Consider the following 102,334-nt stretch of genomic DNA (forward strand, 5'->3'; position numbering starts at 1 on the left):
AGCCCCCAAATATGCTTTTCCCCTGCCTGAGGGTCCCTGCTTGTACATCCTTTGAATCACTGAAGAGGGGCCCATAGGTTGGACCCCTGAAACCCACCTGGTCACGTCTTCAGGTTCTCGCCCAAGGCAGCGCCCTCCCCTCCTCCCCCAAGCGGCACGTGAGCCCTGTTCAGAGACAGCAGAGCCACCAGCCCAGGAGCAGACCTGCTGCCTCTGCAGACGTCGGCAGCCCTGGTCACCTCCCGGCTCCGGCAGGACAGGTGCAAACTCAGTGGTAAAGGTCCGTCCTGATTAATGAGACAAACCCACACCCGTTCTCCTCCTGATTACCTTCAATGGTCAATTTTATTACAAAGAACTGTATCAAAATATACAACTCTGTTTAAGAACAACCAAGAAATGCAGCTGTTTAAGGGACAAATGAGAATCAACCGTTAGAGAGCAGGCGGCTTCTCCCCGCCCCCCCCGGCTGTCCGCTGCAGGGGGCGGCATCCTCGGGGCCACTTTTTCCACAGGACGTCCTTCTGAATAATTTAAAGGGCAAGTCTGGCACATTACAGGTCTTCGCGGGAGGGCAGCTGTGTCGGGCTTTCTCCTTCTATGACTTCTGTCAGAAAACAAGCATAGGTCGTCAAAGCTGGGCACAAAGGGCCCTGGGGACAAGGCCTTTCCTGGGACAGCAGCGGCATGTGCAGGGCCTGCCCGTCCAGTCCTGGCTCAAGGCCCCGGACGCAGCCATCCAAGGGCAGCTCGGAGACCCCCGTTTCCACCAAAGCAGATGAGAGATGAGGCAGACGGCATTTCAGAGCCGCCACACTGCTGCGGGTGTGGAGGATGTGGAGTTGGGAGCGGCAAGGGGTTCCTTGCAGCCTGGCAGAATGGGAGCCTGAGCGATGGTGGTGGGGGGAGGAGAAAGAGGGGACCGAGGGTGGTGCGAGAAGGGAGGGACAAGAGGGGACTGAGGGTGGGGGGAAGGAGGGACAAGAGGGGACTGAGGGTGGGGGGAGGGAGGGACAAGAGGGGACTGAGGGTGGGGGGAGGGAGGGACAAGAGGGGACTGAGGGTGGGGGGGAGGGAGGGACAAGAGGGGACCGAGGGTCAGGGGACCGAGGGTGGGGGGGAGGGAGGGGCAAGAGGGAGGGGCAAGAAGCAGGACCGGCCTAGGGCAGAGGGGACCGAGGGGGTAGCAGGCAGCCTTGTCTTCTGGCCTGTCCGTCTCTGCTGACCCCTCAGTTCTGTCTTGCTGTTGCTGTTTACTACGATGCTTCTAGATGTGGAATTGCTTTTATCTGTCCTGCTCAGGAAACAGCTTCTGGAATCTGAATCGTGCCTTGTTCATTCTTAAAAACCCTTAGCCAGTATCTCCTTGAACACTGCTTCTCTCCCACTCTCTATATTCTAGACTTCTGTGAGGACTGTCATGGGCAGATCTATGTCCCCCAAAACACGCTGAAGTCTTTACTCCCAGTACTTGTGATTGTGACCTTGTTTGGAAATAGGGTCTTTACCAATGGCCAAGTTAACACAAGCGCATGAGTGACTGGTGTCCTTACAAAGAGGGGAGGTTTGGACAGAGACAGACAACCGCATGGAGACCACGTGAAGACACGGGGAGCAGGCAGCGTCCCCAGGCGAGGACAGAGGCCCGGAACAGACGCCCCCCCAGCTTCCTAAGGAAGCAGCCTGCTTGCATCTAGGCCTCTGACTTCTGGCTCCTGTGAGAGGCACATTTCTGTTGCTGGAGCCCCAAGTTCCCGGTTCTTTTTTTTTTTTTTTTTTTTTTTTTTTTTTTTTGAGACGGAGTCTCACTCTGTCACCCAGGCTGGAGTGCAGTGGCGCAATCTCGGCTCACTGCAAGCTCCACCTCCCGGGTTCATGCCATTCTCCTGCCTCAGCCTCTCCGAGTAGCTGGGACTACAGGCGCCCACCACCACGCCCGGCTAATTTTTTGTATTTTTAGTAGAGACGGGGTTTCACCGTGGTCTCAATCTCCTGACCTCGTGATCTGCCCGCCTCGGCCTCCCAAAGTGCTGGGATTACAAGCGTGAGCCACCGCGCCCGGCCTCAAGTTCCCGGTTCTTGGTAAGGCAGCCCCAGGAAACAGGTATGGGGGACCTGCTTGCCCTCCACCACTTCCTGCCTGTCCCTGTCTCTGTGGCACCCTGGGCAGCTTCCCCAGAAGACTTTTCCAGCTCTTTAGCTGCCTCTTCTCCTGCGTCTGCTCCTCTGCTCATCGCCCGCTGAGGTCTGAGCTTCAGAGACTTCCTCTTTCATCGCCTTAAGTTCTGTTTGAGCTGTGAACCTGGGGCTTCGTCCTCAGGAAGCCGGTACCTCTCTGCGCAAGTGTGCCCACACAGAGGTGTAATGCACCTGTCTTCCGGGAATCCCCCTCGCCATCCCAAGGCCACTGTCTGTGTGGATTTCAGACCAAGCAGCCAGTCTACGTGCAAGCCCCGCCGTGCAGGGGAGGGCAGCCTGTGTGGAGGGAGCCATGCCACTCACCAGCCTCTGCCGGCGGCACACAGGCATCTTCCGTTTCTTCGAAGCCGTCAGGACACACGCAGACGTAGCTCCCTGGAGTATTGTAGCAGTTTTCGTTTTTCCTCACACAGGCTTTTTCTGCTAGTGAGCACTCATCAACATCTAAAATTAAAAGACTCCGTTTTAATAATTACTTCGCTTAGCAGATGCGCAGATTATGACATTCATTCATTCAGATTCATTCACATAAAGAAAGCACAACGATGACAAACGTCACGTTACAGAAAGGAGCAAAGGTCAGGAAAGACTTCAAGAGGGCAGAATTTCACGTCTCAAAGTTGGGCCCTCAACTGGTAGAAAATGCAGAGAAGAGACCTCCAGGTGAGGCCGGAAGGCCGGCACGCGCCCAGGAAGCCCACTTTCTTTTCCTTTTTTTTTTTTTGAGACGGAGTCTCGCTCTGTTGCCCAGACTGGAGTGCAGTGGCGTGATCTCGGCTCACTGCAAGCTCCGCCTCCCAGGTTCACGCCATCCTCCTGCCTCAGCCTCCCGAGTAGCTGGGACTACAGGTGCCCGCCACCACGCCCGGCTAATTTTTTGTATTTTTAGTAGAGATGGGGTTTCACCGTGTTAGCCAGGATGGTCTCGATCTCCTGACCTCGTGATCCACCCGCCTCAGCCTCCCAGAGTGCTGGATAACAGGCGTGAGCCACCGCGCCTGCCCAGGAAACCCACTTTCTCCACCGGGTTCCAGCCACGCCCAGGCTCACCCAGGCAGCCCACAACCATGGCAGGCCTGGCCTTGAGCCTCGGGGCAGGTGCCACCCAGGAGCTGGAGGGAGAGTGGAGGCGGTGGACCTGGGGAACGAGGCCACCGGCGAGAGGCTGGTGCAGCAGCGCCATCCACACCGGGGTCGGCCATGCAGAGCCCGTCCCCAACCCCCACTGCTTCTGCGTCTCATGTGGACCTCAGGGCGAGTGCGCAGTGACCCTAGGGGAGCCACGTCTGCAGGACGGGTCTCAGCTGCTTCCCATCCCTGGCAGTACCTGCTGGGGCCATTCACATCATGGTCCCTTGGGAAGGGTCCACCTGCATCCAGCACAGACCCCGTCACTGACCTGCACACTGTCCGTGCTCCCTCGCGTAGCCAGGGATACACTCCTTACAGTTTCCTGGGCCTTCCCCTGTGCAGCCCACACAGCTGGAGTCACACTCTGCAACAGGGAGCCAGCGTCAGACCCCGACACGCACAAGGCACCAGTGCCAGCGGGATTTGGGTTTTCTCCTCATTCATCACTAAGCGGCTTCATAACGATCTGTCTCTGTCTCCTGGCAAAAGCACACACTTGCGTCCTGCTGTGCGGCAGGTGCTCCCAGAGAGCCATGGTGCAGACCCCCTGGCTTGGAACTCTTTGGGGGAAACTGGGTGCTACAAAGATTCTAGAAACAAACCCACCTCCAGCTCGGTGACCACTGGTTTGCCAGCCTGCCAGGAGCTTCCTAAGAATAACTAGAGCCTCTCGCACAGCTTCCAGTATAGTGACTCACTGAGGGACCCACTGTCTGCACTCCCAACAGTGAAAACTGCCTGGGGCTGTCACAGACACAGGGCAGAGTCGGCCTCCTCCCTGCTGCTGGGACTGGGGATCAGCACAACTTTTCTGGGGCACTATGGCCCTAAAAGACACATTCCCTTGACTGAGCAATTTGGAAATTAATCCAAAGAAAATCATAAGGAATGTGAAAAGTTTTACCTTCAAGTGTTCACAGTTTATAACAGTTGAAAAATTGTTATGACGTAAATGTCCAGCAATAGACATTGTTGTAAAAGTATGAAATAACGGCATGCTCCAAAATCATCAGCGTGACAGAGAAGCCACAAGACACAGAGACGTTCACAAAAAGCTGCTGGGTGGAAAACACCCGACAGGCGCTGTGGGAAATCACGCAGGGCACGCTGTGGGGTGCTGGGGGGGCACGAGCAGTGGAGGGAGGCACGAGCAGTGGAGGGAGGCACAAGCAGTGGGGGCGCGGGCAGTGGGGGCACGAGCAGTGGGGGCACGAGCAGTGGAGGGAGGCACAAGCAGTGGAGGCACGAGCAGTGGGGGCACGGGCAGTGGAGGCACAAGCAGTGGGGGCACGGGCAGTGGAGGGAGGCACAAGCAGTGGGGGCGCGGGCAGTGGAGGGAGGCACAAGCAGTGGGGGCGCGGGCAGTGGGGGCGCGGGCAGTGGAGGCACGAGCAGTGGGGGCACGAGCAGTGGGGGCACGGGCAGTGGGGGCACGGGCAGTGGAGGCACGAGCAGTGGGGGCACGGGCAGTGGGGGCACGGGCAGTGGGGGCACGGGCAGTGGGGGCACGGGCAGTGGGGGCACGAGCAGTGGGGGCACGGGCAGTGGGGGCACGGGCAGTGGAGGGAGGCACGAGCAGTGGGGGCACGGGCAGTGGGGGCACGAGCAGTGGGGGCACGAGCAGTGGGGGCACGAGCAGTGGGGGCACGAGCAGTGGGGGAACGAGCAGTGGAGGCACGAGCAGGGTGCGCTCTCCAGGGAATTCGTGGGTTTTTAATTGTTTTCATCTTACTTGAATTTTCTAATTTTCCTGCAGCAAATACCTATGACTTATTTTGCCACACTAAGTGTTCTCAGAGCAGGCAGGATGTATAGAAGTGATGCTAAGAAGTCATAAATGAATGTTTACAAAGGCAGCAATGAAACTCAGCAGAGCCCCCAGACCCGCCCGCCTGGCCCACCTTCGCACGTGTAGGAGCCGTTGGCGTTCTTACAGAACTGCGCGGCGCTGCAGGGAGGCGTCTCGGCTGCACACTCGTCCACATCTGGAACACAGCAGCACAGCTGTGAGCGGCCCAGGACAGCCTGGCCAGGGAGCGGGGAGGACCGATCACGGCCTGACACAGCCCATGGCCAGGGCCAGCTGGGGAAGGGCAGGGAGGAGGGCAGCCCCTGAGGGGGAATCATCTCAAATGCCATCCTCGGAGGCCCCATGCGGCAGGGGAGGGGATGAGGTGATGGCCAGGCCCTGTCCTTAAGACACTCAGTGTCAACCGGGGCAGGGGCCCTGTGAGGATGGCGACACATTGTGTGAGGGGGAGACAGTGAGCGCCCCCGCACCTCACGCCCCCCCCGGCACCTCACGCCACCCCCCAACTCACGCCCCTCCCACCTCAAGCCCCCACCTCACGCCCCCTTGCACCTCACGCCCCCCGCACCTCACGCCCCCCACACCTCCATGTCCCTCCCCCTTTCCCCCCAGAGCTGTGGAACCTGCCAGGGGCTAAGCCCCAAATTTGCCTGAGGCCAAGAAGCTGCTGAAGGGTGAACCCAAAAGCCAGGCCCACAGAGGGAGGGGGCAGCGCAGCCTCTGTCTGCCCACTTGGCACCTGGACTGCGGGAAAGCCATAGCTAGTCCCAGACCCTCCCCGTGGAGTCAGAGCCTTCGGCTTTTCCAGAGCTCAGAGGCGCTGCAGGGCTGGCTTTGTAAATGCTGTGCCCACAGCCAGGCTGGCGGGAAGAGATGCAGCAGAAGCAGGTGGTGCCCACCATGCGGGGGACAGGGTGGGGCAAGCACAGCACAAGGCTGGGGATGTCCAGCCTTGGCACCGCCCAGAACCTGGAGGCCTGTGTTGGGAGGTGACGTCCCCCTCCCAGCTGAGCACTGCCAGGCACGGAGCTGGCTTGCCACACTGGTGTGAGCGGGGGGCTGCACTCCTTGGACAGCAGGAGCTCGTGGGCAGCCCCCTACCACCCTGAGCTTGCCATCTGAGGGGAGAAGGCAGTTTCCGTCACACATGCCAGCAGCACGGCCCTGCCCACCTGCTCCGGGAACTGGCTGTGCCGCTGTGCCCTGCCCCTGCCCACATCCCCCGGGACCCACCAGCCTCTGCCACCATGTGTGCAGCCAGGATCACCCTGATACTCCCCATCCGTGTGTCTTCTGAAACCCGCACAGGATGTGTGCAGCCAGGACCACCCTGATACTCCCCATCTGTGTGTCTTCTGAAACCCGCACAGGGGGATACAGCTGGCCCCCTGCCGGCGGCCTCCCTCCCAGGAACACACTCGGGTGAGTTCTCAGGCACCGTCAGCCGACTCGGGGCAGCTGGCACCACAGACCCACAGCCCCAGGTCCATCCGACAGCAAGGACACTGTGGCCCCGATGCCTGCCCAGTCCAGAAGGTACGAAGAAAGCCCCAGGGTCCTTCCTGACCCGTGCATGGTGGGATCACAGGTGTGGGAGCCTAGGGATCCACTCAATGGTCCCCTTCCCATGACCCAGAATCAGCAGAGATGGGGAGGGCCGTGAACCAGGAGCAGCTGGTGGGACGGGGACGCATAGGCTGGGCAGAAGTGGACCTTGGGGAGCCCCCACCCCCGTACCCCTCCTCACCCACCCAGGCATCCTCCTCACCCCCGGACCCCTCCTCACCCAGGCAGGCATCCTCCTCCACCCCAGGCCGCTCCTCACCCACCCAGGCGCCCTCCTCCACCCCCGGACCCCTCCTCACCCAGGCAGGCACCCTCCTCACCCCCGGACCCCTCCTCACCCACCCAGGCGCCCTCCTCCACCCCCAGACCCCTCCTCCACCCCTGTACCCCTCCTCACCCACCCAGGCGCCCTCCTCCACCCCCGGGCCGCTCCTCACCCACACAGGCGCCCTCGTCCAGCACCCAGCCCACTTCGCACTCGCCACAGTCTCTGTTGGTCAGGCCCGAGCATGTCTTGCAGGACTCGTCACAGGCTGGAAGGCAAAGGCGGGCCTGGGTACGAACCCCACTCTCAGGTACCAGCTTGGGGACAAGGCTCATTTAAAAGTGAGGAATTTAAGAGGGAAAAGCAACACGGGGTTTTCAGTGCCCATGAATATTCTCAGCAAACCAGGACTCCAAGGAATTTTTAATAACCTGGAGAGAAGGCAGCTATCCGTAATCTGGAGCTGTAGCCTGGCTGGGTGTGCGTGTTCCGGCCACGGATCCACGCGTGGCCCATGCCACGCCAACATCCAAAAGACAGACAGCAAGGGGGGTAAGAATCGGAGAAGCCAGTCCTGACTGGCGAGGGGTGTAAGAATCGGAGAGGCCGGTCCTGACTAGCGATCCACAGGTCCGTCTGCCCAGAATAGCCTAGGGGCTGCCATCCAACCACACACTCACGTCCGAGACACCCAGAGTTTTCCTATATATCAGTGACAACCAGGGAGAAAACGTCCTTTGGAAAGATGCCACTCATAACGGCCTGCAGGGATTTGACAGATGCGGCTCTCTGGGCTGGTGGGTGGCCCACACGGCACCACCAGGACCTGTGCACTGCGTGGCCCATCACAACGCAAGGTTGGGGCGGACTTTGGACTAGAGAGAAAGGTGAGTAGCTTCTCCCTTCTGAGGGTTGTTACGGGACAGGAAGTGCCCCTAACAACCTCTGCCTCTATCCTCTGACGTTTTCATTCATCCTTCTGGGCCCCCGAAGCTTCCCTGGACATCTGGGGTTAAAGGGTCAACAGGCCCCTCTTCCCATCTAGGCAGGCAGCTCCAGCAAGGGGCTCTTGTCATCCCACCTCAACCCCGGGGCCAGCCCAGGCGTAGCAGGTACCTGTGCAGATGCTGTGGGTCTCGTTCCGGAGCGAGCTGAAGTAGCCGTCCATGCAGTCAGTGCACAGCGGGCCCTGGTACCCCACGTGGCACCGGCAGGACCCATCGCCCTGTCTGCTCCCATCTCCGCTGCAGTGGCCATTCCCGCTGCAGGGCCTCTGGGATCCGCCCTGGCATGCTTTGGGGGACACAAAACCATGCTCAGAGCACACCTGGTGGTGACCAGTGGGGTGTTCTTACACAGAGAGAACGTACGGCACCCAAACCCTGTACGATTCTGAGGACGTACATGAGCCTGCAGGCTTGGAGTGGGTGTTTGGGGAAACTGATTTCCTGGGGTCTGCAGGGCTGGCGGTGGATCGCCTGAGTGGAGCAAGCCACAGGCTCCTGGACTTCACTACGGCCAAGTGCTGCATGATGACGTTTAGGTCAACAAGGGACCCTGCGTAGCACAGCTGTCCCCTAAGATGATAATAAAGCTGAGCGGCTCTTATTGCCTAGTGACACCACAATACGCCTCATTACCTGTTCTATGTTTAGATGTGTTCAGGTGACACATTCTTACCACGTGCCAAATGGCCCATAGTACTCAGGACCCTCACGAGCCGTGCAGGTGTGCGGCCTGGGAGCAGCAGGCCCTGCCAGGCAGCCTAGGTGCAGAACGGCTGCACCATCTAGGCGTGTGGAGTGCGCTCTGTGATGTTTGCACCGTGACAAAGTTGCCTAATGACGCATTTCTCAGAACACGCCTGGTCGTTACACATGACTGCACTTTGTGTGGCTTTGGGCAGCCTCAGCTGAAACATGGTGACAGGGACACTGACGCCTCAGGCGCGGGGACTGCAGGGAGAGTGGGAACATCAGCTGCGGCCTCCAGTGCATGCCAGGGACAGCAGCAGGGGCTGGCAGAAGGCTGATGGTGGGTGGGTGGGGGGTCTGAACCTGAAACTTCTGCTACCTGATCCTGCTTGACCACGCGATTGGCTTTTATAAACAGTAAACCGTGACTTCAGTTTCAATGCACACTTCTTCACAGAAGAGCCCTGTCCCGCGGCACCCACTGGGGATCAAGGCCATGCGCCCAGCCTGATAAGACACCCAGTGCCCTGGGCTCTCTGCAATGGCAGCCACAGAAGCCGTGGTGTGGTCACCTCTGTGCACACAGGGAGAAGCACCTGGACAGGTCCAGTCAGAACAGACTCTCAGGTGAGTGGACTCAGCTGTGAACAACCTGAGTCTGTGAACCCGAATTAACAGCACAGCTGGGATGACATACTCAGAGTTTTACGCTAAAGCGTGAGATTAGTGGTGAGGCTGCAGCTGGAGGGTGCGAAGTGCTCCAAGCTGTGCTGGGGATGGGGGAGGCAGCCATCCGGCAGGGTCCCAGACCCTACAGAAAGCTGATGCACTCCAGGTCCCCTCTGTGCTTTTACCTCCCAAGAATCATGGGAAGAAGAGGGGAAGTGACGTAGGACATGGGATTTCCCTAAGAAGAAACGCACCGAGACAGTCGGGACCGTAGGTTCCTGGAGAGCAGCACACTTTCAGTGTCTTCACACAAAACCACTCGAATAAGTCAGGATATTCGCTCTTCCTGAGGATGGAGGAAAACATTCACTGAATCCCACCAGACACGGTTCTTTAAAACAAACATGCAGCTGAATGTAACATATGCTCTAGAGTATCGTAAGATCCAGGAAACAAGAGTCTAGGTGTGGACAGAATCTTCTCGTTAATTTCCTGGTTTTGATGGCTGACGCTGGTGATAAAAAACGGTAATGCAGGGGTAAGGTGGGTGTGAGGCAGGTGGGAGCTCCGTACTGTTCCTGTACCTTTCCAAGTCTGAGGTTATTTCAAATTCTAAGTTGGAAAATAGAAAGTATCTTCTAAGAGGTTTTAAGGCACTCACAGCTGCAGCCACCAGGCCTCCAGGTGCTCCTCCTGCGCCTCTAGCATCTGGTTGCATTCGAAGTCGCTGCTGTCACACAGCCCTTCCAGGATCTCCAGCAGGCGAATCTCGCTGAAACACAGGCCCCCACGGGCCCACCGTCAGCGCCTCCAAGGCAGTGAAGAAAAATCTGAACCAATGCCGCCAACCTGGGTGCAGGGGCTGGAGGACCAGGACTCCAGGCACAGAGAGTAAGGGGACCCCACTGTCAGGGGAAGCCAGGAGCGGTTCGCACAAGTGGGGCTGGTGTTTCAGTTTACATTTTGAAAAGCCACTGTCTGTTGAGGGGATAGGGACCAGAGCAGAAGCTGGAAGGCCAGAGAGGAGCCAGCCATTAGTCCTCAGGCAGAAGCCGAGGCGACTCAGACGGGTGACAGGTGCCTCGGGGGCTGTTCTGTCTCCCTGTCATTAACACAGGCACCAAAGGCAAGACACGGCCAGGCCAAGACCCACAGGGGTGCTCCAGAACACCCACCTGGACTCGTACTTGGACAGCGTCTTTTCCTCCCAAGCCGTGTTCCCGCCGCCAAAGTTCTTCTTTGCGGTGTCCACCATCCCCTGCGAGGAGACAGTGCCCACAGTGCTTGGTACCACCTGACCCCGGGCCCAGGGTGGGGGCGATCCCAGGTCGAGGGTGAGGGGACTCCAGGCCCACGGTGGGGTCGACCCTGGTTCCACGGTGGGGGTGGATCCGGGTCAAGGGTGAGAGGGACTCCAGGACCACGGTGGAGCGACTCTGGATCGACGGTGAGGGGGACCCTGGGCCCACGGTGGGGGCGACCCCGGATCCAGGGTGAGGGGGGACCCCGGATCCAGGGTGAGGGGGACCCCAGGCCCACGGTGGACTACCCCGCCCGGCCCCGTCCCACCTGGTTAAACTTGTCCACCAGCCCCCGGCACCGGTGGCAGGGCGTCGGCTTCTTGGCGGCCTCCGGCGCGGGCGGCAGCAGCAGCAGAAGCGGCAGGAGCCCCAGCGCGGCCCGGCGCGGCAGGCGCATGGCGGGTAGCGCTGCGTGAACACGCAGCCGGAGCTCCAAGTCCTGCGGCCGCGCTGCTCCGGCCTCCGGGCCGCCCACCCGCTCCGAGCCGCGCCGGCCGGTCCCCCAGGCTACTTGACGGCGCCGGCGAGGCCCCGCCCCACCCGCCAGCCCCGCGCCGCTATTGGTCGATGGGACCCGCCCCGGCCTGATGTGGCCCAATCCGAGCTCGCCACGAGAGGCGACCAATGGGAAGGCCCCGGATCAGCGTCCGCCCGGAGGCAAGGGGCGGGGCGTGCAGGTCCGACCCCGCCTCCCGCGCCCCGCCCCTCGCGCGCAGCCCGCGGCGGCCATCTTTACTCAGGGCACAGAGGGTCTCTGCGGCCCCAGCGGCCGGGGCTGCGGTAGCCACTTTAGATTCGGGCAAGGACTTCGCTCTGTTCTGTTTCCGCCGTCCCGCTTCCTGGCGAGGCCGGCCCAGGCAGCCGCGCCCCGAAGGACGCCGCCGGGAGCTGCGGAGGTCAGTGCGCGCTGCCGCGACCGGGGCTTTCAGGCGGGCGCGCGGCGAGACCAGGGAGGAGGCGGGCGAGGGCGCGACCCGAGCTGGCGCTGGCGCCGGATTCCTGAGGCGTCACCGCGCATGTCCACGCGTCACAGCCCCGTGCTCCTTACCTGGGGCTGCACCCCTCACTTGGGGCCGGGCTTCTCAACTGGGGTGGACCTGTCACCTGGGGGCCGGACCTCTCACCCGGGGCTGGACCTCTCACCCGGGGGCTGGACCTCTCGCTTGGATCCGGGCTCCTCACCTGGGGCTGGACCTCTCACCCGGGGCTGGACCTCTCTCCCGGGGGCTGGACCTCTCTCCCGGGGCTGGACCTCTCACCCGGGGGCTGGACCTGTCTCCCGGGGGCTGGACCTGTCTCCCGGGGGCTGGACCTCTCTCCCGGGGCTGGACCTCTCACCCGGGGCTGGACCTCTCACTTGGGGCCGGGCTCCTCACCTGGGGCTGGACCTCCCACCTGGGGGATGGGTTTTTCACCTGGGGGCTGGACTTTCCAGCTGGGACTGGGGTCCACTCAGGGTCTCTGGGGGCTGGAGATCTGCATTTCTACAGGCGCTTGAGGTGATGAACACTCGCTCATGTTCAGGAACCCCGGGTTTAAATTAAGGGAAATAAAACGTGCAGCGTCTGGATTTCAGAGAACTCCTGCCTGTGGAAGGAAGGAGTGCAGATAACACGGCTTTTTCTGGTCTTTGGTGGGCAGCAGGTGTGATTTGCATCGGATCATTTGTGTTTCCTGCTGACAGGCTAATGATTATTAGTAATAGTAACATCTGGGCCGGGCGCGGTGGCTCATGCCTGTAATCACAGCAATTTGGGAGGCTTAGGCGGCCGGATCATCTGAGGTTAGGAGTTCGAGACCAGCCTGGCCAACGTGGTGAAACCCCGTCTCTACTAAAAAAATACAAAAATTAGCCGGGCGTGGTGGCACATGCCTGTAATCCCAGCTACTCGGGAGAATCGCTTGAAGCCGGGAGTGGACTTTGCAGTGAGCTGAGATCATGACACTGCACTCCAGCCTTGGCGACAAGAGTGAAACTCCGTCTCAATTTAAAAAATAAAAAATTAGTAACATCTGATTTGACCAGTTTCTCTTTACTTTTTTTTTTTTTTTTTTTTTTTTGAGACGGAGTCTCACTCTGTCTCCCAGGCTGGAGTGCAGTGGCATGATCTCAGCTCACTGCAACCTCCACCTCCCAGGTTCCAGTGATTCTCCTGCCTCAGTCTCCTAAGTTGGGATTACAGGCACCCACCACCAGGCCCGGCTAATTTTTGTATTTTTAGTAGAGACGGGATTTCACCATGTTGGCCAGGCTCGTCTCGAACTCCTGACCTCAAGCGATCTGCCTGCCTCAGCCTCCCAAAGTGCTAGGGTTACAGGTGTGAGCCACCATGCCTAGCCTGATTTGATCAATTTCGGTAGAGGCCTTAAAATCTGAATTGATGGGGACAAGAGGGCCTTTGCAGGTCATTCCCTAATCTGAGATGCCATTGTTCTGTAAACCACCGTTTTAAAGTGTCATGGCCTGGGCCCGTTTTAACCTATGAGTGCTCCCGAGGCACGAGTCACTTAGATTAGCCACAACTGCTGCCCAGCAGAGTGGGCTACTGCAGGACAGCGTCCATTCACCCTCGCCCGGTTGGGGGTTCGTCGTGGTTTTCGTGCTTGCTGGTGTCGACTTGGTCTTCCTGTGCTCCTGGCAGAGAATCCAGACTCACCCTTGGTCTTCTTATGCCTTCAGAAGTGAGCTGTGCTGGTCATCAGCAGAAGGCATACCTTGTTGGGTCCGAGGAGGTGCTAGGGGCCTGCCAGGAGTGTCAGAGTCAGCACATAATGTTTTCACCCCACAGCTGAGCTCTTCCTTGCTGGGGAAATCCCCTGGGTGGAGAGGTGTGGAGTGGGGTTAGGGGGGACTGCCCGTGTCAGGGGTTCCTGCCAAGCAGCACTTGCTGTGTGCACCTCCCACATCTTGGCAGGTAGATGCTCCCCATTCCATTTTATTTTTTTATTTTTGTAGAAATGGGGTCTCATGATGTAGCCCAAGTTGGTCTTGAACTCCGGGCCTCAAGCAATCCCCCCTATGTCAGCTTCCTCAGTAGCTGGGATTATTTTTGTGGAGATGGGGTCTGGCTCTGTAGCCCAGGTTGGTCTTGAACTCCTGGCCTCTGCTTCCTGAGTAGCTGGAATTACAGGCGTGAGCCAACACATCTGGCTTGCTTCCTATTTCTTTTTGTTTTTTTTGAGGTGGAGTCTGGCTCTGTTGTCCAGGCTGGAGTACAGTGGTACGATCTTGGCTTGCTGCAACCTCTGCCTCCCGAGTTCAAGCAATTCTCCTGCCTCAGTCTTCCAAGTAGCTGGGATTATAGGCGCACACCACCATGCCCAGCTAATTTTTGTATTTTTAGTAGAGATGGGGTTTCACCATGCTGGCTAGGCTGGTCTTGAACTCCTGACCTTGTGATCCACCCACCTCAGCCTCCCAAAGTGCTGGGATTACAGGTGTGAGCCACCGCGCCTGGCCCGTTCTTTGAACTTATTTTTTCCTCTCATGATAGTGAGAGGAGCAGGAAGTCATGTGTGAGTGTTCTGTCATCCCCTCTAGAAATCAAAGCACGAACATATCTTTTGTTTGAGATGGAGTCTCACTCGATCGCCAGGCTGGAGTGCAGTGGCGCAATTTTTGTATTTTTCGTAGAGATGGGGTTTTACCATGCTGGCCAAGCTGGTCTCGATCTCTTGACCTCGTGATCCACCTGCCTTAGCCTCCCAAAGTGTTGGGATTACAGGCGTGAGCCACCATGCCTGGCCGTTGGAACATATTTTTATTTTATTTTATTTCTTTATTGTTGAGATGGAGTCTTGCTCTGTCGCCCAGGCAGGAGTGCAGTGGCGCGATCTCAGCTCACTGCAAGCTCCACCTCCTGGGTTCACGCCATTCTCCTGCCTCAGCCTCCCGAGTAGGTGGGACTACAGGCACACGCCACCAAGCCCGGCTAATTTTTTTGTATTTTTAGTAGAGATGGGGTTTTACCATGTTGGCCAAGCTGGTCTTGATCTCTTGACCTCGTGATCCACCCGCCTCAGCCTCCCAGAGTGCTGGGATTACAGGAATGAGCCACCACTCCCGGCCGCTGGAACATGTTTTTAATAAGCATGTGAGCTGGTGTGATGGGATCCCCGTGTAGGAGTTTTTACCGACTTCTTCTTCAGCAGCCTTGTCGAGTGCCTACTGTGCAGCAGGCTTTACTGATTCAGCAGTGAGTCCACCAAGCAAGCCCTGCCAGCAGGATGAGTCCAGCAGGGGAGGTGGCAGAGAGGCAGCCTTCAGGCCACAGCGGCTGGCTTCTGTCCTTGGTGCTGAGGCTGCACTGGTGGGAAAAATCATCCAGCATCAAAAACCCCCCACCGTCAAAAAGCTTGTGTCTTAGCAAGTGGGAGACAGCTGAGTGGGCCCTCCCTCAGTTAGTGATTCCTAACCTAGTCCTTCGACCTTTCTCTTTGTTTGATACCAAGTTTATTTTTTAAAATTTTTTATTATTTATTTATTTATTTCTGAGACGGAGTCACGCTCTATGGCCCAGACTGGATTTCAGTGGTGTGATCTCGGCTCACTTCGGCCTCTGCCTCCCAGGCTCAAGCGATTCTCCTGCCTCAACCTCCCGAGTAGCTGGGATTATAGGCGTGCACTACCACGCCCAGCTAATTTTTGTATTTTTAGTAGAGACAGGGTTTCACCATGTTGGCCAGGATGGTCTTGTGATCCACCCACCTCAGCCTCCCAAAGAGCTGGGATTACAGGAATGAGCCACCGCACCTGGCCCCAGGTTTTTATATTTGGCAAAGGAAAGAGCTGCATACCATTTTAGTTCCGTAAAAATATTAAAGCTTTCTTTTTTCCTTCTCTCCACCCCCTGCCCACCATATCAAATAGGGTTCCTCTTCCTTCTAATCTACAGATTTTCCTTTGGTTGCCATCTTTGTAGACTTCTTAACTTTCCGTTTGATCAAAAGATAGTTTTGGCTGGGCATGGTGGCCCACGCCTGTAATCCCAATACTTCAGGAGGCCAAGGTAGGAAGATAGCTTGAAGCCAGGAATTCCATACCAGCCTGGGCTACAAAGCAAGACCCTGTCTTTACAAAAAATAAGAAAACTTAGCTGAGTGTGGTGACCCACACCTGTAGCTGCGGCTACTCAGGAGGCCCGGGCAAAAGGATCCCAGGAGTTTGAGGCTGCAGTGAGCCATGATTGCGCCACTGCACTCCAGCTTGGGTGACAGAGTAAGACGCTGTCTCTTAAAAAAAATTTTTTTTAAGTAGTTTTAATAAATGGTAAGCCGTGGGGTTCTCTCTCCCTTTGCTTCTTGCCCTTCTGGTTTGGATTGAATAAAATCAAACCTGTTTTAAAAGAATCCAGAAACGTGAAGAATTTGCCCCCTCCCCTCCCTCAGTCTCTCACGTGTAGCAGCTGGACATGTTGCTGGCCTCACAGGAAGCTCCGTGCCACAGGCCCCTGAGGTTGTCCTGTTAGTGTTTGGGGGACCCATTGCCAGTCTCCCCAGGCTCACATGCAGGCTCATGGCCAGTGTGGTGCCACCTTTGGGAAAGCCGGCCATGGCTTCGCCCAGCCCCCAGGGTGGGGTTCAGCGCAGGCGTCCACAGCCCCATCCCACCATTCCTGGGAGCGGGGGCTTTGCTGGCCACTCGAGCCCTATGTCCTGGCAGCTGTACTACATTCAGCTTCTTGCCCTCCTGGGGCCCCTGTCTGCCACTCTCCAGCTTGGTGCCTCCCACCCAGCTAACCAGCACCCCTCAGCCTCCCATTCCGTCTTCTTCAGCTGGTTCCCTCGGGGCCGAGCCTTGGTTTTGCTGACTCTCCTGCCAGATTTAGACTGGGGGGCAGGGGCCATTTACCACCCTCCATCGCCCTCGTGGCCCAGGCCTGGTCAGACTCAGGGTTCTGCGACTGAGGTCCTTCTCCCCAGAAAAACATTCACGGAGCTGGAAGTGTCAGATCACTGGTTACAGTATGAAAGCTTCTCAAGTGTGATTTTTTCTCTGAACTTTCCATCTTGATGCGTTTTCAGATTTGTAGTAGTGCGACTAAGACAGTAGTTCAGAGAGTTCCTGCTAACCCTTTCCCCAGATCTCCCAAACATGAGCGCAAGCATGACTTTCGAACCTCAGGAATCTGTTTCCACTTTTCCAGCATGCGTGGAGTGGCAGTGCTAACGGCTGGTGTCTCACACCGTTGGCCTGTGAAGGTACGTGAAGCTGAAAGACTGGAATGGCTGGAAAGGGGTCATCAGGCAGGCGGCACCTGCTGCTGGGGCTGCTGGTGGCCGTAGCCACTGTCCACCTGGTCACCTGTCCCTACACCAAAGTGGAGGAGAGCTTCAACCTGCAGGCCACACATGACCTGCTCTACCACTGGCAAGACCTGGAGCAGGTGAGGGGCCCCTGCTGTCTTCGGGGAAAACCTCCTGTTACCAGCTGGCAGGGCCCCAGTGCACTGACCTGCCCTTCTCCTCGCAGTACGACCACCTCGAGTTCCCCGGAGTCGTCCCCAGGACGTTCCTCGGGCCAGTGGTGATCGCGGTGTTCTCCAGCCCCGCGGTTTACGTGCTTTCGCTGTTAGAAATGTCCAAGTTTTACTCTCAGCTAACAGGTAAGGGGGTCTTCAACAAAGGAGGAGGGAGTGAGGGACTGGGGTGTCATCGGTGACCTCAGCGAGGCTGCGGTCCCTCCTGCCCAGGAACGCTGTCTGTTAGTCTTGCCTGCCCTCGATCACTGTGGCATGGCGGCTCAGAGGAGGCGCTCAGGTCAGGCCTGGGACATCTGAGCCAGCCCTTCTGTGCCTCCACACTCTTGACTGTGAAATTAGGGGTGACGGCAGGTACAAGAGAAATGCCGCCTGCCTGTGAGGCAGCTCTCGCCACCTGAGCCTGCTGCCCCTGTCTCACCTGGCAAGCCCCCATGGGGTCAACAGCCTTTATTCCTGCAGAAGCAGCACCATTTGCCTCGGGGAACGTTACAAACAGAAACCTCACATTCCCAGAGGCTGCCACTGCAGGCCCTGTGTGCAAATCCTGGGTCTTTCTCTGTGCCCACGTGAGGACTTTAAAAAAAAAAAAAATTAGAACGTTTTGTACATATTGTTCTGAAAACCGATTTTTTTTTTTTTTTTTTTTTTTTTTTTTTTTTTTTTTGCGACAGGGCCTTGCTGTGTCACCTAGGCTGGCGTGCAGTGGTGCAATCATAGCTCACTACAGCTTTGAACTCCTGGGCTCAAGTGATTGTCCCACCTCAGCCTCCCACGGTGCTGGGATTATAGGCATGAGCCACCACGCCCAGTCACACAAGCTGAGTTTTTAAAGTCAGCAATCACCACTTTTTCATTTCAGTACACTTTTATTGCTTTTAATACCCAGACATGCTTCCAGCAAGTCAGTCCAGCTTGCGTGGAGAGCTTCAAGAAGCAGCATGTTCCTGGGGAAGGACCAGTTCTGCTTCTTGAAGGGGCAGATTGGGAACGGAAACCCACCATGGCACGGGGACAGCTGGACAAGCCGTGCATGTCCTGTGGAGGTGTCAGGGAGCCCCAGATGGGGAGGAGTTGGGGGGCCACGAGCCAGGGAAAGGAAGTCCACAGGCAGTTCTGGGGCTGAGTCCACACTCCCCTGGAAGCTTCTGCTTATTCCAGGGGTGGCAGCGAGAGGTTGGGAGGTTGTGCAGAGCTGGTCGGACTCCAGCTGGACAGAACCTTGGAGGGCTGCAGCTTCAGCCGGTGAACGGGAGCCCACCCTGTGTCCTTCCTGATCCCACTAAAGTGACCTGGAATTGCTAGTGCCCCCCCAGCCTCTGCCACAGGCCGAAATCCTTCCTCTCTGGATGAAGACCACGTTATCCTGTGGCCGAGGGTGATCCCGGGGCCAAGGGTGATCCCGCGGCCGAGGCTTATCCTGGGGCCGAGGCTACCCTTGTTGGGCATGGGGTTGAGATTGTTGGGCATTTGGGAAGATGGAAAACCAAGAACAGAGATGCAGGGGATGGACCTGATGAGAAAAAGGGGAAGCGGGGCTTTGCCAGGGTCTGTGAATTGTTTAAAAGCCCAGGGGAAATTCCAGCACCAAAAATACAACAGCTGGAGCCAGACCCACTCATGAGTATCAGTGAAAAATGTCCTATTAAGACATTCAGGCTGGGCGCGGTGGCTCACGCCTGTAATCCCAGCACTTTGGGAGGCCGAGGTGGGGAGATCACCTGAGGTCAGGAGTTTGAGACCATCGTGGCCAACATGGGAAACCTTGTCTCTACTAAAAATACAAAAATTAGCCGGGCGTGTTGGCATGCGCCTATAATCCCAGCTACTCTGGAGGCTGAGGTAGGAGAATTGCTTGAACCCGGGAGGTGGAGGTTGCAGTGAGCTGAGATTATGCCACTGCACTCCAGCCTGAGCAACAGATGGAAACTCTGTCCTTAAAAAGGAAAAAAAAAGACATTTGCAGTCCGAATCCAGCAATCAGTGAAAAGAAAATGCCTGGTATGCACACGGGGTGTTCTGGGAACAGCAGGTCCAGCATTCAGACATCTGTGGCCCCCTTGGCAGTGCCTGGGTATCTCTGCCCGTTGGCCCCCACAGCTGCCTGGACCCAGTTGCTTCTCACATGGGGGCTTCGAAGTCCCTCTGGCCTTCTGGAAAGGTGGCAAGAGCCACCCAGAAGTTCATTTTTCTTCCTGTTTTCAGCCTCTCTTGCCAGCGGCTGACAGGCCGGTCCACGGTGAGGATGTGTGGTCGGCTGGGTACTGTCCTGGGCACACCTGCCCCCTCACCGCCTCCTCATCAGACCACCAGCCCAGAGGTGGCTCCTGCTGTCAAATGGGGAGAGGGGTCCTGACCCCCTTCCTGCCTGGGAGCCTGTGTTCCTGCCACGTCCCACCTCCTCATGGCTGCTGGTTAGAGCAAGGTCTGAGCTGGCCCTTGCAAACATTGCCCCTGGAGATGCCACAGCCCGGTGGGGTCTCTGGTTTAGTGTAGGGCTCAGCTCATGGCATCTCCAAGTTGTGTGTCCTCCCTCATGCTTCAGAGAGCAGCCCCCGCAAGGGTCCTCAGTTCCCGACAGGAGCACAGGGGACCTGGGGCCAGATGTCTATTTTCCACATGGAGACGATGCCCTCAAGGCTGCTTTGCGTGACGTAGCCATCAGCTGGCGTTGCAGCAGCATAGAAAAATCCATATAGAAAGATCTGTGTAGAAAGATCCACATAGAAAGATCTACGTAGGAGGACCCACGTAGGAGGACCCACTGGATTCTCCTCCACTGCAGACTCATGTGCTGTCACTGTCTTTGTTTAGTTAGAGGAGTGCTTGGACTCGGCGTGATTTTTGGACTCTGGACGTTACAAAAGGAAGTGAGACGGCAGTTTGGGGCCATGGTGGCCACCATGTTCTGCTGGGTGACGGCCGTGCAGTTCCACCTGATGTTCTACTGCACGCGGACACTGCCCAATGTGCTGGCCCTGCCCGTAGGTACGTAGCGGCCGGCCGGGCCTGCACACCCGCCTTGCCGGGCAGGGGCTCCCCTGAGTCCGGGGCTATGCAGCTGATGGCAGTGCCTGCCCCGTAATGGCCACTGCCCGCTGGGTTCCTCAGGATTGTCTGTGACCTGAAACCGGGCTCTTTGTTTTCCATGCTGGGTTGGGACACACTTCCTGGCCAACAGCATGGGTGCGGGGGGCGGCTCTGAGCAGTTTGTTTTCTGGGATATTCGTGTGGCTTTTATAATAGGAAAAGGAATCACCCTTCACTTCCCCGGGTGTTTTCTGGGCCGGGTGGGCCCTGTGTCTTGACGAGCACCCTCCCACGCTGTCTTGCAGTCCTGCTGGCCCTCGCGGCCTGGCTGCGGCACGAGTGGGCCCGCTTCATCTGGCTGTCAGCCTTCGCCATCATCGTGTTCAGGGCGGAGCTGTGCCTGTTCCTGGGCCTCCTGCTGCTGCTGGCCTTGGGCAACCGAAAGGTTTCTGTGGTCAGAGCCCTTCGCCACGCCATCCCAGCAGGGATCCTCTGTTTAGGTAAGTCAGTCGCTGTGGGATGCTTCTAACTGGATTTTGTTTTGCCTTGTTTTACAAAGGTCAAGAGAAATTTGGGAGGTTTTCATCCCCATGAAATAAAATGACCCTAACTTTAGCAGTGTTAAAACATTTCGATCCTAAGCCCCCTGCCTGGGGGTCTCCAGGGGGCCCCACCCTGTACCTTAGGGGCCCCTGTTCACTGGTCTGTCCCTTGTCCTTGGGCTGGGGGAGGCCACAAGAGCGGAGGGCGGCTTGACCCTGCGCCAGGCGGTGGTTCTGGGCAGTGGTGTCCTCAACATAGTTAGTGTCTTTTTTCTTTCTTCGTTTTAGAGATAGTCTTGCTCTGTCCCAGGATGGAGCGCAGCGGCATGATCGTGGCCCACTGCAGCCTTGAACTCCTAGGCTCCAGCCATCTTCCCACCCAGCCCAACCTCTTTTATATGAAAACAGCTTGTAGTTTCTGTAGTGATGGCGGCTGCATTGTAGCGGGATGTTTACTGATGGCTGTGTTTGTGACTGAGAAATTCTATTTTATTTTATCAGGACTGACGGTTGCTGTGGACTCTTATTTTTGGCAGCAGCTCACATGGCCGGAAGGAAAGGTGCTTTGGTACAATACTGTCCTGAACAAAAGCTCCAACTGGGGGGTATCCTTTAGTGTCCGTGCAGGAGGGCGATGGGTGGGACCTCCAGCCACACCTCCTGGGCCTCCTTGGGCGGTGGAAGCAGCTGCTTCTCCCTTCTGTGCAGCGTGGCTGCAGGGTCAGGACGGAGCCCCTCCCTCCCACTTGCTCCTGGGAAATGCTGGCCATGGGAGGTGAGGTCCTGGCTGCCCTCTCTCAGTCCTGTGGAAACAGCCCTGCCCCAGATTACCCCAGCCCCTCTCCTCTGCTCCTCGGACAATCTGCTTTTTTTTTTTGAGACCGAGTCTCGCTCTGTCACCCAGGCTGGAGTACAGTGGTGTGATCTCAGCTCACTGCAACCTCCACCTCCCTGGTTCAAGCAATTCTCCTGCCTCAGCCTCAGGAGTAGCTGGGACTATAGGCGCACGCCACCACACCTGGCTAATTTTTGTATTTTTAGTAGAGATGGGGTTTTACCATGTTGGTCAGGCTGATCTTGAACTCTTGAACTCAGGTGATCCACCTGCCTCGGCCTTCCAAAGTGCTGGGATTACAGGTGTGAGCCACCACGCCCGGCCCGGACAATCTGCATTTAAAAAGCACTTTCTTAGGAATTATGTCAAACATACACACATAGATGGAATAGCATAACGAATCCCCAACCTGTATGTCACCCGTGACCGTCTGTTTTTTGTTTTTTGTTTTTTTGAGACAGAGTCTCACTCTGTCGCCAGGTTGGAGTACAGTGGCATGATCTCGGCTCACTGCAACCTCCAACTCCCTGGTTCAAGTGATTCTCTTGCCTCAGCCTCCCGAGTAGCTGGGATTACAGGCACATGCCACCACGCCCAGCTAATTTTTGTATTTGTAGTAGAGACAAGGTTTCACCATGTTAGCCAGGATGGTCTTGATCTCTTCACCTCGTGATCCACCCACCTTGGCCTCCCAAAGTGCTGGGATTACAGACATGAGCCATTGCGCCCAGCCGACCCTCTGTTTTTAACAGTGAAGAAAAGGGTACAGAGAGCGAACGTTCCGTGGCCCTTGCTGCCTTGGTCCTGCCTGGAGGGGGCCCGACGCCCAAGTGGTATGTACGCAGCCGAGCTGTGGCTTGGGCTCTGTCTTTTAGGAGGGGGCCTGAGGCCTGAGTGGTGTCTGTGCACGCGAGCCATGGCCCAGGCTGCATCTCTCACCACAACTGTCTTCAGGCGTCTTCTCCGCCTTGACCCTGCCACCCAGCCCACGGGCTCATGCGTGGACAGGTGCTTGGCCTCCTTAACCCAGCCCGCAGACCTCCCCGCTGCTGTGGTACTTCTACTCAGCCCTGCCCCGCGGCCTGGGCTGCAGCCTGCTCTTCGTCCCCCTGGGCTTGGTAGACAGAAGGATGCACGCGCTGACGGTGCTGGCGCTGGGCTTCGTGGCACTCTACTCCCTCCTGCCACACAAGGAGCTACGTTTCATCATCTATGCCTTCCCCATGCTCAACATCACGGCTGCCAGAGGCTGCTCCTACCTGTGAGTGCTCTTTTTGTGACATGCATTTTTATAGTTTCATTGGAAACAGGTTCACTGATTTACTGTTGGGGGGATGTATGTGTGTGTTTAATTTTTGAAACAGGGTCTTGCTCTGTCGCCCAGGCTGGAGTGCGGCAGTGCGATCATGGCTTACTGCACCCCTCAACTCCTAGAGGGTTAAGCCATCCTCCTGCCTCCTCCTTTCAAAGTGCTGGGATTACAGGTGTAAGCCACTGGGGCTATTTTTTAAGATAAACACAGGGCGTGTTGAACTAGGCGCTTATGTCAAAAGAGGGTGACCCCAGTCCTCTCACCTCCCTGAGGGCTGCATGGGATGGGACCGGCCTGGCGACGTGCTGACAGAGGGCGTGCTCAGGTGGTCTCTGTCTTGGGTTAATTTGGTGACTGGTCCACATGTAGTGATGCACCAGCGGTCCCAGTCTCTGTCATGGGAGAGGGACACTCACACAGGTAGCAGCGGCAGAGGGCAGGGGCAGCCAGGCCTGGGAGGCTCTGAGGGCGACAGGTCAGATAGAGGAAGGACGTTCATGGCCATCCTGACAGGGCCTTGGGGTTGAGGGTGTTTGTCAAGGCAGGTCATCTGGCTGGAAGAGGGGGATGGTGAGGGAGGTGCCTATGGCTGGGTGCAGAGGGCCCAGCGTGGCCCAGGCTCAGGGTCCTGTGGAAGGCAGGGGGCTTCCTGGGTGGAGGGACTGCAGGCAGCAGGTGATGGAGGTGGAGCTGGGGGCCTGGCAGGGCCTGGGGAGGGCACTGCCTGGGCTGAGGGTGGGGTGGTCTGAGCACGGCTGCCACTCAGTGTCGCAAGCCTCAGGGAGCCAGGAGAGTCCATCACTGCCAGGCCCTGTGGGCGCTGGGGAAGGACCCGGGGCTTAGGCCTAGGAGAGTCCATCATTGCTGGCCCTGTGGGTGCTGGAGAAGGACCCGGGGCTGAGGCTGGCCAGCTCTGTGCCCGTTCAGAGCTTGCTGCCTTGATGGGAACAGGAGGCCAACTCAGGCCACACTGGGCATTGAGGGGCGGCAGGGCTACAGGCCAGGAGGGCTGGGGCCTGAGGCGTTGAGAGGTGCCCACTGTGGCTGGGGAGGAAGCCCCACAATGCGGTCCCTGATCTCAGGCAGCGGTCAGGTGCTTTCCGGTGACACTTGTTACAGGGGAGGGGATGGTGCCCCCCAGCTCCGACTGCCCCGCACTGCCCTCGGGCCTGGGAGCTCCTCCGGCTGCCATGACTGTTCCTTGGTGGGGCCTCCTCCAGCTGCCATGGCCGTGCCTGGGTTGGGGGCTCCTCCAGCTGCTGTAGCCGTGCCTCAGTGGGGGCTCCTGGGAGCTCTGCCTCTGCTTTTCTGTGCCTTTGGCTCCCTCTCGTCTCAGGGGTTGGCTCAGGGCTGGAGGAGGAGCAGACCCCAGCCCGAGTCATGGAAAAGAGGGTGGGAAAGACGGGGAGAGCGGCGCGGATGGATTGTATTCCGTGACAGGCTTTTCCAGCAGGGAAGAATATCCAGTGTGAACTGGGGCTCTGCTGAAACCAAAGGCAGGAGTGTCTTTGAGGCCTGGTGTGCTGGGCGTGAGGGGCTGCTCCATGCAAGGGCCCCTGCTGTGCCAGTCGGCCTTATCCGGAGGAGGACAAACTTGGGGCGTCCAAATGAGGGGGTGCAGGGTAGAGCAAGGCCCCCTCCGAAGTCAGGTCCTCAGCCTGGCCACCCTGGGAGCAAGAGCAGGCCGTCTCCCCCGGCATCAGGGCCCAGGGCCTTGAGACAGTCCTGGGGGTGGAAGGTTTCTGATTGCGAGCTTTCCGCAGTGACTGCCCACTCCAGGTTTGGGCGGGAACGAAGGGCGAACGCCCTGGCAATGCTGAGCTCTTTGGGGCAGGCACTTAGGAGGCTGCAGTCATCCTAGGTGGGGCCTCAAGCTCAGAAACCACACCAGAGATTGTTCAAGGGTGCACTAGTCTGCTCTCGCACTCATGTAAAGAAACACCTGAGACTGGATGATTTATAAAGAGGAGGCTTCATTGGCTCGCGGTTCCGCGGGCTGTACAGGAAGCATGGTACTGGTGTCTGCGCAGCTTCCGGCTTGGCCTGGGGAAACTTTCCATTATGGCGGAAGGCGAAAGGGAAGCAGGCACATTTTATGTGGCCAGAGCAGGACGAAGAGGGACGGGGGAGGCGTCACCCATTTTCAAACAAGGAGACCTCTCGAGAACTCACTATCAGGAGAACAGCGTGGAGGGGATGGCGCTAATCCATTCCTGAGGGCTCCAACTCCATGACCCAGTCACCTCCCACCAGGCCCCACCTCCAGCATTGGGGATCACAGTTGGACATGAAATTTGGTGGGGACCCAGATCCAAACCATAGCAAAGGGCAGGGCCTGTGGAGAAGAGGGCTCCGACGAGCCTGGTGGGTTTGGAAGAGAGTGAGTCTTTATCAGGGGTTCAGGGTGTTTAGACCAGGGTTGGCAAGCTTTTCCGTTAAGGACCAGCTAATAAAGAGCCTCATCTTCGTGAGCCACGCGGTCTCTGGCAGCTGCTAACTCTGCCGTAGGATCCTGAGCTCGGCATAGTCGATTGTGAGAGAACCGGCGGCGCCCTGTCCCAGAGAGTTCACTCACAGACCTGCTGGGAGTGGGCTTGGCCGCGCGGGTGGCACTCTGACCTACACAGTCACTTGGGAATGTTTTTTTTTTTGAGACGGAGTCTCGCTCTGTCGCCCAGGCTGGAGTGCAGTGGCGCAATCTCGGCTCACTGCAAGCTCCGCCTCCCGGGTTCATGCCATTCTCCTGCCTCAGCCTCTCAGAGTAGCTGGGACTACAGGCACCCGCCACCACACCCGGCTAATTTTTTGTATTTTTAGTAGAGATGGGGTTTCACTGTGGTCTCGATCTCCTGACCTCGTGATCCGCCCGCCTTGGCCTCCCAACGTGCTGGGATTACAAGCGTGAGCCACCGCGCCTGGCGGGAATGTTTGAAAATACATTTTTAGGCTGGGCGCAGTGGCTCATGCCTGTAACCTCAGCACTTTGGGAGGCTGAGGCAGGCAGATCACGAGGTCAGGAGTTCAAGACTACGCTGGCCAACATAGTGAAAGCCTGTCTCTACTAAAAATACAAAAATTAGATGGGCATGGTGGCGGGCAGCTGAGGTAGGAGAATCACTTGAACCCAGGAGGCAGAGGTTGCAATGAGCCGAGATCGTGCCACTGCACTCCAGCCTGGATGACACAGCGAGACTCTGTCTCAAAAATATATATATATTTTAAAATCTCATCTAAATTTTAAATTGGCATCTTGGGTAGAACTTCACAGACAATTCTTGAGGCAGTGTCTTAACCAATTTTACGGGTTACTTACTCTAATTTGGTGGTGAACTCTTTATGACTTGGTGACGTTGAACAGCAGGTTACGCTCCTACTATGTTTTGTAGGTAGATTAATTTTATTGTCACCACGTTCTGCCTATGATGTGTAACCATTCTTTTTTCAGGCTGAATAACTATAAAAAGTCTTGGCTGTACAAAGCGGGGTCTCTGCTTGTGATCGGACACCTCGTGGTGAATGCCGCCTACTCGGCCACGGCCCTGTATGTGTCCCATTTCAACTACCCAGGTGGTGTCGCGATGCAGAGGCTGCACCAGCTGGTGCCCCCCCAGACAGGTGGGTGCTGGGGGCACTGCCTGGGGACTGCTGTGGCTCCGACTGCAGGCCTGGGCTCTGACGGCAGGCCTGGTTTTCCTAGATGTCCTTCTGCACATTGACGTGGCAGCCGCCCAGACAGGTGTGTCTCGGTTTCTCCAAGTCAACAGCGCCTGGAGGTAGGATCCACACACAGCACGACCCTCCCAGAGGCCATGTGAGGGCCCCTTGGGGGCGGGGGACAGAGCGACGTGGGGGCCCTGGGCAGGACCACCGGCTCTCGTCCCACAGGTACGACAAGAGGGAGGATGTGCAGCCGGGGACAGGCATGCTGGCGTACACACACATCCTCATGGAGGCGGCCCCTGGGCTCCTGGCCCTCTACAGGGACACACACCGGGTCCTGGCCAGCGTCGTGGGGACCACAGGCGTGAGTCTGAACCTGACCCAACTGCCCCCCTTCAACGTCCACCTGCAGACAAAGCTGGTGCTTCTGGAGAGGCTCCCCCGGCCGTCCTGAGGGGGACCAGGCAGCCCTCAGCAGCCACAGGCCTTCCAGGAGCTGTTATTGCTACCAGTTTCTGGCACAATTCCAGCACAATTATGACAATTCAGAGAAGCAAGTCAAAGAACTGGGCACCTGCCTCTGACAGACACCAGACCAGGGCCAGGGCCTCCTCCACAGCCTCACCTGGGGCTGTTAGCACCAAAGAATGAGGGGCCCAGGTCTTATTGGCACCCCGGGAGCCACTGCCCAGGGTGATGGTGGCCAGCTCAGGGCTTCCTGCGGGTGACTTGCCCAGACCAGGTGCCATTCATGACTAATCAGGAGCAACGGGCTCACCCAAGCACCTGTCTGCCAGGAGGCCATGTGTGTCCTGCCCACACGGGGGGAGCTGTATTTTGGCAGCACCCCACACCTGCTGCCCGAGGGCCTCTTGGGGCACCTAAGACAGCACCCCCTCTCAGGGGAGACCATGGTGGCCCCGGCCGCCCCCCCCCACCTGCTGCCACCACTGCAACTTTTGTATTCACAGGCATCCCATCTCCATCACAGATAAAATTTTAGGAGATAAACACATTCAAAAAGGAATGAGATAAAAAGAATAAGGCAATAAATGTTGATTGGAACCTTTCAAGATTATAGAAAACAATGAGAATGAAATTTGAAAAATGTTTCCTATGTGATAGCTTATCACAGGTGACTATTCCAGGTGTTATGGTAAAGGGAGAGCTTGGTGCTGTCAGCTTCACTGACCATGCATTTATAAAGCACCAAAGTGCGTGTGATGTGATGCTGCTGGGCACTGGAGATGGGACTAGGTGCTGCTGCACACGTATGCACACATGCACACACACCACACATGCATGCACACACCGCACAAGTGCACACACCATGCATACACACCACACACATGCACACAATGCACACGTGCACACACCATGCATACACACCACACATGCACAGTGCAAACATGCATACACACTACACACATGCAAATACAATGCACACATGCACACACCATGCATACACACCACACACGCACACAATCACACGTGCACACACCATACCCACCATGCATGCACACACAATGCACATGTGCACACACCATGCATACACACCACACATGCACACACGTGTGCATAAGGACATGATTTCTTCCTGTGCTCTTTGAGAGCTTGTGGCTGTTGGCCCAGGTGCCCTGGGGCTGCCTCTCCACCTGATGCCTCCTGGTTTTCCCACTGCATCTGGCGAACATCTGTGCAGACACTTCCTGACTCCCACAGAGGCCAGATGGTGAGGGCTGGAGAGCAGGCTTCCGGGCCCCAGCATCCCACAGACATGGGCTCCCTCCCCCATCCATCCACCTGTGTGTCTCAGGTATTCACTGGTTATCCACACTCGTTTGTTCTCTTTTATTGCTGGCCACGTGTGGATTGCCTCCCGACTTCAGTGGTCTGTGAGTCGCTCCTGTCTTTAATTATCCTGGTGTTCAAAGTGTACGAGATTTGCTGGTGGGAACCCTGCCACGCTCTGCCTGTGCGCTGTGCCTTTCCTTCAAGCACCTCCTCGTGACCAGGCATGGCAGGGCGCCCTCTTGGGCCTCTGGCCTCGGCCATTGCTCTGTGGGTCTTGGCTCCCTTTGGTGGGGAACAGCGTTAGAGACCAGGATCTAGACAGGAGGTGTGCACACAGCACACAGGGTGCCTGAGCTTTAGGCCCTTTCTGTGGACAGGCTAGGGAGGACAGGCATGCTGCGTGCAGACACGCACGTACATATGTCATATGCGTGGACAGATCTGAAACAGCACAGAACCATGCCCGGATTCTGTCCCACCTTGCACGGCTCTCCCCCACCCCCCATCTCCACCCTGAGGACCCTGGCCCCCAGCAACAGCAGCATCCTCACGCATCTGCTGGGGAGTCCAGTGCACGCCTGCTCGCGAGCTCCAGCGTAGCTGCCACAGGATTGCAAAAACAAACCCACCATGAAGAGGTCGGGATCGTGTGGAGTTCACTCCCTGCCCACAACTGCGGGTGCCGTCAAGCGCTGTGCTCATGAGTTCTTGGATCACTTCTCCACCGTCAGGGTAGTGGTGCCTTCACTGGAAATACAGCTGGGTTCATCCTTCCCGTTTGCTTATAGTCTTGTGCCTCCCACCACACCCCACGCCCCATCCTGTTAGGTTTGTAGAGTATGACCATCCTTCTAGAGGTCAAAACTGCCCCTAAAGACAGATGCAGGGAGCCACTCCCTCCCGTACCTTCTCCTCGCATTTTGGTAATGAGCATAATTGTCTCCTGGTTTATCTCCCGTGTGTTTAATTTTGTAAAGATAAACATATACACATATATTCCCCTCTTTCTTAGACGGAGCATTCTTTATAGGCTCTTTTGCACTTTGGCTTGTTTTGTTTTAGAGACAGGGTCTTGCTCTGTCACCCAAGCTGGAGTGCAGCGTTGCAAACATGGCTCACTGTAGCCTCCATCTCCTGGGCTTAAGCCTTCCTCCCACCTCAGCCTCCCAAAGTGCTGGGACTACAGGTGTGAACCACCGTGCCCGGCCTGGATCATTTTTCTTATGAGTGAAGTTGAATGTCTTTTCATATGCTAATTTTTTGGTATTTTTTGTAGAGATGGGGTCTCACTGTGTTGCCCAGGCTAGTCTCGAACTCCTGGGCTCGAGTAATCTGCCTGCCTTGGCCTTCCAAAGTGCTGGAATTACAGGTGTGAGCCACTGTGCCTGGCTGGGGTTAATTTTTTAACATGGTGTGAGGTACGGATCCATTTTTTTTTTTTTTGTCTATGAATATCCAGTTATTCTAGCCCCATTTGTTGAAAACATTATCCTCAGTGGTGCACGCCTGTAGTTCCAGCTACTAGAGAGGCTGAGGCAGGAGGATCCCTTGAGCCCAGGAGGTTGAGGCTGCAGTGAGCTCTGATTGCACCACTGTACAATGGTGCCTGGGTGACGGAGAGAGACCCCTATGTCTTAAGAAAAGAAAGAGAAAGGGCCGGGCGCGGTGGCTCATGCTTGTAATCCCAGCACTTTGGGAGGCCAAGGCCGGCGGATCACGAGGTCAGGAGATCGAGACCACGGTGAAACCCCGTCTCTACTAAAAATACAAAAAATTAGCCAGGCGTGGTGGCGGGCACCTGTAGTCCCAGCTACTCAGAGAGGCTGAGGCAGGAGAATGGCGTAAACCCGGGAGGCGGAGCTTGCAGTGAGCCGAGATCACACCACTGCACTCCAGCCTGGGTGACAGAGCGAGACTCCATCTCAAAAAAAAAGAGAAAAAATACTGTCTTTTCACCACTGAATTGCCTTTGTACTTTTCTCAAAAATCAATTCACTTGGCTGGGTGTGGTGGCTTACGCCTGTAATCCTGGCACTTTGGGGAGGCCGAGGCAGTGGATCACCTGAATTCAGGAGTTTGAGATCAGCCTGGCCAACATGGTGAAACCCTGTCTCTACTAAAAATACAAAAATTAGCTGGGCATGGTGGCTGGCACCTGTAATCCCAGGTACTTGGGAGTCTGAGGCAGGAGAGTCACTTGAACCTGGGAGGCAGAGGTTGCAGTGAGCCGAGATCGTGTCACGGCACTCCAGCCTGGGCGATGAGCAAAACTCCGTCTCAAAAAAAAAAAAATCACTCAAGAAATAAGACAAACCACAAACTGGGAGAAAATATTTGATATTTGTGAAAGACCTATCTGATAAAGAACTGGGTCAGATGCGGTGGCTCACGCCTGCAATCCCAGTACTTTGGGAGGCTGAGGAAGGAGGATTGCTTGAGCCTAGGAGTTCTAAAATCAGCCTGGGTGATATAGTTATACTCCGTCTCTACAAAAAACAACAGCAAAAAATTTATTCAGGTGTGATGGTGTATGCCTGTAGTCCCAGCTACTTGGGAGGCTGAGGCAGGAGGGATTGCTTGAGCCCAGGAGGTCAAGGCTGGGCAACAGAGTGGGCAACAGAGACCCTGTCTCACAAAAGAAAGAAAGAACTGGTATCCAATATATACAAAGGACTCTTTTAAAACTCAAAAATAAGAAAACAATGTGATTGAGGCTGGGTGTGGTGGCTCACGCCTGTAATCCCAGCACTTTGGGAGGCCAAGATGGGCAGATCACGAGGTCAGGAGGTCGAGACCATCCTGGCTAACATGGTGAAACCACGTCTCTACTAAAAAAAATACAAAAAATTATCCAGGCGTGGTGGTGGGCACCTGTTGTCCCAGCTACTTGGGAGGCTGAGGCAAGAGAATGGCATGAACCTGTGCAGTGAGTTGAGATTGCGCCATGGCACTGCAGTCTGGGCGACAGAGCGACTCCATCTGAAAAAAAAAAAAGAAAACATGGGCAAAAGATCTGAATAGACCCCTCACCAAAGAAGATAACGCAGATGGCAATTGAGCATGTATAAAAATGCTCCTCATTATATGGTCATTAGAGAATTGCAAATTAAAACAAAAATGAGACATCACTATGCACTTGTTAGGATGGCCAAAATCCAAAATGGATAATGCCAAGTGCTGATGAGGATGTGGAGCAACAGGAACTCATTCATTGCTGGTGTGAATGCAAACCAGTGTAGCTGCTTTGGAAGACAGTTTGGCAGCTTTGTACAGAACTAAGCATATTCTTACCCTGTGACCCAGCAATCAAGCTCCTCAGTATCTACTGAAGGGAATTGAAAACTTAAGTCCACACAAAAGCTTGTACAAGGATATTTATAGCAGCTGTATTCATAATCGCCAAACCTTGAAAGCAAGCAAGATGCCCTTCATTAGGTGAATGGATAAACTGTGGCTCGTCTGTTATTCAGTGCTAAAAAGAAGTGAATGACTAGCCCATGGAAAGACATGCGGGAATCTTGAATGCATATTGCTAAGTGAATGAAGCCAGTCTGAACAGACTCCACACTGTGTGAGTCCAACTATGATATTCCGGAAAAGGAAAAATTACGGAGGCAAAAAAGACTGGGGCTGGCAGGGAGGATAGGACGAGTAGGTAGAGCATTGAGGAATTTTTTTGTTTTGTTTTGACTGGGAATTTTGTTCTGCTTCATTTTAAAAGTGGGCCAGGTGTGGTGGCTCACGCCTGTGATCCCAGCACTTTGGGAGGCCGAGGTCGGCGGATCAGCTGAGATCAGGAGTTCAAGACCAGCCTGGCAAACGTGGTGAAACCCCGTCTCTACTAAAAAAAAAAAAAAAAATACAAAAATTAGCTAGGTGTGGTGGCAGGCACCTGTAATCCCAGGTACTGGGGAGGCTGAAGCAGGAGAATTGCTTGAACCCGGGAGGCGGAGGTTGCAGTGAGCTGAGATCACGCCATTGTACTCTAGCCTGGGCAACAAACCAAGACTTCATCTCAAAATAATTAATTAAATAATTAATTAATTAATTAAAAAAATTTAAGAGGACAAAGTACCAAGGTAAATGTTGACAAGAGAAAAGATATTAAGACTTCACTGATGCTGTGACACTGAGGGTGCTGTGGCGGAGAGACAGTGGGCTGGACCACGCCAGAGGGGAGCAGGGGACCAGGACCTGGGCCTGCATGAGGGCTCACGTGGCCTTGGGACCATGGACCTGGCAGAGGCTGGGGACAGGTGGCCATGTGACCTCTCCTCCCTCACCCACCTCCATAGGATACTGGAGAGGTCCCCCGGGACCCACTTCAGCCAAACAAGGTCTGCTGGGATGCTTCTGGAAAAACCTTTATTTCCTGAAGAAAAAGAGCCTCTCACGGGGAGAGCTTTAGCCACAGACGTTCCTGAACATGAGGATGACGCCTGGGTGAAAACTGAGACCCAGGGCCCTGTCGTCAGTGCCCCAGAACTCTCATGCAAGAGACACGTGCATATTTAGAATTATTGAGCCACACCAGTGGGTTTCCTCTGGTCTGTTAACAGACTGTGCAGGAAGGTACAGCAACAGTCACTGAAAGGCTGACATGGACATCAGGACCAGCTCACCAGGAAGAGATGGTGGGCAGAGACCCAGCAGGGACATGGGCCCTTCCCTGGGGCACAGTGCTGAGCAGAGGGGCTGCTCACAGGAGACCCAGCGTTTGCCCTTCCCAGAACTCAGCCAAGACTGCCAAGTGGACTGATGGCCGAGTGAATCTAATCTCATTTAACTGCAGCTGATCAAATATTAATCAAGACTCCTTTAGAGTGATTGGTCCTACTCAATTAAAATCCACTACATTTATAAGTAGAAGGCATTTCTTTAAATGTTTAAAGAAAACCTAGTATTTTAATTAGTAACCTCAATAAACTAAATGTTAATTGTAAAGCCATAAGTAAACATAAATGGTCTTCCCTCAAGGATACAAACTCTCCTCACAGCACCACTTTTATTTTTTTTTTTATTTTTGAGATGGAGTCTCGCTCTGTCGTCCAGGCTGGAGTGAAGTGGCGTGACTTCAGCTCACTGCAACCTCTGCCTCCCAGGTTCAAGTGATTCTCCTGCTTCAGCCTCCTGAGTAGCTGGGACCACAGGCACGCACCACCACACCTGGCTAATTGTTGTATTTTTAGTAGAGCCGGGGTTTCACCACGTTGGCCAGGCTGGTCTTGAACTCCTGACCTCAGGTGATCCACCCACCTTGGCCTCCCAAACTGCTGGGATCACAGGCGTGAGCCACCACACCTGGCCCACTTTTAAAATGAAGCAGAATAAAATTCCCAGTCACAAATCCAACCAAAATCACAAAATCCCTACAAAGGACCCTAACGAGAAACAAGGGCTACAATGAAGCGAGTGGATGTCAGGGCAGGAGGATGGGAAGACTCACCCCTGCAAACGCCTCTGCCTCTCAACTCAGAAGCTCCAATGAGAATTTTTATGGTGATAAAATACTGAATACAGCCACAGAGCCCTATAAAATAATGAAATGGGTTTACTAACATAGAAAGATGGGCTGTAAAACAATGTGTACAGCACGGTGTCACCTGGGGCTCAGAGCCTCCCGTCTCCATCAGCCTGTCTTATCTGTGTCTGCCCCCAGCAGCAATGCTCCTGCCCCTCCTCCTCCTGGGCTTCACTCCCACACGTGACCCCTCCAACTCTCCCTTCCCTGCCTCAAGGGTGTCTCCCTTTCTCCTCAGCTGTCCCCCAGGCCAGTGCCTTTGGGGTGGGTGGACGTGAGAGGCCTCTGGCCTCCACACTCTGCCCACTGCTACCCTTGCTCAAGGCTGCTAACCAGGGAGGAGATGGCCGTCTGGCAGGATGGTCACTGGGGCCAGAGGGAGTGGTCAGTCAAGACACATTCTGGAACAACACTCGCTTTATTTGCTGCTGAGGCAAGTGTTCAGATCTCTCACTGTGATTGTCTATTTCTCCTCTTAGTTCTTTCTGTTCCAGTCGCATTTTGGAGTTGTGTTCTTTGGTGCTTTTATGTTTAGCATTGTTGTGTCATCCCGTTAACCTCACCACTTGGTCACTGAGCTGTCCCTCCATCTCTAATGACTCCTCCCTCCATCTCTAATGAGTCCTCCTGCCTGAGGCCCTGTTGTCAGATGTGAACAGCTGTAGCAGATGTGTGGGTGGTGCCCTGGCTTCTGGCTTCTCACATTCACTCTGTATCCTTGGACTTGATATGTGAATCCTGTGAACGAACACAGCTGGGTTTTGTCCCTGTATCCAATCTAACACACTTAATTGGAGTTCGCATTCCACTTACACTTAATATGCTTGCTGACACATTTGGTTTAAAGCTACCATTTGCCTCTGTCTCCTATGTGTCCCATCTGGTTATTTTTCCTTTCTTATCTTCTTTGGGATTAGTGAAAGTAGTTATTCGTCCAATTTCATCAACATGTTTATTGCTTTTAGTGGTTACCCTAGAGATCACATGTCTGATGTCAGAATCTACTTTATTATTTTTTGTGAGATGAAGTCTTGCTCTGTCACCCAGGCTAGAATGCAGTGGTGCCATCTCAGCTCACTGCAACCTCCACCTCCTGGGTTCAAGCAATTCTCGTGCCTCAACCTCCCGAGTAGCTGGGATTACAGGCATGCGTCACCAGGCCCAGTTAATTTTTTGTTTTTTTAGTAAAGACAGGGTTTCATCATGTTGGCCAGGCTGGTCTCAAATTCCTGACCTCAGGTGATCCACCTGCCTTGGCCTCCCAAACTGCTGGGATTACAGGTGTGAGCCACTGCACCTGGCCCAGAATCTACTTTAAATCCATACCTTCACCCCTTGCAGGATGGTGCAATCATTTATTTCCCTCCCACCTTTTGTTCTTAGTGTCCATGTATCTTAAGTCTATCTGTATTTTGAACTCTAAGAGATAGTTTTAGGCAGTCTATTATTTATCTAGCTTTCCCGTTTCCACTCGTTTCAGGAGTATTCCTTGTTCCTTCCCACATCAAGTGTCCACCTGGAGAATTCCCTCCAGGATATATTTTAGGGCTGGTTGGCTGGTGACAAATTTCTGCAATTTTTTGTTTTGTCCAAAAACTTAAGTTCACACCCTCACTTTTGAGGAATCTTCTCACTGGGTATATAAATCTAGATTGGTAATTATTTCCTTTCAGCATTTAAAAAAAGCCACTCCACCATTCCAACTATTTGTTTTAGAGAGTCAGCTGCCAGCTTTATTGCTCCTCTGAAGGTAAAAGTGTCTCTCCTCCCTGCCTCTGCTTAAGATTGTCTCTTTCTCTTTGGGTTTCAGCACCGTGCCGTGATGTGCCTAGGTGCAGGTTGTTACTTTCAATTTATCCTCATTGGGGTTCAAAGATATTGACACCTATGGCTGATGTCCCAACAGTTCTGGAAAGTCCTCAGCTGTGATCTCATCCAAATGGCGCTCCACCCCTTCTCTCTCCTCTTCTGGGACTCCCATCAGCTGTGTGCTAGTCTTTTCCCTTGCACTGTGTCTCTCAGGCACTTTTCATCTCTCTGTACTTCAATATGAGTGTTTTCTACTGGCTTGTCTTCCAATTCAGTAGTCCTTTCATCTATAAGCCTAATTTGGTATTAACTACATCTAGGGAATTCTTCATTCATCGTTGTTTTTTTCAGCATTAGCATGTTTACAGATTCTCTCTGGTGGCATTCTCCACCTTCTCATCCATATTATTGAATGTATAAATCATAAAGTCCATGTCTGAAAACCCCAGTGTTTGGATCACGTGTGAGACTATTTCTATAGTCTTATGATTCTCTTTTCAGTCACTTGGTCCTTTTTTTCAGTGTGTCTCATAATTTATGAGAGTCAAACTGTTTATCTGTAAAGTTATAGGAGCTCTGATGTTTTCATTGAAAGAAAATTTAGTTTTCCTCTAGCAGAAAGGTGAGGCAGATCGCCCTGATGCAATCAAGGCTGAGATGGCTCAAGCCATGTCTAGACTTGGTGAGGGCTGGTCCCTCTCCAGTTTGCCCTTCAGGGGTCTCACCTGGAAACCTCAGTTTTCTCAATGGCAGGCACTGAAGTCCCAAGTTTTGTCTCCCTTGCCCAAAGATGTCTCAGCTTTCCAGCCTTTTGCTGCTATATTTGGGTTTCCAAGTCTCTTGCCTTGAGCACAAGCAGCAACCAGGAATAGGCACCTGCTGCAGGGGAAGCTGGACACCGGGAATTGGGCCACTTCTCTGAGGCTCCTGGCATCCTGGCCAACATGACAGCTTGTGTGTTGCTGCCGGTCTCCCAGCCCAGTGACACTGCGCCAGCTTCTGGTTGCCACCTTCTGTCAGGCCTTAGAGCAGGACACCAGCAAATGGCCCAAGAGGAAAAAATGTTGTGAATACAGGACTCACCTTTATGCAAGTCTCATCTTACTAGGATTTTGTTTCCTCAACTCCTGGCTGTCTTAATTACTCTCTGATGTCTTCAAAAAGTTTTTTTTTTTTTTTTTTTGAGACAGAGTCTCGCTCTGTCGCCCAGGCTGGAATGCAGTGGCACGATCTCCGCTCACTGCAACCTCCGCCTCCTGGGTTCACACCATTCTCCTGCCTCAGCCTCCAGAGTAGCTGGGACTACAGATGCCCGCCACCACACCCGGCTAATTTTTTTGTATTTTTAGTAGAGACGGGGTTTCATCATTTTAGCCAGGATGCAAAAAGCTCTTTTTAAAAATGTATTTTATATGGCCTTGATAGTTCTTGGGAAAGGTTCGGTCTGATACCAGTTGCTGCCTCATAGTCAGAAGTGGAAGGGAAGGGAATTTTAGCTTTAAATGAAGTTCAATATTTTATTATTGCAGGAGTGGTCTTCAAAAAGTTCATGGAAAATGCATATTATGACAAAACTAAGCATGCATTTCAAAATTCTTTTGCTCCAAAATAAACTCATACTAACTTGTTATAACATGCCTGAATAGATCTAGTTTGAGACAGTAAGAATCAGTGTGAAAAGGGCTCCTAACAGAACATGAATTCTGCAAAAACTGAAGCAAAAACAAGCATCAAATCTATAGTGAACCTCAGGTGGAAGAATGGTGAAAATCACTGATGCTTTACAAAAAGTGTATGAGGACAGTGCCCTAAAAAAATCAGCAGTATACACACAGATACCACGTTTTAAGAAGGGTCAAGACAACGATGGAGATGAAGACCACAGTGGCAGACCATCCACATCAATTTGCAAGGAAAAAATTCATCTTGTTCGTGCTCTGATTAAAGAGGACTGACGATTAACAGAACAAATAGCCAAGACCACAGACATCTCAACTGGTTCAAAATTGAAGTTGAGCAAGCTTTCCACTCGATGGGTGCCAAAACCGTTGTGCCCAGATCAGCTGCAGACAAGAGCAGAGCTTTCAATGGGAATTTTAAACAAGTGGCATCAAGACCCTGAAACATTTCCTTGAATTATAACAGGAGATGGAACAGGGCTTTACCAGTACCATCCTGAAGACAAACCACAATCAAAGCAATGGCTACCAAGAGGTAGAAGTGACCTAGTCAAGGCAAATGTGGACAAGTCAAAGTAAGGTCATGGCAACAGTTTCTTGGGATGCTCAATGCATTTTGCTTGTTGACTTTCTGGAGGGCCAAAGAACAGTAACATCTTTTTCTTTTTTTTTTGGAGATGGAGTCTCGCTCTGTTGCCCAGGCTGGAGTGCAGTGGCACAATCTCAGCTCGCTGCAAGCTCTGCCTCCCAGGTTCACGCCATTCTCCTACCTCAGCCTTCTGAGTAGCTGGGACTACAGGCACCTGCCACCACGCCCAGCTAATTTTTTGTATTTTTAGTGGAGACGGGACGGGGTTTCACCATGTTAGCCAGGATGGTCTCGATCTCCTGACCTTGTGATCTGCCCACCTCGGCCTCCCTAAGTGCTGGGATTACAGGCATGAGCCACCGTGTCTGGCCACAATAACATCTTATTATGAGAGTGTTTTGAGAAAGTTAGCCAAAGCTTTAGGAAAAAAACACCCAGGAAAGCCTCACCAGTGTCTTTCTCCACGATGACAATGCTCCTGGCTCATTCTTCTCATCAAATAAGGGCAATTCTTCAAGAGTTTTGTTGGGAAATCGTTAGGCATCCACCTTACAGTCCCGATTTCACTCCTTCTTTGTTTCCTCATTTTAAAAAATCTTTAAAAGCACTCATTTTTTCTTCCATTAATAATGTTAAAAAGGCTGCATTGACATGGTTAAATTCCCAGTGCTCGCAGTTCTTTAGGGGTGGACTGAATGGCTGGTGTCACAGCTTACAAAAGTATCTTGACCTTGATGGAGCTTACATGGAGAAATAAAAATGTTGTTTTGTTGTTGTTGTCGTTGTTGGTGGTTTTAAGAGAGAGGATCTTGCTCTGTTGTCCAGGCTGGAGTGCAGTGGTATGATCACAGCGCACTACAACCTCAAACTCCTGGGCTCAAGTGATCCTCCTGCCTCTGCCTCCCAAGTAGCTGGGACTACAGGTATGCACTACTACACCTGGCTAATTTCTTGAACTTCTGGCCTCAAGCAGTCCTCCCACCTCAGCCTCCCAAAGTACTGGGATTACAAACATAAGCCACTGTGCCCAGCCAAGAAATAAAGTTTTTATTTTTTATCTTTTACTTCAATATTTCCACAAATTTTTTAAAGTCCCTTCGTATAATGACTGGTAATTTCATTCATTGAAGAGACAGTTCTGAGGCTCATACAAAGAGCTTTTTATTATCTGAGACAGACCTGAGAAATTAAGGAACCTGCCTAAAACATCATTTCCAGGCAGGGAAACAAACAGCTTGCAGCTGGGGTTTTGAACAGAAAAGCAAGGTGGGAATGGCTAAGAATCAACATATTTTCTAGTTGCACCCACAGTCCCCTCATTCAAGTACAGTGAGAGTCATGTGACTGTCAGCACTGGGCCTCTTGTCCATCTTCCTGCAGGACTGTCAGCAACTGGAGGGCACAGACAGTTTGACCATTGAGTGCCTGGTTTCAACAAACGTCCACCAACCAAATGAAGAGAATGTACGAGATAAAACGACTCTCCTAGTGTCATTCAAGAAGGGCCATACTTTCTGTTGAGTAAAGCAAGCCCTCATTTTTTTCTGCAACCCCCTTTTATACACTGTTACTCAGAACACTTCAACTAAAAATACAGCAGCATGAAGCTGAAACCTTAAAAAAACAAAAAAAACATAAAGGCAGGCTAGCTCAAGGGCCAGCAAACTTGCATTCTGGAAAGTGCCGAACAGTGAGTATTTTCAGCCGTTTGGCCCTTTCAGTGGGCCTGTGGTCTCTGTCATAACTACTCAATTCTCCCGTTGCAGCCTCAAAGTAGCCAAGACAACATGTTAAAAAACAGCTGTGACTGTATTCCAAGAAAATTTCACTTAGAAAAATGGGCAGAGTGCCGGACTGGGTCTGTGGCTGCAGCTTGCCAATCGTGGACTAGACTATATGCTCTGTGAGACCAGAGACTGTGTCCATGGAAATCTCTGTTGCATTCCAAGCCCAGGCCCTGGAGAAGGGAGGGCGCTTCGTCTCAGTTGAATGAATGAGTGGATACGATTCTGCTACAGTTAGTTGTGCTGGCTTGTTTTGGAGAGAAAATCCATGAAGCTCAATATCCCAAAATTCTAAGGATATTACCATTCCAAATACAATCTTAAGAAACACAGGACTGCAAGCTGGCCGTGAGCACAGCTGAGCAAGAACTGTGGCTCCCTCCTATCCTGTGCACAACCCTTTCTACACCAGGATGACACTGGCCAGAGCTGCTGGCGAGGGAGAGAGGGGTGGGCCATGGACCCCACCGCCTCTGCAGCCTCACGGGCACTGTCCCTGACCAGCACTCCTGGGCACTCTGGAAGCAGGCTGTTCTCACGGGAACGAGCGTACAGCTACCGGGTAAGAGGGCACCAGGAAAGGCGTGCACAGAGGCTGCAGCCAAGGCTACCCCTCAGGGCTGCCCACCGGCTCCTGCATTCTGGCACCACTTGAACACGAGACCTGGAAAGTCATCACCATGACCATGATCAGAACTGTTGTCGTAAGAATTACATCTCCACTTCCCCGGAGCCCTGTCTGGGGTTAAGGTGAAATTTCAAATGCTGCCCAAGTATGGGCTCTAGATAATGGACCACAAAGAATATGCCTGTTTTCTTATCCTAAAAATAAAAAGCCAGTGTCTCCCAGCACTAGAAAATTGCAAATAAAAAGTTTAATTTCAGAAACTGAGTTCACCATTTATAAATACACTAAAACATAGTCAATGCAAATTTAGATTAAGCGTAGGTACAGTATTTCAACAAAACAACAATTTTTCTAAAAGGTCGTAGGCTAATGAGTGATTTGTCTCACCCAGAATATTTAATTGGTTTAAAATGAGAAAATGAATCTTTTTTTCTCTGAAGACATAATTGTTAAAATAATCTGACAACTGATACTTTATTCTGATGTCCTTGGGATTCTAAAATATCCCAGTGATGGCTGCATCTTCCCTATCATAAAAAAATCTAAACACCTAAGGCTATTCTTACAACTGTAATATAACAAGCTTCTTCCCTGTTAATAAGCCATCTCCTCTAAAAAAATTTTACACAAATTTGATCAAACAAGGGGGTCAGTGCACACATTTTGAAAGACAGCTTCAGAGTGTGGAGATGCTGAAGCGGAGGCGTGGGGGTTTCAGCAGGGACCACCTGCCATCAGCGTGTCATCGAACGCACTGGCGAAGTGATGAGCACAGTTACAAAGGGATCACATTTCAGAGGAGCTGATGATAAACAGTTGGGGTATCTCTGAGTTAACTGACCATGTAAAGCCTGAATGCAGAAACCTGAAATGGGAAAGTTCTCAAAATAAGCTCCATGAAACATCTAAGTTTCGTTTCCAAATGCCACGTCTCCGTCGTAGTAAACGGTTACCTTCCAGAATATTATCTGTACTCCACGGGACACTTTAGAACCTGCGGTTAAAAACTGCTCAGTCAGGATGGCTTGCCCTCCACCTCCTATTTACAGATTTCATTTGATAGCCACAAAAGCTATTCTGTTGCAATTAAAGCAATGCTTAACTAAAATACAGTACCTGATTCGTGGTTTGTACATAATTGAGTAAAAAGCCTACAGAATAAAATTGTTTACATCTTCTTTGTCATTCTAGTAAAACAAATTACTAACCCAAAACTTTAAAAAACTTTACAGTTATGAATTAAAATCTAGTCACCATATTTCATAGTTGACAGGACAAGCTATTTCTAGTGGACGTCTTAATAAAACACCCCACGAAACTTGGCCTGAAGGAGAAGGGGTAAGGCACGTGGAGACACTGGTGAGCTGGAGAGCGGCCCTGAGAGTGCCTGGTCTGATGTCGTGCACAGCCCTGGGTGGAGTGGGTCACAGACCTGGTACAGGCTGCTAATGCTGGGGCAGCCACGCCTCTGGCCTAGTGGTGCCGTCATGAGTTTCAATACTGAAAGTATATTAAGGGAAGATTCACTTTCAAAAAGATAAGTTTTTCAAAATGTTCCATCATGAGCCTGGATTGGCCAAGGCTACCGTTCTCAGTGGGCGTGTTGAACAGCTTTTCTGAAGGGACGATGCTTGGGGGGCAGCCCAAAAATCTGACAGCCAGTGCAGACAGCCCTGGCCAGGACGCCTTCTTCAGGTTCCAGTAGGTGAGTGGGTCACAGCTGTGTTCAAGCACTTCCTCCTCCAGATATGCGAGCACCATGTCTTCAGGCAGCTTTTCTCTTGGGTCTTTCTTCTTCACCTTGGCCACAAGTGACCACAGGTTCTCCTCTGCAGCAGAGTCTTTCGACGGGGAGCCGGCATCACACCTGTGGGAGGCGACCACGTCCTCTGAGGTAGAATTCATGAGTTCGAGTTCCCTGATTAAATCCTGTTTGTACTGCTCCGCCTCCTCCTCCGTAAACAGGGAGGCCTTGTAGCGAGGATCCAGCAGCGTGGCAAAGACGTACCGCGGGTCGTGGAGGGTGGCGGACAGGCGGCTCACCATGGCCTCCTTCAGAGAGCGTAGCATGGTGTCAATGCCCATCGTCTCCTCGAAGAGCATCTCCACCTTCCTGTTGAGGATGTGCACCATGGGGATGACCTGGCTGAGGGTGGACATCTGCGTGCTCATCTCCCGGCTTGCAGTCTCGAAGGGCTTTAGCGCACGGCACACGGACTGCATGACCTCCCACTGGTCGCAGCTGATCAGCTCTCGGAAGTTACACTCGACGGACATCTCGTTAATGGCCCTTTTCTGCTCAATGAGCCGCTCGAGCATGTGGAAGGACGTGCTCCACTTGGACGGGACGTCCTGGATGAGGTGGTGCTGAGGCAGCGCATACTCCCTCTGCAGCTCGGCCAGTTTCTCCTTCGCCTTGGGTGACCGGTGCACCCGCTCGCAGATCTTCCGGGCGAGGCTCAGCAGGTTCTGCACCATCCGCTGGCTCTTAATGGCCTCGCTGACGATCAGGTTCACCGTATGGCTGAAGCACTGCACGCTCGAGTGCTCCCCCTCGCTCAGCGTCTTCCCGATGCTGGGGTTGTCGGTGACAGTGATGCCCACCTGAAGGCCGGTGGAGGTCACCCACGCTTCCCACCAGCACTCCAGCTGCTTCTGAATGCTGTTGCCACTGTAGTCGCAGTCCACCTGCGACACGTCCAACAGCGCCGAGCAGTGGTGGTCGTCACAGCGCGGCCGGGCTGACGACTCAAAGGAAACCCAGTGGGCTGTGAGGGTCAGGTACTCACGGGTCTGGTTACTCATCCATATTCCAGACGTGAAGTGGATCACACCACTCTCAGCTTCCTTAAGGTGGGACATAATTATCTGCTTCACATTATCATACATACCTGGGATAGCTGTCCTGGAGAAGTAGGAAGGGGCAGGGAGGGAGTACTGAGGTTTCAAGTATTCAAGCAGCCTGTTAAAGCCAACATTGTCTACAAAAGAATATGGCTGGAGGTCAAGTGCAATCATTTCAGCTATGAGACTTGTGATTTTTTTGGCAACTGGGTGAGAATCGTAAAACTTCTCATTGGTGTCATCGAAGGAGGAAGCGCTTGATAATTCTGTGCCCCGTGGCACCCGGATGTCCGGAGAGGAGGACCGAGCCGTCTCCGAGACCTCAGTTTTCAGCACGTTGCTATGGAACCGCTGTAAATGTCTCAGAAGACAGCTGGTACCCAAGTTAGTCGGCTTCTTCCCCCGGCTGATGGTCCGGCCACAGTGCAAGCACACGACTTTTGTGGAGTCTGCGGAGCAAATAGAAAAATGATTCCACAGCTTTGAGGTCTTTTTGCTATTAACAGGAAACATAACTTGATTGTTTTTTGTGACCCCTGTTGGCAAGTCAGTCAATTTGGAAGAGGAACTTTCTGCAGAGGCCAAAGTGGCATACGGAGAGTTTGCCAGACTTGCACCCAGAAAGCCCTTCTGGCTCCCAACAACTTCTGGATGGCGCCGGTAGAGATGTCTCATCAGGCAGCTGGTGCCCACATCACCCTTCTTCCCCCGGCTGATGGCGCAGCCGCAGTACCGACACTCGGCCTTGAGGCTATCCATGGGGGCCAGGGAGAAGTGATGCCAGACCTCCGACTTCAGTCTCTTCATGACCTTTTTATTCTGCTGGAAGACGGCACCAGATTCAAACAATCTAGGACTCAGCCCATCAGCCTGCTGCTTCTCGGGAGAGGACGCCGAGGCCTCCCCTACGTCATCGGAAGATGAGAAGGCCGCCGCGTCTTCCATCAGCCCATCTCCAGGGTTCAAGTGAGACTGCAGGTCCTCAGTCAGCCTGTCAGGGGAGGAGGAGGCCGAAGGGGACTCTCTGACCGGCTTTACCGGAGATGAGGACACAGAGCTGAGCTCCCCCTCCGGCGGCAGCAAGGAAGGCAGCAGAGTGGGAGGGGTGGAGTACAGCGGCGGGATGGCCGTGCCCCCATTCTCCTGCAACACGATGGCGCGGTGCGCCCTCCACATGTGCCTGATGAGACAGCTCGTGCCCAGGTCCTTCCCATTCTTCCCCCGGCTGAACTCGTTCATGCAGTGAATGCAGACAGCTTTGGAGTTGTCCAGTGGCGACAGGTAGAAGTGCTTCCAGACAGCGGACCTTCTCCTGGACCCAGAGGTGCTCTTTGGAAGTGGAAGGCTCTTCTCTGCTAAGTTCTCTGCAGTTTCATCGTAATGGAGAGCAGGGAGGTGGGGAGACGACCCCATCAGGGCTTCTTCTCTGCCGCACTTCTCCGAAACGGACACGTCAGAGGAGATTTCTTCAGAAGAAACTACAGACACAGACTCCTCTGTTATTCGATCGGGGGATGGGATCTTAGACGCCACTTTCTGGACAAGTTTGATGGGTGAGAGGATGGTGCTGAGGTCACCCGCGTCCGCAGGCTGCGGTGGAAGCAGGAGTGAGGGAGAGGGGAACGAGGACACGGCAGACATGCTGCCATTTTCCTGAATGAGCACGGTCGGGTGTGCGCGCCTCACGTGCCTCATGAGACAACTGGTACTCAAGTCTTTCTCGTTTTTGCCTCTGCTGAACTCCTTCACACAGTACATGCATATTGCTTTAGTGCTGTCTCGGGGAGAGATAAAAAAATGCTTCCAGGCTGGAGACTTCTTCCTAGAGCTCATGTTCCGGCTGGAAAGGAGGCTCTGGGTCACAGCCTCCATGGCCACGTCGTAGAGGGTGCTGCTGTACTGGGAGAACAGCGCGCCATAGTCATCCTCACTCTCTGCAGACAAGTACTTCCCCGGGGGCTTGCAGCTGCAGCCCGTCCCGCCGAGGCCCGCTCGCTCCCCACCGCTGTCCGTCTCCTTCATGTTCTCCTGCTCGCTTTTAAAGTCCATTCTTTCCAAACTATCAGGAGGAATTCCATCATCGTCTTCCTCTTCTATTTTAAACTTTATTTTATCAGAAACGAAATCACCGTCCTCTTTGGGACAAGTTTTCAAGTTATTCTCCATGACTGACCATAACTACTCCGGCTGTATCTTAGGTTCATAAAAAACTGATCCAAATGCTCATTTGTGCCCCCGAATGTAGATTATCTTCACTTTTTCATCATAATTCCATCTTTCAGGATGTTTCTAGAAATATGGCTAATCATAAATAGTACTGAAAAAAATAATCTGTGACTCATGGTCTTAGAGCATAGATCACTGCTTTCCAGGAGTCCTGCTACTAAATACTCATGGTGTGGACAACAATGTGTGCAGCAGAGACGTGCTTCTGGTCCTGAGGACAGGATCTGCGTGATCATCTTGAGAGCATACATGTGACCCTTGTGCATTACCTATAAGAGATGAAATCAAATTAAGCACGGAACTAAATCACACATTTTAACCTCTACCGTCATGGCTCCATCAGCCTAAATATGTATAGAAAAAAATTGTATAATGGAAAACTGGAATAGAAAAACTTGTTCTCTGACTTCCTGCAATCCATTTACACAATGACAATACCCCCAAATTGCAAAATAAGCAAAAAACAGAGATATGAAAAAAATGCAAGTGGCCTATTAATAAAGGATTGGGGAACACGAATTAAAACCTAGAATGGTATAAAGAGGTTGCTTCATCTAGAATTTATGCCCTCATCCTTCAAACAGTTCATGAGAGGTACTCATAGCTGCTACAATCAGCAAAGCTGAATTCCTTGAAATCTATTCATCCTACCTTGCTAGAAGACCTGATACATGAAATATGAATTTGAGAAACTCTAGCTAACGTATGAAATCATCGACCCAGACGAAAAGCTGCATATAAAACGGACCATGGTGGCTCCTGCATCTAAGAATGGAAAGGCATCCTGTGGGTGTAAACCGCTTCCAGCCCGTCCTTCTGTCACCCATTCAATGCCCCGTCCCCAAGTGACGCTGCGCCGTGCTGGAATGCAGCCAAGAGGAGACAGTCACGGGACCCGACAGCCAAGAACCACGAGATTCCAGCTATGGTAAATGCTGGAAGTGAAGGAACATGGTGTTACAAAGACAGGAAAGAGCAGGGCAAGATGGAGAACAGGGGCAGGAGCTGTAAGGGTGTAACTGAGCCGAAGCTCGGAGGACGATGGAGTCATGTGGGGTAGGAGACGGAGCAGTTTAATAAGGAACTAAAACCAAGTAGCAACAAAAACATATTTTCAGTAATATGGCAGCATAAATATTCTGTAATAAAACCAGACTCTAGAAAACCTCTAACAAACTTTTTTTGAAGAGATGGAGTTTTACTGTCACTTAGGCTGGAGTGCAGTGGCGCGACCACAGCTCAGTACAGCCTCGACTTCCCGGGCGTGAGCCCTCCTCCCAACTCAGCCTCCCAAAGTGCTGGAATTACATGCGCGAGCCAATGCGCCCGCCACAGACTTACTTTTTAAGGTATTACTGGGCATGCCAGAAAGTGGGAGAACTCTTCAAGGGACACAGGGAGTGGCAAATGGGCAGGAGAGGTGCGCCATCCCCAGCCTGGCCAGCATGGGTCACCCCCACAGGGAGGAGCTGAACCCGACATTCCTCCACCATGCAGGAACCAAGAACTAAAGTCACCACATCATGTACTTTCTAAACCAGGGCATTTCTGAGAGTGAAAGCGAGCTATTAATAGTACTGCTGGGGAAACAGGCTTAAGCCAAACCTATCTGTGGCAAAGCAAGATGTATGGTCGCCCTAAAAAGTGTTCCAAGGTTAATAAAAACTGCTAGCTCCCACCAGAAATAAATGCAGGTTCTTTCTGAAAAGCATTCCCAGTAAGTTCTACAAAGTACAGCCAGATAAAAAAGAAAAATGAAAAATTAACACAGGCCAGGCGCGGTGGCTCATGCCTGTAACCCTAGTACTTGGGAGGCTGAGGTGGGAGGATCGCTTGAAACCACAAGTTTGAGATCAGCCTGGGCAAAAAAACAAGACCCTGTCCTCTACAAAACAAAAAACAAAACAAACAAAAAATGCCGAGTATGGTGAGCCTGTAGTCCCAAGCTACTCAGAACTCAGGAGGCCGAGATGGGAGGATCACTTGAGGGCAGGAGTTTGAAGACTAGCCTGAGTAATAGTGAAACTCTGTCTTTACAAACAAAACAAAATTAGGCAGGTGCGGTGTATGCCTGTATCTCAGCTGCTTGGAAGGCTGAGGAGGCATGATAATTTGAACCCAAAAGTTTGAGGCTGTGGTGAGCTATGATTGTGCCACTGCACTCCAGCCTGGCCAACAGTGAGATCTTGTCTCAAAAAAACAGCAACTGTATTTCTATAGATGAATTAGAAAATGAAAAAAAATTTTTTTGAGACGGATCACTCTGTCGCCCAGGCTGCAGTGTGCAGTGGCACAATCTCAGTTCACTGCAACCTCTGCTTCCTGGGTTCAAGTGATTCTCCTGCCTCAGCCTCCCAAAGTGCTGGGTTTACAGAAATGAGCCACTGCGTCTGGCCAGAAAATGAAACATTTTTAAATTCCACATATAATGTCCAAAAGCATGAAAGCATGAAATAAGAGATAAATTTTTAAAAATATGCTTGTTTTAGTATACACGTATACAAGTATACAGGTCTTAAAAACAAGACCTGTATACTGAAAGCTGCAAAACACTGCTGAAATTAAAGGCTTTTAAATAGATGGAAAAATATACCAAGTTCATGGATTAGAAAACTCAATGTTGACATCAGTATTTTCCCAAATTGACCTATAAATTCAGTATGATCCCAGTCAAAATTCCAAAACGCTTTTTGCAGTAGCTGATAAACAGAAGTCTAAAATTGATATGGAAATACAAAGAATCAGGAATAAATGAAATTATTTTGGAAAGAAAGAACAAAGCTGGACTCACAGTCACTTCCACTTCTAGCCATGATGAACAAAACAAAGGAAACCAGGTTTACCTCAGACAACTCATAAGCCAGACCCGTGCACGAAACGACGTTTTCAGACACTGGGGAAGAGAAAGCACAGGACAGCGATCACAGAAGTGCGAAAGCTAAAGAGGGGGCCCCACCCGCCCTCGCTCACGGCGGGGCTTCCAGGCTTCCAGGCTGCGGGGCGGGGAGTCGGAGCTCGGCAGAGCCCAGTGGTCTCCAGCACGTCCCGAGCGGGGGAAGGAGGGAGCTACGCAGACCTGCGGAGGCTCCTCGTGTCTTTGGCTGAATACTCATCTGCATCTGCATTTGAGGAAACCACCCTCAGAGAACCAATGGGAAAAAGAACTGCCAGGGCTCCCTGGAGGCTGGGAACAGCTTGTGTTTCCACCAACAAGAGTGAACAGCGAGCAGGGTCAGAAGGGTCCGGACTGAACAGTGGGCTTCACAACAACGGCCGCTCTTTTAAGCCGTGTTAGGAGCCACCCGAACACGGCTTAAACGCCAGCCTCAAGAGGAGGAAACGGTCTATGACTAACTTTATTACAACCTAAAACAAGTCTCAACAGCATTTAAAGGAATATAACAAAATCCTGCACCCAATAAAGTAAAATCCAAAATGGCTGACAAACAAAAACAACTAGACCTGCAATGAAGCGGGAAAACACAACCTCTAACCAGGAGAAAAACCAGCCAATAGAAACAGGCCCAGACACTGACCAGGAGAAAAACCAACCAACAGAAACACGCCCGGACACTGACCAGGAGAAAAGCCAACCAATAAAAACACGCCCGGACACTGACCAGGAGAAAAACCAACCAATAGAAACACGCCCAGACACTGACCAGGAGAAAAACCAACCAATAGAAATATGCCCAGACACTGACCGGGAGGAAAAAAAAACAACCAATAGAAACAGGCCCAGACACTGACCAGGAGAAAAACCAACCAATAGAAACATGCCCGGACATAAGACAAATAATAAAATTAATGGACAAGGACATTAAAACAGCTATTGTAAGAGCGGATATAGTGGTGTGTGCCTGGGCAACATGGCAAAACATTGTCTCTGCAAAAAAATACAAAAATTAGGCTGGGTTTGGTGGCTCACACCTGTAATCCCAGCACTTCAGGAGGCTGAGGCAGACGGATCAACTGAACTCAGGAGTTTGAGACCAGCCTGGCCAATATGGCGAAACCTGGTCTCTACTAAAAATACAAAAATTAGCCGGGCGTGGTGGCACGTGCCTGTAATCCCAGCTACTTGGGAGGCTGAGGCAGGAGAATCGCTTGAACCCGGGAGGCGGAAGTTGCAGTGAGCCAAGATCACGCCACTGCACTTTTTTTTTTTTTTTTGAGATGGAATCCCGCTCTGTGGCCAGGCTAGAGTGCAGTGGGGCGATCTCGGCTCACTGCAACCTCCACCTCCCGAGTTCAAGTGATTCTCCTGCCTCAGCCTCCTGAGTAGCTGGGACTACAGGCACACGCCACCACGCCCGGCTAATTTTTTTGTATTTTAGTAGAGACGGGGTTTCACCATGTTGGCCACGATGGTCTCTATCTCTTGACCTCGTGATCTGCCCGCCTTGGCCTCCCAAAGTGCTGGGATTGCAGGCATGAGTCACCATGCCCGGCCCACTCCCGGCTCATTTTTTTATTTTTAGTAGGGACAAGGTTTCAGCATGTTTGCCAGGCTGGTCTCAAACTCCTGACCTCAGGTGATCCACCCACCTCGTCTTCTAATTCTTTTACTAGTGTATTTTGAAGAGCACAAGTTTTTACTTTTGATGAAGTCCACTTCACTCGTTTGTTCTTTATGGTTGGGCTTTTGGGCTTGTACCAAAGAAATCTTTGCCTAATTCAAAGACTTTCTTCTGTGTTGTTTTTTAGAAGTTTTATAGTTAGATCTTTGAAGGATTCAAGTTTATTTTTTTGCACATGGATGTCTAACTGTTCCAACACAATTTGTTGAAAGGACAATCTTTTCTCCATTAAGTGCCCATGTAACTTTGTTGAGAATTGGTTGCTCGCATATGTGTGGATCTATTTCTGGATTCTCTATTCATTCCACCAATCTCTTCTTCGGTGTTTATACTGACCACATAACCCAGCTGTTCCACTCCTAGTTATTATTACTCTTGAGAAATGAAAACCTATCTCTGTATGAAGACTTTTTTTTTTGAGACGGAGTCTCACTCTGTCACCCAGGTTGGAGTGCAGTGGTGTGTTGGCTCACTGCAACCTCCGCCTCCCGGGGTCAAATGATTATCCTGACTCAGCCTCCTGAGTAGCTGGAATTACAGGTGCCTGCCACCACGCCTGGCTAATTTTTGTATTTTTAGTAGAGACAGTGTTTCACCATGCTGGCCAGGATGGTCTTGAATTCCTGACCTCAGGTGATCCGCCCATCTCGACCTCCCAAAGTGCTGGGATTACAGGCGTGAGCCACCACGCCTGGCCTCTGTATGAAGACTTACATATAAAATTCACAGCAGCTTTATATGTAATATCTAAAAACTAGAAGACAAATTGTGATACAGCCCTACAATGGATCATTACACAGTAATAACAAAAGAATGAATGGATACACGCAACACAGATGAATCTCGAAACAATTATGCAGAGTGCGGAAGACAAAAGGGCAGATCTGTGATCGCGGGAGGAGGGGCCACAAGGGGCAGAAGACACAGACAGGAGGGATGCGTGTGTCTATGCTGCCTGCAGGATGGGTTTATGGATACACAAGCATGTCCATATGAAGATTCGTATGCAAATGCTCATAGCAGCTGTTTATGCATACTATATGGATATGGATATATATTTATCAGGTTATGCACTGTAAAGATGTGTAGTTTATTGTATATCAATTATACCCAAATAAAGCTTTTTTAGGCCAGGCGTGGTGGCTCACGCCTATAATCCCAGCACTTTGTGAGGCCAAGGTGGGGGATTATACGAGGTCAGGAGTTCAAGACCAGCCTGGCCAACATGGTGAAACCCTGTCTCTACTAAAAATACAAAAATTAGCCAGGTGTGGTGGTGCATATCTGTAATAATAGCACTTGGGAGGCTGAGGCAGGAGAATCATTTGAGCCTGGGAGGTGGAGGTTGCGGTGAGCTGAGATCATGCCACTGCACTCCAGCCTGGGTGACAGAGCAAAACTCCATCTCAAAATAAATAAATAAATAAATAAATAAATAAATAAGCTGTTGTTTTGAGACAGGGATTGTCAGAATGAATAAAAAAGCAAGACTTCCTATATGCTGCCTACAAGAAACATGCTTTAAACATAAAGACACAAATAGCTTAATCTTTTTCTCATTTAGGAAAAAAAATTGCAGCTCACTGCCAGCGCTCATTTACTTTTACATAAACACACTCTTTGAGGCTGAGGTAAATCTGACTGGTTTTCAATGTGAAAATAAAACATAAAAACTGTTCTTGGAATTATTTCTAAACAGAACTAACATCAGAGTCATCTGAATCATCAGAATCATCTATTTTGGAAAAACTGGATTCATCAAAAGAATCTTTGGCCAGCAATTGAGAATGATGTTAACACCACGTGTGGGAACGCCGTGTCTTCTGGGATTTGACGTTTTCAGCAACTGAGAATTCCTATATTTTGTAAATGGAAATACCACTTCTAAAAACAGAATGCCATAAACAGAATGAGGTCATTTGTTTCCAAAGTCGATATACTCGAGCAATGCAGAAGTCGTCATGAAAACGAGAGATTTCGTGGCAAACTTATCTCGGGGTAAACGCTGCAGCTGCAAGCACTGCCGGTGAGTGTTCTCAGGGCAAACAGGAAAAGGGTTAAAAACAAACGGATGGAAAAAGGTATATGATGTTAATACAAACCGAGAGAAAGCTGGAGTGGCGACATTAATACCGGGTAAAAATTTAAGAATAACATACTAAATATAATAAACGACATCACAAAATTACAAGGGGGTCAATTCATCCAGAGCGCATTCTCCCAAAGGTGCATATACCTGCAAAGAGACCTTCAAAACCATGAAGCAAAGCTGACACAACTAAAGGGAGACAAGATAAGGCACCATCACAGATGGTGATTTCCATAGAACTATTCAATAAGTAACGAACAAGTACATAAAAATCAGTAAAGATACAGAAGATTCAAAACAACACTATTATCCAAGTTGACCTAATGGACATTTATTGAGCAGCCCAACAACAACAGAATACACATTATTTACAAGTGTACACAAAACCTTCACCAAGACGGACTCTTCTCTGGACAACAAAGCAAACCTCAATACATTTAAAAGAACCCAAATCAAAGAACGGTTTCTGACAAAGGAACCGAATAAAAACTCAGCAATACAATAATATCTGAAAAAATCCAAACTATTTTCAAATAAATAACACTTTTATATTACACACAGTATCAAAGAAAAAAAATCACAAAAGTAAAGCAAATTTAATCCCACAGTAGGCAGCATGAAAAAAACAATAAAGATGTGAAATCAATGAAATAAAAATAAAAGAAAAAAAATCAATGAATCCAAACTCTGGTTCTTGGAAAAGAGCAATAAAATTGATAAGCTTCTACAAATATGGATTAGAGAAAAAAATGGAGAAGACAGAATTTACCACTACCAGGAATGAGAGAGGGGGTATCATTACAGATCCTACAGATATAAAAGGATAGTAAGGAAACATATAAAAAATTTATAAAAATAAATTCTGCAACTCAGATGAAATGGACAAGCTGGGCGCGGTGACTCACGCCTGTAATCCCAGCTCTTTGGAAGGCCGAGACAGGTAGGTCACCTGAGGTCAGTAGATCAAGACCAGCCTGGCCAACATGGTGAAACCCTGTCTCTACTAAAAATACAAAAATTAGCCGGGCGTGGTGGTGCGTGCCTGTAATCCCAGCTACCTGAGAGGCTGAGGCAGGAGAATCCCTGGAACCCGGGAGGCAGAGGCTGCAGTGAGCCAAGATGGCGCCACTGCAGTCCAGCCTGGATGACAGAGCAAGACTCTGTCTCAAAAAAAAGAAAAAAGAAAAAGAAAATAAATTCTGCAACTCAGATGAAATGGACAAATTACTTGAAAGACAAAAACTACAAAAACTCAAGAATAAGCTGAGTAGCCTTTTATTTACAAATCGAACTTATAGTTGAAAAACCTGGCCGGGCGCAGTGGCTCACGCTTGTAATCCCAGCACTTTGGGAGGCCGAGGCGGGCGGATCACGAGGTCAGGAGATCGAGGCCATCCTGGCTAACACAGTGAAACCCCGTCTCTACTAAAAAATACAAAAAATTAGCCGGGCGTGGTGGCAGGCGCCTGTAGTCCCAGCTACTCGGAGAGGCTGAGGCAGGAGAATGGCGTGAACCCGGGAGGCGGAGCTTGCAGTGAGCCGAGATTGCGCCACTGCACTCCAGCCTGGGCGACAGAGCGAGACTCCGTCTCAAACAAACAAACAAACGAAAAAAAAAAAAGAAAAACCTTCCCACAGAGAAACTCCCAGGCCCAGATGGCTTCAGTGGTGAATTCTACCAAATATTAAAGAAAGAAAAAATACAAATTCTTCCAGAAAATAAAGGAAGAAACACCTCCCAATTCTTTATATCAGCAGCATTAGCCTGACACCAAAACGAGCAAAGACATTACAATAAAAGAAACAACTTGATATCCCTATGAACATAGAAAATAATCCTTAACAAAACTGTAACAAATTAAATTAAGCACTATGTATTAAAGATAATACGTCATGATTTATCACAGGAATAAAAGGTTGGTTTAATAGTCAAAAAATTAAAACAGGCCGGGTGCAGTGGCTCACACCTGTAATCCCAGCACTTTGGGAGGCCAACGTGGGCAGATAACCTGAGGTAAGGCGTTCAAGATCAGCCTGGCCAACATGGTGAAACCCTGTCTCTACTAAAAATACAAAAATGAGCCGGGCATGGTGGCACGCACCTGTTTTCCCAGCTACTCAGGAGGCTGGGGCAGAAGAATTGCTTGAACCCAGGAGGTGGAGGTTGCAGTGAGCTGAGATCGAGCCATTGCCCTCCAGCCTGGCGACAGTGTGAGACTCCGTCTCAAAAAAAAAAGAAGGCGGCTGGGCATGGTGGTTCACGCCTGTAATCCCAGCACTTCGGGAGGCTGAGGCAGCTGGATCATGAGGTCAGGAGATCAACACCATCCTGGCCAAACTGGTGAAATCCCATCTCTACTAAAAATACAAAAATGGTGGTGGGCCCCTGTAATCCCAGCTACTTGGGAGGCTGAGGCAGGAGAATCGCTTGAACCCGGGAGGCAGAAGTTGCAGTGAGCTGAGATCACGCCACTGCACTCCAGCCTGGGAGATAGAGCAAGACTCCATCTCAAAAAAAAAACAAAAAAAACAAAAAAAAATCCATTAGCAAAAGGAGGAAAACCATATGGGCACGTCATTTGATGTAGAAAAACATTTGCGAACACTTCCACCTCTATTCACAGCAAAAACTCTTGCACAAACCAGGAATAGAAGGAAACATCTTCAGCCTTATGAGAGGCATCCGGAAAACAGTGCAGCTCCCATCATACTCATCAGTGAAAAAGTGACTGCTTCCCCTCAGCATATTCTACCCAGCACTGGATGCGAGTCTGCCCAGGCAGGAGGCGGCTGTCAGAGAAAATCAGAACTGCCTTGATGGGCAGGGCCATCGATGTCATAAAGGTTGTAAGGGCTCTACAAAGCAGTACTAGAGCTAAACAGTAAGAGAGTTGAGGGAGGTCACAGGACTCAAGCTCATTCTTGTTCTCGGCACGGGCCAGCTCCCCGGGAATGTCCTTCTAATTTCAGGCATCTCTCCTCCCTGGTGGCAGCGCCACCCCATTCCCCAGCCCTTATGTTCTCATTCCAGGATGATCTTGTCCTCCACGCTCCTCCCTCCAACCTGCAAGGTGGGCTGTGCATCTCTGTGGGTCGAGAAGAATCCAGCTGCTCTCTCTTCAAAACAGACATCTCATTCTAGGTTGGTCTTGACTCTGAGCCTTTCTTGGGACTGCAGGGTGGGGGTGAGGAGGTGGGAAGACCCAATACCTCATATCACCTCATATCACCGCGCCTTGCTTTACTGCTCTTTGCAGATACTTTTTCTTTTCCCCCAAACTGGAGGTTTGTGGCAATCCTGCATCAAGCACGTCCATTGGTGCCATTTTCTAACAGCACGGGCTCTCCATCTGTGTCACATTTTGGTAATTCTGGCAATATTTCACACTTTTCCATTATCGTATCTGTTATGGTGATCTGTGATCAGTAATCTCTAATGCTACCATTGTAATTAATGTGAGGCACCACAAACCACACCCATATAAGACAGTGAACTTAATTGATCAATGTGTGCCCTGATTGCTCCATCAAACAGCTGTTCTCCGTCTCTCTCCCTCTCCTCCAGCCTCCCTCTTCCCTGAGACACACAAGAAATTAGAATTAGGCCGATTAATCCTCTACGTGTTCAAGTGAAAGGAAGTATCACGTCTCTCATTTTCAAAAGATAGAAATGATTAAGCTTAGTGATGAAGGCACGTCTAAAGCTGAGAGAGGCCAAACGCAAGGACTCTTGTACCAACAGCCAAGACGTGAATGCAAAGGAAAGTTCTTCAAGGAAATCCCTGGCTGTAGTGGCTCATGTCTGTAATCCCAGCACCTTGGGAGGCCAAGGCAGGTGGACTGCATGAGCTCAGGAGTTTGTGACCAGCCTAGGCAACATGGCAAAACCCCAGCTCTATAAAAAATTTAAAAATTGGCTGGGCGCGGTGGCTCACGCTTGTAATCCCAGCACTTTGGGACGCCGAGGCTGGTGGATCACAAGGTCAGGAGATCGAGACCATCCTGGCTAACATGGTGAAACCCTGTCTCTACTAAAAATACAAAAAAATTAGCCGGCAGGCGCCTGCAGTCCCAGCTACTCGGGAGGATGAGGCAGCAGAATTTGCAGAATTCGCTTGAACCTGGGAGGCAGAGGTTGCAGTGAGCCGAGATCACGCCACTGCACTCTAGCCTGGGCGATAGAGTGAGTCTCTGTCTCGGGAAAAAAAAAAAATTAAAAAATTAGCCAGGTTTGGTGGCACACACCTGGAGTCCCAGCTACCTGGGAGGCTGAGACGGGAGGTTCGCTTGAGACCAAGAGGTTGCGACTGCAGTGAGCTGCGATCATGACACTGCACTTTAGCCTCGGTGACAGAGCAAGACCCTGTCTCTAAAAACAACAAAAACAAAACCATGTGTGATTCCGGGGAGGGGAAAATGCCAACATTACCAGGAGTATGGGTTGGAGGAAGTTAATTCTAACCCTCATGGATGACTCTGAGGGGCTCAGACTTCAATGGAGGAAGTAACTGCAGATTTGGTGGAAATGGCAAAAACTAGAATTATACACAGAACCCAAAGATACGGCGGGATTGCTGTACCCTCAGGATAAAACTTGAGTGAATGAGGAGCTGCTGCTTAGGGAGGAGCAAAGAAACTAGTTTGTTGAGATGGAATCTACTCTTGGTGAAGATGCTATGAACACTGTTAAAATGACAACAAAGATTTTGGAATATTCTATAAACATAATTGATGAAGCAACGGCAGGGTTTGAGAGGACTGACTGCAATTCTGAAAGAAGTTCCACTGTGGGTAAAATGCACACTAGGGAGAACTCTTTCACAGAAGAGTTAATCAATGTGGTAAACTTCATTGTCTTATGTTAAGAAATTGTCAGCTGGGCGTGGTGGCTCACGCCTGTAATCCCAGCACTTTGGGAGGCCGAGGCGGGTGGATCACGAGGTCGAGTTCGAGACCAGCCTGGCCAACATGGTGAAACCTCGTCTCTACTAAAAATACAAAAATTAGCCGGGCATGTCGGCGTGCACCTGTAATCCCAGCTACTGAGGCAGGAGAATCGCTTCAACCCAGGAGGCAGAGGTTGTACTGAGCTGAGATCACACCACTGCACTCCACCCTGGGCGACAGAGTGAGACTCCATCTCAAAAAAAAAAAAAGAAAAAGAAAAAGAAATTGTCACAGCCACCCCACCCTTCAGCAATCTGCACTCTGATTGGTCAGCAGCCCTGGACACCAAGGCAACATCTCTTCCCAGCTGAGATTATGAGTTGCTGAAGGCTCAGATGACTGTTGGCATTTTTAGCAACAAGCTTTTTAAAAATCAAGGTAGGTACATTGTTTTAGACGTCATGCTATTGCACGCTTACCAGACTATATTGTACTGAAAATGTAACTTTTTTTTTTTTTTTGAGACAGTCTTGCTCTGTCGCCCAGGCTGGAGTGCAGTGGCAATATCGGCTCACTGTAAGCTCTGCCTCCCAGGTTCAAGCTTTCTCCTGCCTCAGCCTCCCGAGTAGCTGAGATTACAGGTGCGTGCCACCACGCCCAGCTAATTTTGTATTTTTAGTAGTGACGGGGTTTCACCATATTGGCCAGGCTGGTCTTGAACTCCTGACCTCGTGATCCGCCTGCCTTGGCCTCCCAAAGTGCTGACGAATTAACTTTTAAAAGAGAATTCTAAGCCAGGCACGGTGACTCATGCCTGTAGTCCTAGCACTTTGGGAGGCTGAGGCAGATGGATTGTTTGAGCCCAGGAGCTTGAGACCAGCCTGGCCAACATGGTGAAACCCCGTCTCCACTAAAAAAAAATATATTAGCCAGGCATTGTGGTGCACACCTGTAATCCCAGCTGCTTGAGAGGCTGAGGCATGAGAATTGCTTGAACCCTGGAGGTGGAGGTTGCAGTTAGCCAAGATCGCGCCACCGCACTTCAGCCTGGATGACAGAGTGAGAGTCCATCTCAAAAAAAAAAAAAAAAATCTATCTTTTAAAAATACTGAAATGTAGCTACGTGATTTATGATTTTGGGTATTTGCTTCAAAATAGTTGAGTGGATTGTAACAGAAACAAAAATTGACAACTGGGACCTAACTAAGGAGCCTCTGCATAGCTGAAACTATCACAGCAAAGGAGACCATTGACAGAATAAACAGAAAACCCACTGAATAAGAGAAAATATCTGCAAACTATGCATCTGACAAAGGTCTGAAATCCAAAATCTGTAAGAAGCTTAACGAGAAATAAAATAACCCCATTAAAAAGCGAGCAAAGGACATGAACAGATACTTCTCGAAAGGAGACATCAAAGTGGCCAACAGACGTGAAAAAATGCTCGACATCAACAGTCATCAGAGAAGCGCAAATCAAAACCACAACAAGATACCATCTCACACCCGTCACAATAGCTTTTATTAAAAAAAGAAAAAAATAACAGATGCTGGAGAGGCTACAGAGAAAAGGGAAACTCAAGCACTGCTGGCAGGGATGTCAATGAGTTCAGCCATTGTGGAGAGCAGTGTGGAGTTTTCTCAGAGAACTAAAAACAGAGCTACCATCGGACCCAGTGATGCCACTACCAGGTATGTACCCAAAGAAATAAATCATTCTATAAAAAAACCCCACCTACACATGTATGTTCATTACAGCACTATTTACAATAGCAAAGACATGGAATCAACCTACGTGCCTAGCAATGGTGGACTGGATAAGGAAAATGTGGTATATCCACACCGTGGAATATTATACAGCCATAAAAAAGAACAAAATCATGTCCCTTGCAGCAACATGCATGCAGCTGGAGACCATCATCCTAAGTGAATAAACACAGGAACAGAAAACCAGATACCACATGTTCTCACCTATCAGTGGGAGCTACGCATGTGGTACACAGGGACATAAAGATGAGAACCACAGGCGCTGGGACTGTGAGAGCGAGGAGTGAGGGAGGGAGGAAGGGTGGAGGAGACAAGACTGAAAAACAACCTATTGAGTACCATGCTCACGACTGGGCGACAGGATCATCCTTCTCCCAAACTCAGCATCACGTAATATACCATGTCGTGAACCTGCACATGCGCCTGATGAATCTAAAATCAAAGTTGAAATTATTTTTAAAAATAAAGTTTTTTTAAAAAGTGAGTGGAGGACACAGATGAAATGGGAATGGCTGTGAACTGGTAATTCTGAAGCTGGGGATGCGTGCACAGGGTTTATTATGCTACCCTTTCCACTTTTATGTGTATCAGATTATTTCCATGAAAGCTATTTTAAGAAAAAAAACAAAGAGATACACTGCTGACTTTTCAAGACAAACAATGTAAACCAGGAGACGAGGAATGACATCTTCAAAGCTGTGAAAAATGAGAGCCAAACCAGAATTCAGTAAGCAGCACAAATATTCCCTGAGGAATAAACAGGAACTAAAAACACCATCAGACAAACCAAACACAGAACGTGTCTCTAAGTGACGCACATTAAAGTCTACGCAAGAGTGCTCTCCAGGCAGAGATGAAATAACCTGGTCTGGAGGAAGAGTGCTGCCAAAAAGGCCCGAGGGGGATAAGCGCCATGCGGGTACGAGATAGGCAGCCGTGCACTCACTGTTACGGGTGCCTGCCTTTAGGCCCTTCCAGCAGAAGCACTAGAACCCATAAACACACACACCGACACGCATGTGTGTAGGTGAATCAAAGCCACAAGTGCACACTGACACCGCCAACTCTGCCCTGACCCTGAGATCACAAGACTGAGCGTCCCCCTTTCCACAACCGTGATTTTTCTTTTCTTTTTTTCTTTTTCCTTTTTTTTTTTCTTGAGACAGTTTTGCTCTTGTTGCCCAGGCTGAAGTGCAATGGCACGATCTCGGCTCACCCAGCCTCCGCCTCCTGGATTCAAGTGATTCTCCTGCCTCAGCCTCACAAGTAGCTGGGACTACAGGCGTGCACCATCACACCTGGCTAATTTTTTTTTTTTTTTGTATTTTTAGTAGAGACAGGGTTTCTCCATATTGGTCAGGCTGGTCTCAAACTCCCAACCTCAGGTGACCCGCCTGCCTTGGCCTCTGAAAGTGCTGGGATTACAGGTGTGAGCCACTGCGCTCGGCCTGCATCTGTGACGTTTCAATCCACCTCCCACCCTCCCGGCAGATTGCATTTGCTCAACCCTACAACACATGCACGAAGTAGCTGCAGAATTACTAACCCAGGCCACCAAGAAAACAAACCTTCTAGCTGGAGATTACAATTCATTTATAATTTTTATCTTCATACTTGAAGGTTTATAATCACATCGTGTCCAAGAGTTTCTTGGGTCAGTTTTCATTTTTCTTTTTTGTTGGAGGAGACAGTCTCGCTCTGTTGCCCAGGCTGGAGTGCAGTGGCACAATCTTGGCTCACTGCAACCTCTACCTCATGAGCTCAAGTAATCCTCCCACCTCAGCCTCCTCAGTAGCTGGGACGACAGATGTGTGCCACCACCCAGTTAATTTTTTGCATTTTTTGTGGAGATGGGGTTTCACCATGTTGCCCAGGCTGGTCTCGAACTCCTGATCCTGGGTGATCCACCAGCCTCAGCCAGCTTCCTTCCTTAAGTGTAGTTATTTTATTCATTTGAAATATAGTAAACTCATTTGTTTGCTTGTAACACTGCCTATATATTATTTTTTAGTTTCCCCAAATCTCTCAATAAAAGGAAAAGTAGAACAGTAAAACCACAATCCTCTGATGTTATCAACAACAAAAAAAAGAAGACTGACAAGGTATTTCCGTTAACCACCAAATGTAAGTGGAAGGGACAAACCATGAATATGGGTAAGTGGGTCCCTGACTTAATGACGGTTCAACCTACGAATATGCAACTTTACGATGGTGTGAAAGCTATTGGCATTCAGTACAAACTGTACTTTGAATTCTGAATGTTGATCTTTTGCTAGGCTAACAACATACAGTGTGACACTCTTACATGAGATATTCAACACTTTATTACAAAACACGCTTTGTGTCAGGTGATTCTGCCCAACTGTGGGCTAATGTAAGTGTCTGAGCACATTTAAGGGAGGCTAGATTAAGCTATGATGTTCGGCAGATTAGGTGTATTAAATGCATTTTCCACTGAAGATATTTTTAATTGATGATGGGTATATCAGGATGGAAGCCCCCTCGCAGTCAGAATTACAAGGCCTAGATGGTATTAGATCTGTACAGCTGGAAAAGAAAGACGTCACCAAGCGTGTGAGACACCGATAGTCCCCAAGTAGCCAACAGGTATCCCTGGATGGCCCACAGAACCAAGCTGCTGAGGTGGGTGACTTTCTGCACATCTGCAAAGCAGAGGAGGGTCAGGGTCCAAGGTCCGATCTGGGGCAAAACAAAACAGCTGACACTTCTTTCTGGGGTGAAAACTTGCATGAAGAGAAGCTGCTGGGCCTGCCAGGCCACTCAGAACTAGACAGAAAGTCAGCAAGAACAGAGAAGACTTGAGCAACACCGTCAGCCAACTGACCCAGTGGACGCACTGGAGTGCCGTCACCACCGCCCCCACCGCTGCCTGGCACACACGCTTCTTCAGGGGCCCAGGGAACCTCCCACAGTACAGACCACATGCCGGCCCATACCATACGCGTTGGGCATTTCAAAAGGACTGAAACTATACAAGTCCTCTAAACACAATGGAGTTAAATTATAAAGCAAAAGAAAGAAATCTGGGAAATAAGCAATTATTTGAAAACAAAATACAATTCTAAATAACTCGTGGGTGAAAAAGAAACTGTGAGGGAAACTGGGAAGTATTTTCAACTGAATGACAATAAAAATACAACCCACCAAATGTATGAGATGCAGCTAAAGTGGTGGTTAGCGAGAAACTGAAAGCTCTACATACCTGTGTTAGAAAAGATGACCTCCAGTCAATAAAGTACTCACCCGAAAGAAAACACTAGAAAAAACAGCAAACGAAACCCATGCAAGCCAAGGAATGCAGGTGACCTCCTGAAGGCGCAAGAGGTAAGAACGCGCATTTGCCCTGAGAGCCACCGTTCGGCGGCCAGCATCTTGATTTAGTCCAGTGAGACCCATCTCAGATTTCAGACTCCTAATTTCCGTTTGTGTGAAGCCACTTGGTTTGTGGTAATTTGTTAAAGCAGCACTAGAAAACTAATATAACAGGCAACAGAAAAGAATTCTGTCAAATCTCACAGAAGGGTATGAGAAAAAATAAAGAGCAGAAAAACATCACTGCAGATAATGAAATATGCTCACAGAAAAATGTGACCTCAAATTAAATGAAAACGGTAACTTCCTATTACAAAGAAACTAAAGAAATTAAGAAAATGATATAAAGAAACAACATAAATCAGGATAGAAAAATTCTGATGTGATTATAGGTCCCACAAAAACACTAAAAATAAAAGTAAAATATGACTTCGAGAATGAAAACCTAAAAAAGAAGAAACATGAGAACAAACTCCACAGATAACAGCTTAAGATAAATGAAGGGGAAACACAATTTTTTTAAATGAAAAAGAAATGAGGGGATTAAAAAAGACTCAAGAGAAACAGACCAATTTAAAAGACAGGTAAAGAAGATCCAACATATGTACAATCAGAACAGCCACCCCAGAAACAGGAGGGGACAGGGCAAGAGAACAGAATACTAAACACAAACCTTTCCTGAATCAGAAATTGTCAAGCCACACAGTGAAAGGGACTGAGGAAATCCATCCTCAACTAATAACACTAATTTATTTTCTAACAAAATTACTACACTTAAAAGAAACCCTTTGGGCTCTCAGGCAAAGTACAAAGTCACTTGGAAAGAGAAAACTGTCATGATTTTGACAGCAATGCTTTATTCTAGAAGACCACAGAATAACATATTTAAGATATTCAAGGAAAAAAGTGAACTAGCCAGGCCCAGTGGCCCATGTGTATAATCTCAGCATTGGGAGGTAGAGGCGGGAGGGCTGCTTGAAGCTGGAAGTTGAGACCAGCCTGGGCAATATAGTGAGACCCCCAGCTCTACAAAAAATTTAAGGAAAAAAAAAGGCGGGGGGGGGGAAGAAAATGTGAACCAAGGATTTTATACTAAGCCAAACTGACCTTTGAGCACAATGAATGCAGAAAAACTACTATCAAGATGCAGAAGTCAGGAAATCTTGTTCCATGAGTCCTTCCTGAGAGATCTACTGGAGAGCAAACCTCAACCAAAACACAACAGAAACATGAGGACCCAATGTGAGCATTTATTTTTATTTTTGGAGACAGAGTCTCGCGCTGTCACCCAGGCTGGAGTGCAGTGGTATGATCTCTGCTCACTGCACCCTCTGCCTCCCAGGTTTAAGCCACTCTCCTGCCTCAGCCTCCTGAGTAGCTGGGATTACAGGCACCTGCCACCACGCCTGTATTTTAATAGAGATGGGGTTTTTTTTGTTTTTTGTTTTGTATTTTAATAGAGACGGGGTTTCACCATGTTGGCCAGGCTGGTCTCGAACTCCTGAACTCAGGCGATCCGCCCGCCTTGGCACCCAAAGTGCTGGGATTAGAGGCGTGAGCCACCGTGCCCGGCCCCCGTGTGAGCATTTAACACACACAGTCACGTGCTGCACAGCAACACCTCACTCAGCAAAGAGCAGCACACCCCACAGTGGCTGAACCCTGTCTGTTTACTGTGCCTTTTCTGTTTGGACACACAAATACTTACCATGGTGTTACAAATGCCTACAGCCTTCAGTGCAGTAACTGCTGTGCAGAGTTGCAGCCTCGGAGTGACAGGCTATACCATCTGGGTTTGTGTAGGTGCACTCTATGATATTCACACAACAACGTCGCTGAGTAACGCATTTCTCAGAACACACCCCTGCCCTTAGTGAGACCCGGGGCTGCTGTCACTTGCAGAGCTAGGACCAAACAAGGGTTAGGGGGGAGAAACACAGCACAATAGCTGGACTCCGTGGTTTCTGACTTCACGGGGGCGGGGGGGGCTTGCTGAGATAGAACCCCATGGTCAGTCAAGGAGCATCTGAACTTAATCGATGGTTTGACTTGCAATCTTTCAGCTCTACGATGGTTTAATCAGGGCTTTTATTTATTTCTTATTTTTTTTATTTTGGAGACAGGGTCTCACTCTGATGCTCAGGCTGGAGTGCAGTTCGCAATCTCAGCTCACTGTAGCCTCAAACTCCTGGGCCCAAGCAATCCTCCCGCCCCAGCCTCCTGAATAGTTGGAACTACACCTGAGTGTCACCGTGCCTGGCTAATATTTTAAAGCATTTTTTGTAGAGAGGGGGTCTCACTATGTTGCTTAGGGTGGTCTCAAACTCCCAGGCTCAAGTGATCCTCCCACCTCAACCTCCCAAAGTGCTGGGATTATAGGTGGGAGCCACCATGCCCAGGCTCCAATCAGGTATTAAGTGCATTTTCAACTTTGATGGGTTTATCGGACGTGGCTGTTTCCTGAGTTGCAGAGCATCTGTAATACGTAATGGCTGCGTGCTCTGTAGTTGAGAACCTGCATAATGGGAAGACTTAGGCAAAAAATATCTTCACTGTTTTCAGTAATGATATAGGTGGCAGTTGTACTGCCATTGTTATTTTGAGATTGTGATGTTTGTAGCAAGAGATAAAACAGATGAGACATTATGCGATATTCCAATTCTCTCATCTCCACTGTCCTTGAGACCAGCACTCTCAGTGGAAAAAGACGACGGAGACATAAGGTTACAGCACGCCCATGCAAATGCCCTGCCGTCAGAAAGCAGATCACACACTCCAGCAGAGGCCTAGAACCAGCGGCCAACCCAACAGCAGTGAGCACCTGTCACATGCAGACTGTGGTTTTGAAACTTCCAAGCCATTAAAAGAAACCAGAGCTGAAGAAATGGCTTATTTCAGGTCTGGAGCAGGAAAAATACAAGATGAGCGCAGAACATATCAGACAGCCAGAAACCTCTGAGAGAGTTCAGGAATTATGTCAAAAGGATCCAGGAGCCAGCTTGTAAAGGCTGTCACTGTCCAAAGAGGACAGAATTTAACACCCCAAATACGTTTAAATTCATTAGTTCATCAATACCAACATCAAATCCCTAACTGGTCGCCTCTGGAGGCTGATAGGAAAATGATTCATCATTGTGAAAACTGATGAATTTAAAAAAAGAATCAGGCATTTATCTTCAGTTTTCTCCATGAACTATAACACCAGAGAGTGGATAAGAAGAGGTTTATCTTTAATAGTTCATCTACTACATAAAGAAGCAATAACTCAGAACATCACACTTTTTTTTTGAGATGGAGTCTCGCTCTGTCCCCAGGCTGGAGTGCAGTGGTGCGATCTCAGCTCACTGCAACCTCCGCCTCCCGGTTCAAGTGACTCTCCTGCCTCAGCCTCCCGCGCAGCTGGCATTACAGGCACCCGCCACCACGCCCAGCTAATTTTTGTATTTTTAGTAGAGACGTGGTTTCACCATGTTGGCCAAGATGGTCTCAATCTCTTGATCTCGTGATCCGCCCACCTCGGCCTCTCATAAGTGCTGGGATTACAGGCGTGAGCCACCACACCTGGCCTACAAAAAATTTTTTAAAACTTAGCTGAGTGTGGTGATGCACACCTGTGGTCTCAGTTATTAGGGAGGCTGAGGTAGGAAAATCACTTGAGCCCGGGAGCACCACTGCACTCCATCCTGGGCCACAAAGCAAGACCCTGCCTCAAAACCAACCAACCAACCAACCAACCAACCAACCAACCAACCAAACACAATCTGCAGGAAACCAAAGGATAGAGGAACACACCGGGCCTCTCCAGAAGAATGCAGCCAGCAAAATCTAGAGTGTGAGATGCACGAGTCCAACCACCAAGTTACCTCAGAAAATACTTCCACGGGAGGTGGGGTGGATAATGTAACCTGTAGATTCAGACTGAAAGGTCGGCCGGGCGTGGTGGCTCACACCTGTAATCCCAACATTTTGGGAGGCTGAGGCGGGTGGATCACCTAAGGTCAGGAGTTCGAGACCAGCCTGGCTAACAGGGTGAAACCCTGTCTCTACTAAAACTACACAAATTAGCAAGGCATGGTGGTGGGCACCTGTAATCCCAGCTACTCAGGAAACTGAGGCAGGAGAATTGCTTGAACCCAAGAGGCAGAGGCTGCAGTGAGCCGAGATCACGACACTGCACTCCAGCCTGGGTGACAGAGCGAGACTAAGTCTAAAAAAAAAAAAGGAAAAACTTAACTAATATTTAGAGGTACTCAGTTCAGTCAAAACAACAAAGAATAAGGAAGTAGCCACCGTAACAGTAAGATCGAGGCAGCCGCTGCTGGGAGGGGCTGGGGCAGGCACAGGGGCTCTGCAAGCACCTCTTGACCCAAGCACCAGTTACAACTGTGTTCATCTTATCGTGTGACTCATTACGCTAGACGCTGATTTCATTCAGTTTCTGTATCTGTGCCACACTTTAAAATAAAAAGGGTTTAAAAACACATTTATAAAGCTACACTAGGCTGGGCGCAGTGGCTCATGCCCGTAGTCCCAGCTACTTGGAGGCCAAGGTGAGAGGATCGCTTGAGCACAGGAGCTCAAGTCCAGTCCCAGCAAAAAAGCAAGGCCTCCGCTGTACAAAAAATAAGAAAGACAGAAACCACCTTCCAAGCGGCTTTGCGGCAGAAGCGTCGGGGCTGCTGCGTACAGGTTCCACGCACGGGGCCACCCGCCCTTGGGGACTTACTAACAAAATGAGCCACTTGCATTCAATGATCTCAAGTGCTCTCTGTGCTACATCCAACTTAGTAAAGCACATTTTTTTCATTTTTCACATTCAGATTGAAGCAAATTAAATGAAAACCAGTTCAAGATACCCCTTCTCACCCTACCATCCTGGTAAAAATCCAAATGCTTAGTAATGCCCTCCGTTGGTCAGGCCCTCTCCCGCAGTGCTGACAGGGTGCAGGCCTGTGCGGGGGAACCTGGAAGCACTCACCAAAATTACACGTATCCTCCTACCCAGCAACCACACGCTAGGAACAGACCTGAAGACAGTCCTCACCAGACACAAAAAATGCAACACATGGCAACGTCAGTCACAGCGGCATCCCATGGCAAAGGATAAGAGCCCATCAATAGAACCCACACATTCATACATGTGCTGAGCAGAAAAACCAGACATGCAGGGGCCAGCCACAGTGGCTCACGCCTGTAATCCCAGCACTTTGGGAGGCCAAGACAGGTAAATTGTTTGAGCCCAAGAGTTCAAGACCAGCCTGGGTAACATAGTGAGACCTCCATCTCTACAAAAAATTTGAAAAAATCAGCTGGCATGGTGGCATGTGCCTGTAGTCCCAGCTACTCAGGAGGGTGCGGTGGGAAAATCACTTGAGCCCGTGAGGTCGAGGCTGCGGTGAGCCAAGATCAGGCCACTTGCACTCTAGCCTGGGCAACAGAGCCAGACGCTGTCTCAAAACAAACAGGTCAGGTGTGGTGGCTCACACCTGTAATCCTAGCACTTTGGGAGACTGAGGCAGGTAGATCATTTGCGGCCAAGAGTTCAAGGCCAGCCTGGCCAACATGGTGAAACCCCATCTCTACTAAAAACATAAAAATTAGCTGGGCGTGGTGGCGGGTGCCTGTAGTCCCAGCTACTCAGGAGGCTAAGGCACAAGAATCACTTGAATCCAGAGCGAGACTCCATCTCATAACAAACAAACAAGAAAAACCAGACACACACAGTGTCAACAGCCCACGGTAACTTTTGTGAAAGACAGGAGGGGAAATGAGCTGTGGGTGTGTTTTGCTTATTTTTACAGGACGTAGCAGAAGTAAAAAGGGTTGCCGAGGCCGGGCATGGTGGCTCATGCCCATTATCCCAGCACTTTGGGAGGCCAAGGCAGGCGGACTGCCTGAGCTCAGGAGTTCGAGGCCAGCCTGGGCAACACGGTGAAACCCCACTCTACTAAAGTAGAAAAAATTAGCCGGGCGTGGTGGTGGGCGCCTGTGGTCCCAGCTACTCGGGAAGCTGAGGCAGGAGAATTGCTTGAACCCAGAAGGCCGAGGATGCAGTGAGCCAAGATCGAGCCACTGCACTCCAGCCTGGGCAACAGAGCAAGACGCTGTCTCAAAAAAAAAAAAAAAGGTTGCTTAGAAGAGTGGTGGGGATAGGAAAGGTAGCTTTTATGTAGTTCTGACCTTTATAACAGGTAATTATTTTGTACATAAATTTTTTTTTAAATCCTAAATCTAAAAATGATCTGAAACAAATCGGCAACATAACCAGAGAAAAGAATATTTGTCTTCTTTCTTGGGAAAAATAAATAAAATAAAAAATAAAACAAGAGTATTTGTCAAGGAATTTTAAAACACAGCACTTTATTCAACCAAAATGGAAGATAACTAAGGACAAAAAGAACTCAACAAAAACCGGCAAAGTTAACTAAGCAGTGTTCTAAGAGGTGGCAGTATTGTAATTCTACAACCTATTGTATGTACATTTTAGCACAAAACAAGTAATTATGCCAATGATATTAAGATTTTTCAGAATAACATAATTTAAGAATCAAAGAAATTAACTATATATATATTTTGTTTTGTTTTGTTTTGTTTTGTTTTTGATACAGGGTCTCACTCTGTCACCCAGGCAGCAATGCAGTGACATGATTGCAGCTTACCACAGCCTCAACCTCCCAGGCTCAAGTGATCCTCCCACCTCAGCCTCTTGAGTAGCTGGAACTACAGGCACATACCATCATGCCTGGCTGATTTTTGTATGTTTTTGTAAAGATGGGGTTTTGCCATGTTGCCTAGACTGGTCTGGAACTCCTGAGCTCAAAGATGGGGTTTTGCCATGTTGCCTAGACTGGTCTGGAACTCCTGAGCTCAAGTGGTCTCCCCACCTCAGCCTCCCAAAGTGCTGGGATTACAGGTGTGAGCCACCACACCCCGCAAAACTACATAATTTTAATGAAAATTAAAATTAATTTTAACTATAATTCATATTGAGAATACAGACTGAACTCACAATGTTTTACATACATATTTTCTGGCTGTGTCCGTGAAGAGGGCATTAAGCAATAACAGACAAACATGATGACTACATCTATGGCCTGGACCTCGGTGTCCAGATGCCTTTCTGCACTGAAAGGAACCCAGGCGCTCTGGAGAAGCAGCGGACGCAGGCCTGGGAAAGATGTCACCATGAGCCCGGGACGCTGGGCCAGAAAGGATGCGTTCCCAGGACCATGTGCTGAGTGAAAAGGACACAGGGGCCAGCTTGGAAGGGGCTCCCAACTGGTCACATTTATAGCTATCTGAGTATCACAAAACAAAAGGCTTTACTAGATGATGACACGTGAATAAATAAAAGTCCACTAGTCCACCTTGATACTCCAGGAAGACAAAGGAAAAGTACAAACATTTGCCCCACAGAGGTGTCTACTAGATTATCGTCCGCTAAGAATTGGTAATGAAGGGAAAGAACTCAGCATTTTCTAAGAGGTAACAAAGAAGGGAAACACAGATAAAAATAAAGAAAAGAAGAACAACAGCATACGAAAGCCAAGGTGCTGCTGCCCACGGGTTCTGGGGAGACCAGCAAACAGCATGTGGAAGTCTGATGGGAGCAGAGCATCCACAGGCCCCGAGACACCCCCTCATCTAACTCGCCAACTGTGGGGAGCAGGGACACAATTTAAAGGGCCAGTGAGCAAAGTCGCATCCGTCCTCATGGGACAGCCTCCGCCCACAGTGCAGCACACAGCATCACCTGCACCCCAAACGTGCCCCTGTATCAAATCAGGCCTCCCACTGCCAGATCACAGGCGGTGCTCCGGGGGCCCTGGACCGAAGAGAGACATCACAGCCACTGTGGCACGTGGCCCTGGACTCGATTCTGGTTGGGAAAAACAGCTAGTAAAGATGTTGGGGGACAACTTCGGACCGTGGACTGGCTGCTGGATGACGCCAAGGGACACAGTCACGTTTTGTAGACGCCATCGATGACGCGACTGTCATTGACAGTAGAACGTCCTTCTCCCTTTCTTAGGAGAAAGAACACTTACAGAAGTGTCCAGATATCTGCAGTTTCCTTCAAGACAGTTCAGCAAGTGCCAGGTGGCAGCGGGTGGCAGTCACGGTAGCTCCAGCTGGGGGCAAGGGACACAGGAGTGCCAACTCTGTAAGTTACAAACTTTATAATAACCTTCAAACAACAGAAGTGGCCGGGCGTGGTGGCTCACGCTTGTAATCCCAGCACTTTGGGAGGCCGAGGCGGGCGGATCACGAGGTCAGGAGATCGAGACCACGGTGAAACCCCGTCTCTACTAAAAATACAAAAAATTAGCCGGGCGTGGTGGCGGGCGCCTGTAGTCCCAGCTACTTGGAGAGGCTGAGGCAGGAGAATGGCGTGAACCCGGGAGGCGGAGCTTGCAGTGAGCCGAGATTGCGCCACTGCACTCCAGCCTGGGCGACAGAGCGAGACTCTGTCTCAAAAAAAACAAAACAAAACAAAACAAAAACAGAAGTATATTCATTTTCAACTCAGAGCACACACGCTCTCAACAAGCTGTCGAGTATACCCAGGGAGGCAAAGAGCTACGCATCAAGACTGCAAGCCTGGTTCAGATGGGGTCATGGCAGTTTCTCCTCCTGAGGACATAAACTACCATCCGGGCTACACCTGAGTAGCCTTCACCTATTCTGGGGGTGCACAGTAGCATCAACTGCCACAAATTCCAGCAGGAGCCACGGGCTCACAACAGCTGCCCACACAGAAGCCAACATCCAGGTCTGGGCTAAACTGAGAAGTGGGCTGGGCGCAGTGGCTCAGGCCTGTAATCCCAGCCCTTTGGGAGGCCAAGGCGGGTGGATCACCTAAGGTCAGGAGTTTGAGACCAGCCTGGCCAACATGGTGACACCCCATCTCTACTAAAAATACAAAAACTGGCTGGGCGCGGTGGCTCACGCCTATAGTCCTGGCACTTTGGGAGGCCAAGGTGGGTGGACCACGAGATCAGGAGTTCAAGACCAGCCTGACCAACATGGTGAAACCCCATCTCTACTAAAAATTAAAAAAAAAAAATTAACTGGGCATGGTGGCAGACGCCTATTGTAATCCCAGCTACTCAGGAGACTGAGGCAGAAGAATCGCTTTAACCTGGGAGGTGGAGGTTGCAGGGAGCTGAGATTGCACTACTGCACTCCAGCCTGGGTGACAGAACAAGATTCCGTCTCAAAAAACAAACAAAAATTAGCTGAGTGCGGTGGCGGGCGCCTGTAATTCCAGCTACTCAGGGGGCTGAGGCAGGAGAATCACTTGAACCCAGGAGGCAGAGGTTGCAGTGAGCCGAGATTGTTAACACTGCACTCCAGCCGGGGCGACAGAGTGAGAATAAACAAACAAACAAACAAACAAACTGAGAAGGGGAACTCAAAGCTAAAGGTCAAAGACAGTGGCAAGGGGTCTGACTCCAGAAGCCCGGAGTAGAGCTGCTCCGTCAGACGGGCTCAGGAACCCAGGTAAGGCCATCTTGGAAACAGGGCACCCTCCAAAGCAAGCCAGCCACCACGCTAAGGTCAGCTGGTCCGTGTTCCGTCCCTGAAATGTTCCGGGTCACACGACAGGGTCATGTGGATTGTTCTGCTAGGTGGTTTTGTGGGTCCCCCGTATTTAACACCAGCACCCTCGCCGTGTACCCATACCCTGGGGGTCCGGGCAGTCCCACTAGTGACAGGCCTGACATCGCAGCTGTGGCTGAACACCACTGGGGAGTCTCTCACTTACAGGATGTGGAGCATGGCTTCTATGACAGAGTAACCAGAGCTCTCCCAAATGCACATGCTCCCGACCCTGCTCCCTGCAGCAAACAGGTGGAGCAGAGACCACCCGGCCTCGATGAGCAACAGCTTTGGAGGAAGTCAGCCCCTCAGGGTTTGTCTGTGGAGGTGGCAAGGTGGGAAGGGCGTGGTGCCAGGTCCTCCCGACCCTAATCAGGTAGGGGACTGCAGCAGTCACAACCCCACCCCCAGGGCCAGGCCAGCATCAGCTGTTTCTATTGCACACAGACTTTGCTGGGAAAGACCTGGGCCACCGCTGCTGAAAAGCCTTCACCTAGAATGGGAGGTGGGAAGCTGGCCGGGATTCCAGTTCAGCCTTCACCTAGAACGAGAGGTGGGAAACTGGCCGGGATTCCAGTTCAGCCTTCACCTAGAACGAGAGGTGGGAAGCTGGCCGGGATTCCAGCGCGGCCTTCACCTAGAACGAGAGGTGGGAAGCTGGCCGGGATTCCAGCGCGGCCTTCACCTAGAATGAGGGATGGGAAGCTGGCCGGGATTCCAGCGTGGCCTTCACCTAGAATGAGGGATGGGAAGCTGGCCGGGATTCCAGCGTGGCCTTCACCTAGAATGAGGAATGGGAAGCTGGCTGGGATTCCAGCGTGGCCTTCACCTAGAATGAGGGAGGGGAAGCTGGCCGGGATTCCAGTTCAGCCTTCACCTAGAATGAGGAATGGGAAGCTGGCCGGGATTCCAGTTCAGCCTTCACCTAGAATGAGGGATGGGAAGCTGGCTGGGATTCCCGCGCAGCCTTCACCCAGAATGAGAGGTAGGAAGCTGGCCGGCATTCCAGTGCGGGTCATTTAGGCTGCATGTCCCCTGAATCCCCAAACAACCTGGGGGAACTGGGAGGCGGCTTCAGCAGCAGGCCCTTGGGCTGGGCAGGAGGTGCGCACTGGGGTGCTGTGAGGCTGCCTCTGCACCTCATGGACAATGCTCTCCTGGGGCTTCTGCCATCGCCCCCAGACCCTTCAGGCTGGACTCTAACCTCCTCTCCCCATGAGGTCTCCGGAGCACTTTCCTGAGAAACTGGGATTACCCCTGCTCTCACCTGCCGGTGTTTCTCCTTGAAGCACTTACTGAGCCTTTTTCTCTGGTTCGCGCTGCTCCTCACCACCACCGTGTTCCCTAAGGCCAGGGCCTTCTTTGAAAACCACCATGGCCCCAGCAGGCAGAGAGGCAAGCACCTCGGTCTCTCCTGCTCCCCTGCTCCCCTCCACCTCAGAAACGGCAAAGAGCTTACTTTATTCCTAACAATGCCTCCCAGAATTTGAACTACCAAAAGCACATATCCAATGATTACCAAGGAAGGGATCTGAGGTACTGCAGAATGTAGAAAAACCTAGGTGCTAAAAAGTGGGGAGCAGGAGAAGGGCCTGTAAGGCTGGGATGCAGAGAGGGCTGAACCCCTCAAAGGGCTGAAGCCAGAGAACTGCTGGAATCCACAGACACTAAAACAGAAAGCCAAAACCAAAACGCTAAGGGGTGTCACGGGCTAAAGGCACAGTGACTTTCTTACACAGCCAAATGTAAATAAGAGCAATTCCTATAGGTACATCCTCAGGTCCTGAGATTTAAACAGTGAAGGAAACGTTGGTAAGGAAGGGCGAGCTTGGCCTCTACCCCAGGGCTGGGCAGAGCCACGCCCAGCTGTTTCACCTGCTCCCTCCTCTCAAAAGACAACCACCACACCAAAGAGAATCAGACCAGAAGCTAAAGCCAGGCAAAGAAAAAAATACAAAACATATTTAAGGATGGCACTGACCATAGTCACTTCCTGCTCCTCATGCCCCCAGGGTTCCACTCCCCAGGGCTCCTCATCAAGGATCTGAGACACACACACACACACACACACACCTTTCACTAAAGAAGCTGCTTCTCAGCTCCTCTGCACACACACACAGAAGTCAGTCCGCTCCCCTAGTAATTTTTTAGTCTTTCTGCAAGGTGTTATGGGCATACTTTGCACAGCTGAGTTACTCACTGTGTGTGTGTGGGGGGGGAGGAGGTGACCTTAAAGAGCAGAGGTTTTACATCCAAAAACGTCAACCACCTTATTCAGGAATTACCTGGACAAGGGTGTGTGTGGGCAAGACCCTGTAACCACCTGTCAAGTGGACTAAAAGTCCTAGGTTTCTTTCCATATAGATTAACTGTGTCCTCACCTCAAAGACCGGGCCTCTGAAGCTTTTTCAAGATTCACAGAATCTCTCTTAACTTGTGCTAGATCTTTTCTTGAAAAAAAGCCAATCATGACAAACAGATATAATCCGTTTAAGGACTACGGGAAGTGTGCATCCTTGTACGGTTGTCCCATTGGAAACTCTCGGAGTATGGAATCAAACTCCTGTAAACTTTCCTCTTGCAAGATAACTTTGTTTAGTAATTGAAAGTAATTCATAATCAAAATGTGGCTTATCCATAGCACTTAAAAAAAATCCGAACCAAATCCTTCCTAGTCTCAATTTTGTCACCATGAATGACATACACAGAAAAAATAAAAAATATTTGTGTAAAAAGTCGCAGGATGCCTTTGCTTTACCAAACTGGCCTCATTATGAGGTCTGAATGGATTTCTAAAAACTATGTACGTAATCTGATCAGAGTTAACTTCAAAATAAATAACTTCCCTTTTGACCAACACGAGAACACCAACAGAAGCTTCTGACGGCTGAGCTTGGCCGGGACGTGTTTCCATAGAGGTGCCCGGGTCTACCAGGGCCACCCGGAATAGGAAGGCACAGAAGGGAGCCCGAGGGGCTGCGATTCTCTTAGCAACGAAGACGGTGTGGGTCACACAACGGGACAAAAGAAACAAAACTGACTGCGAGCTCATTTGGGTGTAGGAAAACCACTGCAGTCGAAAAACATTTGAAATTATGGTTCGCAAGGCAAGTTATATTTTTATTCATTAAATGTGAACGGTCATCCCCAGAACCACGTACAATAACCTGCCTCGGGGCACGTCGCAAGGACCCGTCTGGGCTGAAACATGAGGCAGGGCCCAGGTGGCCCTTCCTGGAGGTGGGACGGGAATGACACATCCAGAGAAGTCCCAGGGACGGGGCTCGCGGGGTAACTCGACGTGGCCGGGACAGCGCGCTCCCGGCGGACCCGGGCGGCGCCCCGAACCCGAGCCCCGTCCCGTCCGCCCGGAAGCAACGGCGCGGGCACGTGGGCCAGGCCGGGCGCCGACCCCGGGCACTCGGCCGCTCAGTCGGCGCCGCCCCCGCGCCAGCTGTCAGGGCCGGGGTCCGCGCAGGGGCGGGTCCGGGGCGGCGCCGAGCGGGGACCCCGAGGCCACGGAGCCGCGCCCCCGCCCGCCTGGCCCCGGCCCTGGCCCCGGCGCGGCGCAGACAATGGCGCGGCCCGGCCCGGCCCCGGCGCGGTCTGCGGGGGACGGGGCTCGCGGCAGGCGGCGGGGCGGCAGCGCCCGCGCACTCACCTCGGCCCGGCCTCTGGGGCGGCTCCCGGCCGGCTGCGGACGACGGCGGCGCGGGCGGACGCTCCATTCATTACCGCGGCTTTGTCTGCCCCCGCGCCCCTCCCGCGGCCCCGCCGCCCGCCGCCCGCGACGCCGCCGGACGCTGCGCCCCTCCCAGGGCCCCGCGCGGCACGGGGCGGGGCTGGCCGGGGGCGGGGCCGGTCGGGGGGGGGGCGGGGCCTACACGCGCAGGCGCAGTGTCCGCGTACCCGCCCCGCCTCGTCCCTGGCCGGGCGGGAGGACGGAGCGCCGGAGGCACGGCCGCTGGGGCGGGGCCGGGCGGAAGACGCAGGCGCAGTGCGCGCTTCGGCTCCGCCCCCGGGTCCGGGAGGGCAAACTACGCAGGCGCAGTGGGCGCTCAGGCTCGGGCGGGCGACGGGAAGGGCCTCGGCGCTCTGGCGGGGCGGGGCGCGGGCGCCGCGGTTTCTTCCAGTGGCTTGGCAGTTGGCAGCGGCTCGGCGCGCACCCAACGGCCCACCGCGGGTTTCCGGGACGGCTAGCAGCGCGGGTCCCGGTCCCGCCCCGAACCCCCTTACCTGGCGCAGAGGCCGCTCAGTGCGGTGCGGTCAGGCCTCGTGGGCTGGGACGTAAGCCCTTGACCCTAAGGCGATCAGGGGCTCCCCGCGCGGCCTCCCCGGGGGGCGGGATTAACGCCTAAGCCCCGAGCCGGGTCGGCGGGAGGAGGGCGGCCCTCTGGGCGGGCGCGGGGCCGGGGCTGGCGGTGCGGAGCGCACGGGACTCGCCCGCTTCTCAGGGTCTGAAGGAAATGTGCGCTTTTAATGTGTTATTTCCTAACACAAATGTCTGAGCAGACCAAATAAACTCTGCATGCTGACTGTGGCCCCGAGGTCCCCCGTTGGTGACATGGCTTTCGGCATTTTCTCGGCCTGAGTGTGAGAGTGAGAGGAACCCGCGTCGCGGTCACCGGCTGGAGCGGGAGCGTGGAGTTATCCCGGCCGCCTCTGCCCGGAGCCCGCCCCTGCCCTGCGGCTGTGCCCCTTCACCCGCACGCCGACGCACGTCCAGCCTGCAGCCGGGTTTTGTATGGTGCCTGAGCTAAGAATGCTTTTCTCGTTTTTAAGAGTTTGGGGGAGAATTAAAACAGTATTTTAGGATATATGAAAAGTATATGACATTCAAATATCGGCCGGGCACGGTGGCTCACGCCTGTAATCCCAGCACTTTGGGAGGCCGAGGCGGATGGATCACCTGAGATCACGAGTTCGAGACCAGCCTGGCCAACATGGAGAAACCCCGTCTCTACTGAAAAAAAAATAAATTAGCCAGACGTGGCGGTGGGCTCCTGTAATCACAGATACTCAGGAGACTGAGGCAGAAGAATCGCTTGAACCCGGGAGGCAGAGGTTGCAGTGAGCCGAGATCGCGCCACTGCACTCCAGTCTGGGTGACAGAGCAAGACTCCGTCTCAAAAAAAATAATAATAAATTAAAATGTCGGTTTCCTAAGGAGTTCAATTGGAACACCGCCATGCTTGTTCATGTAGTTAAAAGGTAAACTGCTTTACCTTCCACCATAGCTATGGAGTTGAGACCGAGCACTGACACCCGAAAGGGGCTCCCTGTTACTTTTTCTTTTTCTTTCCTTTTTTTTTTTTTTTTCCTGAGACAGAGTCTCACTCTGTCCCCAGGCTGGAGTGCGGTAGCACGATCTCGGCTCACTGCAAGCTCCGCCTCCCAGGTTCATGCAATTCTCCTGCCTCAGCCTCCCGAGTAGCTGGGACTACAGGTGCGCGCCACCACGCCCAGCTAATTGATGTATTTTTTGTAGACATGGGGTTTCACCATGTCGACCAGGATGGTCTCGATCTCCTGACCCTGTGATCCGCCCACCTCGGCCTCCCAAAGTGCTGGGATTACAGGTGTGAGCCACCGCGCCCGGCCTGGGGATCCCTGTTTCATTCAGAGTGGAGGCCAGTGTTCTCAGGCCTGCTCTGCCCCTGCCATCCCCTCATCAGATCTGCAGCAGCCCCCAGCCTCCTTGATGCTTGCTTTGGGGTCTTTGCACTGACTCTTGTCTGCCTGGAATGCTCTCCCCCTCTGCCAGTGTCAAGCTCCCAGACAGCTGCCCATATGTCAGCATAGTGGCAGGCTCTCTGGGGCCATGCTCTATGAAGTAACACTGCGCTCTCATCCCCTCTCCAGGCTCTGACACACTGCATATGCCTGTGTCATGACTGCCCCCCCACAGCCTCCTGCTAGAATCAGCGGGAGGGGGGACTTCTTTGTTGTATGCGCTGAGGGAGCATGCCCAGTGCCGAGAGCAAGGCCCCCTACGCTTTGTGGAGTAGGTTAATGGGGCCCCACAATTGCCTGGCACTCAGGTGGAGAAATACAAGATTCCTGGGGCCAAAGTGCAAGAGCTCTTCCCAGAGGGGCCCGCCGGCGAGTGAGCTGAGTGCAGGTTGACAGGTCCCTCCTAGTGCCTTCCAAATTGTGCAGGGCAGCCGGGTGCGGCCTATTCTCTGGCCCCTCACAGGAAGATACTGTTTTGTATGTTGGGTGGCCCTTGGACCAAGTGCCCAAATGGGACACCCTGGAGCACGGAAGGGCACGCTAGACATCATGGGACCAGGACCCAGCATCAACTGGGACTGTTCGTCAAGCCAGTACCCCGTGCCTCCACCAGCTGCAGTCCATTCATTTAATCTTTGATGGACACTTTGTGTGCCCAAGATACAGTATCTTATTTTTTCTTTTTCTTTTTTTTTTTTTTAGTCTGCAAGTGCTTGGTACATGCACAGATAGTATTTATTTGCCGTTTGTCTTAAATTGCATTCTTATGCATCATGGAGAGTGAGATAAGGAGAAGAAAATATTTTCTACAGGACCATCCAAACATGTAAGTGGCTTTTCATGGGACAGTTTCCCATCACGGGAAAGACATAAGTCGATTCTTAGTCATCCAGAGTGTCGGTATCTTATTTTTTCATTCATCTGAACCAAAGTGTGACATCCCAGGGCCAGGTGTTTTATCTGAGTTCCATGCACAGACTCTGAGCCCCACCTGTACAGGGCAGTGCTCAGCACTGACGCAGAAGAGCAGCTGGTGCCTTGGTCCTCTGTCCACTGAGGCTGCAGGTGGACCCACAGCATCTTCCGAAGGCAGGGAGCCCTCCGTACTTGGAGCACTGTGGCCCGGGAGGGTTCGCCCTCATGTGATGTGACTTTGGTTGAGTTTCTTAGCTGTGAATTAAGATTATGAACCCAGCTTGGGGATAGGGCATGGAGCTGATGGTGTCACATGTGGAAGCAGCTGGGTGACCCTGAGCCCGGTGACCACTGGTCACTGGGGAGGCACAGACCTCGCTGTGTCAGGGTCCTCAGGGCCAGGGCCTCAAAGGAGGGTGGCTGTGTCCCTGGGCCCCGCAGGACACCTGCCAGGGGTGTACACCTGCCAGTCCCCTACCTACAGTGGTGGTGGGGTGGAGCCCCATGGTCCCTTCCGTCTGGAATCTCAGACCTGGCCCCCCTCTGCCATCCTGTGCCTCCTGTTTGCCTTTCAGGGCAGCAAGAATGCTGTGTGCCCCACCGGGGAGGGAGGTGGGGAGGACTCCAGAGCGTCCAGGTGGGGGCTGCTGCAGAGGGGATGGTTTCTCTCCGATGCAGAGGAGGGTCGGGCCCTGGGCACCTACTGTCACTCTTTGCCATGACAGGGACCTCACCACGTTGTCCCTCATCCACGTCACCCGACCAGCCCACACGGAGGTCCTGAGGGCTGCACCACACAGCCCCGAAGGGGCAGAGCTGGGGTCACACAGGTCTCGGAAGCCCACGCTGTGGCCCCAGGAGAAGGTTCTGGATGTGGCTCCTGTAAGTGAAGGGTGGACTCAGCGCTGCCGGAATAAAGGGAAACCACAGGCAGGAGGGAAGCGCGTCTAGAATCCGCGGCCACCAGCCTCTCAGACTGTCCTCTGGGGCCGGGTCGCGAGGAGATGGAAAGCGGGGACACCACAGGCTCGTCTGAACCCGCGCGTTCATTCGGCCACACCGACCCCAAACCCCTGCATGCGGGCAGGACCCCTGGCTCTCCTGCGCCCACCCCAGCCCTGCCGGCCGCCGGGGCATTTGAGGGATGGTTGCGGGGTGTCGGAGGGTGGAAGGGGCGTTGGGCAGCCTCGGTGGGGAGGGGAAGAGGCTTCCCGTGCACCGTGGACTCCCGCATTCGGGAGGGGAGGCGCTCGGGGTTGGGGAGGGAGGAAAAGGCGGCTGCGTTCGGGGAGGGGGCAGCGAGACCCCGCCCGGGCTACGGGTTGCAGGATGGAGCGGACGGGAGGAAGGAGCCCTGACGCCGCGGACCCCACGCCTGCCGGCCATCCCCTCCCTCCTTCCCTCCCTCTCCGCAGAGCAGCGTGGGGACCCGGCCGGGGTGGGGCTAGGGCGGTGCGCCCCGGAGCCTCCAACCTGGACCCCACCCCGGAGGCGCCGCGACTGCGCTCCCGCCGCCTCCAGGAAGGTGGCCGGATCGCGCCGGCGACCTAAGGACTCTGCGCCCCGCCGCCTCCCACCCTGTCCCGCCCCGCGCCTGTCCGCGACCCCGCGGGGCCGGTCCCGGTCTCCACCTGCAGTCCGGGGCGCGGCGCCCTTGAGGGAAGCTGGGCGCTGGGATCCCCGAGCCCGGGCGCGGGACACCCCACGGCCCGCACGAACCTTGGTGGCCCGGGCCCCTGCTCCCCCAGAACAGCGCCCAGGTCTCGGAGAAACCCCCCTAAGCCGTGGGCCCAGACGCTTCCAGGGGACGCTGGGACGGGCAGGGCGGACGCCGTGGGTGGGGGGACGCGCACTGTCCCCGGGCGAACCAGAAACACCCCCCACCGTGTACCTCCCCCAGGAATCGCCCACCCACCCCCATTGTTCTCCACCAGGTTTCACCTTCCCACCCTTCCCCCAGGCATCTCCCCCGCTGCATCGCCCCCAGGCGGGCATCGCTCCCACCCGGGCATCTCGGCTCTGTCCTGCCCCGAGTGGCCGCAGCCCGCGGGGAGGAAGCGCGGCGAGGCGCCCACGCTGGGAAAGTGTCTCCGTGACTCTGCGCGGTTACACTCCGGGTGCGTCGCTGCGGGCTCGTGGGCTCATGGGCTGCAGCCCCCCACTCCTGTCGGGTGGACGAGCCCCGGGCCTGCGTGAAGCCGCTGGGGCAAGGCGGGCCCGGGAGGGGCGCGGCGCAGGGCGGGCAGGGGCGGGGTCCTAGGTCAACGCCCAGCCCCAGGCCCAGCCCCGCCGCCGGATCCACCGTGCCTCTGTTTCCCCGTTCCTGAGAAATCGGAACGCCGGCGGCACCCCCTTCTCCGGGCCCGAGACTGCGCCCTCCGGATTGCGCGCTTCTGTCCAGGCGGCGGCAGGGGGATGGGAGCGCGCAGCGGGCCAACTTCCCTAAAGGGAACGGTCGGGAGGGCGCCCAGTAGGGAAAGACCAGGAAGCGCTGGGCGCTGAGCTGGAGTCTGGCCCCTTCCTGGGGGGCCGGGGAGGGGGCTGAAGGTGGGGAGAAGACCGCCGGGGCTGCTTAAGGGGGCACTGAGGGAGCGTCCAGGGAGAGAACGCTGGGTGGGCGACGCCGCAGGGGAGCTGCCTGGCAGGGGCGACGGCCTCGGGGAAGTGGAGCTTCTGGCCGAGAGTTGCATCTGTGGCCGGGGAGGGAAGGGGTCACAAGGGCAGTGTGCGACGGGAGGGAAACTCCGGCCGGGGGGAAGGGGCTGCGCGGCGGGGACAGGTGCGTCGGGTGCTGGACGGTGAGCAGGGGCCCGCCGGTGCTCAGGTCAGGAAGGTGCTGGAGCCGGGGGAGCCGGAACGCAACGGGGCTAAGGGAACGCGCTGGGAGGGGTGGGGGCGGCAGCGGCTCCAGGCTGCGGTGGCGTTGGTTCTGTCTGAGGGTCCACGGGTGGAAAGGGATTTGGAGCTTGTGATCATAGCTGGGACTGCCAGATTTGGTGGATAAAAATACAAAATTGCATGGGACCGGACGGGCGCGGTGGCTCACGCCTGTAATCCCAGCAGTTTGGGAAGCCGAGGTGGGCGGATCACCTGAGGTTGGGAGTTCCAGACCAGCCTAACCAACATGGTGAAACCCCGTCTCTACGAAAAATACAAAATTAGCGGGGCATGGTGGTGTGCGCCTGTAATCCCAGCTACTAGGGAGGCTGAGGCAGGAGAATCGCTCGAACCCGGGAGGCGAAGGTTGCAGTGAGTCAAGGTCGGGCCATCCAGGCTGGGCGACAAAAGCGAATCTCTGTCTAAAAAAAAAAAAAAAAAAAAAGTGCACGGCACGTACGTATACTAAAAAATTATTATCTGGAATTAAAATGTATCTGATTGTACCGTATTTTATCTGACAACCCTAATCATAACAGGAATGTTGTTCTCTGTACATAGTCCAGTAAACAGCAAAAGTATTTAAAAAGGTGAAAAAACTATTTATGACACATCCCTAAAAGAATAACTTTAAGAGCAATTAGGTGTATATTGCTCAGGGTTTTTGTTTTTTGTTTGTTATCTTGAGTCAGGGTCTTACTCTGTTGTTCTGTTGTCCACGCTGGAATGCGGTGGTGTGATCATAGCTCAGTGCAGCCTCAACTTCCCAGGCTCAAGCAGTCCTCCCACCTCAGCCTCCTGCGTAGCTGGGAGTACAGGCACCTGGCTAATTTTTGTATTTTTAGTAGAGACGGGATTTCACCACGTTGCCCAGGCTAGTCTTGAACTCCTGGGCTCAAACAACCTGCCTGCCTCGGGCTCTCAAAGTGCTGGGATTACAGGCATGAGTCACTGCACCTGGCATTGCCTAGTTTTTTTGGGTTTTTGTTTTTTTGTTTGAGACGGAGTCTTGTTCTGTCACCCAGGCTGGAGTGCAGTGGCGCGATCTCGACTCAATGCAACCTCCACCTCCCGGGTTCAAGTGATTCTCCAGCCTCAGCCACCCGAGTAGCTGGGAATACAGGTGCGTGCCACCATGCCCGGCTAATTTTTTGTATTTTCAGTAGAGATGGGGTTTCACCGTGTTAGCCAGGATGGTCTCGATCTCCTGAGCTCGTGATCCACCCGCCTCAGCCTCCCAAAGTGCTGGGATTACAGGCGTGAGCCACCGTGCCCAGCTGGCATTGCCTAGGTTTTATATATGACCATAGAGTTAAAAAAGAAGGCCAACATGGTGGCTCACACCTGTACTTCCAACACTGGGAGACCGAGATGGGAAGATCACTTGAACCCAGGAGTTTGAGGCTGTAGTGTTCATATCAGCTGTAGTGAGCCGAGGTCTCACAACTGCACTCCAGCCTGGGCAAAAGAAGAGAGTACATATACATATAAATATATATAATTTTTTTTTTTTTTTTTTTTTTTAGAGACAGAGTCTTGCTCTGTCACCCAGGCTGGAGTGCAGTGGCGTGATCTCGGCTCACTGCAGCCTGAATCTCCTAGGCTCAAGGGGTTCTCCCACCTCGGCCTCTGGAGTAGCTGGGATTACAGGCGCAAGCCACTGTGCCTGGCCTAAATGTGTGCCATCTTTATTTCAAACACTTGTTAAAATGCTGTTGTTATTCTTCATGACAAGAGCAAAAATCGCCCCCTGCAGAAACTTAGGAACTACGTACAGAACTTTACAGAGCAGAGGCAGCGCCATAGCTGAGGCCTGGCTGCTGACCAGGAAGTGGAACTCGGAGTGCACTCAAGGTATGCAAGGAAGCCAGGCAGGGAGGAAGGGGCCGGCGGAGTCCGACTTCAGCTGCCATCTTGTTTGGTGGCACATCTCGTGGTCACAGGTTGTAGGCTCTGTTTCTGGAAGGTTCAGGTACAGCGCAAGATTCCACTTGTTTACTTGGCTATGTCTGTGCCTGAGGTGCCATGAGGCCAATGGACGTCACTCATATTCATGTCCAGCCAAACTCCCACAGCAAAGAATCCCGAACCCAGGATGAAGTTCCTCTAGAAAGCATTCTTATCTGTGGCAAAGCTGCAGACACCCCGAAACCAATTTCCCACCTCGTCTGGAATTTCGGGAGCTTCGTTTGCTGAGCCAGTGCACTCATGGCTACCCTGCAGGAAGCCAGTGGCACCTCTGGGCTTTGCACCGTGTGTGTTCTCTTCTCCAAACTGCTGGTTTTTGCTTAGCAAAGAGCCTTGCCTGCCACTGATGATGGTGGTGTGGGGTCATTTTGAATGGCTGCCTGACACTGCATGGCACATTCACGCACACAGTCCTATGGGATTTTGACATAATAAGAAATAGACATTTCATCTCTGCCCCTGGTTCCTGACAGAGAGCTCCTAAAACCACTGAAATTTCCTGGATAATAGGAGCTTCTTCTGTTCTAATGCGGTGACTCTTGGTGGGCTCCTGGGTGGGGGCTGGTCACTAGCGAGACCACACCACGATGAGAAACCTGGAGCTTCAGCCCTACCCCCACCTCTGAGCAGGGGAGACGCGCTAGCTAGCGGCGCCATTCCTAATGCGTCATGTGCCTACGTGATGACGTCTCCATAAACGTCCCTCAACAGTGGCCATTCCTAATGCGTCATGTGCCTACGTGATGACGTCTCCATAAACGTCCCTCAACAGTGGCCATTCCTAATGCGTCATGTGCCTACGTGATGACGTCTCCATAAACGTCCCTCAACAGTGGCCATTCCTAATGCGTCATGTGCCTACGTGATGACGTCTCCATAAACATCCGAAAACAGTGGCCATTCCTAATGCGCCATGTGCCTACTTGATGACGTCTCCTTAAAAGTCCCTCAACAGTGGCCATTCCTAATGCGCCATGTGCCTACGTGATGACGTCTCCATAAACGTCCCTCAACAGCGGGGGTTTGGCAAGCTCCCAGGTTGGTGAACACATCTCTTTGTGGGGGGAGTGGAGCACCCCAGCTCCCCAGGGCTGGCAGCTCCTGTGCTGAGAACCCTTCTAGACTTAGCCTTACGCATCCTTCATCTGACTCCTCATCCCTATCCTTTATCGTATCTTTTATAATAAACATGTTTCTCGCCAGGTGCGGTGGCTCACATCTGTAATCCCAGCACTTTGGGAGGCTGAGGTGGGCGGATCACCTGAGGTTGGGAGTTCGAGACCAGCCTGACCAGCACAGAGAAACCCCGTCACTCCTAAAAATAAAAAATTAGCCGGGCATGGTGGTGCGTGCCTGCAATCCCAGCTACTAGCGAGGCTGAGGCAGGAGAATCTCTCAAACCCAGGAGGCGGAGGTTGTGGTGAGCCGAGATGGTGGCATTGCACTCCAGCCTGGGCAACAAGAGCGAAACTGCGCCTCAATAAATAAATAAATAGATAAATAAATAAACATGTTTCTCTGAGTTCCATAAGCCATTCTATTCATAGCAAAGCATCCAACCCAAAGAAGGGGTTGTAGGAACCCCTGACTGGTACCTGAAGTGGGGGCAGGCTGTGGGACGGAGCCCCTAACCTGTGGGATCCGCCTCCAACTGGAGGCGGAGAGTGTCAGAGTGAATTGTTGGACTCGCAGTTGGTGTCCAGGGGCTAGGAGAAGTGGCTGATGTGGGAACCCTCTGCCCCCGTTTGGTGTCAGAGGCAGAGTGTTCTGTGTGACAGAGGAGAGGAAAACAGTTTTTTTTTCCTTTCAGCAAGGATCTGAAGTGTGTCCCTTTCCCTATCAAAAACAATTCCCAGAGGAGCATGATCATTTTTGTTCCTTTGCAGATCCTCTGGGTATTTTCTTAGAAAACGTTCCTGGCAGGAAACTTTAAATATTTATTTATTTTAAGTTTTTAAAACTTTATTTTTTTTGAGACAGGGTTTTGCCCTGTCCCCCAGGTTGGAGTGCAGTGGCACCATCCTAGCTCAATTCAGCTTTGAACTCCTGGGCTCAAGTGATCCTCTCTCTCTGGCCTCCTAAATGGCTGGGATTACGAGTGTGAGCTGCAGTGCTTGGCTGCAGTGCAAAATTGTGTTGAGGTAATTGTAGATTCACATGCAGTTGTAAGAAATAATAGCATAGAGAGATCTCTTGTATGGTTTGCTCGGTGTTTCCCAAGGGTACCATTTTACAAAACTAGAGTGGAACGTCACAGCCAGGGTATGGATGTCAATAAGACCCACGGATCTTATTCAGAGTCCCTCAGTTCTACGTCTACTCATTTTTATGTGTATATTAAATTCTGCATGATTTCATCAGCAGGCGAGGCTCGTGCACCCACAGTCATGATGCCGAAGGGCTCCAGTACCACGGGATTGCTCATGTCGTCAATTTATAGTCACACCCGCCTCCCTCCTGTCCCCAGCCTGACACGAATCTCTGGCAAACACAAATCTGTTCTTTTCTAAAACTGTGTCATTTAAAAATCACATAGTAGGCTGAGTGCAGTGGCTCACACCTGTAATCCCAGCACTTTGGGAGGCCGAGGCGGGTGGATCACCTGAGGTCAGGAGTTCGCGACCAGCCTGGCCAACATGGTGAAACCCCATCTCTACTAAAAATACAAAAAATTAGCCGGGCATGGTGGTGGGTGCCTGTAATCCCAGCTACTTGGGAGGCTGAAGCAGGAGAATTGCTTGAACCCGGGAGGCGGAGGCTGCAATGAGCCGACATTACACCATTGCACTCCAGCCTGGGCAACAAGAGCAAAACTCTGTCTCAAAAAAAAATAAAAAATAAAAAAAATAAAAAAATCACATAGTAAGTAGCATTTTTGGATCGGCTATTTTTGCGCAGCATAATTCCTTGGCGATGCTTCATCCCAGTTGCATGTACCAACGGCCTGCTCCTTTTCCATGCTGAGTAGAGCTGCGTGGAATGGGAGTACTATGGTGTGTTTAGCCATTCACCTGCTGAAGGACATCTGGGCTGATTCCAGTTTTGGTCTGTTACAAATATAGCTGCTATGAACATTCACGTACAAGTTTTGGTGTGAACAAAAGTCTTTATTTCTTGGGCACAGTGGTTCACGTCTGTAATCCCAGCACTTTGGGAGGCCGAGGTGGGCAGATCACGAAGTCAGGAGTTTGAGACCAGCCTGGCCAACATGGTGAAACACCATCTCTACTAAAAATACAAAAAAATTAGCTGGGAGTGGTGGTGGGCACCTGTAATCCCAGCTACTCCAGAGGCTGAGCCAGGAGAATCGCTTAAACCCAGGAGGCAGAGGTTGCAGTGAGCTGAGCTCACACCACTGCACTCCAGCCTGGGCAGCAAGAGTGAAAATCCGTCTCAAAACAAAAAAAAAGTCTTTTTTTCTCGGGGATGAATGCCCAGAAGCACAACTGCTGGGTCCCATGGTAGTTGGGTGGTTAGTTTTTGAAGAAACTGCCAAGCTGTTTTCCAAACGGCTGTACCATGTTACATGCCCACCAGCAATGCATGAATGGCCCAGCTTCTCCAGGTCTTTGCCAGCGTTTGCTGGTGTTACTGCTTTTCATATGAGTCATTTTAATAGGTGTGATGTCTTGTTGCACCTTTAGTTTGCACCTCCATAATGGCTAAGGATGATGGACATCATCGTGTGTGTTTATTCTGTATATTCCCTTCATGGAAATGTCTCTTCATATCTTTGCTGACTTTTCTATTGGATTGCTTATTTATTTTTATTTTTTACTGTTGAGTTTTGAGAGCTTTTCTATATTCTACACGCCAGTCCTTTGTCAGACAGGGGGTGTGGAAATACTTTTTCTCAGGCTGTAGCTTGTCTTTTCATCCTCTGAACAGGGTCTTTCACAGAGCAAAAGTTTTTAGTTTTAATGAGGTTCCATTTATCAAAATTTTATTTTATGGCTCACACTTTTGGTATCAAATCTAAGAACTTTTTGCCTAACCCAAGATCCCAAAGATTTTCTCCTATGTTTTTCCTAAAAGTTTTATAGTTTCACGTTTTAGATCTATGGTCAATTTTGGGTGATTTTCTTTTCTTTCTTTTTTTTTTTTTTTTGAGACAGAGTCGTGTTCCATTGCCCAGGCTGGAGTGCAGTGGCGTGATCTCGGCTCACTGCAACCTCTGCCTCCTGGGATCAAGCAATTCTCCTGCCTCAGCCTCCTGAATGGCTGAGATTACAGGCACCTGCCACCATGCCCGGCTCATTTTTGTATTTTTAGTAGAGATGGGGTTTCACTATGTTGGCCAGGCTGGTCTTGAACTCCTGACCTCAAGTGATCCGCCCACCTTGGCCTCCCAAAGTGCTGGGATTACAGGCGCGTGAGCCACCACACTTGGGAAACTGGCACTTTTTCTATTTCAGCTTTCCAATCTATGAAGATGGTTTGTCTCTCCACTTATTTGGATCTTTGATTACTTTCGTCAGCATTTCATAGTTTTTAGCATGTTCTATACATTTTTTGTTAAATTTACACCTAGCTGGCTGGGCACGGTGGCTCATGCCTATAATCCTAGCACTCTGGGAGGCTGAGGTGGGTGGATCATTTGAGGTCAGGAGTTCAAGATCAGCCTGGCCAACAGGGTGAAACCCCATCTCTACTAAAAATACAAAAATTAGCCAGGTGAGATGTTGGGCACCTGTAATTCCAGCTACTTGGGAGGCTGAGGTAGGAGAATCTCTTCAACCCGGGAGGTGAAGGTTGCAGTGAGCGGAGATGGCGCCATTGCACTCCAGTCTGCGTGACAGAATGAGACCCTGTCCCAAAAAGAAAAAAAAAATTTACACCCAGCATTTTATTTTGAGCCATTGTAAATTGTGTTGCATTTGTAATCTCAGTGTCTCTGTGTTCATTGCTAGTAAGTAGAAATACAATTAATTTTTTTAAAAAGTTTTTCTTGGCTGGGTGTGATGGCTTGTATCTGTAATCCCAGCACTCTGGGAAGCCAAGATGGGCGGATCACTTGAGGTCAGGAGTTCGAGACCAGCCTGACCAACATGGTGAAACTCTGTCTCTACTAAAAATACAAAAATTAGCCAGGTGTGGTGGCGGGCATCTGTAATCCCAGCTACTTGGGAGGCTGAGGCAGGAGAATTGCTTGAACCTGGGAGGCGAGGTTGCAGTGAGCTGAGATCACAGCCCTGCACTCCAGCCTGAGCAGCAGAGTGAGACTCTGTCTCAAAAATAAAAAATAAAAAAAGTTCGTCTGTATTCTGAGACCTCCATGAACTCACTTGTTAGTTCTGGGAGTATTGTTGGTAGAATCCTTGCTTTATTCTATGTACGTAATCGTGTCATTTGCAAATAGAGACAGTTTTATGTCCTTCTTTTGAAGAAAAGTGCTTATTTTTCCCTTTTCTTGCCTTATTGTGCTGGCTACTATTTCCAGGACTATGGTGAATAACAGGGTTGAGAGTAAAATCTTTTTTTTTTTTTTTTTTTTCGAGACAGAGTCTCACTGTCGCCCAGGCTGGAGTACAATGGCGCAATCTTGGCTCACTGCAGGCTCCGCCTCCCGGGTTCACTCCATTCTCCTGCCTCAGCCTCTCTGAGTAGCTGGGACTACAGGCGCCTGCCACCACGCCCGGCTAATTTTTTGTATTTTTAGTAGAGACGGGGTTTCACCGTGGTCTCGATCTCCTGACCTTGTGATCCGCCCGCCTCGGCCTCCCAAAGTGCTGGGATTACAGGCGCGAGCCACCGCGCCCGGCCAAGAGTAAAATCTTGCCTCGTTTCGGATCTTAGAGGGAAAACATTCAGTCTTTTACTATTGAATATAATGTTAGCTCTAGGTTATTTCTAGACACTCTTCATCAAATCGAGGTAATTCCTATTTTTTGAGGGTTTTCTTATTCCTATTTTTGAGAGTTTTTTTTTTTTTTTTTTTTGAGACGGAGTCTCGCTCTGTCCCCCAGGCTCGAGTGCAGTGGCGCGATCTTGGCTCACTGCAAGCTCCGCCTCCCAGATTCACGCCATTCTCCTGCCTCAGCCTCCCAAGTAGCTGAGACTACAGCTGGTCTACCCTGGTCTCATGTGATCCGCCCACCTCGGCCTCCCAAAATGCTGGTATGAAGGCGTGAGCCAGCCTTTTTTTTTTTTTTTTTTTTTTTTTTTTTTTTTTTTTTTTTTTTTTTTTTTTTGCACCGCGCCCAGCCCCCCCTTTAGCTGTTCTTTAAGGGTAGTTCTGCCAGTGACAAATTCTTTTCATGTGCCTTGGTCTGTGAATTTTTTTTATTTCTCTTCGTTCCCGAAGGACATTTTCACTCCATGTAGAATCCATGGCTGAGGGTTCTTGCGGCATGTGAGAAACACCGGGCCACTTCTTTCTGGCCTCTGTGTATTCTTCTGATACAAAGCTATGTTCTTCCCCATAGGCAATATGTTGTTTTTCTGTCAGCTTTCAAGGGTTTTTTCTTTGTCATTAGTTCCCAGAAATTTAATCACGATGTGTGCGGCATAGATTTCTTTGGATTTCTCTTATTTGGGTTTTCCGAGTTTCTTGAATTTAGAGGTTTATGTCTTTTGGCCAAATTTGGGAAGATTTTGCTGTTCATTCTTCACATATTTTTTTCAGCTCCATGCTCTTTCTCCTCTCCGTCTTAGACATCAATGACACAAAATTTAGATTTTTATTCATTTATTTATTTTCGAGACAGAGTCTTGCTCTGTCACCTAGACTGGAGTGCAGTGGCGCGATCTCCGCTCACTGCAACCTCTGCCTCCTGGGTTCAAGCGATTCTCCTGCCTCAGCCTCCCAAGTAGTTGGGATTACAGGCACTTGCCACCATGCCTGGCTAATTTTTAAATTTTTAGTAGAGATGGGGTTTTGCCATGTTGGCCAGGCTGGTCTTGAACTCCTGACCTCAGGTGATCTGCCCACCTTGGCCTCCCAAAGTGCTGGGATTACAGGCAAGAGCCACTGTGCCCAGCTAATTTTTGTATTTTTAGTAGAGACAGGGTTTCACCATGTTGGGCAGGCTGGTCTCGAACTCCTGACCTCAGGTGATCTGCCCTCCTCAGCTTCCCAAAGTGCTGGGATTACAGGCGTGAGCCACCATGCCTGGCCTAAATTTTTAAAAATAGTCTCACAGGTCCCTGAGGCTATGTTCCATCAGTTTTTTTCAGTCTATTTTCCATCTGTTTTTCAGATTGGGTTACTTCTATTGTTCTGTCTTCCATTTCATGGAATCTTTCCTCTGTCATATTCATGCAGCTACTGAGCCCATTCAGTGAGTTTTTTAGTTTGGCTTATTGTACTTTTCAACTCTACAATTTCCATCTGGTTCTTTTTTCTTTTTCTTTTCTCTTTTCTTTTCTTTCTTCTTTCTTTCTTTTCTCTCTCTCTCTTTCTTTCTTATTTTTTTTTTTTTTGAGGCACAGTCTCGCTCAGTCGCCCAGGCTGGAGTGCAGTGGCTGGATCTCCACTCACTGCAAGCTCTGCCTCCCGGGTTCACGCCATTTTCCTGCCTCAGCCTCCCAAGTAGCTGGGACTACAGGCGCCCGCCACCACACCTGGCTAATTTGTTTGTATTGTTTTAGTAGAGACGGGGTTTCACCGTGTTAGCCAGGATGGTTGTGATCTCCTGACCTCGTGATCCACCCACCTCAGCCTCCCAAAGTGCTGGTATTACAGGCGTGAGCCACCGCGCCTGGCCTCTTTCTTTATTTTTGAGACAGAGTCTCTCGCTGTCACCCAGGCTGGGGTACAGCGGTGTGATCATGACTCACTGCAGCCTCAGCCTCCCAGGCTCAAGCGATCCTTTTGCCTCAGCCGCCTACCCCCATTCCCTACACCCTGATTTCATTAAAAAAAAAAACAAAAACTTTTTTTCTCTATTTTTTCAGTTGTTTCAAGATAGTTTGTAATTGCTTGTTGAAGCATTTTTGTGATGGCTGCTTTACAATCATTTTCGGATAATCCGATATCTGATTTATCTCAGTGTTGGCATCGTTATTTGTCTTTTCTTAGTCAAGTTATGAGTTTCCCGGCTCTTGGTGTGATGCGTGATTGTGGAATTGTAATCTGGACAGTTTGCATATTAGCAGACTCTGAATCCTACTTAAACCTGCTATTTTAGCAGGCAGTCACCCTGTTGAGGTGCAGCACATCCTGGCCTACTTTTGTGGGTTGTGGTTCCTACGATAATTTAGTTTATCTACTAGATCTGCTATTTAGGCGTCTACGTAATTAGGCTGGTGCTGCCGGTGGGGATAGAGACGCCTGAGGCTTCTCTGAGCTGTTAGGTGGGGAGTGGGCGGACCTGGTGCCAGCAAGTTCCAGCGCCGCCTCTGCTGATTCCCCTATGGGAGGGCTGTGGGGCTTCCCTCGGCTACTGGGGAGGCGTGGGGAGAGGCGAAGGGAGACCCTAGGCCTGGACCCCCTTACACCACTTTGGGTCAGGAGATACTGGGCCTGGACTGCCTTCCACTGCCGGGCAGGGATGGAGGCTCCAGGCGGCCGCACTTTTTCCAGTCCGCGGTCCCCACCGGCCAGTTCCCCTCTTCCCACGACTTTGAGGCCTGCAATTGTCTGCTGTACTGGCTCCCAGCACTGAAAAGTGTGTGTAGCTGGAGGAGCACGGAGAGGTGAGTCCGTTCCGTCTCCTCTTGAGCTAGAAGTCTCTGGTTTTAATTTTAATTTTTATTTATGCACTTTTTTTTTTTGAGACAGAGTCTCGCTCTGTCGCCCAGGCTGGAGTACAGTGGCGCGATCTTGGCTCACTGCAAGCTCCACCTCCCGGGTTCACACCATTCTCCTGCCTCAGCCTCCTGAGTAGCTGGGACTACAGGCACCCGCCACCACGCCCGGCTAATTTTTTCTATTTTTTTTAGTAGAGACGGGGTTTCGCCGTGTTAGCCAGGATGGTCTCGATATCCTGACCTCATGATCCACCCGCCTCGGCCTCCCAAAGTGCTGGGATTACAGGCGTGAGCCACGGCGCCCGGCCTATTTATGTAATTATTTATTCTATGGATTTTAAAATAGCTTCATTGATAAAGAATTCACAGACATACCATGCGGTTTACTGTATATTTAAAATGGACAGGCCAGGTGCAGTGGCCCGTGCCTATAATCTCAGCACTTTGGGAGGCTGAGGAGAGCGAAGTGCTTGAGTCCAGGAGTTTGAGACCAGCCTGCGCAATAAGGCGAGACCCTGTCTCTACAAAAAAAATTTTTTTAGAAAACTTTAGCCAGGTGTGGTGGTGCGTATCTTTAGTCCTAGCTACTCAGGAGGCTGAGATGGGAGGATCCCTTAAGCCCAGGAGTTCAAGGTTGCAGTGAGCTGTCATTACAGCAGCTGTGATTTACTCCAGCCTGGGTACCAGAGCAAGTCCCCGTCTCAAAAACAAGTTCAATGAAATGTTTTTAGTATATTCACAGGAGTGTGCAATCCTAACCATAGTCAATTTTAGAACATTTTCATCATCCCCAAAAGAAACCTCATACCCGTTAGCACTCACTCCCTGTTTCCCCTCCCTGAGACCCCACGACCTGTTTGCTTATTCTGGGCATTTCATGTAAATGGAATCATTACAATATGTGATCTTTTGTGGCTGCATCATGTTTTCAAGGGTTCTTCATGATGCAGCACATGGCAATACTTGATTTTTACTGCCAAATTATATACCATTTATGTATGTGCCAGATTTATCCATTCATGACCTGTTTTCACTTTTCAGCTATTACGGAAAATACCACTGCAATGAATCTTCACATACAAGTGTCTATGTGGACACATATTTTCATTTCTTGGGGATATGCCTCGGAGTGGACTTGCTGGGACCTATGGTTGCTCTGTGTTCAGCATTTTGAGGAATTGGCCGACCATTTTCTAAAGCGGGTGCACCATTTGACAGTCCCACCAGCAGCATGAGAGAGTTCCGGCGTCTCCGCATCCTCGTCAACACTCACTACCTGACTTTTTGGGTCTAGCTCTCCAGGTGGGTGTGCAGTGGGATGTCATTGTGGTTTTGATTGGCAGTTCCCTGAGAGCTAATGATGATCATCTTTCGATGTGCTTATTGGCTATTTGTAGTTGTCTATTCAAGTCCTTTGTCCATTTTAAAATCAGGTTCTAGCTGAGTGCAGTGGCTCACACCTGTAATACTAGCACTTTGGGAGGCCGAGGCGGGCGGATCATCTGAGGTCAGAGGTTCGAGACCAGCCTGGCCAACATGGTGAAACCCCGTCTCTACTAAAAATACAGAAATTAGCCGGGCGTGATGGTGTGCACCTATAATCCCAGCTACCTGGGAGGCTGAGGCAGGAGAACCACTTGAAGCCAGGAGGCAGAGGTTGCAGTGAGCCAAGATCGTGCCACTGCACTCCAGCCTGGGCGACAGAGTGAGACTCCATCTCAGAAAAAAAAAAAAATCAGGTTCTGTGTTTGTTGTTGTGGAGTTGAGGACTGTGGCTTTTATTCTGAGGGAGATGGGAAGCCAGTGGAAGGCAAACACAGGAGATGCTGTCACTTGGGCTGCTGTAGAGAGGAAGAAGCAGAGGGGTTCAAGGGTGAAGCAGACAGGTGGGTCAGGCTACTGGGATAATCCAGGTGAGAGGTGTTGAGGGAACAGAGGAGGCGGTGACACAGGGCTGGCTCTGGACTTATTTTGAAAGGGGAGCCGACAGGCTTTGCCAGCGGGTCAGATATGAGCAGTGAAGGACTGCCTCTCGCCTAGGAAGCCTGGAGTTGCCTTAGCTGATAAAGTGGATTCATGTCCTATAGCTGCTATGACAAAGCGCCACAGCCTGGGGGGCTGAGAATGGCAGCAACTCATTCTCCTACAGTTCTGGAGGTCGGAAGCCTGAAGTCCTGGCATCAGCAGGACTGTGTTCCCTCTGAAACCCGTAAAGAGGGGTCTTTCCTGCCTCTTTCAGCTTCCGGTGGCCATCAATACTTCGCATTCCTTGGCTTGTGGCCACATCACTCCACTCTGTCTCCATTGTCACATAGCTGTCTTTGCTCTGTGTGTCTGCGTCCCAATTTCTCTTCTTATAAGAATACCATGTGCTTGCTTCAGTAGCACATATACTAAAATTGGAATGATACAGAGAAGGTTAGCAGATTGTAATTTAGAAAGGGATACCAGACATTAGATTAGGGCCCAACTCAATGACCTCATCCTAACTTAATTATTATTATTATTATTTATTCTTTTTTCTTATGTCGCTTTTTTTTTTTTTTTGAGATGGAGTCTTTCTCTGTTGCCCAGGCTGGAGTGCAGTGGCACGATCTCAGCTCACTGCAAGCTCCGCCTCCTGGGTTCACACCATTCTCCTGCCTCAGCCTCCCAAGTAGCTGGGACTACAGGCGCCCACCACCACGCCTGGCTATAGTTTTGTATTTTTAGTACAGACAGGTTTTCACCGTGTTAGCCAGGATGGTCTCCATCTGCTGACCTCGTGATCCGCCTGCCTCGGCCTCCCAAAGTGCTGGGATTACAGGCGTGAGCCACCACACCCGGCCTATTATTTATTCTTATTTATTTACTTATTTTTTGAGATGGAGTCTTACTCTATCCCCCAGGCTGGAGTGCAGTGGTGCAATCTCTGCTCACTGCAACCTCCGCCTCCCAGGTTCAAGCGATCCTCCTGCCTCAGCCTTGTGAGTAGCTGGGACTACAGGCATGCGCCACTATGCCTGGCTAATTTTTGTATTTTTAGTAGAGACGGGGTTTCACCACGTTGGTCAGGCTGGTCATGAACTCCTGACCTCAGGTGATCCGCCCGCCTCGGCCTCCCAAAGTGCTGGGATTACAGGCGTGAGCCACTGCGCCTGGCCTCATCCTAACTTTATATCTGCAAAGACCCTATTTCCAAATTAGCTCATATTCCCAGGTACTGTGGCTTAGGACTTCACCATACCTTTTGCCAAGGGGGACACAATTCAACCCATAACCGAGGAGGGAGACAGCAGAGAAGTTTGGAGATGAAGGCCAAAAGCTGAGTGCCAAGACACGTTGAGTTCGAGATGCCTACAGGACATCCTGGAGGAGAGGCTGAGAAGGCAGCTAGATGTTGGAGCTGTCAAAGCATACTTTTTAAAAAGTTAAAAACAGGGCCAGGCGCGGTGGCTCACGCCTGTAATCCCAGCACTTTGGCAGGCCGAGGTGGGCGGATCACGAGGTCAGGAGATTGAGACCATCCTGGCTAACATGGTGAAACCCTGTCTCTACTAAAAATACAAAAAAAAAAAAAAAAAAAAAAATTAGTCAGGCATGGTGGTGGGCACCTGTAGTCCCAGCTACTTGGGAGGCTGAGGCAGGAAAATGGCGTGAACCTGGGAGGTGGAGTTTGCTGTGAGCCGAGATCGCACCACTGCACTCCAGCCTGGGTGACAGAGCTAGACTCCATCTCAAAAAAAAAAAAAAAAAAAAAAGTTAAAAACGTGACTCATACAACTCTAAAGTGAAGACGTGTCAAAGATTTATTTTAATCATTAACGAGGAAACCAGCGTGATGGTGAGGCTGGTTCAAAAGATTGGACAGAGGGAAGTATTTGTAGTGACTTAAAAAAAGTTTGAGTCATTCTGCTTATTTAGATTTTTAAAAAAACTGGTTAATGTTCTACAGGGCCATAAACCGCAACCTTTTCTTTTCTTTTCTTCTTTTCTTTTTTTTTTGAGACGGAGTCTCGCTCTGTCGCCCAGGCTGGAGTGCAATGGCACGATCTCAGCTCACTGCAACCTCCACCTCCCAGGTTCAAGCAATTCTCCTGCCTCCGCCTCCCGAGTAGCTGGGATTACAGGCGCCCGCCACCATGCCTGGCTAATTTTTGTATTTTTAGTAGAGACGGGGTTCACCATGTTGGCCAGGCTGGTCTCGAACTCCTGACCTCAGGTGATCCGCCCACCTCGGCCTCCCAAAGTGCTGGGATTACAGGCGTGAGCCACTGCGCCCAGCCAAACTGCAACCTTTTTTACTGTAATCTTTTCCACTGGACAGAAATAATTTCTATCACTTACTACTGGGCAAAATTTATTTGCATTGCTGTCAGACAGGAATAATTTTACTTAGCCATCTGTCTTCAACAAATTAAAGTCTACCCTTGCTGAGTTGTAAAATATCATAATCAATAGTATATAGCAAGTTAAACAGGTGCACACTCCAGAGGATCCGAAAATCTGCCTGGCAGGCTTGCTCAGGAACACAGCCTGCCACTGAATGGACACACTGATTTTGGGGTGTCTAATCCTCAATTTGGGACATTTTTATTAGCTCCCTCTTGGGATGATAAATAATCTCCGAAGGTTATTCTTGACCACAGAAAGCTAGTCTTGCGTTCTGACCTAATTCATCTACACAGGCGCTGCAAGAAGTGGTAATTACCACGCAGGAGTGTCCTTGTTAGGTGACACATCTAAACCAGATGGCGTTATGCAACGACCAAGCCAGAAAATCAACTTCTATCTGGAGGTGTCATTATAAGGAATGTAGGACTGAGCCTACATTACACCGGAGATTTTTTTTTTTTTTAATTTCTCTTATTTGCTCTTCTCTTCCTGGGTCAGGAAGCCGAACCAAATCGACCTCCCTCAGGTGTGCCTGCAGGACCTGTGCGTGTGCAAGTTTCTATCTTCCAGAGGGTTCCAGTGTCTGCCACGGCTCTTGGCCTGCCAGGAAGTGTCCTTCTTACTACTTGTAAGGCTGAGGCCTTGTGTGCCAGAATACAGGCGCCCGGCCACTATGGGTCTGAGGGTTGTGTGGGCATTGGTTCAGCACACAAGCCACAACCCTTGTTCCTTAATGCTGGGCGTGTTGTGGAAGCACAGGAAAGTTATTCTCAAATATGACACCCAGTTAAGGCCTGGGCTCCACTATTAATTTGTCTGACTATATCCTGGTGACAAGGAGGACAAATTTCTACTGCAACAATGCAAATTACTACATTTTTATTAAAAGTAAATGTCAGTAAAACTATTTTTCCTGAATTCTGAAGTGAGAAAAGCACCATTTAAGGAACGTTTTATTTGTTTGTGAAAGGATAGTCTCCTAAATTAAAGGTGATTGTTGCAGACACCGGGTAAAAATAAAAATTAAATAAATTAAAGGTGAGATAGATAAAAGAAAAAGGGTTTTGTCTTATTCCTGCCAGAAACAGAATATCAGAAACAACATGAGCATCCTCCTCCTTGCCTTTTCTTGGGCTGTGCTTTCGGCCTGCAGATATAACCGTTCTGGAGAGCAGTGATGCCCCCAGAACTGCGTTTTTGGCTGGTGCATAAATGGGGGACAGTGGTTGTGTCTGGGGCCAAGTTTCTGTCCTGTATAGCCTAGAGATGGTTATGTAGTGGGGGACTGAGCTACTAAGTGAAGGCATAGATAGTTATGTAGGAACAGAAGGGTAGAATCAACTCCATGCTAGATTGTAACTGGAGGTACAGGTATCAGTATGAACTCAAGGTTTGCTAAGAGGTATCAGAAAAGATATGGGTGTGTGTGTGTATTTGTGTACATACTTACCATTTCCTAGCTCTGTCTGCTGAGTGTAAATGGAATCATATTCTGTAATCTTTTGAGATTTTCTTCCATTTAAAATTATGTGTTTGAGATTTGGCCATGTTGGTGATGGAATTCATTCATTTCTGTTGCTGTGTGATATTCCATTGTGTGGATACACCTCACTTTGTCCATTTTACTGTCCTTTGATATTTAAGATTTCCCCCAGTATTTGCTATTAAAAAGTGTTAAAAAAAAAAACAAAAAACACACCAAAAACAGTGTTGCTCTGAACATTCATGCACATGCCTCCCGATGAACAAGTTTTTTTTTTTTTGAGATGGAGTCTTGCTCTGTTGCCCAGGCTGGAGTGCAGTGGCGCAATCTCCGCTCACTGCAAGCTCTGCCTCCCGGGTTCACGCCATTCTCCTGCCTCAGCCTCCTGGCTAATTTTTTGTATTTTTAGTAGAGATGGGGTTTCACCGTGTTAGCCAGGATGGTCTCGATCTCCTGACCTCATGATCTGCCCGCCTCAGCCTCCCGAACTGCTGGGATTACAGGCGTGAGCCACAGCGCCAGGCCCTGATGAACAGGTTTCTTAGGCACACACCCAGGCATGGAATGCACCTAGGAATACAAATTGACTTAACCCTACAGCCGGGAATGGGTATGCACACTGGGGGAGCTTGCATCTTCTCAAAGTGGCCACAACAACTTCTCCCATACAGCATGCTTCTCTTAAAATGTGATGATGACACACGTCCCAAGAGGTGGGGTCTGTATTCTCCCTAACTCTTGAATCTGGACAGGCTTGTCACTATGGTAGAAGTGATGCATGTGACTTCAGAAGCTAGGATGTGAAAAGTGATACAGGTCCCACCTGCTTCTCTTGAGACCCTTGCTCCTGGAGCATGGCTACTGTTCCATGAGGATGTTCCCAAGGCCCTCAGCCCAGAGCCTGGATCGGAGTCCCAGCCACGTGAGTGTACCATCTTGGAAGTGGCTCCTCCAGCCCCTAGCGGAGTTGCCCCAGATAAGGATGCAGGAAGTAGTCTAGTTGTACCTGCTGAATCCTGCCCAAATAGCAGATGTGTGAACAAAAGGAATGACTGTTGTTTTGAGCTACAAAGTTTTGGGGGTGGTTTGTTTTGCAGCAACCGGTAACTGATAAACATGTCCACTTTCACTGGGTAATGCCATACGGCCAAGATATTTACCAAATAATTGTCCCACTCGACATTCTGGCCAGCAGGATATTGCTCTGCCATCTTGCCATCGCTGAGTATTGCCGCATATGAATGCTGGTGCCTATTTGGTGTGGTTTTAGTTTGCATTTCCAAATTTACTAGTAAGATGATTGGCCTTTCCATGTTCTCTGCAAGCAGCCTGATTATGACACGGGTTTCTTTGTTGATTTGGGTTTTGTGCATCATTTTATTGGCTTGTTTGTCTCTTTCTAATGGATCTGAAGGGGTTATCTATGTATTCTAAATACTAATCATTTGCAAGGTGTACGTATCTTTTAGTTTTTCATTCTTCAGTCTCTTTATGGTGCCTTTTGAGGAACAAACATATGATAATTTCCATCCTTTTATTTACGAAATGGAGTCTTGCTCTGTCACCCAGGCTGGAGTGCAGTGGGGCGATCTTGCCTCACTGCAACCTCAGCCTCCTGGGTTCAAGTGATTCTCCTGCCTCAGCCTCCTGAGTAGCTGGGGTTACAGGCACGTGCCTCCATGCCTGGCTAATTTTCCTGTTTTTAGTAGAGATGGGGTTTCACTATGTTGGTCGGGTCTTGAACTCCTGACCTCAGGTGATGCACCTGCCTCGGTCTCCCAAAGTGTTGGGATTACAGGCATGAGCCACTGTGCCTGTCCCCATCGTTTTATTTTTCATCTGTTATTTTTCAGGTGAATTTCTTATAACAGTATTTCACCATATTTATATTCCATTCAGAGAGGTTGTCTTTTAATAGATGCATTTAATCCAATCACATTCCTCTGATTCTCAAATGTTTGAACTTAGTCCTGCCAACTCATATTATGTTCTGTATTTATCATGGTTTTATCTTTTACTCATTCCTGTTTTTTTTTTTTTGTTGTTGTTGTTATTGCTGTCATTTTTCATTTTGCTTTTTCCTCAGCTGTTCTGAAAGTGGTAAATTCTTTTTCCACCATTCTTGTGGAAACTTTCTGATAGTTTAAATTTTTTTTGTTGTTTTTTGAGATGGAGTTTTGCTCGTTACCCAGGCTGGAGTGCGATGGTGCCATCTCAGCTCACTGCAACCTCCACCTCCTGGTTTCAACCAATTCTCCTGCCTCAGCCTCCCAAGTAGTGGGATGCGCTGCCACGCCCAGCTAATTTTTTTTTTTTTTTTTTTGTATTTTTAGTAGAGATGGGGTTTCTCCATGTTGATCAGGCTGGTCTTGAACTCCCGACCTCAGGTGATCTGCCCGCTTCGGCCTCCCAAAGTGCTGGCATTACAGGTGTGAGCCACCATGCCCAGTTAAAATTTTATTATTATTATTATTATTATTTTTTGAGACGGAGTCTTGCTCTGTTGCCCAGGCTGGAGTGCAGTGGTGCGATCTTGGCCCACTGCAAGCTCCACCTCCCGTGTTCACGCTATTCTCCTGCCTCAGCATCCCCAGTAGCTGGGACTACAGGCACCCGCCACCATGCCAGGCTAATTTTTTGTATTTTTAGTAGAGACGGGGTTTCACCGTGGTCTCGATCTCCTGACCTCGTGATCCGCCCGCCTCGGCTTCCCAAAGTGCTGGGATTACAGGTGCGAGCCACCGCGCCCGGCCATGCCCAGCTAAAATTTTTAACCTTTTTTTTTTTTAATCGATTCTAAAATCCTCGAACCAAACAATACAAGAGCTTTCGTGCACTTTCACTTCCTTCTGCGCCCCGCCTTGCATGTGTCATGTTGAGTTCATCTGGGATTTCTCTCAGGTTGATTTTCTTTTAACAGACCAGACTGATTTATTTGCTGGCATCCATGTCTTACGCTTGGGTCCACTTTTCACTTTGTTAAGGTATTTCTTCTAGTACTTTTACAGACTGCGTGTGTGGTAAACGTGGATGTTTACAGGCTGTGAAGACACCTTTATTTTGCTGTCTCACTGGAACGCTAGTTTCACTGTGTATGAGTTATGGTTCAATTCTCTTAGTATTTTGGCAACCCCTCCTCTGAAGGATCAGTCTGAACTCTAAAGAAGATCCTCTCCAAAGGCCTTCCTGAGTATCCCTCTGACACACCTACGTTCTAGGCTTTGTTCTTCACTCCTCTGAGCATCACCTCCATTGTCTGAGAGGCCACTGTCCCCGTCTCCTGTTCTGTGTCTTTTCATCTTCTCTTTCATGAGACTGTGTCTTACTTTTGCTCTGTGTTGTGGAGAACCTCCAGCTTGGTTTCCATCTGGCTTCCCTGAGGTGGAGGAGAGAAGGGTTTGGGCTCAGCTTGCTTGTTTGGCCACAGGTAAACAGACATCTGTAGAATGGAGGTGACACGAAGCTTCTGGGTCTGGTGCAGGAGAGGTCAGGGCCCCCGTGGCCTGCACCCCCTCAGCTCAAGGGTGTGTCTGCAGGGAGTCCTAGATCAGGACTGACCACTGGGGCCTTGGCTGGGGTCCTACCTGCCCTTGAGTCTTCACATCACAACCCACACACTGGGTGCCACAGGCATGAGGACTGGCCAGGAAAAGGCCTGTGGGGCTTTGCCCCTATCAGGGACACTTGGGTGAACAAGGCCACCCCACTCCCAATAAGGTGTTTGGTGCAGTGCCCCGAGCAGTGGGGCCGCTCGGCTGCCCCCGTGGGGAAGGTCTGTCCCAGGATGGACAGCTGCTCTTCCTGAGGGGCCTGCCTGGATGCCACAGGCTGGGCCGCTGGAACCCAGCGATTCCACAGCACCATCGTCCTGATCACAAATTCTCAAGGAAACCAAGGAGCTCCTGCCTCACCTTAAAACATTTGGGATTTAATCTTAGAGTGAAAATTGTTATGACCCCACTGAATTTTAGAGTTTACACAAAAGGCCAAAGTGAAGGCAGAGACTCAGGCCTCTCAACTCCCGCCTGCAAGGGCCTTTTCTTGCAACCTTAAAGGGCATCTGCTTCACGCCAGCCTTGGCAGGGCCCTCACACTGGCAGGGCTACTTGCACACCGGGCCTGGCACTCACTAGGGGAGGCTCCCCAGCCTGGCTGCACCACCCACCTCTACCTAGTCAGGTGCCCCGGCCAGTGCCCCTTCCACTCCCACCCACTGCCCCCGCAGGGCCCCCTCCGTCCTCTTAGGGACCTCCACTCCCGGACCAATCGCCTCCTGCCTCAGGGCCCCCCACTCATGGGCCAATCGCCCCCTGCCTCAGGGCTCCCCATTCCTGGGCCAATGGCCCTCTGCCTCAGGGACTCCCACTTCCAGCTGGTCCCCCCCGCCTCAGGGACCTCCACTCCTGGCCGTTCCCCCGTCACGGCCCCCGACTCGCGGCTGCTCCCCCCTCCTGCTTCGGGGCCCCCACTCCCGGGCCAATGTCCTTCTGCCTCAGGTACCCCCACTCCCGGCTGGTCCCCTCGCCTCTGGGCCCCCCACTCCCAGCCGGTCCCCCCTGCCTCAGGGACCCCCCACTCCCGGCCGGTACCCCGCCTCTGGGCCCCCTACTCCCGGCCGGTGGTACCCCCTGCCTCAGCGACCCCACTCCCAGCCGGTGGTACCCCCTG

General features: G+C 51.2%; 3 protein-coding genes across 8 annotated transcripts; 1 reads left to right on the forward strand and 2 right to left on the reverse strand.

Moving 5' to 3' along the window:
* Positions 1-317: 317 nt before the first annotated feature.
* Positions 318-11,185, reverse strand: CRELD2 (cysteine rich with EGF like domains 2). 3 transcript variants are annotated; one of them, XM_030815332.1, is made up of 11 exons: positions 10,904-11,185; positions 10,510-10,592; positions 9,996-10,106; positions 9,589-9,680; positions 8,088-8,264; positions 7,403-7,549; positions 7,144-7,239; positions 5,232-5,315; positions 3,599-3,694; positions 2,503-2,643; positions 318-607 (listed from the first exon to the last, which is right to left on the reverse strand). In XM_030815332.1, the coding sequence occupies exons 1-11, from the start codon at positions 11,030-11,032 to the stop codon at positions 555-557; spliced, it is 1,209 nt and encodes a 402-aa protein (XP_030671192.1). In that variant the 5' UTR covers positions 11,033-11,185; the 3' UTR covers positions 318-554. The 3 variants fall into 3 exon arrangements, with proteins under 3 accessions (XP_030671192.1, XP_030671191.1, XP_030671190.1); XM_030815331.1 differs by lacking the exon at positions 7,403-7,549 and having other exon boundaries at positions 318-604; XM_030815330.1 differs by lacking the exon at positions 7,403-7,549.
* A 161-nt stretch (positions 11,186-11,346) lies between these two features.
* ALG12 (ALG12 alpha-1,6-mannosyltransferase) lies at positions 11,347-27,578 on the forward strand. Of its 4 annotated transcripts, none has more exons than XM_030815326.1 (10): positions 11,347-11,531; positions 16,782-17,021; positions 17,108-17,240; positions 19,929-20,102; positions 20,450-20,644; positions 20,975-21,291; positions 22,559-22,782; positions 26,279-26,448; positions 26,531-26,606; positions 26,719-27,578. In XM_030815326.1, exons 2-10 carry the CDS (start codon positions 16,860-16,862, stop codon positions 26,945-26,947), a joined length of 1,680 nt encoding a protein of 559 aa, XP_030671186.1. In that variant the 5' UTR covers positions 11,347-11,531; positions 16,782-16,859; the 3' UTR covers positions 26,948-27,578. The 4 variants fall into 4 exon arrangements, with proteins under 4 accessions (XP_030671186.1, XP_030671188.1, XP_030671187.1 ...); XM_030815328.1 differs by having other exon boundaries at positions 21,188-21,291; positions 26,719-27,566; XM_030815327.1 differs by lacking the exon at positions 19,929-20,102.
* An 11,333-nt stretch (positions 27,579-38,911) lies between these two features.
* On the reverse strand, positions 38,912-75,432 carry ZBED4 (zinc finger BED-type containing 4). The gene is made up of 2 exons (XM_030815333.1): positions 75,287-75,432; positions 38,912-45,636 (listed from the first exon to the last, which is right to left on the reverse strand). Exon 2 carries the CDS (start codon positions 45,305-45,307, stop codon positions 41,792-41,794), a length of 3,516 nt encoding a protein of 1,171 aa, XP_030671193.1. The 5' UTR covers positions 45,308-45,636; positions 75,287-75,432; the 3' UTR covers positions 38,912-41,791.
* Between the last annotated feature and the right edge of the window lie 26,902 nt (positions 75,433-102,334).

This window comes from Nomascus leucogenys, chromosome 7b (assembly GCF_006542625.1).
Source record: "Nomascus leucogenys isolate Asia chromosome 7b, Asia_NLE_v1, whole genome shotgun sequence".
NCBI classification, from domain to species: Eukaryota; Metazoa; Chordata; class Mammalia; order Primates; family Hylobatidae; genus Nomascus; species Nomascus leucogenys.

Bases quoted from the DNA above. Each gene is read 5' to 3' on its own strand.
- CRELD2 (XM_030815332.1), bottom strand. From the start codon at position 11,032: ATGCGCCTGCCGCGCCGGGCCGCGCTGGGGCTCCTGCCGCTTCTGCTG. The intron at 10,107-10,509 runs GTGGGTGTTCTG...CCTGTGTTTCAG, and splicing joins CTGTCCAAGTACGAGTCCAG to CGAGATTCGCCTGCTGGAGA. The intron at 2,644-3,598 runs GTCAGTGACGGG...TTTTAATTTTAG, and splicing joins GGAGCACGGACAGTGTGCAG to ATGTTGATGAGTGCTCACTA.
- ALG12 (XM_030815326.1), top strand. From the start codon at position 16,860: ATGGCTGGAAAGGGGTCATCAGGCAGGCGGCACCTGCTGCTGGGGCTG. The intron at 17,022-17,107 runs GTGAGGGGCCCC...TTCTCCTCGCAG, and splicing joins ACTGGCAAGACCTGGAGCAG to TACGACCACCTCGAGTTCCC. The intron at 21,292-22,558 runs GTATCCTTTAGT...CCCAGCCCGCAG, and splicing joins ACAAAAGCTCCAACTGGGGG to ACCTCCCCGCTGCTGTGGTA.
- ZBED4 (XM_030815333.1), bottom strand. From the start codon at position 45,307: ATGGAGAATAACTTGAAAACTTGTCCCAAAGAGGACGGTGATTTCGTT.